Source organism: Vidua macroura, chromosome 4 (genome assembly GCF_024509145.1).
Source record: "Vidua macroura isolate BioBank_ID:100142 chromosome 4, ASM2450914v1, whole genome shotgun sequence".
NCBI lineage: Eukaryota > Metazoa > Chordata > Aves > Passeriformes > Viduidae > Vidua > Vidua macroura.
Genome location: NC_071574.1, coordinates 37,869,766 through 37,992,458, shown reverse-complemented (window position 1 = coordinate 37,992,458; position 122,693 = coordinate 37,869,766). Strand labels below are relative to the sequence as shown.

The window sequence follows — 122,693 nt, the reverse complement described above, 5'->3', positions numbered from 1 at the left end:
CTACCATTTAGAGTAGAAAGAAAACAAAATAGACTCAACACTCCATCTGCCTTAGAGCTCAATATTAACTTTTCTTTCAATTTTCTGATCCTTTCTCTACCTTACTAGGAATCTGATATATCTTCAGCATAAAGAAAACTGGATTCTCATTTCTCTCACTTGTTCTTCTTTCCCTTATTTCTATCTCCATGTTCAACAGTGTGAACTTTACTGTGTGTATATAGATGCTGTTAATTATTGTCTGAGAACTATTTATCCAGAAATCCTAAAATGGTTACAGTTTTCCCCATGAAATTATTCAAGATGCAATCTTTCCACCAATGAAGGTTTCTACCCCTACACAGAAGTGTAGTGGTACCTGGCAAACCCCGTTATTTCCAGAACATGAATGGGTTAAACTTCAATTTGTTATGATGGAGGCCAGTAGTGCAGAGTCATCCCACAATGAAAAGAAATATCACATTGCAACACAAAGGTCTCTGAACACACTGTACAATCATCAGTGGATATCACGTCAATGCTAATTAAATAGAGTTGAGTTCTTTTGTAAGAAGGTATGGAGAAAGATGCCTCAACCTGGGAAAACTGCATAGTTTTATTGAGTAACATAACGTTTTAGGAAGTATCTGATTTAAATAACACTTACCAGTTCTACCTGGAAAAAAAGAGAAGTGTTCCGTGCGTGTATTCCAATCTGCAAAGGGAAGAAAGTTAATCTGCTTGAATGCCACTGAAGTAACATGCAATAACTAGATAGTGTGAGAAATCAAAAATAAAGTACTTGTATAAAGTAGTTCATCTTCCAAGGTAGAAGGATTCCTAGTACCTGTGGTGGATAGAAATTCACTAATATTACATATTATTACAACAATACAACTCTCTTTTCTGAAGAGTTGTTAGACAGGACAAAACTATTGATTTCATAAAACCTGAAGCACAACAAAAAGGTAGTAATCATTCCACTGATCACAAAACTATTGTTTTCCATTTCTTTAAAAAAATATTTACATGTTTTTAATTCCATCTGTCTTACAGATAATTCCACTGTGTTATCTTATGTGGTAGCTACTTATACGCTGTCTGAATATTTTCCATGCAAGTAGATTATTCATTGAAGGGCAGATCAATAAAGTCTTCACATGCAGCACAATACTCTCAAGTTCATTAGGACAGATATAGAAAAGACCTTGACTCTGTGTAAGCACTGCTCAGCAATAATAAAAACAGTCCTGTGTTATCAACACTGTTTTGGTCACAAATACTAAGCAAATACTATGCAAGCTACTGTGAAGAACATTAACTCTATCCCAGCCAAAACCAGTACACTCACAAACATCAGCAAAGAAGTGATCACAAAAATTTTGAACAAGATATAGGTCAAATATGCAACATGGTCAGCTCAAATCAATTTATAAATAAGGTTGCTATAAGCCATGAAAAGGGGAAAAAATATTAAGAGGAGGGGTAGAGGCAGTAGAGGCAGTCTCTGAAATCACTATCCAACATTTTTCACTTAAAGAAAGTAAAAAAAATCAAATTCTAAAGGCAGGCATATACTTTACAGTAATTTTTAATGAATTTTTCATGTGAAAGTAGGCACATACAGACACAACCCAAACAGCTATCTCAAGATTTCAAGCCAATCTTTTTTTTTTTTTTTGAGAGAACTAATAAACATTTAACAGTACACATGTTGAATTTGAGATATTTGAACACTTAAAGAGATGACAAATTGCAAAATTATTTCAGAATATTTTCACCTTTGTACAGGAGAATTCTGTTCAAGAAGACAAATAGGAAAGCTGAGAAAAATGTTGGCCATATTTGTGTGTGAATGGTAGTCTCAAAGGAGGTACAAGATCAGTGAGAAACCAGTAATACAGAAGAGGAATTGGAATGAAAATTACAGGGGTTTTTTTCCTCTTGATTAAAAAAACACCAAAACCATAGCTTAAGAGCATGTATTGAAGATTAATTTTACAGACACCCAGATGACGGAAGTGTATTTTTGTTAAGGAAAGTGCCTGTCATATCTTTGTTTGTGCAGTAGGTGTGGGCCAACTTAAATACCTGATACTAAAAAAAATTAATAAATAATTTTCAAAAAATCAAGGATATTAACAAGTGTGGCCAGTAAAAGTATCATCAGTGTCTTCTATCCTGTTTCTGTTTCTAAAATGAAGTTATTAGTGGCCACCTAGCCACTAATATGCAGTGAGGCACTGCACAGGCAACAAAAGCAGCAGTTGTACATTCATTAAATATAACAGGAAAAGATGACAGTTTGTGACACATCCGACTAGCTCGCACTCTGAGCAATGTGTTGGGAGGAACGAAATTCCCGAGGGCAGAAAGCTCTCTATCACACTGGATACCTATGGGAGTTTATCACCATACTCTCGAGTCTGACTCCGACCTGCGTCTGACCAGATAAAACGAGTCCCACATGCAGTGACTAGAAAACATAAAAGCTCTCTTGCAAGTGGCCACACCAGCAAGGAAGTCAAGGACATTGCCTGACAGCTGTGAAAAGTAAGCTTCACACTGTTTTTAACCTGAAGCAAGCGAGCTCTCCATGAGCTGGGAGCACATGGTCAACAGCCGGGTACAGTTCAGCATTTGGTTGTGAAGATGGCTTCAGGGCAGTAGGGGGTTCAAGAGTGACTCTCACAAGGAAGTAGGGGGTTCAGAGTGACTGTTGCAGAAGGCAGAGTAGCATGAATTAAATGTCCCAATTAAAATGATTTGGCAGAGGTGAAAAGAGGAGGAGCAAACACATCCACTCTGTGGAGAACAAATTCATTCTACTGTCCAGTGAATCTACATCAGCGTGACTTTCATGTTATCTGAGTCATTTGCCACTTTAAATACTATAAATTAGTGTAGCTGTTACTGATATGCACTTAGCATTCAGAATTTCTAGGAAATACCCAACAAATTTCAAGTGCAAAAGAACAGCACTGTGTTTTATCACAGACTGTGAAAAAAAGCTGCCGCTTTTTTTACAGCAAAACCAGTAAGGTTTTTTGCTGTATCTTGACAGTAGACAGTGCCAATATCTACAGCAGTGACAAATCAACATGCATAAGTCATTGATTATAAAACTGCTGCTAGTATGACATTCTCAGTTCCTCATGTTGCTTCCTCAGTATCTACAGCAAGTGCTGGTATGCTGCAAACAAAACTGAAAATGTCTATTAATGTTTATTAGCAGCTTCTCTTTCTTTCAAAGGATGAATCACCTCTTGGCTCCCCGAAACTCTGAGTTAATCTTAGCCACTCCTGCACTGACTCATACTCACTATTATTATTATTATTGTTATTATTATTATGGGGAGTCCAGTGAGATACTCCAGTCTATATTACTAGTGCCATAACAGGTGTGATTCATCCCCAAAGAGCATATTGCTAGTGAACACAGTATGATGCCAGGATGTATGGGAAAATGGAAAAGAAAAATCTGAAATATGAAATTTATTTTTTAAAGGATTAACAACCAGACAAGACACTAGATAGCTCTCAACAATACATTGCTGTTGAGTGATTGAAATTGAATTAGCAAATAAGAGCCCTACAAAGCCCTAAGGAAACAGAGAAGGAAATCATTCACTTGCAAGCAGGAAATCATCAACCAGGAGCTTTCTCATTTGTTCTCTTTCTTTACAACAAACAAGACCTTTAGATATCATTTTCATCATTCCATTTTCTCCAGAATTTTGAAGGACATACTGTAACTGTGTGCATACCTGGTAATAAAGGACGATGCTATGAAACTCCTCTACCATATATGAGAGGTGCTTATAATAAGATCCAGAGCAAGTCAGGATTGTAACACAAGTTGGATTGAGACAGGACTGAGACACGAGTCTCTACAACTCCAGAACTACTTTACTAGAAACACGTAAAATAAAAGGTGCTATTCCTTAGACCTATTAGTTCAACATCCCTTTGCTTAGGATTTCAGGAATCACAGAAGCAAAAAATACAGTAGCATGATCCCTTAATGGACTATTTAGCTTCAGATTACAAATCTCCTGTTGTGACTCCCATCAAAGTCAAGTACTCTCAACAGGTACAAAATATCTATGGCCCAGATAACACAGCCACAACTTCTACCCAGCTCTAATGATTACAGGGTCTACTGCCTCTGACCTAAACTAACATCCCACTCCTGCAGAGCTGAAGAGCTGGTTTCTTGAGTTTACTGATATTTTTTGTGCTGAGATTTTTTTCTTTGGTGGTTTGTGGTTTTTGTTTTGTTTTGGTTTGGTTTTGGTTTTGGTTTTTCTTTTGTTTTTTTTTTTTAATTCAAGTGACATTTACATTTCCTGTTCCTCACACTAAATTTTGCCTCAAGGAAACTGAAAAGAGAATAATATGTGGGTCCATCAACCCACAAGCTGGGGAGGTCTGTTTTAAAGCAAGCTGATTTAAAACATACTCCTGAGCTTGCTTAGACTGCAATGGACAAACCCCTTGGAAGTGTTATTCTAATTTAAGTGACCTGAATATGAAAAATAATTAAATGAAATAACATAATTCTATTCTATTGGACATGGAGCTGGAAAGCATAAGAAAAAGTGAAGAAATAATGTATTCCTAATTCTTTAAAAAAAGAAAATCAGATACTTTTCACTGCTTCTTATATCTCCTTTAGTAGATGAAAAGTCAAAAATTTGCTGCTGAATTTAACACCAAGTGTGATTACCAGACCTGATGGTTTGCTTGCATCAATATTCACAAACATAGCTATTGTAGAGGATAAACCTAATTGCTAGTAACTATCCCTCTTTCCTCTCACACTGAAAAGCAGACTTTATTTTATTTCAAGAAATTACCTGTATTAAGTCTGATGTCTTGTTCTGTGCAAGGACCACATGCATATTCTTTCATGCTCCAGATCATTCGATAATCTTAGAATCATTTAGGTTGGAAAAGACCTTTAAGAACATCTATTCGAGTCCTTAGCCCAGCACTTCCAAGTCCACCACTAAACCATGACCCAAGCACCACATCTACATCTCTTTTAAATACCTCTGGGGATGGTTACTGAACCATTTCTCTGGGCAGCCTGTTCCAAAGCTTTTTGGTGAGGAAATGTTTCCTCCTATCTAATCTAAACCTCCCCTGGCACAACTTGAGGCCATTTCCTCTTGTACTATAGCTTGTTACCTGGGAGAAGAGACTGATCCCCACCTGGCTACAACCTCCCTTCAGGTAATCGTAGAGAGTGATGTATTTTTCCTCTATCCCATATACCATGTCCCCTTTTAAAAAGGCTCTCTAAGCCTTCCTTATTATTATTTTGTTCCAGTGCCAATTTTTTTAAACTATTCTGATGGCTCTTCCTTCTACTTACCAATGTTTAAAAGTGGTTTGCTTTTGTCCTTTGAAATTCATGTCATCAAAGCTCCTGGAGCTACTTGTCTGGGTTTTGTAATCCAAAATTCCCTTTACAAGCTCTTGAGAGTGATAAGATTCTTTCCTTAGAGCACATAGCTTTCCCCTTCAAATTTTTTCTCTCTTCTGATGAAGCTTTTGTCATCTGAACAAACGAGAACATTTGAAGATGAATGAGGTAAATCTGGATTTACTCAATTTATCTATCTTATTAATCTTCCAATTTGAAAATAAAACACATTTCTTCTGTTTTGTTTATCTTTTCCGTCTAACTGCACAGCACCAATCTGTTCAGTCAAACTGAGCAAGAATTGAGGTGACCTTGACAATGGATCTGTAACAATTTTGTTACGTAGATAACAATGGTTTTACTGTCAAGACATTCATTTTATGTACAGTAATTCTTTGTAAGTGATAAAATACATCACTATCAGTGTTGGATGAGATATGAAAGGACAGCTTTAAGTCTGATTAAAATTCAGTGGCCTATTTTAGCACACATAACTATGCAGGACTTGCACTTGAATGCTCCGTGAAGTACTGACACTGATGCAATGAAGGAGTGTGTTCTGAAATAGAGAAAACTGAGAATCAAGCAGGGTGGCATTGGGCCTGCCAAGAAATTGGCACACTTTGTGACTCAGCTCCAGGACTGGGCCTCATTGACCCAATAAACTAAATAAGACCAATTGCTTTCAGGAAAAAAAGTCTGTTCTGAAAGCAATCAAAAAAAGTATTATCCCACACAAAGTTCATATAAGTTCTTTCATCAAAATGTTGACGAATAACTGAAAATCTCCTAGTATTAAACATTAATTATCTCATCCTGACTTTTATACACAATACTGAAGCTCAATCCTTTCTGGGCCATTTCTCAATGTAAACATTTTGCTCTGAATAATAAATAATCCTGTCTCCAACTTTTATATAATTTTGGAATATAAAAATCTTCTCCTTTTAAAGCTTTCACTGGGCAATGAAAGCTGTCTCATTTTCCACCGTATTCATCTGGTCCTAATTCAAATTTAATTTTTCCTGTGTTTAATTTATAAATTTGAATTATTTTCACCGGCTCACTAATGCTGGAATGCAAGGTATATCCTATCTGTCATGCTTGATGTGTCATGTTTGGTTTGGCTAACAATTTTCACCAAGTAAACTCAATGCAGGTTTGTTATCTCTACGTATCTTTGATTGTAAATTCCTCAGGGCAGTGCCTGAGACCTCAACAAGGTACTGAAATCTATTAAACAAGCATCAGCAGTTAACCTGTACAGTAAATTTCCATGACTTCACTGACAAACATATTACTAAATACTTTTCAGTACAATAATTGTCAGTCAACCAGTGAAATTCCTGAACATCAGAAGCTGATATAAATGGAAGAAGCATATTGAAACTGTATGATAACCTAGGTAACATAACACAAATCCTACTGGGCACCAAAATAATAAACATTTTTTGCACTAAATCACTCACTGTTGGGATTAATGAAACATATTCTATCTTCCATATGCTGTCAAGTTGTTCTTTTCATCCTCACTACAGTTGTGGAGACATATAATACACAAACCAGCTGTATTGCTAATCAGTAACATACCTGTGTAAAGTACTAAAAGCCTCAACACTTCCCTGAAACCCACACAGATTTGGTTGTGCCAGCCAGATAAGAAATAGGCCAAAAGGACAAAGATAAACTTGTTAGGCTTCCAAGACTGTGGAATAGATTTTGTGCACAGCTACAACATGGCAAGATATTCAACAGAGATAAACACCATTACATTTTACATGGTGATGCAAGATGGTTCCTATTTACTGAAGAACCCCTCAATTTTTTTTTCCACTTTCCCATGGCTGTAATCAAATCAAGTTGTAGGAAGCCTAAGTCTTCACATTCTGGGTTTTCATTATTGCTATCCTCAACTTGGAGCAAACCAGCTTAACAGCAAATTAATGGGATTTTAAAACACAACTGAGTTTGTTACACTGTCAGCTTGCACTGTGCAGCAATCATCTGGTTTGAATCTGGTTTGAATGCAATACATTCCTAAAAAAAAAAAATCCAAGAAACTTTCTATAGTTTCTACTTCAATGATATTTTTACAAACTGAAATCAAAAGAAATTGTACATTAGAGATTCAACGTGCTCTTAATGCCCTATTTGGACAAGGAACACTGACCGTGGTTTGACCTTTATTCTTTTCCAGTCTTTTCAAGTACTTGGGAAAACAGGTGGGGGGAGCTTATTTTATTTAAATTCCAGAAAATTAAATAACTTACATTTTACAAATCAAATCACTTAACAGCAAATGCTCAAGCACTGTGTGCAAAAGCCAGTTGGAGCACTTATGAGTGAAAAAATTTTATTATACTGAATAGAGAAAGATATCACCAAGTTAACTCCATGCATTTAGTAAAAAAAAACCAAAAAACCCATGCAACATGCAGGGAAAGGTTTCAACTCACAATTTCTATTATTTAAGAGCATTCTACCTTGCTTTTAAGCTTGTAACATGGACAGCAGTTAATAACAAGTAGAGGACTGAATGCATTATGAGGCCTTTAAGAATTCACACATGGATAAATGAGTATCCAAGGAAAGAACCACAGTTCTCTAGACATAGAAATTCTGACTATACAATAATGCACAGAAGTCTGTTTTCAAACATCTGGTGAATCAAATTCAGCCAAAAAGTAGTATTAAGTCTCCAGCTTGCAAGATTTGACTTTATCAGATATTTTCAAAACATAATATACTCATTGCTTAGAGTGATTATGCCTTCTAACCACAAAATAAATGGCAAGAAAACAGTTAAATGTATTTTAAATAAATGGTACTAAAACCCAGTGGTAATGGAAGTTTACCATTGAAAATCTGTATTACTCAGGATCTGATACACTAGTAATAACTACATTAATACAACATTTATTAATTATTTTGTAGTCATAAATGGCCAGCTTACCACTAATACTCTTTTGGTTTTTTCAGAACTATTTAGGTTAGCGCAGGAAAGTTTTTTAAAAAATGCACCTACACTGCCATCTTGTGGAAAGTATACATTTTCCATTGATTAACTTTCCCAGATGAAACACTCCCCAAAAGGAAATTCCCTTTTTTTTTAGTACAGTGCTCTTACCTGTCAGCTAAAAATTTTTAATTTTTTTAAATATGACAGTATAAGTTTAACTTCAACTAATTTTTCTATATAACATAAAAGTGATGAGACAGATTCTGCACCAAATTAGTCCTTCAAATATCAAATCAGATAAAAACAGCAACTCGGAGAGAAAAAAATTATAGTACAGTGAATGCAGGTGTGACCAGTTGGAATGTTTTCATTTTCCAGAACCGTATTTGTAAATCCCCCTTTCAAACACATCCTCTCACCTACAATTTAAGCAGCACCTGCTCAGCATTTCAAATAATGCCCCCAATAACACCTGTACAACATTTCTCACCCTTGGAAGAGCTGTCACTGAGCAGAATTCATGGGCAGAGTGGGAATAGCTAAACTGCAAACATGAAGGAAGCACTTCATCACCCTTTACAGGTTAAAATCCACTTCCATTCTACTGCAGGCTGTGAGAACCACAAGGTATGTATTTTTCACTCAGGGGTGGTAAATAAACATTTATCAATTCCAAATGGTGTTATATCAGATAGACTCAGCAAAAGAACAACAACTTGCTTAATTTTTATTTTCTTGATTTTTTAAATATTGAGATTGTTGATCTTGAAGGGACCACACATAAAAGCTAAAAAGCAAAATACCATAACACAGGGTACAAAACTCGCAAGCAGCACAAACACTAACTACAGCAAAACTACAGCTGGGATCAAGTCTGAAGTTTTGAAAATGTGCTCTGATGCTTCTTTTTTTGGGCTTTGTGTTTGATATATTTAAAAAATATGCATTCCAGTCTTCCACATTTTTATCCGGACCTTCTCCATCTTCAAGCCAATCTTCCTAAATATCCCTCTCTACCACACTTCCACAGGCCATTATGAATATGTCTTGATGCACATTACATTCCCCAAATAGCCATAAAAAATATACTGGCATTCTTGAGCTCATGAAGTTTATATGGCATTTTATTAAGAGAGTGTTCCTCTATTGTCCTCAGCAGGAAGACTATTGAATTCTAAGATCCTGAATGCCACAAAAGAGACAATTTTGGTCCTGTTTGCCCCCAAAACACAAACAAGCCAACTTTTGTCCATTGTGTATGGGGTAGAGAAGATTTCTGCCCAAAGTAGAGTGGGAGACATGGAAGATGTTTTACTTCAGGGAAAATTGCAACAACCAATAAGACCCTTCTTAATTATGATGAATCATATGACAGTCAATTAACAGGCCTACCCAGACCAGAGATAATATTTACTACTGGAAGAGCAAAGACATCATCTATGTCAGTAAGCAGAGAGTTCAAGTATGTAGCATAACAATTAGCTGCTATGACATAGTATTTTATGACATTAACAGTGATAAAGAGACCTTAAAATCTTAATAAAATTCTGCCCACCTAAGTGTGGTGGACCTCAGAATCAGAAAAACAACAGTAAATTTTCTGACTGAAAGCTGTCAATTCTTTTACAGTCAGAGTTGAATGTAAAATTAAAGTTAGAATCATCCTTATGACATATAGTAAGGAGGACCCATGCCTGGAGAGAGCTGAAATTCCCAATCATAAAAATCCAGCTGTTTTTTATTTCAAACACACATTTAAAAACCCAAGAAACATCCAAGTAGTTCTCTATCCACAGTTTCTGGTTCAATAGGGAACTTCAATGAATTCATTTCTTTTACAGCTGCTAAGCTGAGCTGGAGCTTGTATTAGCAACAAGCACAATTCTATCAAAAATATGTTGGTTTTATCCTGCAAATATAAGATTATCTTCTACATAGCCTATTAAGTTGGCCTGCCTGCTAAATTTTTATGTCTGTTAAAATGGAGAAGTTGATGTGCTTTGAAACAAAATGGAAAGGTAAAACTTCTGCTTCCAAAGACAAGTACTGCATTCAAATTTTTAAAAACTGTAAAGCTGCTTAAATTTTTTGATTATAAGAAATAACTCTAAATGGTCACTTATCTAAGGATGTGAATTAGTCTGTACTCATCTTGATCTTCTTCCATCCCCTGTCCTCAGGCTCTTCTACAAGGGCAGCTGCAGCACTTGGGCATTCTGGCCCAAGTCAGAAATCCTCATTCCCTCTGCAGCAGATCCAGTTGTGAGAAACAATAACAAAATCATAGGAAGGTTTTATGCAATAGGTTTACTTGTTTAAAGAAGTATTACTCAATTAACAATATGTGAATACTTTATAGCATGAAGTTATTTTTTTCAGAGACACTTTGGGGAATGTACTGTTGTCCAAGATAGGTCAATACTCAAAACAGTCTGGGATTTTTGTCACAAGAGAGGAAAGTGAAGTGGAACTAGATTATGGGTGAGTTTCAAGTGAAGATAGAATTAATCCAGGTAGAAATGGGAAAAATTCTGAACCCACATGTTTATTAAATTTCAATAAATGGTAACAAGCATGAAAATAATTAATTAATAGAAACATCCAATCTTTTGAAACAATGTATACCCATAAATGTTTATCTGTACATTTGGTCTAAGACTAAATATACTTTGTGTACCTTAACATGCCAGCTATCTCTGTCTTTGTCTTGACCAATGTAAAACATGCTTTAATAGTATACATTAAAAAAAAATCTTCATCAAATAATTTCCACTTCAAACACAGGACTTGGCACTATATAAGTAAGTAAGAAACATATGTGTAGCATACTAGCACAGAAAATGGTAGGTCTGCAAATCTGCAGCATCCTCCTGATGGCCATTATTATTGTATAAGCCCAGTATTCATACATAAATATTTGAAAATCTATTTTTATTGCCTTGAACCTGAACATCAGAAATCACTTTAATATTTTAGAGCTCTCAACTCAGTGTGTTTGAAAGGACCACGTCTCCATGAGCTGTTCAATAAGGATTTGATGTTAGTTCACAATTTCTCTGTATTATTTAAACATCCACCTTTAGGGGATTTTGTGCCCCTTTCCCTCCAGAGTATACTTGCATAATTTCTCACAGATTCTTGGGAACTCATAAAAGTTTTATATATGCATGTCAAGATAAAAACCATTTTCAGGTAAGTGAAAGTAGTGCCTGCTCTGAAAAGCTGTAGACATTGAGAGCTAAGCATTTCTGGGCTGTTTTAAGGTCTTGATTTTACATTTAGTCATATATGTATCTCAAGAAAATTGTGTTGCTTATATTAATGGAAAAATTATACACTCAATATCTTCAGTGCTATACTCTTGGACATTGAACAGTTTTTCAGAATGCAGAAACCATACATCTTCTTTAAAAGATTTATTTTTTAAGCATTCCTCCTAAAAGTTTACTTCTGTTCTGATGAAGTTGATAAATATATCTTGAGCCTTCCAATTCTCTTAAATATTAAATTACTGTGGTGCCCTTTTGAAGGGAAATTGTACAGTTTATCCAGAGTCAATGATTAGTGAACAAGACAATATCAGCACAGACTTCAGTGGTGCAGTGTCAGGACTTATTACAGCAGTCATTCCTGCCTTTTCTGTGACTTCTAAATTAAAATTATTTTATTGGCAGTTTTCTCACAAAAGTTTCATTTTGCACATTAAAAAATGTTTAATATGCTCAAAAAACTCATCAATAATATAATTAAGTATATCCCACAATGTTAATTTATTTAGACACCATTCAAAAGACATAAGATCACAGTATTTTATGCTCATTAAATATTTAAAGTAACCAAGACAAAAGTTTTTAGACTGAAATGTTTTTTCTTCAAATATATTATTCTTTATTCTTTCTACATATGCAAATTTATTTAGCTGTTTATCTCTGTTCTTTACAATGCAGCTTGAAAAAATACAGAGAGCTATGAATGAACAGACAAGACCAAGCAGCAGTGATAATTCTGAATCACAATCAATACCCCTGAAAAAAGTTTTCCTTGTGCCTCCCTCCCTTTTGAATGTTGGTTAACATTTCTTGAGGTGTCCATAAAATGTGTCAAAACACATTTATGTGTCTGTATCCCTGAAAGAAATTACAAATGTTCACTGTCTTGCTAATGGTCCTCTTTCAAGCCAAGGATATGCTCATGCAATAGTGATACATATCAGACAAAAATGTTGTGTAAAAAAAAATAAACTAGTTGAATTAAGGATTGTACAAGAGCTCTGAAATTTTAAAGAAAATCCAATAAGTAATTTCGTCAAATAACAGGACTTTTAATTAATATATCCTTATATACTATTCACTTACTATGCAAGGAATGACCTGTCTTAGAGTTTTTTACACATAATAAAAGAAGGAGTTAAATCTGTGAGTATTGGTACTTAAACAACCCTATAAACTTGTGCAAGGCTGAGACAGCTATAAAAACTCCGTTCATCACTAATAAATCACTCCCCTTCTTTATCTTAATAGCACCAGCATAAAACCAAATGATAACAGTTCCTGTCCAGATTTACAGTGATGTAACTGAGGTCAGCACTTGGATCCATATGTTTTAGTGCGTGCTTACTTCTATGCATACTTAAAACTATCAACCACATAGACCTAAAGAGGCTGCAAAAAAAAAAGAGAATAAAGTTCCACTTATAATTTGTCTGTATGCCCAATATAAAGCATCTGTGAACGAACAGACAGGTCTCTCTATAGCATAGCTAGTTTGAACTTTATATTTAAAGGCATATACTGAGCAGGGAGAAAGGACGTGCACAGTATAACACAAAATGACAAACTAACTTTCACAGCTGTCCTGCTCTGCCTCTGAACAAGCAAATGACACTAAATTGCACAACAAAGAGAGATGTGCGATTTCAAGAGGTCTGTGAAATAGAAAGCAGAAGACCCTGTAGCTCAGTTCTAGACAGAAAATCAGAGTCATATTGAACACAGATAGATCAAATCAATAAACACCACAAGACACAAAACTCCTTTGAACATGCACCAGTCAATTGCAGAAATGCTATTATTTAATTTAGCTGTGAAAAAAAAATCTATAACTTTTTGTTAGGAGCACTGCATTTCATGTCATGTGGGATAATGGAAAGATGAGAGAGAAAAGGAAGGAGTCCAAAACTATTATTCTCTGTACTCTCTGGTAGGGAACTGGGGAGGTGTTCTCCGTGTTACCAACAGAGATCACACATCCTCTAAAAAATATTTGTCTCTGTAGCTTATTTCACACTCCAGCATTGTACTGCCAAGTACCATAGGACATGTAAGCAGAACTTAAATGAAATCAATTTGACAACCTTTTAAGTGTTCTGGTTTAACACAAGAGAATTATTCTGGTGTGCCACCAAAAAGGTCCTTCTTCCATAAGTTTACTATACAATTACATTACTACAACCAACAAATGAAGACAAAGTTCACAATGAAAAATGTGACTGACTGTATTATTACATATCACCTGTTAGATTCTAAGTTTGTTTTCATAGCCTCTACTTTCTTTTTTATTTTTTTTTTAATCCACAAAGAACGTAAGACAACAAAACCTGGTATGGAATCTGAAAACACTCCTGGAAGGAAAGGAATGCACATGAAATTACAATTTCTGGAGTACTGAATTTCGTACACAAATAAAAGCTTCTCAGCATCTTGTTTAAAGACATCTTGCCCAAAAATTTCTTCACACACCTAGAAAAAAAATCTGTAAACACATATTTCACGTGCAGATAGAGAACAGCAAACATCAATTGCTTTCAAAAACATTTTTGAAGAAAGATAAATTTTCTTTTGCTCTCAAGTTTACACACAGAACCATGGTATTTTCAATAGGTCTTGTATGTCTACAACGACTAGGCCACAGACTCAAAGTACTGCATAAAATGATGTCAATGGCATTTCCATATTTCTTCCCAAAATGGATTCTTGTTTATAAAGAAAAATAATCAAAAGATCTCCTAGTCCTCCAATGGTCTCCTCACCAAGCTGACATACACCCTTCCACACCAGTTTCTCTAAAGCTGGAAGGATTCCAGAAAGTCTCCAAGGACAGATTTTAGAAGGAGGTCCTAGTTAAAATATTGGCAGCACATATATTTGCCTTTTTAATGGCAACCACTTTACATTGTTTTGCACATTTAGCAGGATTTAAAGATGAATTTAATATACTCACAAACTTTCAGAAAAAGCCTGTGAGGTGGATGGCGAAAAAATGATGAGAGATGAAACATAGTCACTGCCAACAGGTCTTGAGCAAGCACTGCATGAGCAAGTGAAAAAATATCTAGTGACTGTGAAGAGCTTGATGACAGCTCTGGGTCTGCTCCCCTTATTCAACTGTTTCCACTTATATTCACTTCTGCATCTGTTATACATTATGGGGTGTTTTTATTAGCAGCTTTGGATCCTCTAAAGCAGGTGAGCATGTGTTCAAAAGACAACTGAAAGAAAATAAGACATAAGAAAGAAAACATTAAACAGTTCAGAGAAAAGCAGAACAAAGTGTGATCTTTGCAAATAAAGGCAATTTCATTTTAATTGTTTGTGCCATTTGAATGGAGACAAAATTAGTAAAACACTTTAAATTAAATCAGGGAAAGTAGTTGATGCATATAATCTCTGTTGGCAAGGACTGCTCAAGAAGAACAGCAAATATACACACCTACCACCTGCAATGACCTACCACCTATGATATTCCTTAAGTAATTTTCCCCATTTTTCCATCCTCCCTATTTAAGCAATTATTTACAACTAACTTGCTAATTTTGCCTGTTTTCCTCTGTATTTATGTGTTGACAGAGGTCCCAAGTCAGAAAAGCATTTGAGATCCAAGTGCATGGTGGCAGGGAGAAGAGTTCATTCCCTATAAAATGTCTTCCCCGAATATGAACTCTTTGGCCAAGGGTGATGGATTTATGCTTTTTTTTTTAAACTGTTCTTGGAGGGAACAAAAAAGAAAAAAAGTAACACACAGACTATATCCAATGTACTTATCTCTTGGGTTATATATAACTTGGGTTTTGTAGAGGTTGATTGTTTGTTTGGGGGTTTTTATCTATATTACCTGTATTTTAATACCTTAATTGCTGGTTATGAAAATATGGGTTTTTTGTACTGCTGAGAGTACATAATTCTGATAGGGACTGTGAAGCACTCTACAGTCCAATAAATTGTAATTTCACATCTAAAAGTTTAGAGGTGCTGCAGAACTACTTAAGCACTTGACCAGCTCTTCCCTCAAAGGAATACAAACATCTTCATTGGAGTGCAGTTGCATGATTCATTGTCTTGTCTTCAGACAGTAAAGCCAGTTTAAGATGTTCCCATGCATTTCCTCCCTGACCCCAGCCATTCCTTGTTTCCTTTAAGCTGCTCCCTGAAATAAACCAATAATAGAAAACTCTCACAAAAAAAAAAAAAAAAAAAATCTTTGCTGCTTAGGTGTTTTACCTCCAGTTAAGTGCCTCTTTCTATTTGTGAACACAGAAGAAAACAGTAAGTTACAAGTACCTACTTATTATTGGAAAGAAGATATTTTTCTCTTAAAACACATGTGGTGATGACATCTATAAAGTAATCCAGAGGAAATTGTCTGGGCCACAATGACAAAAAAATCCATGAAATTCTGGTCTAGTCATCAGGAAGCTCTCAGAGAGACAGTTTACATTCCATTTGCTTTTCCCAAGACTGCTTACCTTGTAGCTGTACATATAATGCAATAAGAAGTGAAAAGTTTTGTGAAGCAGGAAAAAAACCACCAAACCACATTTCTTATAAGAACTATTCTATAGACTGGTGGTTAAGAAAATTCCTGAAAGTAGAGATACATATTTCCATTCCCACCATTGAGAAAACTACTACATGTCCTAAGCCTAAAAGGCAAGTCACAGAATCAGAATCATTTAAGTTGCAAACGACCTCCAGTATCACCAACTTTAACCTTTCACCAATCACCACCTTGTCAACTAGACCTGAGTACTAAGAGCCACATTCAGTTACTTGAACACTCAACACCACCCTGGTGGTGTTGTGTTCCAACGTTTAACGACCTTATCCATGAAGAAATTCCTTCTGATGCCTCACGTTAACCTCTGCATATGCCATTTGAGGTCATTTCCTCTTGTCCTGTCACTTTCTCCTTGGGAGAAGAGGCCAACCCCCACCTGGCTACACCCTCCTTTCGTGGAGTTGTAAAGAGCAATAAGATCTCCCCCAAGCTTCCTTTTCTCCAGACTAAACAGCCCCAACTCCCTCAGCCACAAGACTTGTCCTCCAGACCCTTCACCAGCTCCATTGCCCTTCTCTGGACACGCTCCAGACCCTCAATGTCCTTTGTGTTGTGAGGGGATAAGAAATGGACACAGTCCATGAAGTGCAGCCTCACCAGTCCTCCCTAGTACAGGGAGAAAATCTCTACCCTGGTCCTGCTGGCCACATTATTGCTGATCCAGCCCAGGATACCAATGGCCTTCTTGGCCACCTGGGCACAGCTGACTCATGTTCAGATGCTGTCAACCTGCTCTTCCAGGTTCTTCTCTTCTGGCCAGCTTCCCAGCCAGTCTGCCCCAGCCTGTAGCACTGCATGGGGTCATTGTGACTCAAGGGGAAAACCTGACACTTGGCCTTGAACTTCAGAAAATTGGCCTTGGCCCATGACCCAGTCTGTTGAGATCCTGCTGAATAACCTGCCTGCCCCCTGGCAGATCAATATTCCCTCAGAAATCAGAGTCACCTGATCCCCTCATCCAGACAGATACTAAACAGGACAGGCCTCAGGGGAGGACGCTACTAGTGACAGGCTGAATACTGGATGTAGCACTATTCACCACCACTCTCTACTCTTGACCACCCAGCCAGTTTTTAACCCAGTGAATTGTGCATCTGTCCAGTCTGTGGGATGGCAGCTTTTTCCCAGGAGAATGCTGTGAGAGACCGCATCAAAGGCTTTGCTGAACTCCAGGTAGACAAGTCCAGCCTTTCCCTCATAATCCTGCCACCAGTCTTGCTTGATCAGTGCACTAAATGGGCTCCAAGGACATCTATCAGACCAATCCCCAAGGAAATATGTGTAAATGAGCTGGTTGGTTTTGGATAATGACCGGGTGAAAAGCTGCTCAGCACTTGTTAAAACTGGACAAAAAGAGATGTTCAAATTTAGATAATATGAATTTATAGGTTATATGAATTTATACTTTAATATTTCTTTTTTCTCTTGAGAGACAGCTTTGTGCTTCAGCATCCTTATTTAAGCTGATCATCATTTTGTTCAAACTACAGTCACAGTGTAAAATTAAATGTACAAACAACTATAACATTATAATATATGCTATCAAATTAATTTTGCACTAACTACATGCTACACTTCACTAACTACATTCACAAGTGAAACTAGATTTGTTTTCATTTTTTGTCACTTATTTGGCAAATTTACAGATACCTCTGATTAAATTTAAATGGGTCAGATTTAACAAAAACAAGTTTGCCAGCTGCTGGATGTGGGGGAGCATTCAAACTACTGACAGGTATTCAGTCTATTTGGACAAACTGGCTCTAACCCAAATGAGAGCATGCAGACTATACACCATAGGGTCACGATGGCTGCAAAAACTGTCCAGAGCACAAACTAGGATAGGGGCAAAAAGATTACAGGTTGAGGAGACAAGATAATGTATGAATGAGTCATGGGGATTTGGACAAGAAAAGAAGAGTGTATAGTCTATTTAGATAAGATTTGTCAACTTTTGTTAGGTCACTCTATTACATGAAAAAAATTTATTTTCTCCAGAACATATTTATTGAGGCAGACAAAAATAATGCATCACAGTACTTTCATGAAAATAAATGAAAATTCAAATACATAATTTTTCATTTATTTTGTAGTAACTTTTAACAGGAAAATTTTTATCATTTTCAAGGAAGTTACAAAACCAACTTTTGCTGACTGTCTTAATAGAATTTGCTGGCCCTTTTTGTGTAACCATAATTCATCATCTTCATTTTGAGGTGCAAAACATTTCACACAGCTGCAGAAACACTGGAAACACTTGTTGCTTTCATGTTCCAGAAGGTATTTTAAACAAGTATATCTGAAAATCTCTTTTCATAGAGAAAAGATCTTGAATAGAAGAGATTATCCCAAGACATATCTGTTTCTTATTCAGAAAGTAACCCATCTTGCTTAGTCAAAATATTCAAATACATGAATGAACACCTCTAAATGGTGCTGTAGTGATTAAATCTACATTCTGCTGCATAGAAAGACAAGCATTATATTCTTAACAGATGTAGTGTTGGAATGGTTTTATATTCTTGAGAAAAATTGCTGGGTATGATTTATCACCCTGACTCAAGTGAAATGATACTGAATGGAGTGGTGTCAATGATGAACAACGATTCCAGCAGACTGAAATTTTCTAAAGAAAGTAAAAGATGGTATCATTTCACTATTTAACAGTTTGGAAAAGCAGGCTGGAGTGCTGAAACCTGCCAGAACTTCTATAAGTCGTGGCCTTCTACTATCTACTTTAAACAAGGGAATTACACAGTGTAGATTATGGGACCTGAGGCTACGCACTGTAATTTTCATCATCTCTGAGAAAGGATTTAAATATGTGTACAACATTATGCAGACACAATTTTTTAAATGATATAGCATTACTATACAGAAGCACTCAAAGCTAGATGTTTTCAGATCCTTGCAACTTGAAATCTAGACTTCTTACATACTGGGTCTGAATCTCTCTGGCATAAGAAAAAACTAACCAAAGGGTAATTTTCAATGCTGTATTTCAATTGAGAAATACATCAGTTTCAAAGTCTGTGACTGGTGTACATAACCTGTCAGGCTTAAAAGTATTCACATATTATTCCCGTGAAATAACTTCTATGGGGTCTTGAGCTCTTTACTTTTCATACCAGACCAGCATCAAATAAAAAAACAAACCTTGTTCACACTACTATAATGTCTCACAAATATTTTAAAATTTGACTACTTCTTAACTAAAGGAGAATAAGTAATTTCCAAGAACAAATATTTAAACTTATTCCCCCTCCACCCTCCCCCCCCCTTTTTTTTTTTGACATTTTAACATTAATATTTGAGGGGGTTAAGTTCTAGTCAACATTGCATTAACTGTTGCTCTAACAAGTGTTAATGCAGTTCCTGCCTTTCCTCTAAAGAGCTATAAAAACACAGTACTTTCAAAATTTAGATAAAGACATAAATCTTGGCTCCAGGTGTTCCTGAATCATTCCATAATCTGAAATGAAACTAGTCTTGACCAACTCTGAATAAAGTTTGAATGCAGTACAGATTTGTACCAAGTTGAACTACCTGAAGAATGAGTATGTAAAACCAACCAAAACTTACTGACATATTTACTTTCTGGAAGGCATGTTAAATGAACTTTAATACCAGATTTGAAAATCCAGCTGTAAAACAGGTATGCAAACATGATTAATGAGTGCTGAACACCATCCAGATCACATACTTACTTGAAAGAACTACAGCAAGCAAGTACAATTTCCACCCTTACGTAACAATTCAATTTAAATTAGAATTGCAGTTACTCTTCCATTTTAAGCCAGTAGTTAATCTATAGTTGCCATATATCAGGAAAACCTGCTTAGTGAGAGAATAAAACAGTTTAGTACAACAAACATAAGCAACAACCTTTTCAAATACCATTTCTGAGTCCAGTGTGCACAACTTCTTCACTGCCAAACCTAACAGAAATCCTTCTGAGTCTGTACCCACTAATCATGTTCCTACTTTCAAGGAATGTCTCCCCTACCCCCCAGCCACCACTACCACTCACTAGAAAATCCTCCCTCATTATCTTGACTGATTGCTTCAATTAGTGAGCAACTCAGTCACTTACATTATGTTCTATGTTTCAATTCCAGGAAAATAAACCTTCACCGATATACTTCAGGTTTACTTAATTAGAAGGAAAATTAACTTAAATGCTCTACAGACATGGTGCTGGGTTAGACTGCCTGAATAGTGCTGATAAACTATTTGCCAAGACCTTCTTTGATCACAGATTGCTTTCTCTGGTAGACAAGAAGCTCAACATGACCCAGACACGTGCACTTGCTGCCCAGAAACCAAGCACACCTTGGGCTGCGTCAAAAGAACTGTGACCAGCAAGCTGAGGGAGAGGATTGTGCCCTTCTGCTCTGCTATGGTGACACCCCACCTAGAATGCTGCATCCAACTCTGTGATCCTAAAATAAGGACATGGACCTGTTGGAGCAAGTACAGTGGAGATTACAAGGCTGCTCAGCGATCTGGAGCACCTCTCCTATGGAGACAGGCTGAGAGAGTTAGGGTTGGTCAGCCTGGAGAAGAGGAGGCTCTGAGGAGACCTTTAAGCAGCCTTCCAATACCTCAAGGGTGTTGCATCCCAGATTTGGGTTCAAATTAGGGGTTCTGATATATGCTAGTTAGCCGGTTCTGTGTACCCCTGTGCACCCCCCCGTGTTCCCCTCCCCCCGCGGTGGTCCACTCCAGGTCTCTTACCATTGGAGCATCACCATGCCAGTCCTGTAACCACTCCCCTGTCCACTCCGGAGAGTTCTGTGTCTGTCCCCGTCTCCGTCTCTCCATTCGTCCTGGAGCCCTGTGTCCGCCCCTGTCGCATCCCCATTGGTTACCCCAGTCCATGTCACTCCCCTGTTGTCTGTCCCCATTGGGCAGGAGGGCTTCTGCCCTCCTCAGCCCGCCCCCTATAAAACCCCACACGCCCCCAGTCCGAGCACCATTTTGTCCACGTGGCGCTCGGGAGCGAGTCGCGCTTCTCCGTCACAGCTCCACGCAACAATAAAAGCTCTCCAGCTAGCCACATGGACAGACTGGACATTCCTTCCCTCTTTGTCTCGCCCCTCCTGCCTGCAACGGAGTGTGGCCAGTCCCACCACCGGTGCGTGGAACGCAGCAGTGCCCGGGACAAGCGGCAGCCCCTGTCCCGCCAAGAAGCAGCACTTTTGCTGGGCTCTCCAGAGCTGCCCGGGACTGGGGAAAACAACGCAAAGCTGCACAAGGGGGCCTGCAAGAGATGGAGAGGGACTTTTTGCAAGGGCATGTAGTGACAGGACAAGGTGGAATAGCTTCAAATTCAAAAAGGGCAGGTTTAGATTTGCTATTAGGAAGAAATTCTTCACTCTGAGGGTAGTGAGACACTTGCACAAGTTGCCCAGAGAAGCTATGGATGCCCCATTCCTAGAAAGTCAGGCTGGATGAGGCTTTGAGCATCCTGGTCTAGTTGAAGGGGCCCCTACATGGCAGATGGGCTGGATCTAGAAGATCTTTAATGTCCCTCAGGATTTGTATCTACATGGTTGAGAAATTAAGGATTCTCATTGTATACACTCACTTTTCAAAAAAATATCCTGCCTTATGATATCACAAGAGTTATCACCACTCCTTAAGCATTTGGCAATTCAAATTATTCTCAAGAGTTTCTAGATAGTGCTTGAAACAAAGAAGCAGGGATCCCTACAAAAAGGCTACAATAGAAAACACAGGTTTTTTGCAATATAAGAAACCCATACAATTCAAATTTGAATAACAAAATTAACAACAGTGTAAAACATCTTCAGGTTCAGCAATAGTTTTAACAACTAGGTATTTATTTTAAAGCTTTTTAACAGTAGCACCATTTAATAGACGAGGAAAAAAAATGAGACAAAGATCATGTTTTCTGTGGGACTCTGACATTTTTATTTCCCAAGACAACTCTAAGATTCAGGTTACTATCAGTAGAATATCAGTAGTTATAAGGTGACATCCATCATGCTCTATAAACAACTGTTAATGGCCTTTCTTATGCTTTTTCCAAGTAAATGAACTATCCCATCTCAAGTCAAGAGCAGCAGTTAAATTCTCTGTTGACGTGACAATGATTATCCACTGTTTTGTTAAAAACAGCCCTTACCCCTTTTGCCCTATTTGGAAACGTAATGTGAAGACTATGTCTTAGCTCTCAGCTTTTAGACAAACCTGAGCTTTGAAAAACTTCTAGAAGCATCTGAGTACCTAAAAAGGTGGGGAATCTAAAGGAAATAAACCCATCCTGTGACAAAAGATTGCATTAGCAAACATACACATTAAAGCAGAGGAAGAAATCATAGGTGATATAATGGATAAATAGTGGAACATTGACCATTTTAGAAAAGGAAGGAAGTGGGTTCTGCTTGCTTGCTATAGTAAATAAGCATGGAAAGGAGATCAGAAGGCTCCTACTTATCTCAGAATTATTAAATACTTCATTGCTTTACAAGTGAAAACTAGCACTTGAAATTTGACCAGTTTTAAAGAAAGGCACAATACATTCAGATGCTGAAAATTTTTACAATGTGAAGATAAATAGGAAGGCCTAATGAAGAAGAGTTAATCAGACTGCATAAATTAGGTCAGACAGATTATTTCTATTGTCACAAATGTGGCCTACCAATATATCAAAGATGTGCTGAAGCTTTGTCTAAGCAAAAGCAGTTTAGACCAGGTGTCCCTCATTATGGGTTTCTAGCTTAGCTGAGGGCTAGACCTCAAGTCTCTGCTGACAGATGTTTGAGTAATACTTTATTTGGTTGCTTTGCAAGAAAGGGCTTAAATGATTGCCTTTGCTGACAGGAATCCTAACATTAACTTGAATTTGCAGTGATACCTGTTTCTCACAGGTCACCTGACACAATTTTAGCTATGTAAGGAGCTTTGAATCTTCCTCAATTTCATCAGACATTTCTGTGTAGCCCTAAGGTCTCAGGCAGACAAGTTGTTAAAGCTTAGTACCAGAAAGGGCCTCAGAAACCCAAAGAAAGAGGAAAAAAAAATAATGAAGTCTTTTATATGAAACAGACACCATGGTTAAGTGAGCTGAGCGGTCAGTTTAAGGTGTTTATCTTTTTAATGGGAGTCTAAATTTAAAATCATTACCTCCAGCTTAAAGTTGTTATTAAGTACCAAATAATAAGTTATGTTACACTACTGACAGTATGAAATTCAATTCCCTTTGAAGGATGCTGCACTCAAACTTAAAAGTTGTGCTGCAATTATGTGATAGCTATGCTCATTCCTTAGAATCCATCAATTTTTTCTGTGACAAATGTCTAATTTTCTTCAAGTCATATAAACATTAGGTATATAATACCCTCAAAGGACTCAAAAGGATAAATAGAACCCTTCTTCAGCATTTTCATTTGAATGGATTTTTAGGTGAGAACTTCTTTTTAATATTATGCTTCCAATATTCTCCATTACAGGTCACATTTCATATAGACCTAACATGCCAAAAAGAACCCAATGTTTGACCTAAGGAAAGTTAAAAAAAAGAAAGGGAAAAGATAAAAGTTTTGCTTGGATAAATCAGGAGGAACAAGTAAAGAAAGAAATATGTGGATATAAAAGTCTGTAATTTCAAAGAGGTTCTGATGATTGTAGACATTCCTGAATTTGGGGAATTTTTCTTTCAGAAAATTCTCTGAAATTTCTAGATTATCATTTTGTTACAAGTCACACAACAAAAAGCTGAAGAAAACTTAGAAGAGATTGTTAGGACAAAGATTTAATGTGTACTGCTCCTACTGTTATAAAGTAGAAATATCAAATCTAAATCTAATCATAAATGTTCTGGAAGGGGTGGTTATCTTGTGGTCTGACCATTTTGGCTGATAATATTCAGGCTGTTAAGAAGAGAAATGCTGAAAAAATATTTACTGAAAATACTGAGTGAAAAAGCAATTTGCTGAAATAGTTAAATGCTGACAAACACTAAACAAGATATATGACAAATCTAACTTTGCAATGGATTCTAAGTTGATTCTCCCTATGCAAAAATGAGATACTGGATGTACAGTATCATACTGCACAGAGGCAAAATAGCCCCTTTGGAATATATCAGAGACATTACATTTTGCTTTGAAGAATCCAGGTTTCAAACAGAAAACAAGACAAGAATGTATTTGTATGATTTATGCAGAATCTCAAGCTAATGTCTACCTATCCAAGTAACACTGGAAATACTCAGGTTCCGTTCCTATTGACCTGTTCCTGTTCTGCAAACATTGTTTTCATACTTGATGGTTGCTGTTTATGTATTTTTCCCACCAGTCATGCTAATTATGCAAATGTAGCCACAATCTTACTAGTATGCTTATCTACTGCTTCCATGGAATATATACCAGACTTACCTTTTCTAGACCATGACCTCTCTCATTGTACACATTCTGCAAGAGCCTGCACAATGTCCCCTGCACTCATTTTTGAAAAATAATCCCAATTGATACAGAATCTCTACCAATAGAATGGAATGAGGTAACAAGAACAGCACTTTTGCCATGGTACTTGACTGAACCTGTTAATTTCTTCCCTCCCTTGTTCCTAGATTCACTGGAACACAAAATCCATCACAACAATAGCTGTCTCTTTCTGAAATTGAAGGCATAAAAGAATTAGCAAGTAAAATACTCAGATTGACTTGACACAGTAATAAACACCATTAACAATTTCTTCCTTATTGAAGGAGAGAAAAATTGCTTAAGGGTAATGCTATTCAAAAAATATTAACACAATGGCTTGGAGTAACAGGCATGTTAAAAGCCACATTACAATAATACAAGCAAAACGGTATTTCTGACATTTCAGATCAGTTCCTGATCTGGAATATATATTTTTTTTATTTTACATAATCACAAAATGAATTCTGTTTATACTAGAGTATGGGCAGTGTTGATCTTTTTCTTTTTCAACGAAAAACAAATATATGAAGATAAAACTAGAAAGGAGAATCAGCTTTAGTACTGGTAGCAGAAGCATTGAGCTTGCTCTTCTCTCTTTCCCCAGATATGTAATCCAGATATTAAACTGAAGAAGCAGTTTCTGAAACAGAAAAGCATAGCTTCAATTTATAAAGAAGGAAAACATTAGTAGGCTAAGGAAGGGAAATGAAAGGGGAGTAAAACTCCCTTTCACCTACAAAACCAGTGAACATGCAGCAAGGACTAAATGACATACATGCTAATAATAACAGCAAGAGTAATGCAGCAGTAATGCACTCCTCATTGACATCTAGAAAATCTTGGCTAGTAAGGGAGTAGATAGACATTTAGAGATGCAAGAAATGTAACCCAGCAATTTCTATAGAGATTTTAAGACCATATTGTTGAATATCATTTCTTAGACATTGGAAAATATTAAATTAGAGGGATTATATCTGCAACATAGACTCAATGTTACAAATAAGGGCCCACATGAACAATAAAAATTATTGTTCATGAATATTAAATTGAATTTCTCCTATAAAAAACACATAATTTTGAAATATTTTCTCTATTGCAGGCAGCTTTATAATTTTAAAGATTAAAAGCTTAAGATTTTCATATAAAGGTTTATAATTTAACATCATTATCTGAAGTTCATATTTCTAAGTGTCTGAGAAATTTTATGTGGGAAAAAAAGGCTGATTGTCAGATTATTGGGAAGTTTGGTGTTTAATCTTTTCTCAAACACAAGGATCTTGTTGCACCATTGCTCCATTATTCAAAGTTGTTCTTATCTTCTCCATGACTTACAGAACTGCAGCTAATCCATTTCCTGATAAGACAACATTGGCTACTGTTATCTGGAAAAAGCAGCAAATGTCAATCTTTTATGAAAAAAATGTCGCTCAGACTAAATTGTTTATATTATAGTAGACACGTCTGTCTACATTTTCCAGTAAAATACCAAAAAATAGGAAATACATATGCCACTTTATATGCTTTATTTAGGCTCTCTTTGGTAAGAGTCCACTTTTAATTTTGTGCAATGATTCACACTGAAGCAACAAAAAAGAATGACCTTTGCCAAATTGTCTGACTAAATGTTCAGATTTAAAAATATTTGATTCCTGGGAATGGTCCTTCAAAGGGCCAGGATGATGATCCTTGTGGGCCCCTTCCAACCCAGGATATTCTGTGATTATTTTTGCTTGAATTACATATTTACTTTACATGAAAACAGGCTATTATTTCTTAAATCACTCCAAATACTACTTCAGTTTTTAACAGGAAAGCTAACTGAGCTCATTTAAAAATAGAAATCTTGAGTTCAGGTTATCCTTGCTTGATTTTACCACTTCTGTTAAAAACTAGCATTAATTATGTTTTGAATATTTTATTGATATTTATAAACATATTCATCGCTTCAGTTCCCATAGGTAGACAGAAAAGCACACATATAACACTCATGGTGGGATGCATGAGATAATTCAATTGCATAACATGAACTCCATTTAACTTCAGATCTCACATTCAGTTCATGATGTATTTGCTGCTGTCCAAGATGTTAAGACTGGAGTCACCAAACTAGCCCGGTTATCAGCAAGAGCACAGGTACCGCAACAGAGATTGGCGTGTTCTGACTCACAAACTTCCTGGTCCTGCTGCCTGTGCTGACCTCAACATTAGCTCCAGCAACAAGTCAGGACCTGAGCTCCTCAAGTTACTGATAACTTAGGAATGCTTGCACTGGCTACAGTTAACAGTTTTATTTACACGGACTTAGAGTGATTACCTGAGCTACCCTATGCTGCTGAGTACAGCTGTGGTTTAAGTGTTCACATTAAACCTCACTCAGATAGACAGAAAAAAACACACCAGTTATTCTTTGCTCCCCGCCCCTCCAGATATTAAATACATAAGCATAAAAGAAATAAAATACTCTTAGCATACCTGATGGGACTCAAATGGTGATAAAAATGCAAGACACTGTAAATTAGGAGCTAAATGAGTAATCAAGACAGCTTAACATATGCAGACATTTTAAAGTTAGCTATGTGCTGAAGTGTGCTGCTGAGGTCAGTCAGCACAGGTCTAGAAGGTCTATTACCTTCTCAAAAACCCTCTCTGACACCTGTGCAGCTTTAGATAACCTGTTAAATTAAGTGTTCACCTCTTATTTACAGGTCTGTGATTTGTACAAGACTCAGGATACTGTCACATTCCATCTCCTTTTATTGATTAAAGGTTTATGAAATCATTTGCTGAAGCAATGTTGCTGTCTATCCTGGTTCCAGCCAGGACAGAGTTAATTTTTTCCAGTAGCAGGCAGAGGGTGTGATTAGGACAGGACAGGGAGGTTATTCTTTATCACCTCACCTCATTGCTGAGGTTAGGGGAAAGGGACACTCTTGTCCAGGGAAAAGGGGTTCCTTCTAGGCTCAGTGAGTTTTTTGCATGGAATCACTCTCTCTTTTGAAGCCTTTGGTTATTAATCTTGTTGCTATTACTGTTTTTCTTATCTCATCATTGTTTCTAGTAAATTGTTCTTGTCTCAGTCCATGATCTTTGCCTTTTTTGCCTCCAATTCTCAACTCCATCCTACCCAGCAAGAAAGGGGAAGTCAAAACAGGGAGAACGAGCAGCAGTGTGGTTTTGGAGAGTCTCAGTGGAGACACTGAATTGGGGAATACCATTCCTAAACCAGGACAGCCTTAATTGGTGCCCAATCTAGGGCATGAAGAGTTGAGATAACAACAAGTCTGCCCAAAGGAGGTTGGAAACAATTTTGATCTAAGCATTTGTGTATTAGGTATGGAGCCACCGGTCACAAGGTTGCTTGGTCTGTTCATATGGGTAGTACCTAACCCTGTCTTATGCATATGATCACCATACTACAGTGTATTTTTCCTACTCATTTGAGCTGTTTTAATTCCAAATGGTTCTCAACATGGGTATACCTTCAATTAAATGCACCACATCGGTATTTTGTGCTGCTTGGCTGTCAGACACATTACATTCTGAAGGAAACTTTTAAAGCATGACTTAATCCTGCTGATACCCACTTTTGGACCATCCAGAGCCTTTTCCTGCTTCCCTTGTAGTTCCATTTTTATCTTCTCCAGAGAAATTTCTGGTGGACCTTACTTCAATAATGAGGAAAGTCCTCCAGATTCTGGCTTTTGATATTTCAAGGCCTCACCTCTATGAGGACTTCAGTTTGCTCTTTACTCAAGACTTCTCTCCTTAAGCAAGAAGGGTTTCACAGATAACTTATCTTTATGTATTGCTAGGGTGAAACTACACCTGTACAGCAAAGCTCACAAACCTTACCAGAACACCTACAGATCACTGCTGCTGCTTGTACTTACTACTAGATCAAGATTAGCACATATTTATGTCAATCTTTAAAATGAGGGCAAAACCATCAGAAAACTCACTCAAAATGCAAACACTTATCAAAGACATTCCTGTTACAAAAAATATTTTCACTCAAGGCCGAAGCCTTTAAAACAACAATGAAATAGCATTAATCTCAGTGCCTTCTCAATCATTAGAAATATTACCTTTTGTTCGTTCTAAGCTAAAGTAACCTAACTATTGTATCCCTTCCCTCTGTATATTTTATATTCAAGACAACTTATGATCAGTCCATCAACACAGTCCAAGTCAATTTCAAACAAAAATATTTACGTTTTGAGTATGGCATTCAATCACAAAATACTTAGAGCCATATATTGTTTGCTGGTATATCTTCATGAAAAAGGCTATATATAAGAAGGAGAATACAGAAATGTTCCAACAGTGATACAAGAAAAAACCTACAGAAAATTTGAATCACTGATCTTAAATTGTTATGTCTCAGCTTAAAATGGAATATAAAGTATTCAGGCTAGTAATCTTCTACCATATCAGCACCTATTTTTCTGTAGTTCACACAAAAGCACCGCTACTTTAACTGAAATTATCACAGCTGTCAACCACTTTTATAACTCCAAGAAGCTGGACCCTAAGTTACCACTAATACATAAGCTCAAGTAAGTTCATGAACTTATGCTTAGTTCCTTCAATAGGTTCCAATGGGATGGTTTCAATTACAAGAAAAAAACAGACTACATTTTTTTCCATTGGCTTTTTTCCTAAGTAATTCTTAGAGCGGGCATGAACAATGAACATCATTTACTCAAGAGAAAAACAAGGGGAATGTCTTAATTTTGCAGTTGGAGCAAGCAGACAAAGAAATTACTATCAGTGTCTTATGCAACAATACAGGGACAAAGACTATGCAATACCAGACCATTAGTCAGTATGACATGAAAGGTGTAGAGCTTTCATTCTACTTGATCACCTATGGAGCAAATGAACACACACTGCTAGAAATAAATGAGGAGTCTTCCTGCATATTGAAACTTGCTTATATTGATAGCAATTAAATGCTTCAAAATCCATTAACTATATTGCCTAGTTTATCACTACAGTTAAACTAAGGTTGTAAGGAGAATATGTTTCTTATTTTTATAATACAGTGATTGCCTATTTGAAATATTTTAAATGTGTTAAATATTCATACATATTTATTCCACAATACAAAAGATTACAGAGAATGTTCCCCAAGGATTGGGTTTGTATTTGCCTGTATATTTTATGGTCATCTTACACAGCAAAGAACGGGTTGAGTTATTCAGGTATTTTTGAACATATGAAAAATATCCCTCTAAATCCAAGAAAACTGGTCAAGGGAAAAAATAATAAAAAACAAAAGCACATGTAATAAACAGAGCTATTTCAGCTCCTGAAAACTGACCAAGTTCCAAATTATAGATTTAGATTTCCTTTAATCCTATTTTCCATGTTTTTCTCAGACACATTTTTGCTTTTATTCAATCAATTCAAAAACACACTAAACAAGCTTTCATGAATATGTACATTCCGACTTTGCACAGGAACTTCTTCACTTCTAGTGCTCTGCAGACTCAGAGAAAGGTATCTTTCAGCAGTAAAACACTAACTTGATCCATTATCTCTCCTCTTGCACAGTTACTTGTTGACAGCATAGCAGGCTGCTCAACTGAAAGTTCAGGCACAAACATTTGGATGCAATGTCACAAGCTGATCACAGAGCTGATGTGAATGAGAAGAAAAAAAAAAAAAAAAAAAACAAAAAACAAGACCACCCAAAAAAATACAACCAATACCCCTCACTATTTATTTTCAGAAGGGTATATTTAAGTCACATCAGTTACAAAACACAGTTGATAACACAGACAGATGGGAATGATCAGCACTGTGAGGAAATCCCTTAAGCTGCCAAAAACTTCAGCTTTGTGAAACTATTCTCAGCATTCATGGAAAGTATTCAAGGCTCTCTAACTCTTAATCCCAGTTCATATTTCAACATGCACTCAACATGCAGTGCAGCAACACCAGGTAAGAGAACAGACACGCAAGTGTGAAAGTTTATGAAGACCTTGCAGTATGTTTTAGAAATAAAATTTCACCTTTGATTAAAATACCCTGAGGCATAATATTCTCTGACATTGCTTATACTAAAAATTTATCATTATAAACCTATCATTGGAAAAATTATATTTCTGTTGATTTTGAGTCTATCATCAAGTGATTTTGCTCTACAGCATAAGTTTTCTTTAAAATAACTGCATAGGGAAAGGGGAGAGGAAAACCAACACACAATGTTGCATTAGAACATCAGTGCTCCACACTACTGCTAATTGTTGTGAACTTTTAACTAGATCAGTTTGCTCCTAGAGAATAAAAAGCTTCACCAATCAAGCATCTGCTCTAGATTGTCTAAAGAGAATGAGTTTTGCAATGACTGATACAGCATTTTTCTATCAGATAAGGTCACATTGCCTAAACAGTGATACTAACTTTACTACTCCTCATTAAATAAGCCATAGGATGCTCCGGGGAAGGAATATCACAGTTTTGGAAAAACTTCTTTTCCCCATTTGGGTCACTCAAGTTAGAAGTGTTTTAACCACTATCCTTCTATTGATATCCTGCTCATCTGGTATAGGTGACAAGAGTGCATCATCCCCAGTATCCTACAAAGACCACAACACAGCTCTCTACCACACAGAAATCTGCCTACAGATCACAGAAGCAAAATACATTATCATTGCATCATTTTTGCAGATATAATACTTTTCCTGAGGAAGCATAATTTGCTGTCTGAGGATTAGAAGTTATTTTCACTATACAGATTTAAAAAATATCTTAAAAAGAAAATCTGAACAGAAAATACATGTGGCAAAAAGTGTTTGCAAAGATAACGGCAAATAATTAGCAAATAAATAATTTTAAGGTAGAATATATTACAACTGCAACTGTTTGCAATGATGCTTAACTTGTCAAAACAAGTAGCTGATAGAAAAAGCTGTTTCAAGCCCTGTTCACTAGTGATTAGTAAAGAATTTTAAGCACATGTAATACAAAGTAACTAAATAATTTCCACAATTAGTAGTTTCTAATATATTTTGATCATCGTACTTTCCCCTTTCTCCAGAAAAATTAACCTTTGCAAGACAATAATGCACTGCTCAAACTTCAGTTTGTCCATATCCTTGATTTTAGCTTTTCAGTACTATGGAAGTTGCTGGAAGAAGTACATTAATTGAACAACTTGGGATTTTCAATTTTATAGCACTAAATAGAGATGATATTGAATTGCACACACAGAGAAAGAGCTTCTTCTAACACTTGCTGCATTCCCCAGATGCATTCAATGATAAGTCTCTGTAACATGAATCAAGTATACTAGGACTTCTCATTTTTGCCATGACATCAATAAACAAGTCATTCCTCTTGTTCCTGCCACAAACTTTATCAAATATCACAGAGAATAAAGATCTTACTCAACATAAAAGCATCTTTGACTTCAAGGCAAAGAGGAAAAATAAGAGATAATTCAAAATATTTGATCACAGTGACTTAAAGCAGACAGAAATATTAATTTTTACTTCGACAACGTTATAAAGATTTCCACAAGATGGTGCTGTAGTCCTACTTTAAGACTAATTGCTCTAACATTTAGAAGGAAACCTAATTTCATTTCGTTGTTAGAATAATGAACAGTGATTTGCAAGGCCTATTTTCAATTAAGGAGCAAAATACATTCCTATAATCCAATCTTCATAGGTTCTTTTATTTTTAAACAACTGAAAAAGTAAATCCATTCACAGAAGTCTAAAAAACCCAGAACTACTTTATATAACATATTACCATAAGCTCTTCTGTTTTTGTGTAAAATAAAGTCCATTTATATTCCATATGGTTATAGAAAAAAAATCATAGTTATTGTTAAAACATAGAAATTACTTTTTACAGCATGCCAAACACCTGCTTTTGCCTTCATCTGCAAACTCTGCCCCCCAGAAAATTCTGACTGGTCTATTAAACTCCAAAAATCTTTTAAAGTGAAGTATTAAAACACAAAGGAACCTTGATATGATAGACTACCAATTTACAAAAAGCAATAAACAATTAAATAAATCTAATCAAGCCTCACACATCTTTGGTTTGATCATATGTTTATGGAAGTCTTACATCTACTTATGTCTCTAAACAGAAATCTCAATATGGCTTCAAATAATGAAAATGTTGTGTTTCTTTGTATACTGACTGGTCTCCATCTGTGCTGCTGGTCTTAAAATGTGTTGGGTAAGAGCACTAAAACACTCAACACATCCCTTGCAGTCAAAGTCTGTGGACTTACTTGCACATTTTTGTGTTTAGGATCAAACTGACCCTCACTTTGTCAGTGTTAATGGAAGCCATAAAGTGTTGGTGCTCTCCAGCTCAGCATGAAAACTTATATTTAAAAATAAAAAACAGCAAAAAAGGTACATATTTGAAACCGTATGAAAGTTTTTTATTAAGACTTATTCAACAGTACAGATGGTAAGATGGTATGTAAGAATGCCTCTTGGGTGTAATATGCAAGTTCCAGCTGGAATGTTTCCAACAGGATGTAAACCACAGTCCTCAAGCCCACACTTTAAAAAACATATTACTTAGCACACTGCTAACAAATGTCAACACAAGAATACACTGCTGTAATGACTTCAATTTACAAAAGTGCAAGGAGAGGGGAAGAAGCTATTTGAACAGTCTTTAAAACCAAAAATTGTGGTCGTGGGGAGGGAAATCAATACAAAGATGCATGAGTAAAATATTTATTCAAAGCAATAAAAGCACTGGTGATCATTACAAATTTGATATATTAAAAATTTAACACTGTACAAAGATACAGATTATTTCTGGTATCCGTAAGTGTGCAGAGAACAGGTCTGAAGACCTGTGCTTGCAGGTATTCCCAGAGGTGGGCTTGGTGTTTTGAACAAGTTGAAGGTTTCTTCAATTCTGAAAATAAATTTTGTTTACATACATTTAATAAAATAAGGTACAAAATAACTGACTTGCTTTTGATTTCCTAATTATCCAAAATACTAATAAGCAGCATGACCCCATACATTTTCTCTCATCCCACACTTTTCTTCTGCAATTGGTTTATATTTTAAATGCCTACCATATATCACTAAACCTCAAGTAGACAAAAAAGAAGTAACCCACACAATAAAATTAAAATCACAGAAAAGGCTAGAGCTTTTTATAGGCCACACACTTAGAGAAATCTCTTGCTAGAGAAATATTGTAAAGCAGCACATTTCTCTTCAAGCATAATAAAAATATAACAGAAAAATTTATTATAGATCTCAGAACATTATAGATTGTAACATCTTAATACAGTTATTATAATGCTCAGGCTGAAATTAGTTTTACTTTTCCTTAAATAATAAAAAACAGTGAAGATAACAGGTATTTTTCAGGAAGAGAAATTGCAAGCTCCAGGGAATTTCAATCAGGAAATAAATAATATTCCTATTTCTTATCAAGCAAATTCTAAACACTCTTTAATCTCTAGTTAATACTATTAAGAGTACTTTCTATTGCTTTTTAGAAACCAAAACAGTGACTCATCCCACAAATATAAAACTGTAAGTGGATTTACTATCCAGTAGAGCCATAAGGAAATGCCACACCTGATGTACAGACCTTTGAGGTTTGGAACACATATGTACATTCTCTGTGTGCCTTAGTCCAGTACAACTCCCTCCTGGGAAATAAATTCCTGCTGCCCTTTCCTATTACTTACATTTTACTTATCTTTTCCATTCTTTGTCTGATTGTCTCCTACAATTTAAAAGCAACATAGTTAGTGAACTCTTCAAAGCTTACATTCTTCAGATGGATTTTCAATTTAAATTCAGAGAAAATGTGACTTTAAGCACTGTTTACATATGAAAAGTGTTTTTATGAGACAGACCTAGATGTAGTTTTGCATAGTTTTCTTGTTTTTCTATCAGTATATACAACTAAAACCAATGCTTACTTGTTCTCTTGACCTCAAAGGAAATCAACTGAGCATTCACCAGCTTTACTTACCTTTGAAATGTCTGTCAGATCATGAGAATTAATGGTCATGTCTCTGGGAGATTGGTCTGTGGATAACAGTGAACTGCATCCAGACGACTGAAGATGACTCTCTGGCATCTCCTCATTCCTCTCTGTATCTATAGAGAAATGCTCAGTTTTATGTCACCTTTGCCTTTTTGCTCTCTTTGCAAGGTCAGCTATCAAATAACTTGATTTACAGTAGGCAATAACAGAAGAGAATGCATTGTTTAGAGAGGGAAAAGAAAAAGCCACTATGAGAGTCCAAAACAGGCTTCTCATCTTTTTAAAACAAGTGCAATATGACACTATGTATACTATACATAATATACAAAAAGTAAATTCCAAAGATTACTAATAAGATTATTTTCTCCTGATTAGAGTAAAACCAAAACTTATGAACATCTGATTACAGTGCCAAGCATTTAATAGTAATTTCATATAGTTTACATTATTTTTATTGTAAACTGCCTGTTCAGACATGTCTTTAATTTGTGCTAAGTAAGCTGTCTTATAAGTAGCAGAATTTTTTTTTTTTTTTTTTTTTTCATTTGGAAGGCTGTGATATTCTTTGCAATTTTAGATTACTATTATCAGGGAAGAGAACTTAGTATCTTGGAAAAAACACATGTTCCCATACCCATTTTTTAGTAATGCCACCATGTATACATCCATCATACCTTTGGAATATACTTAGCTACACTATTTTGTATCTAAAATTCATATTAAACTGTTTTTAAATACCTAAAATTAAAAAAATTTTATTTGGTACAGCTGTGATTTCTGAAGAGTGCAACCAAAAAGAGCCTGAAAGGATTCCAAGTACTATACTCTCAGATAGGAGTTAAGACTGTCCCCATAACTTTTATGCCTAAAATTTCCTGAATTTTAGAAAAGCAGGAATAACAAATTCAGAAGAATTTGGGAAGTCTGAAAATATGAAAATTCTCTTTCAAAAACCATCATCCTGTTTACTTACTAGAAAGTCCTCAAGTGTCAGTAAGACACCACTAAATTTATCACAGGAAGTAAACATGTTGCAGGCTTTCTGTGTCCTGTAAAATGAAGGTCCCATTTCTGCGACTCCACAATAAAAACAAGCTTTGACATAACCAAGAACCGCCTTCCTAATTTCCATGGAAACTGGATTACTGAGACTGCCTTTTAATTACAATTCAAAAGCCCAACACTGGAGAAAAAAAGCCTAATATGTGAAAATGGAAAATAGAATATCCTCCTAAGCACTGGTGGTAGGAATAACAGCTGCCACAAGGGAAACAGGCCAAGTCAAGGAAGAGAACAGAGGGAGCTAATAGAGCTAAGGGCTAAAGAGCTAGCATTGAAGAAGACAGAAGAATTACTCATGGCCTCAGCAGTGCTTTTAACTTCTTTCCCACTCAAGTCTGCTTCGTTTACTTCTTGTATGTTATCAAAATTAAGCAGAAGTTGGAAAGGGAAGAAAAAGATTTTGACTTTCTCTTCAAAACAAGAAAGTTTATCAAAATGCCAGTTGGATAGCTGCTAACTGCTTCAGAGATGAAATATAGAAAACATTGAGTAGTTGAAAACCAACAAAGATTATGAATCATGATTTGTCTGAGCCCCATTAAAAAATAAGAAAACAGCAACCTAAAAGATATTAGTAGCAGCAAAAATAACTCCATTTGTGCTTGAGAACAGCGCATTTTTAAAACATGATGATAACTGCTTTAAAGTCCAAATGACAGTACTATTTTTCACAGCTTTAGTAACAGAACCTTAATTAAATTTGCATCTTTGATATTTTTAGTAGCTATTTTTTAACTAGTACTAGCTATACTAGTACTTAACTATAGCAACTAAATAATCTAAAAAATAAGTTAGAAACATGAAATAATGAGGAGGTTAACTTCTCATCTGCAGTATGGTTTTAAATTCAGAGGTCACTAAATTGCACTTACCTACTTTAAAATAGTTTTATTTTTGTGAAGGTCAGCAAGAAGTGTTTAGCACATTTACATTAATTAAAAGGAAAATCATTAATACTCACCAAGAGAAACTGGAATGCTACTAGAAGTTCTTTTTTGATTTATATTGCTGAACTCTTTAGGTAAGTCTCTCTGAAATACAAGTTTACTGCATTTTAGCCACACACCCTGTTCCGACTGAACAAAACTATATTTAGGTACTAGGCATGTATGTATTTCCTTGCTACATCATCCAGATATGTTGGCACTGCACAAACATCTTCAAAGAACTAAAAGTTTAAGATTTCCATAAATGCACTTCATCAAAAAACTAGTCTATTTAATGGGTCTTTTTTTTTAATATCAATATTGCTGTTCAAGAAGAGGTTGAAACCAGGCCAAAATACAGTGCATATAACATAGTTATGAGTAGAACGGACAATCGGAATGCTCTTAGCCTGCACGAATCATTTCATCTCAACATTGGTTGCCATTAGCTTAAAGTAAGTGTGCCTTCTTCTACTGCTGGTTGATATTCAAAAATACAGTCCTCAGTCCTAAAAAAAATAGCCTATAGGTTAACAGAAACTCATTCCACCTAAACGCTTAGAACCCAGAAGGCTATTTTAAGCTGGTTTCCCAGGCTCCTAAATGAGAGAGAGCTCTTTTAAGAAACATTCTCAGTTTAACTTGATCTAACTTTAAAAAGGTTGTTCATAAGCAAGGAAACAATAGTATTTTTGAGTTCAACTTTCTAATTTCAAAGTAAAAAAATGCAACACTCAAACAACATTTAGACTTTTTTTTTACCAAGTTATCATTATGATTTGACATCTCAGCCTTTAAAATATGTCACTTTATATACTGGAGTAACTACATCAGCTAACAGGGGAATACTACACCCAAATAAATGAATGTAGGTATTGTATGGGAAAATGCTGGGAAAAACTGTAATAATGTCTGTCTCTTAAAAAAATACAAAAATAGAATCTGCACAGACTATGCCTGTTCAATTCCTTTCATTGAAATGGATTTGGTAGCTTTCAGACTTTCCCAGAGCTTAAATGCACAGCTGCTGCTACTTTGGCAACAGCAAAAGACAGAGTGTTCCTGCTATATTGGCTAGATGCCAAAAATTCCCTGTAAAGTGCAAGAGTAAGAGAGGAGTAATTCTGAATTGTTTCTGTATGTGTGAAGCACGACTTGGATGCAATTTCTTTAAACGAAAAAGCAGCAATTCCGTGGCCCAAAGGATTATTTCTTAGCAGTTTTCAAATGCCTATTGCCAAACAGTTAGCTTTGAAGTCCTGTATATCTGTATATACAATGCCACACAGAAACTATAATTGAACTTGTTTCTGCAGGTGAATTCTTTCAGTAACATGCGGTACAGAAATATAATTTATCCCTGGAAATTTCTAAGGGATATTTTTTAGAGTATTTTCCAAATACTATTCCAACCATATGAACAACTGCAATAAACATGTTGCTGAAGCAGTAATAAACCAAATTTACAAAAACAAAAGAACAAGTTTAGCCTGAAACATGAGCCTTCCCATGTGCTACAGTAATTTCATGAAAATAATACATTTGAAACAGGAGAAAAACTGTCTGTGGCTGTTCACCTGAAGTCCTCTTGAGACTGCTGCCAGAAAATAAAACCATTATCATTGGTGGTATTATTTGGACACGTGTCTACTAATCCATAAGAATCTGATTTCAGATGGTAAAATCACATGAGCTACTACTGACCTAAAACTTTTTTTTTAAAGTGATTGAGACTATCCATCCTGACTAATTGAGCTACAGCTTTTAGAAATAACCTAGTGATCAGTCTGAACACCTGTCTATTTCAAGACTTTGCATAAACACCACACTTGCAAGGCAGACAGTAAAACACATCTTGTATACAAGTATTAGCAATATTTTCAAATTTGTGGGGTCAGCAACATGCACAGAACTCCTGGTTATGAATAAATTCAACAGTTTTACAACTGCAAAATAAAATGCAACACCGATCAACTATTTCCCACAAGGATTTTCAACTTCTGGAAAGCATCTGACAGTATCTGAAGGACACACGAGATGCATGAGAGAATAAAATTTTTGGATCACATGATTAATTTCAAAGTGATGCTATGGTTCACTGCAACTCAAAATATTTACATGTGTACATATATCAAATTACATAATGTGCACACAAGGACCTTTCAACAGCATGAAAAATAACCCAGTCTTAATTCAACAAGAGGCTTTATTTGCTATGCCAAATGTAGCCACATCACAACTGTAGTGCTTTTACACATTCAAAAATATAATGAACTTCACTGATAAGATATAGGAAGTGGGGGAAGAGAGTGACAATAGGAGAAAAAACCCCACTGATTAGACTAGAAATTTCAAGGACCCAAAAATTACATATAGGACTAAAATAAGAAATAACTTTTTGATTAACCCTTTATTTTCCACTGTGCATGCCATCCATTTTTGTCACTATCTGTTGTGGAGAATGAAGACTCCATGTTCAAAAACTTTCTTCTATAACTTTAGTAGTAAAAAAAATTACACTATCATTACTATTGAGTAAATCATTACTATTAAGAACAGATGGAGAGCTTTGGTTCATAGAGTCTCAGAGAATAGAATTTAACAGTTAAGAAAAAAATACCATCAACTTCATAAACAGCACTTGCATTCAGATGGTACCTTTAAAACCACTGAAAAAAACAAATCAGGAGGCAGGAAGGGCAGAAACAGGCCAACAAGATTGTGTTTGGGCAATTTTTGTTATAGAATTAAAAGAGAAGTTAACACACCTTTCTGGATTGTAACAACAGTTCTGTTTCAAGAAGCAAAACTCGATTCAATAAGTTATTCCAGTCCTTCTCATCTATGATCACCTTTCCTTGCAGTTTCTCTTCTAAAACTTGTAGTTTGTCTTCCATCCAATCTAGCTTATGAAGCTTTTCCTGGAAATCTGCAAGCTGATTCTTTAAAAACTCAATTTGTGAATTTTCTTCTATGACCTGAAAATATGGATAAGAACATGTCCTCTAATTTCAAAACAGAAACAATTCATCATTCGATCAAACTAATTAAGTGCAATCTGCAAGTTCAGTAACCACATCCTGCTACATTAGAAAATTATTTTTCTTCCAGAATTACCAAAATATGCCTAGTCAGGGAACACAGCTGTTAAAAGAAGTTGTTGACAGAACTGTATCTTGAAAGAGACAGTACAATTTAACTGACTTTTCCTTTTTCCAACTTTTTCGAAGTATTTATTAAATATCAGCTGCATGTGCCTGAAGTATAACTATAATGTAAAAACCTTTATCCCTTTAGAAAAATCCTGTAAAAAAATAAAGCAACTTAAAAGAGAAGTTCTTACTTGTTCACATTTAACTTCCACAATATCATGATCTGGGCACAATTCTTCCTCAATCCCTCCCTGTGCTGGAAGGGGCAGTGGATGAAGATCACCAATAACTTCACTTCCTGAGTGCCGTTCGACTAGAGGCTTCTTTTGAGTATGTTAAAAAACAAACAAACAAACAAACCCAACAAACTGCTGGTGTTATTTGTTACAAGAATATTTCAATTCATTAGCCAAGTAATAACACCTAAGACTTACTATTTCAATGTTTATTTAAATCTAACTATCTTATTCCAACTGGTTACAAAATACAGAAAGCAACAGCAGGCAGTTTAATTTTTTAAAAAATCACACAGAATTGAAGGAACTGTAAAACAAATATGCACACACTTTACCATATATACTATGCACCTTGCTTCCTTTCCATAAACAGTAATGAAGATGTGAATGTCCTCCCTTAATTTAAAGGTTGTTAGATTTCTAAGTGTGGACTGGAAAATACATTATTACATACAACAAAATTCGTATGTATAGACAGTTTCAACAGCAAAACCATGACTAAAACATTAAGAACAAAACAGGTTTAACTAGGAAGATTAGAATTCTTCCTTTTTTCTTGACAACTGTCAGCAAAATAGCCCTATGAGCTACACATTAGTTTCCTTTGAAGGCTTCCCTTAGAGAAAACAAAAAGAAATCTTGCAATTCTTTCTAGATGGATTAGAAAACAAAACAAAATACTTAATGATTAAGAATGCACAATTACTAGTTCTGTGCAGCATCTTAACATGTACAGATTCCTTGGTGTTTTAGTTAAGCTGAAACTCTCCTCTACTAGGAAATCCTTAAAACACACATATCTATCCTATTCAGTGCTACTATTAAACAACTAGAAGAGACAGAGAAGCCATTCCAAAAACTTTCTTTGCGAAATTTTCCTTGATAAAAGCAGTATTTTCCTTACAAGTAGAAACCACCAGCTATTAACAGGCAGTCATAGTCCTAAACGTTTTCTACAATTTTACTTTGCACCTTTTAGTAGAAAATATTAGGAAAGCAGCCTCCTTCTCATGCCAAGAGTGGCATAATGTATAATCATTTTTACTCAATGCATAATCATTTGACCTTTGTACAACCAAAACCAAAAGGAAAGCTACATTATGAAAACTTGCTGAACAGATTCAGACAAAAGACCAGTGTTTTGAAAGCTGTGTTGAAAATATGCTAGGCCAAGCACACTTCACTCTTCAAACACTATACAACTTCTTTGTCCCATTGTATCTTCTTCCATTGCTCTCCCTTACACCTGATATAATTCAAATATAGCACAAAAGCACAAACAGCACTAGGTCATTACCAGCAAGACACTGAGATCAACTACTCAGTAAGAGAGGCAACATCCTCTGTATTTCAGCTATTATTTCAGCCAACCACACTTCAGGAAAAACAAACAAACAAAACACCAGGCCACCTCAAAACTGGTTGGACTAAATATTAAAACCTAAATGAAAGCAAAAAATTTCAGCAAGAGCCTGACTTGCTACAAACGAGATTAACCTTTAGATATAAAACATAGAAATTATTTTCATACCTGTTTAGAATTCAGAGCACTGCGACTTGGATCAGCAAGACCTTTACCACAATTTGACCATACTTCAAATTTAAAAGGTCTGATTTTTTTTCTTGTTTGGGATTTAACCTCCAAAGTGAACAGAAGAAAACAACACAGGAGAATTTTCAGGATTCCATACCCCACTTTCTAACCACCATCACTGACAGTCAGGAATATTTCATGGTGCACACACACAAACACGCTTAAACCTCTGTAGTACAATAATGTCTAAAAAAAAGTAAATATGACCCAAATTTATAGAGAACACAGATCCAGAAGTAAATGCCATACTTTAACACTCATTAATACCTATGCTAGGATGCATCAATAGATGGTTATAAAGAGAAAAGACAACTTGCACCAGAGTCGAAAGTAAAACAAATACCAAAAAAATGCAGTTATGTCTTCAAAAGTGACAAATTAAGTATGCAGAAGTCCTGAAGACTTGTTAAAAACTTAAAGGAAACAAAATAAAATATAAAGACTGGAAATTCCTTTCATTAAAGCAGAGATTCATACACAACACATACTGATAAAAAATAATGCCATTACAAGTATCGTTGACGAAAATAATTGTATTTGAGAAACAAGTATCATTTTTAAATTGTTACAGAAATTCAACATATGAGATGATTTCGTTTTGCCTTTAAATTTATCTGAGAAGTTTATTAATTCACATGATCACTGTATCAAGAAGTGTAAAAGAAAATATATCACTTACTGTAAAAACAACAATTAGATTTATCTCAATTCTATTTTTTTTTATACTACAAAGTACTAGCAGCTTCCTGTCTTGAATGAAAGCATTCAAGCATCTCCCAATGGAACTTCATACTAACTTTCCATTATTTGGTCCATGAGTAATGCTTCATCTTCAAATAGAAGCTGAAGACCAGTTTATCTGCAGCATCAAACATGTCAAAACAAACTTAGAATAAAGATAACCATTTGATCAGTACCTTACTAGAGTTACTCAACTCCTTATGTTTCTTCACCACACAGTTGATAATGTCACAAACAATTTGCATTTTTCTTTCCGCAAAGCCAACCTGAAGAAACTGCTCTTTTGTTAAAATTGGTTTATACTGAAATTGATCTCGAAGAAACTGCAACAAAATAAGAGTTTACTTCACTTTCAAATTCACCTCACAATTTGCTGTAGAAATGGCATGCCCATATTCTTATTTTATTACAATCTTGTCTTTCATTCTGCACTTCAGCAGCTAAGCCTTTTCTCATTTGATTATTTATATATATCAATAAATATATAGCTGTTTCTTTTAACTAGGCCTTAAACATATCTCCTCTTTCATTCACATCACTCTTGTAAACTTCAACTTATAGTCTTAAAATTCAAGAAACAACTGACTATAGAAATTAATACTAAAAAAACTTAAAACTAAGAGCTTTTAAACTGAACTTACAATAAAAAGCTGCATTTATATCAGCAAATACATCAGAGGGCTACATAAGGCTCCCACAGAAGCCTGTAAAGCAGTCTCTCAGATGGAAAACTAGTCCAAATAAGCCACTATTTCTTAATTCATCAACCCACCTTTCATAAGAACATGCTTTTGTATATTTTAAGGATACTTCAAAGTTATTTTCAATCAGTTAAGAATTTGATTAAGATTGATAAAAGGTTAATATTCAACTTCACGTATTAAAATGGCATAGTGTTTCAAAACAGCTGTATTTCCAAACTGTGCTTAAATTACAATTTTTTGAGTTCCTTGTGATTTTTTTTTTGGTGGTTAAGATTTTTGCCAAGATCACTTCTATAAATCTTATTGTCCAGTAATAATTTCTGTATTCTTCAAAATTAACATCTAACAATATTACTGTTTATGCAAATGTCTCAAAACTGAGATTTGGCTACCACCACCAATGCTTATTTTCATTAAAATCTAAAAACTTGCACACAATGACTTACTACTCATCTTAAATCCTAACAGAACTAAAATTCATGTTCATTGTCAAAAACTTTCACTTTCTAGTAAAGCTCATAGTAAATGTTTAATTTCTGTGAAGCTGTACTCAAACCCATGTTTCTCCAGCAAAGAACATGAAGAGATACCTTATAAACAGCTTCGATAAAACGCAAGTCACTCTTGGCTGTCAGTTCCACATCACACTTCACCAAAAGCTCTGCTATGCAAGTTGAAAAAGATGTAAAACAATAGCTGATGATAGGTAAAAATGCAGCTGGATCACCCTTTACTAACCTATAAAGAAACAAAAAGTATTTTACACAGCAGAAGGTAAAAAAAATCCTCTCATTATATGAATCCCAACATTCAACTTGGAAGGAATGTTCTAGTTCACAGCATGTTCTATCCAAATATCTTTCATCTTAAGGTTTCTTTGTCCAGGCATCTCTCATTCAGCTGTTTTTGCTGTTATCTTTAAAATGCTCAAAAAAAATGTTTTTGTGATCTTCATATAATTTAAATATTGTCAAATCTAAAGCTCACCAGAATTTCCAGTTGAACATTCAGACCTTTCTTTTTGTTTCTAATCTTTATGGGATGAAATTTCCTGAAGGAAGCTTTGCAAGCACTTCCAAAGAAATCCAAAAGGTGAGATTAACCAAAACAAAGACAAGAACAGCAGAAGAGGAGCAAGACAGTAATACAGCTCAGGACTGTTCTAAGGATTGCTCAGAAGAGCAAAACTGCATACTTTTATATTCCATTTCACATAGACCACACCCCAACTTCCCACTTATGCTCTGCTTACTTATCACTGGGGGCAATGCTAATACTTATACATATCTTGTTTACACATCTTGCTGTCATCATGTGTTAGCATAAGTTTTCACACTGCCACTTACACTGTATAATCCACATCTCTTGGATAATTTAACAAGCGAAGTCCTTGTTCAATCTTTCTTAAACTTCCATTTAGGTCTCCTGTTGCCATTATTCCAAATGCTATTCTTCTTTCAGATTATGAAATAAATGTAAAAAAGTACATCTGTTCAAAAAAAAATATGTACGCAAAAATTACAAAATGCAATAATCACTTAAATTCAACTTTCTGCTAGAACCTGGGAGATAATTACCTGCCACTATCACTAAATTTCTTTTCTTAAAAGAAAATAAGTATTTTGAAGCCTACCAACCCAAGCAGTGAAGAGGCATGGTCACACAGCCTATAAATTATGTGATGGTCTCAAGAAACAGTTAAAGCTTCCATTTACAGTGGGCTGGGTTTGTTGTGGGTGGTTTTTTTTCTTGTGTTTCATCAGCAGTCCTCAAGATTAAGCTCTTTCCAAGTGTTCTGCCCTTGTTAAAAGGATTTTCTTCCTACTTAATCATCAGGTTCCTTTAATTTAATCATTAGGTTCTGGGTTATTAGTTGCACTAAGCAGAAGTACACAATACTTACTTTTCAAAGCTTGGAAGAATTTAACCAATTATTTGGAAATTGAGGCACCCATTCTTCCTGAATTCTGTTACAATGTGATCCATTCTATGGTTTTGCAAATTTAAATAGCTATTAAGACAAATCTCAGAGAATCTGACATAAAACTGAAGCTCTAATCTGCAATGCAAATATTCACAAAAGACACTCTCACAGGATTTTGTCTAATCTTATATAGGCCGTGTCCCAAAAGTATCAACAATCCTTTCTTTTTACATCAGACCTCTGGATGTAAAAACTGGTAACTACTGTCACTACAAAATAGCTTAAGAGATCACAAAAGTAACAGTCAACTTGGCAGCAAATCTTGGGAAGGTGAACCCAGTAAAATGGGATACACAGCTTTTGTCTGTAGAAATCCGTAGAAGTTACAGAGCTCTGGCTATCAAGAATAAAATCGAGTATAACAAAGTTTCAAGCTACGATGATATAGCACTTCAAGGAAGCGGCTCAAAGAACAACTGAAAACTGCATATGCCATTCAAAGCATCAATGTAAAAACGAAACAAAAATACCAAAACAAACAAAAAACCCTTAAAAAAGCTACCCCCTGCAGATTACCAAGTATGTTAACACTGTAAACGCTGTGTTTGAAATGCCCAACAACTAGACTTTTGATTTCTTCCAACTGAATCTAGACTCCCCTGTTGCACAGGGCGGGGAGCTGGGGGAAATCGCACCATTACGCCGAGATGCACAAACGTCACCGATAAATACGGGACTTCGCCGCCGTGCCAGCTGCGACACCCTTCGCGCAGGGGCCGCTTGCACACCAGCGAACGGCACAAGGGACTGCGCGTCCTCGGCTGGTTGCCCTGGGCACCAGCGGGAAAAAAGCGTGTCCCAGCCAGGACATGGCAAGGCGGGCTGCGGTCCCGGAACCAGCGCGCTGCGGCAAACTCGCCGGCGTGGGACCGGGGCCGGCTCTCCACCCGCCCTTCCTCGCCCCTCCAACAGCCGGAGACCGAGCCCTCCCCAGAGCTCGCCGTCTCCGCGGAGAGTGAAAGGCCCAGGCTAGGATCCGGCCCGCGCGGCCGGCCCGCCCGGCGGGGACAGACCCCCGCCCCGGGAGCGATGCTGACGCTCACCCGCGCAGCGGGAGCACCGCCGTTCCCTGGCAGCGCGGCGGGAGCACCGCCGTTCCCTGGCAGCGCGGCGTGCCCCGCGGCCGCTCCCGGACGCGGCGGGCACAGACCGAATCTGCCGCCGCCGAACCCGACGGGCACTTCCTCTCCCCGCGCGTCCCTCCCCGCGGACGTCACTTCCAGCAACAACAGCAGACGTCAGAGCTGCCCGGGCAGGAGTCGGGGCGGCGGCGGCGGGCTCGGCCTCCCTGCCGAGGCTCCTTCCCTGGGCCTGTCCGCCTGTCCCCGCCGCCAGGCCCGCGCAGCCCCTCCCGCCCGGCGCGGCCCTCGCACGCAGGCGGGCCGGGCTCGTCGCGGCGGCGGTTGGAGCCGAGCTGGCACAGGTAGGGCCCGCGGGTGCCCCTCCGTGGCGCGGAGGGACGGACGGCACGGCCAATGGGCAGCCGGGGCTCCGGGAGCGGCCCAATGGGGCCGGGGGGCGGCACCCGCGGGCCGCGGTCGCCGGTGCCCCGGGAGCGGGGCGGCCGTGCCCGGGCCGGGTCCCGGTGCCGCTCTGCGCAGGGAGGAGCGGCTCGGGGGCGGCACGGCTGCGGAGCTCTCGGGACGCGGTGCGGCCTTGGGCGGCTTCGGCCCTCGGCTCCCTGAGGCAGCTCAGGTCCTGCGGGACGGGCTGTGCCTCCACCCTCCAGCCTGGTTGCCCGGAGTCGCGATTGAAGGGTTTTCACATTACGGGGGGAGACCAGCACGCCTCGGTTGCAATGCAGCTGTTATGAACGAAGCTTCAGCTTCGATAGGCTTGCATCGAAGGAAGAAACGTTTTCCTGTTGGGATAATCGTGGCTGCAAATCAGCAGCTCAGTTACTATAAAGTGGAGAGTGTTTGTATCTAGAGTGCATGTTGGGTTTTATTTAATGAAGTAGAATGCAGTACTAATGCAGCATTAATCTGGATTACTTTTAGCATCCTATCATGCTTGTCAACACTGCAAAATAATTTATTATGCAGTAGCAAAGTAACATAAGGAAGACACAATTAGAATTTAAATCTGACTTTGATAGATAGCAGACAGAGCTAGAGAAGATCAGCGATTTATAAACAAGCTCGGTGTTATTTTTACTGTGGTAGTTACTCCAGCCAAGCTATCAAGAGGTTTCAATTACTAGATAAAATAATATTATTAGAAGTGTGAAAGCATGCATTTGAATGGCATACTGAATCTGAAGATAGAAAATATAGGTTCAATGTAAATGAAAAATACCATTTTTGATGCCATTATTTAAAAGGCTTTATAACAATGGGTTTATTCATCTTTTGTTATGATGGGCTCTGAAAGCATTCATCCTGGATTATTACAAAGCTGAAAGTAATTACATGATTGGGAAAATTATATATGTTCTAACAAATGGCATATAAGCTGCTGAATAGCTACACAAGTAGCAGAGCTTGTGGATTTTCAGCAGCTGGTCCTAACTGGTTTAAATTCTCTCATTTTCTTTCTTCAGTTGGTCCTTTAAATAGCAAATATATTTTTCTTTTTTTTTTTTACATTACAAAAAGGCCTTTTATACTATTTCTCCAGTGATACCCTCTGTATATGTGAGTACCTTATTATTAAGGCTTTATGTGATGCTACTAGGTAAGAAAGCTCGAAAAGATACTTACTCTCTTGTTTCTGAGCACGCAAAATCCTTACTGCATTATCACTGAAGTTGTTAAACTTTGTTTCAGTGTCAGTCACTGTGCTACCTAATACATTTTTGTTTATCCTTACGTTTTATAGTACTTCGTTGACTCTAAAAAAGGTTTTTTAATTAAATTTTGGAGGAAGACTGAAGATTCCAAATGTTCTGAAGCCTAAGGTTTCTTAACTTGCATGGGCTATAGACAATATTTGGTGCTCTTTAAAGAAGCCTATTGTTAATTTTGTAGCTCCTCAAGCATGGAAACTTTTGAAAAAAAATCTACATTTTTTTAATGGATTTTGTTTTCAGTATTTTTTCAGTTGCCCCATGAAGGCTGATTACCTGGCCAATATAACTTTACCAGAACTCACTTTCTACTTATTCAGATAGGTCCTAAAATTTTACTTATGTGCTGAGTCTGTCTTACAAATGTTTACAAATAGCCATCAACATCTAATTTGGATTTTATGTCCAGCAGGCTCGCAGATGGGTCAGGGACTCTGGAGAATTGCTAGAAACCAGCAATTGCAGCAGCAAGGGTACAGTGGACAAGGCTATCTTACCAGAGAGCATGGTAGGAGGATACCTGCTAACAATGTTTCCAATACAAGCCATCGCAAACAAGCTCAAGGAGGCATTGACATCTACCACCTGCTGAAGACAAGAAAATCTAAAGAACAAGAAGGATTCATTAACCTGGAAATGTTGCCACCAGAGCTCAGTTTTACCATTTTGTCGTACCTGAATGCAACTGATCTCTGTCTAGCATCATGTGTCTGGCAGGATCTTGCTAATGATGAGCTCCTCTGGCAAGGGTAAGCACAAAAAAAAGAAGTATCACCTGGGCATAGTAAAAAGTATTAGATTTTAAATTTGCCTCCGTAAGTGCTTTTTGTCTTTCTAACCTAGCAAAGGTTTCCTAAGTTAAATGAGGTTTATATAGAGGAAACATATATGTTTAAAAATGTTATTCTGGATTTCTAATTACTATGGGGTATTACTGGAGATTACTACATACACAAGTGTGCTTGGCACAAGTATACGTGGGTATTATTAAGCACCTGGTGTTTGAGATAGCATGGGGTAAAAACAGGGACTTATCTTCACTTTTGTATTAGCTCAGAGCATATCTCAGGTGTTTGTATCATTACTTCTCTGAACTTTGAACAGTTGTCTAGCTTAAGTAAGCAAACCGATTCAGCCAAGCTTCCAAAGGAAGAGAAGTGAGAACTCATCTACTGCACTTGAAGCAAATTACATGTATCTTTTTTGGAAGATGGTTATGGAGGGAGGAAAGGTCGTTTTTTGTCAAGTGAAATTTCTTCAGCCTAACACTTGAAATACATTTATTTATAACATATGCAGAATTTGTGTGTCTGGGAAATAAATAAAGGAACATTTTTAAGATAAAATAGTGTAATATCAAAATGGAATGAACATATTCTTTGGTATTTTATGTTTTACAGCACTAGGAAAGACTCATGAAATCATACTTATCTTTAGAGTAGATGGTCAGCAGAACTTATAACTTCTTTCACAACATTTTCTTCTCCCTTAACAGACAGTATTACTACTGTAGCAGTTGGGTTGCTGTCCAGGTTGTTTATTTACCTTTCGTTATGCTCTACATCTCTTCCTCCCCTCATCTGTTTCCTTGCCTTGCTGCATTTGAATTAAGCAGCTTCCATTCCTATCATGCTTTTGAACCTAGCAAAAGGATAATGCAACATAACTTCTTAGTCACAATTGTTCTGCTGTTGGGGACTGTTCTATTGACAGGAAACAGGAATTCTAGTGAAGGATACGAGAGGGCTTACAAGTTTATCAATATGCATTGTACTGTGCTCAGTTCTTGGTATCAAACCTGACCTAAATACAAATAAATTCCCTAGACCAAAGCTTGAAGATAGTAGAGCTTCTTAATTACCTGCAGTATATGTTCTTAGCATGTGGGGTGGAAATACGTCTTTTCCTTGAAGTTCATTCTGGGAAACCGTTCAACCATTTTTCATGAAATCTTTCCAAATAATACTCACATTCATACCACATTTCTTTTGGTAATGAAAACGCATCCTGATTTAGCAATAAATAAAAATCTCAATTTGCATAATCTCTGTAAAAGTCTTCACTATTCCACACGTATAAGGGCATGTTTAAGCTTTGGCAGGTACTGTGGTTGCAGTTCCAAACTCAGTCCAAATGAGACCCAGGTTCCAGAATTGAAAACAGAATCTTTGCCATGCCTCCAGTGACTACCTGCTGGGTCCTAAACATTGTTCCAAATTAGTTACAGGGCAGGTGTGTTGAAGCAGAATTACCAGTTCAATAAGGAATCTTGAGTGTGTAGAAAGGGAATTGCAGATGGTATCATCAAAGAAACTGAGATGAGGGACAGAAACTGATGGAACTAATACGGAGTCAGGGTGGAATAAAAAGGAAAGAAGCTTAAAACTTATAGAAGATAGAGAGGGATGGGACTGGATCTAGTTATTAGGACTGGCCAGTTAGGACAAGAGGAAGAAGAGTTGGGTGACGAAGGACAGATGGGGAAAGTGCTGAATTAATGGCATAATTGTGTGCAGATACAGTGTCCAATTCACTGCACAACTGAGGCACATGAAAAGAAACAGAATGTTTTAATCTGTCACAGTACCCCAGGAGAACAACTTGTTGCTGTTCTCCAGTGTTCAGGTTCTAGGAGTGCCAGAGGTCTCAGCTGTGTGGTTGTCATTATGATGCCACCTGCTGAGATATGTTTTGATGTTGCACTCAAATGCACCAAAACCTCTATAAGAAGAAAACATTAATCATATAATTGAAGATTTTAGGAAACCATGGCAAAAAGACTTAATAACTGTTACAGCAACCTACTTCTAACTTTTCCTATAGTTTGAGTATTTAGCTTTGCAGTGTTGATTGCATTTTGTTCTGTAAAATCCATGACCTTCGGAAAGGAATTTTTATAATAGATTAATTCTATTTTCATAGGTTGTGCAAATCCACTTGGGGTCACTGTTCTATATACAATAAGAATCCGCCTCTAGGATTTTCTTTTAGAAAATTGTATATGCAGCTAGATGAGGGCAGTCTCACCTTTAATGCCAACCCTGATGAGGTAAGTGAACTGTTGCTGACAGTAATAAACAGTTACAATAATTGTGATTGTTTTTTTATAATTACAGCCATATAAAAACAAAGTTTTAATCAGTGTTTGTTTTACTGTACAGATGGTTAATACTGAGCTGCAGGGGTATTCTGGTCTTTTTTTGAGTATTGTACCTGTGTACATCATTTACATGACTTGCCTGTTAAGTGCTCTGTACACTTCTGTGGATGCCAGAAATTCATAATCACCTATTAACTTAGGAACGAGGCAGATACCCTAACTGAAGAGACAGTGGTGAATTGTAAGAGCATAACAATGAGCTTACATAAATAAAAATGTTAAAATGCAGAGTATGTTTGGTTCACTTTAGGCAAAGCAGGATGAGGTATAAAGTCTGTTTACTTCTATCACAATCACATTTTCCTGTAGGGGATTTTCACCTATTTCCACTATCAAGGAGCAAATCTTGAAATATGAAAAAGATCTACTGCTGAACTATTCTGAAGATCAGTTTGGTTTAATTTCTGTAGGTGTTTGTTGTGCATAATCTTTTCTTAGAGAACAGCATAAATTTATCTTCAAAATAAAAACATCCCTTGTCAGACTGAGAGGTTTCTATTTATAAATTCATGTAACTAACTGGAAAAGTCAGTTTCTGCTTTCAGTCTGTCACCTTTCAAAGAAGAAAACAGTTTGAGAGTAGACAGCTTTTGCCTGGGAGATAGACAGTTAATGCCCAAGTGACAGAGAGAGTCTTTTGTGTATAAAACAAGACCCCTGCTTCATGTTTCCTAGGAAAAGAGTGTACACAGTACTGAACAAAAATGCCGTTAACTTCCTGCATATAGTTACACATATACATGGAAGTGATAATTGAATAAATCTCAAGTAGAAAAAGGATTGAGATATGAAAAGAAACACTTCTAGAAGCAAATTTCACTCAGCTGAAATTATACAGAAAGTGTGAACTTGTGACCATGGGGTAAAATAAATAAAGCAGTTCTATGAACCATTGCAATAATGTAATTTTGTTTAAGTTCTTGCTTTATCTCATACTCTGCTTGATTAAGAGACCATTACTTTTATCAGTCACAAATAGAGTATTTTGTAATTTCTCTGGTAGAACTCTGCCTTGAACTCTGATACACAGCATCAAGACATCAGCACCTGGCCACTTGAGTGATTAGTATTGTTTTTCTGCAGAATTTTCACAAATTTGGTAATAAATGTGAAAGCTTTCAAACTAGATGCAATATATAGGTAATGTACATGTTTTCAGTAATATATCAAGTATATTGCTAGCAGCATTGTCCGTCCAAATTTTTCTTTGTATTTCAATTTTTTTAACACAATTTTTCACTCAACTATCTCAGTTTATAATGTACCATTCATTATGTTTCAACTTTATTTATAGTAATCTTGGTATTTTTAAAGCATTTGGAGCCTTCAGAAAAGGTACTTAATAGAAGATTCATTATTTTTAAAAGCAATTAAGATCTGCAAATTAGAGCTAACTTATGGCATACCTAAATTAGGTACTAACTTTATTATGCTACTCTTGCTTCTTCACTATGGTTATATTTTACAATAGAAGTACAAACTCTGCTTCAATGAGAGATGAGAACCTCGTAGGGTATCTCCTAAGGGCTCTGTTCCTCTCTCCCTGTGGAGCACCGTAGCCTGGTAGGAATCATTCAGGGCCTGAGTTTCAGGAGAATTCACAAATACTGTTGCTTTTATTGTTTACAATTGTGATATTGGCAGAATTACTATTATAAGGACACTGTGACTGGAACGTATGATATGACATTCCACTATTACAAATTGTGTCTCCGAATTTCCTGCCAAACTCTGCTTTACATTTGATAACAGACCTGATCAAATTACTAAAAAAATAGGAATACTTACAGCCACAGGAGCAAGATTCTCCAAAGGACACCGCCCATGTCATGAAAATGGGTAACCAGGCTCCACAGCAACAGCTCCAGAGCTAGCGGTGGCTCACGGGGTAGGGAAGAGCATCTGCACACTTTGTGGTAGGATTCTCCGGTTAGCCATTGTTGTGTGCATGGTGTTGTGATATCTGCTGTAATTTAACGTGTTGATTGTGTGCATGAGCTTGCATAATTCATAGCAGGTGCTCACATTCTGCTAAAAGGATGTGCCTAAACACATGACATGTAATCTGAAAAAAAAAACCTCTAGTGCATGTTTGGGTTGGGGTTTTTGTTTTGTTTTTTTTTTTGTTGTTGTTTTGTTTTGTTTTTTGGTTTATTTTTTTTATTGGTTGGTTGGTTTTGTTGGGTTTTTTTCATATGGCACTACCATTGTAGACAAGATTTTGGAACCTAGTTGTTGTTGTTTCTTTGGAGAGAGGGGATAGTTTAGTGTTAGTATTAGCACTTGAATATAAATATCATGTTGTTTAATCTGCCTGCCTGGTTTCTGCCGTATTTTATTTTTAAAGAGTGTATGGCGTATGTGAAATGTTTCTCATGCAGTGCTCATTTCATCTTCTGTGCTTATGACTCAGAATTTGTAAGCAACCAGAAGTTATTTCCCATTGTTTTGTATCCAGTTTCTAACTCCCTACAAAATATTTTGTCAAGTTTATTATATGGATCAATGTTATGTAGCTAAAATTGAAACTAAAGGTACAAACAAGAATCTTCTGGTCAGGAAATAAGATCTTTTTGGTTTTTTTCATTCTTAATGGTTCTAACTGATCTATCTAATAGCATTTATTTTTATGGACCTTGTGGAATCTGTACCAAAATTGTCTGTCCTTAGTGAGGTCAGGATTTCCTTTGCGTAGCATAATAATAAAATACAGTAAGACAGTGCTTATACTAAACCTGTCTTTCCACTCTTCTGATTGTCTCATTCTCCAAGTTGCCCTTAGTTTTTGATGGGGAGGCTAGGTTTTTCAGACCTTTTCCTGGTTATAAATTGTTAGCCACTTGTGTAAAGCTATCTTACCTGACTTTTAATTGTAGATAGTCTATGATGGATTGTTTACTGTGCTGTATTCTAAGCAAATTCTGAAACTTACCCTATTTCATAGTGATCTAAGCGAGCCAGTTTTGGGATGCTTTGATTTATCAGACTGAAGAATATTATAAGTATGTGTATGTTGTAGAGGAAAGAAATTCTTTTGTGTGATTTATCAAAAAAAGTTGGAAAGGAGCATTGAGCTGAAGCCTTTTGATATTTCTACATTAAAATCAGAGTGGTTTAATCTTGTAAATTATTAGTTATGGATTCTGTGTAACATAAAATATTTCCGCATTTAATTTGCAATTTCTGCTATCCTGTTTGAATCACTGAGACTGTATTTTAAAGGCATACAGTGAAAGAGACACTGTTTGAAATGTATGTTACATGTTGTGTCCACATTTGTCACCAAATTATTTGTAACTTAGTAAAACAATCATGAAAATTTGTATTGTACAATATCTCATCAATACTCTGCTTTGTTCCAGAAGATGCAGCAGATATATTAAGATGCAGATATATTGACAGTGTACTTCCCTAGAAAAATGGGAACAATGATACCATATGTGTCTAATTTTTATTTACTAATAATGTTAGTGTTACCTAGAATCACCAACAGAAGTTGAAACCCTGCTATATTAGATACTGATTCCAAAATTTCTGTGCCATTAACTTAGGATATATCTGGTTTGTTTTGTATGCATATCTAAACAGAGGTGTCAAAGGCAACTACAAAAGTTTAAATATTGACTGCTGTACTTAAGTGCTCTGAAAGTACTCTTAGCAAAGAAGATAGCCAGTGCAGAAGTGGAATCAACACCGAAAAAGAAAAGTTTTCCATTTTAGAGATCCTGTATGGTTATAAACAAATCTAAAGACTATTAGAAGCAGGTAGAAAACAAGCAAGGAGTGTCAGTGCTGTAATAGAATATGTTGGCAAAATAAGCATTGTGTGCCGGGAAAAAAAAACAAATGTAAAAAATAACATACTGAAATACAACAAACGGCTTTTGTTCTTACTATTAGTCTATATTTAAAATTGTTGTTCGCATGTATAATTTAAATCAACACTTCCATACATTAATATTTTATCCAGGGCTGTCTGAAATTCAGAGATAACATGCTCGCCACAGAGGCAAGGTTTATGGCATATTTCCTAATTCTCTGATGCTAAGAACATTACATTGCTCTGAATCAGAATTTTAAAAATACTGTATGTGTTCATTCTGCAATGTTTCCCAAGTGTTAAAAAGGCCTCTTCAGAGCTGATAGATCATGGCACAGAACAGTCTACCTGACTTGCAGTCAAATGTTTCCTAAGACAATCACCAGCTGACTGATAAGTAATCTTAGCATAGGTTTTAATAGTGTGTAGGGCTGCTTACTTCAGCTAGTATATATGCCACAAGCGACCATTTTAGCTACCAAAAGTGATTTATTTGAAGCAAGGGTTCTGAGAGGTTTTCAAGGTAGTATTTACGGTGTTATGAAAAACAGATTCAATGACATGCTGTAAATCTTGTAAATAAATGTCATTTGCTGTGAGACAAAATTTAAGAACTTAAAAGAGAAATCAGGCTTCTATTGTTGCAAAGTATTTTTGATAGCTTATGATTAAATAAAAAGCAACTAGAAGCAATGGTATGTGGTGAAGTGTACTTTATTTATAACCTGTTTACTTGTGAAGGAGATGAGAAAAATGCATTCAGAGGGAAAAAATATTGTCAAGCATTGTGTGTGGTAGGGGAGAAAGGAATTAGAGATAGAGTATAATAATGCAAAGACTTTGTAGCCTGTCAGACAGAGATCCTACATTGTGTTGTGAGCTAGGGCATGAGAAAAAACGGCAGCATTTACTGTCACAGAGAAACAAACCCACTATCTTAAAGAAGGTGTTATTTTCATCCTGCCTCTGCTATGTCATACTAGGTATTTTCTGGATGTGTTGCAGAAGTATTTGTTAATTGGAGCAGGAATGCTATTCAAGACTTCCTTGCGAGGCTTCAGTTTGTATTACCTTAAGCAAATACTTCTTACTGAAGCAAACACATAAATCTCATTAACTCAGGATATATGTAAAGCAGATATTCTGCTGCTCATCTTACATAAATTGCCAAAATCCTTGTTATCTCCCATTTTTAATTTTTTATTTAGCTCTGGTTCGAGGAAGTACGTAATATGTTGTTCATACATGTTGTATTATGGACAAACTTAAATATGATCTAATTTGGACTGAAATGCAAGGTGATAGAGCAATACATGTTACATTGTCATCCTAAATATAGATTTTTCTTAAAATTGGGGCATAACACTGCTAGATTTTTTGGTTTACCTATCTAAAAACCTTTATGTTTTTATTTATTTTAAACAAAATAAATGTATCTTGATTAACTGCTATTTTCTATAAATTTATAAGCAAAAACTATGGACTCATAAAAATATCTAATTAATACTACACATGTTTCTTGGCTTTTAATTTATGTTCTTAAACATATATTCTATTTTCCTGCTTGATGCAACTAAGACTTTGCTTTACTAAGACACTTCACAAAATGTTCCAAACCTGCACTCAGTCCTTTATTTCTTTTTCACACAAAATTCAAGAGCACTGGGAAGTTTAGTTTATACACTGAATGACAGGTTGTCCCTACATCTTTGTAGCTGTAATGTAAACTAAAAGGGCAGACATACAAAATATTGTAAAGTTTGATATCAGAAGATTTATGAAAGAATATTTCAGAAGTATTTTAAAGGTGATTTAGGTTGTGGCCTTGGTGCATTATTATATGCAGAAATGCACTGTCCTATTCATCTTGTATTTCAACCTTATGCTATAGTCAAGATCTGTTGTGCATAAGTATTGAAACCCTTTTTGGTAACAAATGCTGAGAACTGCTCCCAGCCCCTGCCGAATTGAATCGGAAGAACTTAGTTATTCTCAGGTTTAGATTTTTGCTGTTGAAAAGTGTGAACATTTTTTAAATCCATTAGTTGGGTTTTGATTTCTGAGATTGTAAGGAAAATAGGTTTATGCTTCGGGATATTTAAATGACCAGAAAGAATCCAGAATATCACTGAGATACTTTAAATTTACCATGTTTTTCTATAAGAAATGTGTGTTTGGTCAAAGTGTAAAATTCTGAAAATCGTAATATGAGTATAAATATTATGCGATTCTGTATTTTTAAACTATTTTTATGTTAGACATAGTGTTCTTATTTATGTGTATGCATATTTATATATGTTGATACTTACCTATGCTTTGAAATCAGCGTGCTTGTGTTTATTTGCATTATTACACATTTAAACAAATGCATTTAATGCATCTATTTGAATGTGATACATTGTATACATGTGAGAACATTACTGTTTTAATGAAAGATTTTGAAGACTAAACATATTATGGCTAAGATTTTCTTATTTGCAAAAATTATTAAATTACCAGATATGGTCCCTGCAACATTTTAAATACTATTGCAAAAGTATGAAAAGCAAAATACTGATATACACTGTAAAGAAATTATTAAACAACCATCATGCTCATTATGAGGTTCATAATTTAAAATTTTCTACTATGACTGTATGTAAAATCTCAACCATAACACTAAATTGTTTCTTTGCATTTGATTTATAATTTTAGAGTGTATTCTGCATGTTGAAATATGATTTAGAGGAGGAGGAATCATTCTTAAAAACAAACCAATTAATTCGTAGGATTACATTCCTACATCATAAAGTACAATACTTGTTCTTAAATACATTGTGAAGATTAAACATATTTATATGTACATGTATTTTATCTTAGGGAGTCAACTATTTTATGTCCAAAGGCATACTAGATGATTCACCGAAAGAAATAGCTAAGTTTATCTTTTGCACAAGAACACTGAATTGGAAGAAGCTGAGAATCTACCTTGATGAAAGGTAATTCCAATTTCTCTTAAGATATTTTCTATTAATTTCCAATGTTCATCCCCATTTGACAATATTTTGAATGCAGAGATGCCACTTCAAGGATGTAAAAAAGTAAGAAAATGCAGCTAGGTAATAGTTCTTCTAAATCTGGGCAGTTACTCAGTTCAAGTATTTATGTGACTGTAACACTTAATAAGAATCCTCAAAAATATCACCTATAAGTGACAAATCTCACATCCTCACAAAATCTTACATAGATATTTTGCTGCTTTTTTTGACTTGATGGGGTTTTTTTCTCTTTCTTGTGGGTCTTATTCAAAAAAAGCAATTATCACTTTACTAAGAGATGATAGCTTTTTAACTAATGTTGAATCATCTAACCATTACTTGGTTGTCTGATATTTCTTGACTGGAAATTGCACACACCTCCTGAAATGGAAGAGAGCATCCTCTTGGAGACATCAGGAGCTGCAGAAGGGAACTCTCTCCCTGGTGTAGCATGCCGTTCTGTCCCCACAGTACTTTCTCATGCCATCACGTTGGGGTAGGGCAATATGATGAAGAAAGAGAACAGTAACTGTACCTGAATAGGAAGAACAGAGGGCCAACAGCACTTCAACAGGAATCCTTTCCTGCTTCTCATCCTCTGCAGCCTGTACTACTAAAGGAATAAAAAGTCTGTAATGTTATCACCACTGGCAGTCCTGTGCAGTAAAACTTCAGATTTATAAATCATTTAGACAATAATAAAAATACAAAACCATTTAGTGGATGAGATTGCAAGTTAATGTTAGCAACTCCTACTGCCATTTATCTTCCCTTCATAAACAGAGTATGATCAGGCACTAAAAATAAAAACTACTTTTTTAAGTGCTGAAACTTGCAAGCAAGGTAAAAATCAGGATAAACATAGGAAAATATTCTTAGGTTCACTTCAAATTTGCTTCCAAATTTTCTTCTACTGTCTTTTGCACATCTGGTAATACAGGTGTGGTCTGAATCTTTTATATGTGTCTGTTTCAGTGCAAAACACTTGAGAACATCACATTCTGATGGACTTCCATGAGCAAATTTTGCCTAGCTGAACCCTGGCTTTAAGACAATTCTGTAACAGCTTCTACTTAGACATCAAAATGTGTGGCATACATCAGTCTATTCCGTTTACAGCCTTTTTTAGTGGTTTTGTCGCAGATTAAAGGAATCAAAGCCTCTGTGTAGACCTTGATTGAATATGCATACAAACTTTGAGTTCTGATTTGTGTATGCTTTTATAGTATTTGGCTACAAATAGGCAAAGAACATGTGTTTATATTATCTTTGTGCTGTTAGTGATAATTTTGCCTTTTAGCAAAAACAAAAGCTCATACTATTCTAAAGCTTTAATTTTTGTTTTTAACATCTACACATTTTAATATTTAAACAGTTAAAAGAAACTTTTCTAATGATTTTTTGTTCTGCCAGGAGAGATGTTTTGGATGACCTTGTGACACTGCACAACTTCAGAAATCAGTTCTTGCCAAATGCACTGAGAGAGTTCTTCAGACACATTCACGCTCCTGAGGAGCGTGGGGAGTACCTTGAAACTCTCATAACAAAGTTTTCTCACAGATTCTGTGCTTGCAATCCTGATTTGATGAGAGAGCTTGGCCTTAGCCCTGGTAAGCAAAAATGAGCAGTGGATCAGTCTTTATACTTCTGGATGATGGTGCTGTTTCTGATAGCTTTAAAATCAGTGCCTGAACATGTATATATGAAAGTACAAAATGGTTCAGTATAGAGTCATCATCCCACTTGAGTTGAAAAAAAAACCAAAAAACATACAGATTCTTTTTTTAGCTGATTACTTGGGTTTATTTCCATGTTATCTTTCCTTCATTTTTGTATGTACTTTGAGCTTTTTTCTTTTCTGAAGTTCCTCTTGCAGAGTCTTACTCACTTAACATTTTACCTTGTGGATAGTCTCACAGAAATGAAAGGGAATATCGGGCCACATTCAAGTTAACAAGCATTTGTAATTGGCTGGAGGAGGCAGTTTTCAGCAGTGGAACTGCTTACATATTTAAAAGATAATCTTTTGCAGGATGTTGACTTTAGTTTACACAATCTTCAAGAATCTGTTTAAATAAAAATGTATAAAGCCCTTAGTGGCTTTTGGATTATGTAGAAATATTAAGAGATTTGTAAATTCTCATTTGGCAGTGTGCTGACATTATTACTTTGAAAGTTGCTATATTAAATTTTATTTCTATGGATACTTTTCTGAATAGTTATATGTATATGTGTATGTGCATATATATAAAATTATAAGCCTAGATGATAAAGACCATAAGGTTCTTAGACAGGGAAAAATACTTTTAATGATCACAGTTTCTTTTTTAAACGTTTTTTATTTATTCTTTCTTGTCTAGATGCAGTTTATGTACTGTGTTACTCTTTGATTCTACTTTCAATTGATCTAACAAGCCCTCATGTGAAGAACAAAATGTCAAAGAGGGAATTCATCCGAAACACACGACGAGCTGCACAGAATATTAGTGAAGATTTTGTAGGGCACCTTTATGACAACATCTACCTTATTGGCCACGTGGCTGCCTAAAAGCACAATTTGTTAGCACTTAAAATTTGTAATTTTCAAAAACTACATCAATTCAAGATATTAATTATTTTGTAGAGATGGGGGTTATTTTAGTGCTGGTCATTCTAACCTCTGTATGCAATCAAAGTTTGTGTGTGTAAGTGTGTGTATGCGTAAACTACCTTTTCTATCTATTTACTGTATTTGGGAACAGAAGGATTTTTTTTCATATTTTTTTTTATTTTTGCACAAAATGATGCCATTAGTCTGACACAGCCATTTATGAATGTTAAACTGACATTACAGTCTAAGATGAAAAAGTGGTGAATTTGTGCATTAGATCTGCTTGAAACTTTAATAAGTTAACTCTTTTTAGAATACCATGTAATGTGTATATATTTAACTAAAGAGATTTATAATCATAATTATTTTATTGTAAAGTATTTTAACTAAAATTTCTCTTTTATCTCTTAAATTAGTGTTTGACTTTCGTTTGCATTTTTTTACAATGCTGACTACCTCAGATACTTAAGTTAGAGGAACATTGATCTGGATACTACAATAAAGTTTATACTAGGAGATGTTAGAACACTTGTAAAATATCTAAGCTGGTGTTTTATACTATATTTATTAACTTGAATTAGCATGTTGCCAATCACTCAATTTTAAAGATTACAGGTTCTATTTTAGGTGAGCCCTGATGCCATATAGGGTTAGCCAGGGGAAATCATGCAGTGTACAGAGAGGTTTATGTTACTGACATACATAACCTATTTTGCAGATACTGCTTTTTGGGAAACAGGGCAACTACGATCACTTGTTCAGCACAGTAAGCAAGAAGAAATCTGAACAGGGAAAGTGGTAGGAGTGAGTAACATGTTGCTGCTTTCAGCTGGTTCCCTCAGTCTAGAAGTGTCAATGATGGAAATGCCTCGGCAAATGTATACCAGATGACTTGTTGCTAAAGCTGTTAAAAACTGACAGTGCAAGATTAGAGCAGTGACTGTGCAGGATTGGAGAGCCATTTCAGAGTCAGATGCTGAATTACTAAGTCGGTCATGTAGCTGGATTTTAAACAACTCTAAATTTATGGAAATACTTCAAAAATTACTTGGTCAGGTTGTGTCTTGACATTTTCTGAAGTGTGGAGAATATTAACAGTGGAACTGCTGTGCGTGTGCAGGAATTGACTAAGGATTTGCCTAGTTTTTGTTCAGACAACTGACTGAGCAGTTGACGTAGCGTAGTTGAAGTAGGAGCTGTTCCTGATTATGTTTGTTTACTTAATATTCAGCTATCAGTAGCATCTGGATACATCATGGTAACAAGTATATTTCTTCTTTTTCCCTACCATACCATGAGGTGATGTGGGAAGGTATTCTTAATCTGTAAAACAGAACTAATCTGAGTTTTTACGTAGAAAGCCTATTGCAGAGCCAAGAATTTAATTCAGGAATGACCCCTCACAGCCATGCCCTTTGCCTATGCTGCTGCTTTCTGTTTAGCACCTAGAGAGTGTTACGTCTGTTTTAGATGTGAGAAAGACAGTCCATACAAAGGTTATGTAAATGACAGGAAGAAAAAGTTGTAGATATTACTGCTGTTTCAAGTGTTTATAGCTCTGCTCCACAAACCGAAATGCTTGCAAAAAAAGTACTTTTTTATTACATTACCTTTGATCAAATGTAAATGCCGTTGCATTTATGTAGCATACACAGCCAAAGCCAGGAGCCAGCAGTATTGCGGCCGCATTCCAGGCAGGTTTACAGTATCACCTACCTTGCTCAGGGTAACTACTCCTCACCCAGTGTTGTTTCATGTGTTGCAGAAAGTCCAAGGATGCATTCTGCAGTGGTCAGTTAATCTCAAACACAAATTAAGAGTGTATGGTACAGTGGGGAGCTTTGTTTAAGGCACAGGTGTCTGCTCCTGTATTACAGAAAAAAACATTGAAAGCTTTTCATGTGATTTGTAAAACCAGTTATAAAGGACAAGTGTCTCTGGGCTCTTTTAAGTGGTCTGGAGACAGCAGAATATAGTTTTCTAAGAAACACTCCTCAAAGGTTACACATTTTAAAAGAAGAATTCAGTGAATTTTGAAATTAGAACTTTTCTTGGTAGAAATTACTTTCTTCTCAAACCACAATTGCAGAGCAGAGTTTAATTCTCTTCTGACATATGCTTAGGTTGACATTAGTGATACTGGTTTTGATTTTGCACTAATAAGAGTATGAATTGTTAATCTGCATTTCTCCTAATTCCGGGTTACCCTGATACAGTACAAAACCTTCAGGCAGATAGAACGTGTTTTTTTCTGGAATAGATGAGTACACCTATTAGCAAGGTCTAGAAAACTTCTAGGTCAGTGTAGCAGCCAAGAAGATAAATTAGAAACAGGATGATACAATTCAAGTTTCCATAAGACAAGGCCAGGGTAAAAGAAAACAAAACCCTAATGACATGCAGATAACATCTGATCTTCACAACAGGATTTGGAACAGTGTTAGAGGATTAGCACCCAACTCATGCTGTACATTATGTTACTAACTCAGAGTGGAACAGAAAACAGCAAACACAACATGCCACGTGTGAATTCCCTCAGAGGCAATCACGAAGCAACTAATTAATACAGACGTTTCTTCTGCCCTTTTTCCAGTTTGAGTCTAGCTCTAAAGTACCTGAAAAGTAATTTTTTGCATTTAGACTTTACATGAAGTTAATTTTCTGTCTTAAAAGGAGAAAAAAAGTCTTAATAAGATGTAATAATACTCTTAAAAAGTGACAAAAATTGTCTTGGTTGTCCTCCAAAAACTCTGTAAAAAAGAAAGTTTTATGCAATGTTTTCTTCAATGCACTTGGTGTCTCCACGCACATTTTAAAATAATGATACTTCATTGATCCACGTGTCACTAAATGATGTGATGTGGAAATAGCTACTTGATCAAGCACTTCAGAAGACTTAGGCAGAGGATCTCTAACCAAATTACATGAGCATGATCATGCTTATAACTGTGAAGTGATTCTCAAGCTATTGTGACTCCACCAGTGCATGTCCTTTGAACTTTGGCCATGTGGTGTTGCCTTAACTGTATGCACTGTACACAGCACTGAAGGAAGAAGAGACCCTGCAGCCCATCCCACTGCAAAAACTCACTGTTCTGTCCTAAAAGACACTGGAATTGTTCTGAATGGCCATTTCTGAAAGTTTGGTAACTTCAGTATACACAGATGTGACAGAAGGAAAACTTTTCTGTTTATGTTGAAAAAATGTGTGTACCTGTGTCCATGTAAAGTGTCACACAAATGCAGCTTATGTTTGCTTTTATAAAGTCTGAGGGTCTGATTGCATTTATTGAAGGAATATGGCATATATTAGATATTCACATGGCTTAGCATCTGATATTATCTGTTTTCTCAAACTCTGTTTCTGTCTAGAATACTTTGCATTCAAACTTTAAGCAACACATTTATACAGCTTTGACTTTTTAAAATAAATCAAAGCTGCTGCAACATACAGAAACAAACACAAGTTTGTTCAACAAATACAAATTTGAGATATGATTGTCGATTTTGAAGCAAGTGAGAAATTTGCATTCAGGCAAAAAAATTCAATTTGTTCTCTTTAACCTTTCCCTTCCACCCTCCCCCCCACCCAACACTGGAAAAAGAAAAAATGTAAACAGTTTCAAAATACAGCTTTAAGAAAATAAACTGACTAGCTAGACAAACAAATGTTACTATTTCTTCTTCAGTATTCTGCAGTTTATTAATGTTCTTAACATAAGCAAGTTTATCAACAGGAATTGTTCTTTTTCAAAGTGGTAATACTTTTGTTCTTTGTGTAAGGATGTCATTGTGCAATCTGATACTGTTTGTAGCTCTGTTTTTAGAAAACAAGTATTATTTTAATCACTTAAACAAAAATAAGGTATACCTCCTTGATCATGTTAAAATGTCAAAATTATAATAAGCATTTGGGAAAGTCAGATTTACTTGCCCTTTATTGAATTAGGATTTTTTTTCTTTTAAAATATTTAATGGATGTATTAAAACTAATAAACATTAAGGCTGATGACTGGTTCTCTGCCATTGTAAAATCTCCCACTCTAAGCTCAAAAGCACTATTAAGGTGGGCAAAGAACACATTCCTGTGTCTCACATCAGCATATTATGGTTTCATTTTGCCTTGAAAGAGAAATACAATCTTTTATAATCTGCATGTAATAGCAATTTTAGTAAGATAAAATTTTATGTGATAATCTAATATTATTTATGAAATGCTTAAAGTTCAGGCTTGACATATGTAATTAAATCATAGATAGCTAGGAGTAGTTACAGAAGTGTGTCTGTAAAAAACCTAAAGGAGATCACATTGCTCCTTCATCACCTCAGTGTTTTTACTAATATTAATGTTAGTAAATTTGCAGTTTTCCTCTCTTATTCATATAAATATGCTTAGAGAAAATATTTAAATTGAATACTTCCATTTCCTATGTGAATTTTACTTGCATTAAAAACAAACTTTCTGTACTTGAAATATTAGAAAAAAACTTCAATTCATTGAAAGAAAAAAGAGGCTCTTAATTTTCAGTTGTGGCTCACTCCTAGACCCTAATAGAGAAAACAAGCAGAAAGCACTTTTCAAATTCCCAGCAATCAAAAAAATGCATTTTTTAAGCTTAGGAATAGTGTATGTGTACCTAACAGAAATCAAGCATGTTTTTGTGAGAGCAATATGGTCAGGATACCAGTTATTTACAGGGAGAGTATTCATTTGTAAAAGTTAGCTTTCTTCTTGGCAGTGTTGGAGTGGAATGTTGGATTTAATTTAAAATGATTAATGAGATTTTGTCAGACTCCCTGCCTTTACCACCACTGCAGTTTGTCAGCACAACAACCTGGGAAACCCGGACGCCACTCTGTCGCCCAGAACTGCTTTCCAGGAAAAAATAAACCCGAGTAACTAGTGCCAGGTACGTGTCGATAGTATTGTCTTTCAGCTGTTGAAAGTTGAACTCTAAGCTGGGACATTTACACATTCTGAGGAAGTGAACCTCATTTGTTATTTCAATAGTCTGATTTTGACAGTGGGTACCAGTGTAAACTTAAATTTTTAGAGCAAGCATAGCCATTTTTTTAGCCTTGTGGAAAATCCTATAATCCATGCAGAAGAGAAAGACTTTAAAAGGTAAAAATATGTTTCACAACTTATTTAGCTAAGTTTTTTCTGGAGAATGACCATCTATTCAATCTGTATACTGTATTCTGTTAGGAGGAACTCATCCTTTGAGCACTATGCATGCCAGTAGCTTGCTGAGTGGCAAGGAATGTTCTGTTCCACTTCAGACAGATGCATCAGTGCGTATGCCAAGAGCCAAAATCCGACAAGTTTGCAATACTTCTTATATATGACCATAATACAAGCAAATGAGTAATTCTTTCGAAATGTAAGGTTGACATTGAAAGTTACTTAGAATTTGTCTTCTTTGCTTTCCTTGTGGAAATTTGTTCTGTTGATCTACAGTTTGAGCATTGTGTTTTCTTACGCACGAGATACTCAGATTATTTCAATTTCAAAAGCAGCCTTCCCCTTCTGAGAAAAAATGCTTGCCTGTGCTGTGCAAGTCCTACAGTCACATAATGCTGTATCAAAAAACTGACCTTGAATTCACTCCTTTGAACACCTTTATATACCAGTTCTATCCATTAACTCAGCAGGCAAAATATCCTGCAGGCTTTACAGAGATGTAGGTGGTGAAAAAGAGTTTGTACTGCTCTGCTGCACCAGACAGGACATGCCCCTTTGAGGGGCATAATGGCACATGTATTCTTTGCATTAATTTTATCTTGGCTGCTTTTTATATGTTAAAGAAAAATATTTTCACAACTGCAGTTTCCCTGTCTTCAGATCCAGAATTCAGGCTAATTGTCATAATTTCATGTAACACAACAGAACTGAAACATATTTTTATAGCTGGAGAACTTCTTGAGTTTACTTGCTTTCTGCAGTATTGATCACCTGCATGACGAAACAAACAAGGAAATCACAGAACTTCTTTACAAGTTCTAAAGAAGTGCATCTCTCAGCGTGCTTCTTAGTAACAATCAAGATGCTGTATTTTTTCACATTAAATGTAACTTCTTGTTTCTATATTCCACTTAGGAATTTATATCAATAAAAGTATTTATTACTGTTCCACACGGTCTGAAGTCTGACAGCACCATTTCTGATTTGTATTAGCAAAAGTTGACTTTTTTGGGGTTTTTTTCCCATGGAATAGCAGAAAAAATTAAATATTCAACATTCATCTAGAATGCTTGAATTTGTTTTCCATATAAATAAGGTTTAGATATGGAATAAAATACAGAAGTAATACAGAAGCTGATTAGTAATCAGCTTTTGTTAAATTATTTTTCATCTTTTTAAAAGTAAAATATGATCTCCCTTTCTTGGTATTAAGTCTTCACGATGTGAGTAGTGCTGCACAACATATACTGAAAATCGCAGCACTTAAAGGGTTAATTGGAAGAGCTAAATGGAATATAGATATTATTCTGGCTTCCTATGTAAGATAGATGTTATTTAAAATCATAAACACTCTGAAATGTATTGAAAATTCTTTTCAATTAGTGATATTTAATAATAAGTTAAATTGTCAGTCATAAATCAAGATGTATAGCCTGAGTCTAAAGACTCAAATTAGTAAAACAGAAAAAAGCAAAGGAAATTTTCTGACAAGACTTTATTAAGGCTAAAATTTTGTTGGTTTTAATATAGATCGAGACAGAAGTTTTGAAGAAATGAGATTGGTGGTCTCTGTAAGAGGATACCAGGTCCCAGACGTATTCATACCTCATCCTCCCTCTTTCCTGCAGTAACATAACAGCTTTTCTGCCCTGCCTGACACATCTGCACCCTTCCTACAGCTGTCCACAGGGAAACAGTGCAGTCTTTCTTTGCAAACTACATCTCTTCCCCCAAATTAGTAAATAGTGTGTAATCGTGTTACTTTTAAAATACAAAGTGTTCTCTGTAATTTCTTCACAGTGATTAAATAACAGAAACAAGAGAAATTAGCAGTTAAGAAGTACTCTCAGTGAGTATCAGTATTTTCTAAGTACAGACAGTTCTATTATAGAAAAGCAACAGAAAAGGAAGCCCATGTTGCAAAGTGTACAGTGTTACGTCAATAACTTTTAGATAAAATATTTAATTATGCTCTCTGAGCATCATTGCCCAGGCTTTCCCCAATCCATTCCAAAGCCATCCGCAGATTAATTTCATGCTAATTAATGATCTTTAGTCTGTTTTAGAAGTTGTTCACCACAAATTTGAACTAAGAAGAATTTTACACAGAATATGAGATAATACTTGGAGAAGCTTATCTGTGTTTTCCTTGCCACACACCCAAGTTACACCCTAGTAAAGCTGTTGCCCTACCTCTGTCAAAAGCAAATTGGTAACTCAAGGAGATTCGGGATGTCATTGCATTGGGAGAAATAAAGGTTTAGAAGTCTCTTTAATGACTCACCTCCTAACAGAGCCATGTTACACTGTTTAAGGTAATAGATGTCACTGTGTTATCAACTGAAAGAAAGCAGTATTTTCACATCTTCTTGGATAATGTATTCTCAATAAAGAAGAGGAACCAAAAGGAAATTTTGAAGGCTTTATGCTTAATGCGAGTAGTGCTAGTAATGCTGTTACTTCATACAAGTAGTGCCAAAAAGCATTTAACCTCAGAGCAAAGAGAAATAGTAAAATTCAATTATCATGATGGAAAGATCTGTAAAATAAATAGCAGAGTCCCACCTGTACAGGTGCAGCAGTATATTGGTGTAAAGGAAAGGATGTCTCAGTTTTAGTATATAACTACATATATAAGACTATAATTTTCTCTAGCAGTGATTAAAGCACCCATTTGGCTTCACCCCCTTGGTAGCCAGGCCTCAGTATACAAGTGTACCACAAAATAGAGCACAGGAGAATTTGTGTGTTAGTAGGCTGATGAGGTAACCTGTCTGCTGTGGCAGGCACTTCTCACAAACAGCCTTTGGTGAATCAGCAGCATTGTAAAGCCTTCTGCAAAGACACTTGTCACTTGCCATATTACAAAGTTTAGAAGGAATACTCAAAGGCAGAATGAAGCGAGATTATGGGGTGGACAGGGTGGGATTATTGATACTTTCAATATGTATGATATATTTCTACCCCCCTTTCTTCCCTTTTCATTTTCTTCATTTCCAGAAAAGAATCTTTATATTAGTCTTAAAAATCATTTAGCCCAGGATACAAAAAAAAGCCCCAACAATACAAACTGAATCTTTGAGGGTAACAAAAAGTGTGTGAGCTTTCACAGTTTTCCCATAACATTAAAATAACATCAAAATTATTTATTTACAGAGTCTTCAGATAGTATTTTAATTGTTATTTATTTCATGTGCTATTTTAACTGGAAATTGTCAGTTAATATATTTATCACTCATTGTGTCAGTCTTACATACCACAAATCAAGCAAGTTTCAGTGAAAGAACTCCATAATATATTGCTATGAAAAATAATACATTGGATCCTCAAGAATAAAGCTGTGACTGATTAAGCATTCACTTATATGGTGATAAGCATAAATTGTTATATAAAAATGAAACTGCCTTTAAACAAGTAAGTGATCCAATCCATTTTAAACACCAGTCCTTAAAAGGGGAAGGTCTTAGATGTAAACCCAATCCCTATTCTGCTGACCATACACATCTTTGAACATATTCAGTTTCTGAGAAGGCAGTGACACAGTTTTCTTACTGTTTATGTCTCTAAAACACAGTCAACTTGGAAGGTCATCATCAAAACCCACTCTCCTGACATGAGTAGTTTTTGTCTTGGGCTCCTTATCGGATTTGTTTTGACAGATAACCACTGAGTGAAATGACCAAATATCAAGTTTATTCTTGATATGAAAACTTATGCAACAAATGCAGTAATTTCAAAAAATAAAATTATTCCTGACAATAGCTACATGGAGGCAATGTAGTCACAAGGTCTTTCCTGAGCAAAACCAACACTCTGGTCCTCAATTTTACAAGCTTGTTTGGCAGGTTTTACCAGCTGGGAAAAGCTCCTCTTGATGCTTTCTCCTAGTGCACAGCTTCTGCTCTCTGAGCTTCATTGTCCAGGCTTTCCTCAATGCTCACTGTGCAGAAGAAGGAGCCACTGTTTTGGATCATAGCAGCATGAGAACAACACTCAGTTTCTGCAGTACCAACCAGTAATCTGTTTCAGTGGAACTCCTAATTTACACCAGCACAGAATATGTCCTCCTCTTGTAAGTCTGGAACCTCGATTATCTTTCTCTCCTACCTTGATATGCAACTATTCTTTCTGCAATACTGGGATGTTCAAATCTGTTGCACCCTTCATTTTTTGGATTCCTTGTTCACACATGTCCTTTTGCAAGAAAAGGACTCAGTGTCAGAAAAAAAGAGGACAAACTCCATGCTGTGCAGAGCTCTTATCAAAAGATCATTAAAAAAAAAAACAGAACAATACAATGCATTTGCAAGGACCTATCCCTAGATACAAAATATGTTTCAAATTAAGACTAGAAATGACTGCAACATAAAGAATACTTTGCTGACTAGAAAATCTGGTAAACTCATGTCTTTTACAGATATATCTATTGCATTCTATTTTAAAGTGGCCAGGTTTCATGTTTTCAGCCACATATTCTTGAAATTGTCTCTCTGACTGTAAGCATAATATTTTATGGTTTTTATAAATCTTCACTTGCTTGGACATTTTTTCTTTCTCTTTTCCAGTATTTCTCTTGCTGGTATTAAAACACACAATGTAACATAACTTGTTAACAATACCTTCTACTTTTCCACTGTGATTTCCTGACTTGTCAGAATCTTTCTAGATACGGTTTCCCTTAGGCTTATAGAAAAAAAAAATTGTAACTATTCCAAAATTGACAGGGTTTATATGTATATATTTATGACTTGTATATATCCTAGGCTCCTGGTCTGTTTGCTTGCCAGCATGATTGATTGACTGTGTCCTGAAAGTTGTTTATGAAAACCGGCAGGCCCCGTATTCGTAGAGATCTGCAAACGCCCGAAGAAAACCCAGAGCCTGGCAATCTCAGTGTTGGCTCTATTCCTGCAGCCGCAGATAGGAGTACTATTACGGCGGGGCTTATAACTAATGCCGGCGGCGAGCCGCCCTTCCTCCTCCTCCTCCTCGCCCTCGGGCTGCAGCTGAGCCCCCGCAGCCGGAGGGATTTGCCCGGTCGCCGGCCGCGGATGGCGGCCAAGCGGAGCGGCCCTCGGGGATCGCCAGGGCGACCCGGGAAAATTAATCAGCTTGTCCTTGCTTAGGCTCCGCGGAGGCGGGGGAGCGGGGGGGATGACGAAGGGGGGGAGTGAGACGGGTTTTGTTTTTTCTTCTCCTGTTTCAGGAGGGTCCCCTGTTCCCCCAGAGTGACAACCGGGTCATTTCACAGCCACGTCACCTGGAGCAAAAATAAAATGATGAAAAGTAAATTGCCCGCGGATTGAAAAAGTTTCGTCCAATGCTTTATTTATGTTAGAGCCCCGCCCCGCCCCACCCGTCTCCACCTGCCAGGCCCAGGGCCGGGAGGATCCCTGCCCTACCCCCCCATCCGGGGGTCTTTTCCATGTGGATCCCATTATCATCATTTGCTCCTAGCATAAGGAGGATTAAGGCGATTAGAATGAAAATAATTAAATGATTTTTCAATTCACTCCTTCATGCAAGGGGAAAGAGAGGGAGAGACAGAGAAGGGAATATATCTGGAGAAACAGAGATAGGGGCTGTGATTCCCTTTTGAAAGAGAAAACTTTTAAAGGAACGGAAGGAAAGGGGGGAGCCCTCGCAACTGACAAGTGTTTTCCAAACACCAGATTAATGCTGGCCAGACCTTTGTTGCAACGTGGCCCCACTGTTTTCAAATAGGTTTCCCAACCTGTAATTGTTAAGTTCTTGCACTGAATAATGAAATCAAAATAAAAACAAAAAATTCTCGGACGCTTTGGGGTTTTGTTATTTTGGAGGTGGGAAGATGAAAAAAATCTCTTGGGGATGGAGCAGTTTATTTCTTTGTTTTGTTGTTTGTTTTTTGGTTTTGGTTTGGGTTTTTGTTTTTTTTTTTTTTTCCCTGTTACAAGCAAAATTCCTCTATTTCATCATTTGGAATGCAGCCATATTCCTGATGAAAGTATTTAAACATTTAAAAACAACAAACAGCTTTTAATCTGATAAAGGGATAATCGTTCTGTCAGCTTCTTTTTCAATGAAAGTGCTCTAACAAAACTGCTTATATCCATATGTACACAGTCGCGCTTTGTGTTCATTTAGGTATCTTTATAAATCCGTACCTCAGTACGGAAAACAGTATTAACTGTTTTCGTTTGCACGGATAAAATTTAGAGATTAAACCTGTGTCTGAGAAAAGGCAAAAATTCAAAGGTGAATTAGTTACGAGTACCTTTGCTTTCTTCTCTTCCTCTTCCCCCCTCTCCTCCCCCAAGGTAACCTTAAAATTCCAGAGCATATTAAAATACAGTTGTCCACCTGGGGAAATTCGCGTGAGATATTTTCAAAGACAAAAGGAGATCTTCCCAAGGACAGTGGAAGTTGCTCTGATGGTCGCTCCATCTGATTTTGCCAGCTGTGCCTCGATGCTTGCCAGCCCTGCCGCGGGGTTGGCCGGGAGGCAGGACAGGGCTGCCGGCAGCGCTGCCTCGCCACGAAACTCCCCTCTGCCTTTGCCCGGAGAGGTAAAGTCACTGCAACCAGCCTATTAACTTCAGATGGGCAGAGACGGTGACATAACACATCCCTTTACAGCTTACAAGGAGCAAAACTAAAATTTAAGCCTCCTGAAAGGACCGCTGCTGATGGAGGTGGAAGGCGAGCCGGAGATATGCAGAAAATGCAAAGTTTACAGCCCTAATGCCTCTGGTACCTGAAGGCACAGCGCAGGAGTGGGTAATTCCTTTTACTCATTACTTGACAACAAGCAGATCAAAAAGAAAATCTTGTAGGAAGGACTTCAGGATCTGCAGGAGAGAATAATATTCCTGTGCTCCTTTCATACCCGAAAATCCTAACATAAACATGCTCATAAGATGCTCTGCTCTCACCGGCTTTAAACACGTCTGCCCACAGGCAACGCTGCGGTTTGCTTTTAAAGGTTCTTCTACATCTGGAAAATTGCCCTGAGGGGTGCTGTTATTTTTAAAATAATCGATCTTTTAGGGTGAAATTTAAGTATAGACGTTTCTTTGAATCAACGAGGAGAAGTCCCGCTTGTTGTCAGAAGTTAATTTTCTGCTATTAGAGACGTTTGTAACTTAAAATATTTTTCTTTCCTCTATAAACGTTATTGGCCTGCTTTCATAGTTACTAAAAAATTTATCCGGGAGATCGAAGGCTGAAACCCGGCATTCATTTGGCGCTAACTCCTTTAGTAAATACTTGTTCCTACCGCGTAGCGCCCTTTGCCCGCTAGGTCTCGCCGCCAGCCCGGCAGTGTAATTCCTACCCGCCGAAGCAGTCATTAATGCCAAACCTGCGGCTGCGAGGCTCTTCTCAGTTACCAATAAAACCTTTACTGCGACTCGCCTCGAAGCGTCTTTAGAGAGCGCTCTTGTAGGCGCCCGGTGCCTGAGCGCTGTTCTGCCTAATGCCTCCCTTCCTGATCGCATTACCGGCCGCTCCCCCGGTACTTTTTATGGGCAATAAAAGCTCCCGCAGGCCCCGGGCTCTTCTCCGATCAGGACTCAGAGCAGGTGACCGAACTCGCGGTTTTTCTTTTTCTCCACTTCAATACCTCTACTTTCCTCCCCTTAATTTCTTCATGAAGTCACGCACGGAGCTTCGGAGGGGACGTGGAGTGCCCGCGGTGGCCGGCAGCAAAGGGACCGCGGGGCCAGGCAGAGCCGAGGAGAAGGAGGACAGGAGGCGGAGGGGCCGCGGCGGGGGCGGGCAGCGCCGCGCACTCCGCGTCCCGGCGCGGCCCCGCGGGGACACACAGCTGGCGGGGACAGGGCGGCGGCGCTCCCCTGGATGCCAATGGCCGCCTCCCCATGGCAGGTCCGTGCGTTCAGAAAATGACAAGGAGGGAAAAAGAGGGAGTATTTTAATATAAATATTTTTTAAAATCACAAACACACGCAGAAAAACTCCCACAACAAAACAAACCACCAGTCCAAACAAAAAATTCCAAACAACAAAAACAACAACAACACAGCCCCAACAGAAACCAATTCTCATTTACCTTTCGTGGCCGTGAAGGTTTCTATGGTCCTCCCTTCTGGGAGGGATGGGGTCGCCTCGGAGATGCCCGACTCGTCCGCTCCGTGTGTCCCCTAGAACGACACAAAGCGCGTGTACCCCGCGGTGGCCCCGCACACGCTCCCCGGGCTGGGGCTCGGCCTCGCAGCCGGGCCGGGCCCCCCGCCCCCGCCATATAAGGCGCTCCGGGAAAGCCCCGCAGGACCTGCCGGTGCCAAGCGCTGTCCCCGACACTTCGGGTCACCCAACCCCGCCTCAGCTCCTTAAACACGGGGAAACCCTCCTTCTCCAGCCCTGGTGGGTTTGGTGTGTTTTCTGTTGTTGGGGTTTTTTTGTTGGTGGCTTTTCCTCCTACGGGTACGTACTGAGGCTGAGCTCCGCCAGCCCCTCCCAGCCAGCTGGGGCTCCTCGGGCACCCCCAGAGCCGCGGGAGCCCCTGCACTGCCGAGGCGAGGGTCAGGCGCTCGGCCGGAGCGGCGGGGTGGCCGAGACGCGTCTGTCTGCTGGGTGTAGGAGTCAGGCTCGATGGAGTCCTCCCTTACACGGACATTTGATTTAAATCTGCCTCCGGGAAAAAAAAAAAAAAAAATTCATAGGGAGGAAGGGGGGGGGGGGGTGGAAATCAAAAGAACACCCAATTCCAAAGCTGACAGGAGCTACAGACACCAAATACGTGTAGGAATGGGAGAAAGAGTAAAAGTAAATAAATCTCCGTTACCTAATTGAAAGGCAGCAGCGAGCCCTTTGTGTACACAGGGCTTCAGGGAGAGGAAAGCCAGAGCACGGGGAAAGCGGGGGGAGCTCAGGGGCTCCCCTTGGTCCTGCCCGCGGGAGATTTCCTTTCGCCCGGCCGTCTCTCCCATCCAAAGAGAGACAGACAGAAAGAGGAACAAAGTGTTAGGAGAAGCGCAGTAACTGGGGCGAAGGGCTGAGCGGCGCGGAGAGCTGTCCCGCTGCGGGAAGGGAGCCAGACTTCGCCGTGCCGCTGGGGAGGAGCGGGAGCGGGACGCTCCTGCAGCACCAGTGGCAAACGGGCAACGAAACTGGAAAAGTGCAAACAAACCTGGTGAAAAGAAATAGCACTTATGGAGTTTTTTCTTTTTAAATGAGTTGCCATGGCAAGTGTATTTGCACACGTTTCTCTGCATAGAAGCCAAAGGATAAAACTGTGCCTTTGTCATTCCAATCTAATATGATAATTGACTAAAAAAAAATCTCAGGTCTTTTTAGTGTCTAATGTACAACCACAAGTTTTCTCCCTGCATTGAAAACCAATGCCCAATAATTCCCCAAATTTAGAGGATAATGAATATGATCAAACCTTTTCCTTGGAACTGTGAATTTATTCACAGTGCATTTGTTTGAAGAATTTAGCTCTTTAACTTCAGGAAGTTTATAATACCAAAGGATCCTCTGGGCACATGCTTTCGTGTAAACACATGCAAATCAAACTTATTCCTTCTGTTAATCCTTCGTTCACCCACAGTAATAGCAACTGTGTTGAACAGCTCCAGTTTTATATATCTTAGTGTTCTCAACATAAAAATATACTGATAACCTGCAGTTTGCAGTTTTCAGTGTTACTACAACATGCAGAGCAACTCTGAAACATTTCCTTTCCCAAACACGACCTTTCAGGTACCCCTCTCCTTAGTACCAAGGGGAGCCTTTCCCTATGAGTCCCAAACTTGTTTGCAAAAATTCAACCTCTTCACAAGTCAGCCTCTTCCTGGACACTGCTTCCTGCATCACTTCCATAAAAACATCAGGCTGATAACTCCAAAGACAGTATAACCTGTTCCATTAATCTGCTTCAATTAAGAAAGAAAAGCAGTCTGTTAACAGATCCTGAAACTAAATGTACACATGTGCGTATTTCTAACAAATACCACTTCTTTTTCTGATACCTCCCTTGTACATTGTGGATGCAGTCAGAAGTGTCTTTCACAACTGGTGTGGAATATTCTTGATGTGCAGGTGCATATCTGGGTTGAAAAGGGCCTGTTTAGTGTCATCAGTGCTATCTAGAGCCATGCATACACTGCTAATCAGATGGTGCAACTGCAGTAAAGCAATGGCCTCTCAGCTTACTCTAGGCCATTACAACTGTGACTGTAGAAAGTCTTCAGAAAAATAACTGTCACTTTAATCTACTGACATAATTTCCTATCATCTTCATTTTCCAGATACCAGAAATAGTCTTTTGAAAATGCAGTTTTCATGTAGAAATACGAAGCTGATGAGATAATAATTTTAAAAGGTAATTTAGTTTTAAAAAATTTTAGTTTTAAAAAATATGTCCCTACTCTCACGAGATGTGGAACCAAAAATATTTAAGGTGACTGTTTAAAAATTTTTTAAAATATTCTTCTTACTCAATTTCTCATATTCACACTTTTAAAATTAAAGCATGGATTTAATTGTTAGTTAATTTATAAGGTTTAGTTATGGAAATGTTTTCAGACTATTTGATGCACAGACAGTTACAGCCTACAAGAGATCCCATTGGTGACTTCCAGTCCTCCTCAGGGAGCACAGCAGCAGTTTTTCAGTAGTTAGCAACATTAATCAGTAGTCTACATCCCACAGTTTAAAGCAGTGAATAGGTAAGGTAAACACATATAAATCCTCATGTCTTAGAGAGAAATCTTGCATTAGTCTGTCATATGAAAGGGCAAGAAAAAAAAAAAAAGTGAAGAAGGCAAAGAAGGCCTTTTGAGGCTCTATTATCAATACGGAAAATTTCCACACTAGTCCTGGCACTAGGTGAGAGAGTGGCTGAAGAACTGGCTACTGTGGGTGAGGATAAGCTCCTTGGGCAACTGAAAAGGGCAAGGTCAACAGAGCACTCACAGCAGAAATTTTATGCCTAAGAAGAAGTAGAGGGAGAAGTGGCTACTTGTAGGTAATTGTAGTGTCAAGTCTGGCTACCCCAAATCCTTACATTTCCCTCCTATTTTTCTGGGAGGCCAATCAGATTGTCCTTGAGTCCCCATCAATGGCCCCGAGCGGTCCCTTACTGCTCTGTGTGGTGCAATGACAACTCTGGCACAGGACACTGCAGGAGCTTTCCTGAAAAGTCAGGAGTGGGTTTTACTGCTGATTTCTCAAAGTAATCTGATCTGGTGCTTCACCTTCTAAGTTGATACCATTTGATTTCTCTTCTTGAATCTGCACAACTGAATATGCAGGGGAAAAGGGATTTGAGAATTATCGTGAAAGCCATTTTAATGGCTGGACACTCATTTTTCTCATCTTCCTGAAGTCAGAAAACCTCTTGATTTGATACAGCACATACTACCTAGATACTGGAGAGCCGATTCCTAAAATGGTTACATAGGACTTTGCAAAATAAAAAGACACAGCCCTGCCCACCATGTTTACACTGGCCAGAGGGTTGTGTTTTATCATCTAACTTCATCCCCACTCTGGACATTTGCTTTCTACTCTGAGGGGCAGGCACTGACATTTCTTAGCCAAACTAAGATCCCAGCTCATTGCCTGATGTTATGTTGCTGACAAACCCAGGGGCAGCTACTTCATCTTGCGGCACGCAAACCGGAAAAAGCAGAGCAAAAGTGAGGCTGTGTATGCCAGAGAAGGACTGAGGTGCTCTGTGAGTGTGGAGCTGGGTGAAAACTTGGGCAGCACCAACAGCAGCCGGACAAGTACTTGTGGCCTTACTTTTGGAAAGAGAAAGCGGAGTACCAGATGGCAGTCAGCCAGAAGAACTGAGATCTAAACAAAAATCTTAAACCAAACAAACAAAACCAAACCAAACAAAACCATATATAGGCAAGAAGCCTTTTGGAGTAACGTAGATTTCATTAAGAGGTATTAAAAAAAAAGAAGTTGCCTGTGGTGTCTCTTTCTTTTCCAAAGGGCACATTTTACCAGATATCTGCAACAAAAAATACCATAAAACATTACCTAGCTTATTCAGAAATCCACTAAGGGGGGGGGGAAAAAAGCTTTCTTCAAGGGGAGTTTGATGTGCTGTTTAGCCTGCTCTGTCATTTTTCTTGTCTCTCTTCATAATCTCTATGCAACCCAGAAACAGCCAGTAAAAAAGAGAGACCCTCTGCTTGTTTAATTACTTCCTGAAAATTTGACAACTACTACTTCGGTCTCATTGGATAATCTACTTTTAAATTACCTAGTCTTTCAAAGACAGCATAATTTGAGTACATTTACTTCCCTAGCTATACATCATGCCTATCAAAATTAAATGCTTCCAACATACCAATGCAGGGTTTTAACATTTTGCTTCTGTAATACCTTTAACAGTAAATTTAACTTTTGAACAGATTTTCATACCTTTAGCAGTAAAGCACAGCTAGAAGGGGATTATTTTTTTTTTCTGGTGACAAAGTAATATTATGTAAAAAAATTTACATAATTTTATAGCAGTTTATAAAATGCAAAACTTGGTGTCAAATTTTGTGGTAATTAAAAGGTTTTCCTTTATTCCCTCTTAAGACAAAATCTATTTTATTAGTACAACTAATTTCTGAACAAAATTTTTGTCTACATATAATCAAAACTATAAATGTTATCTCAAAAGAATTAATACAATTTCCACTGAATTTTTTTAAGACTAAACTATTCAATGTTCTCCTTTAGCAGACTATTCAACTGCCATTTTAACTGGTGAATATGTAATTTTTTAGAAATTCTGTTTTTCTGCGATCTGTATGATTATTTCTCCTTCTTTATCAGAAAACCAAAAATGATCTTAGCAACACGCATTGATTATCACCAAAATATGCAATAAGCACGTATTCAGGGTGTGGTCTCTGCAGGGTGTGTGTGTTTTTCAAAGCTGAAAGACTACCCCACACAGTACCAAGATTCCTCCTGTAGAGAAACGGGAAGTGAAAAGCAGTCACAAAACCAGACCTCTCCCCCAGATATTAACATCGCTTTTGAGCATTCCTCTCTCAGGAAACGCTGAATTTGAGGTTGTTTTTTTCTTTTCTTTTGTTTGTCTGTAGTGACACATGTCAATAAGCCCTATTTTTAAATGAGAACAGTTTTAATTGCAGGAGTGCATGCAGATCTTGTGGTGGATCCTCTAGGCATAGGCACCACATATGTGTGTATGCATGCAAGCCAGAAGACTGTCTACAGCACATGTGCAGGTCAATCCAACATGAGCAAAACCAAAAGCAAAGGAGGTAAAGAAACAGCACGTAAAAAAAAGGAAAAAGAAAGAACCCCCCCCCTTGCTTCTAAATCATCACAAAGACTGCAATATCCTGTTATCTGTTGTAGTAAATTCATATACAAAAATAAAGAAACAAATGTTGTCCTTCTGTGAAGGGAGATAATAAAAGATTGATTCTTCAAAAAGGAAAAAAAAAAAAAACCAGACAGAGGAGAGAAGAAATACGTTGTTTTAAGCTATACTCAAGAAAAGCACAGACTGACTGACATAACATTTAAGCAGCCCAAACCTCTTGATATTGTCTGTTGAAGTTGTCTTATGGAGTAAACACTACAGACATGACATGAAAGGCAAGTAAAAGGTTACCACTAACCTGTTTCTAAACCATGCCACTGACCTAGTGAACATAAGATTTCTATGCTGATCCTATTTTTTTTCCTACTACAGAGCTGAAAGGGACTAAAATATACCAAATGAATATACACTTTTTTGTGGAGTCCATAACAAATGCATTTTATCTTAAAGAAAGATTACTGCTCACCAAGGATTAGTCTTGATTTAAAATATTTATCCTGAATGCCTCCTTAATTCTGTTATTATAGTTGCATAATTGTAATTAGATAGATATAAGAAAGGCAAAAGCATCAAGTTATAACATTAAATGATGATAAAACAGTGACACCACTTCAGACCCCAATATTTTTTAGTTTAATGTCAAGGAATTAAAATCAGTTACCTACCTGTTTCTACAATTCTGGTTTCTGATTTCATTGATTTATCAGCTGAAGTTCCCTCCTCTCTCATACTCTAAACACATTTACATGTTCAGGAAATATTAAAAAATTACAAATCTTATTAAAACTCACGAAACTTTCACTGAAATACCATATAAAATAAGAAATAGTATGCACAAATAAGTCTTCCTCTACTCCAGGATCACAGCAAAACGTAAAAAGTGAAAACTGATGCACAAGAAAATTTTTAGGCACTATTTACAGAACTCACAAGAATAATCTTTGGAAACTTTGGAATATTTGGAAAGAATGACTGTGAATAAATAAAGAAACTTGAAAAGTTAAGGCTGCTGAACAAAATCATTAGAGGTTTATGCCTGTAGTTGAACTCTCGGGATCTTATTTAGCCCCCTGTTGAAGTCTGGCCAACAGCTCTCAGTAATGTTAGTGGAAAGTGCCCTGCAGGTTTGAAAACTACAATACTTATTGAACTGCCTAGCTAAAATGTTTGGTCAGGCAGAGGGCACATTAAAGGCAGGGAGTAGCCCTCCATATCCTAACATTTGCACACGTGATTTCAGTGTAGTTGGTCTGCTCCCGTGCATGGTTGATGCTATTTTTCTCTGTGGGTAGCACAGTAACAGTTTTTACTGTTATATGTCATTCAATGGCACACAGAGATTGGCTCTGCTTCTAAACATTTTATTATTTTTTGTTTTATTTTAACGTGTTGATCAACCTGAGTTGGTACATTAAAAAACACAAACCAAAACGTGGTCGTTTATTTGAATGTAGTGGATTTTGTAGTTAGTTGATTTTGCATAACCACTGTCAAATTTAGAGAATAAACTTCAAATTTCTGTGAAAATATAAATTATGCTATTTATTTATTTAGAAAAGTATTTTACTTACTATCCCAAGTTTGCATAATATTTAAGGTCAGAACAGTCACAATAGAATTAAATCACTCTTCTGAATGAAGCCATGCTCATCCAATGATTTATAAAAACGGATTTGATCTTAAAAATCAATCATTGTAAATGAAAGAATTCCAGGCAACATCCCACCTGGAATTAATATCTAATTAAGTCCTACAATCTCTAAAGGAAAAAATAAAACTTCTTAGTGACTTATGCACTGTACCTGGCATTTTCAACTTTTCTTATATAGAAGCTCTTATATGGTAACTGTCACTCAAGATCTATACTTTTGCTTCAGTAACAGCTTTCAAATTCATGTTGCACTGGGTATCCCTTTAAAATAATAACTAGCCATTGCTAAACTTCTGATCCATCTTAAGAAGCTTGTACTAACATTGGTTTTCCTGTAGAAGTTTAATCCAGAATTTCTTAAAAATACCTGAAAAGATAAGTTGTTCTGATAGTGGTTTACAGTATAAATAAATAAAAGTATAAGAAGTGGACATTTCCTTTCTTGCTTTTTGTATGATCTTGATTTTTTTCTTGTAGTGTGAGAATGCTATTTGCTATCCTCTCCTTAAACCACATTTCTCTAATGGGATATTGCAGGGTTGCTGCACAACAGCCATGTTCCCAACATAAAAGCAATTTTCTCCATTTGAAATCTCTCCTTGTTTCGTGCGCACTCCTCGGGGCAAGGCCCAGGTGTGAAATCTTACTGTAGTGAAATACATTTCCCAGTGATCATTGGGAGAGATCACTAATATTGGGTGATTTTTTGATAATCTGCAATAAAAAGCCCATTGGGCGAGGTTCCTCTTCCCCTTAAGGAATTTCTTTTTACTTATTTATTTTTTGACTTTGAAAAAGGGTAAGAATTATTTTTTTAAACAACTGGCTGCAGATTAAAATTAACACTGTACATTTCAATTATTATCAATTCATCAGGGAGCCAAAAGAATTGGTATATTTTTAATTAAAATATTTTTATCAGATAACCTAAACCTCTAAGGCCATATATTTGATTTTAATTAAAAAAAATTCTGCTTGTGATCATTGTTCAGAATTAATATACCAAATAAAATATGGGAAGAAAGGAGGTAAAGGGAGGTTATATAGTGTTACCTGATAAAAGGAGACAGTAATATTTAAAATGAGGTAAGTGTTGCACCGATTTATGATGTATTTTATCTTCTAGAGAAACCCTAGTTTATCGTAGTGTCGTTCAGTTCGAAACGTCAGCTGTATATCTTTCTGCTTTTGAATGTAACTCTAGGTTGAAAGGAAAAGGTTTGCAGTGATGTGATGTATAAGCAGATCAAAAGCTTGGCATTTTTTCTGGGATAATTCGCTTTGATATTGAAACATTTTTGTTGTCAAAAATACATAAATATTATAAATATCTTATAAATATCTTGAAAGAATATTAATTAATAACTCTTAACATGCCTCTCATCTTCATGGTGCTGTACAAACACCTATTAATCAGAAAGGATGAAAATGTTCCTTTTGTTTTAGTCCCCACTCAAATTATCCTGTAAACATCCTCATCACTAACCCAGTAAGCACCAGAATGTGTATTTTTTTCTTTGTTTCAAAACCAAAACAAAATATCTTCATTCATACTCTGCTTTCCTTTGTATCCATAACATAGCTGTGTCAGGAGCCTAGCCAGTCAAAAAAAAAAAAAGTCTAACTTGTAAGATAACAGGGCCAAGCAAATCAGCCTCTAAATCCCACACTTAATCTAATCACTGAAAAGCAAGGTAGCAGCCCAGCACCAGGCTAAGATGGGTGTTACAGCTGGGGAACACAGTGGGGAAAGCAGAGGTGGCACTTGGCATCAGCTCCATGCTGTGCACAAAATGAAAATGCTTTGGCTTTTAAGGGCATAAGTGAATGTTGCACTACTAAATTTTTTAAACTAAAATGATGTGCTAACCAGGATTCCAGAGCTGTTGTGACTGAAGAAGGAAAGATGTCACTAACCTGCAGATGAGCAGGATTTAGCTTTTTTCAAGGTAGCAGTTCCTGTCTTCCATTGGCTTCCAAATACCAAAGAAGCAATGACATGTCACTCGGTAAATAATCACTATTGGTTCTCATCTCCTAGGATTATACCAGTTGATCATTTGCCATTCAAAATCACAAAAATAATTGATTTCTGGTCCTAATGCTTGAAGGCATTTATCCACCCCATTTCTCTGTACATACCCATATATCCAATGGGGACTACATTTCATTTTTTTTCATAGATTTAGTAGTATATATACACTTTGAAGAAATTAACTGAAGGAAAAAAGATGATCTTCACTTGTACTGTAAGTGAGTTCCTTTGCTTTTTGTAAGCTAAGCCAGTCCCCCTGAGGACCATTGTTTATTTCCATTTACAGAAATTTGTAGGAGTATGTCAGCACAATTTATTAAAAAGTGCCAGCCTGAAGTCTCATGATCTTCCAATTTCATCTTTAGAAAACAACTTTTGGTCTTGTTTAGAGTATATTTATTCATTATAGTGTTAATTTTTTAGCTTTCATAGCTTGTTCCCAGAGTAAATGAGATAATAGCTATTTTAATCTATAAGCCATTAACATATTTGCCTCATGAGACTCCAGGGTCTGGGCTGTACATTTTAGTGTTAACATCTCGGATGTAACTACAAGAAAATAAATCATTGTTAAACCAGAAGGATTTGGTTTATTTTCACTCTTAAAAAAACAAAACCAAAATCAACCAAACAAAAAAGTCAAACACAAAAAAAGAATCCACAAAAACACCACCACCAACAAAAAATTCCCACAACAAATTTTTCCAACTAAGGAAAAGAAGAAACTTGCATAAATCTGCCAGGGACTCAGCTCACAATTTAAGCTCATCCTGGTGGATAAGGAATTAATAAATAACTGTTGAGCACTCATATACATTCTGGGGATTTAAATTAACATAATTTTGACAGCAGGGTTTTATTTATGCATATGCAATCCCTTAGCTTCTCATTACATCAACTTGTTGGATCCATTGGGTCCATTCCAAACCAATCAAATGAAAAAGGAGGGTCTCCTATCAGATTAGGGTCTTTTGGGTTTGGCCTGTTGAAGACACAGGTCTTGAAGACATTTTCAGACTTTCTCTTGGACAGGCTCAGATACCTTGGAAGTTTGGAACAAATGTATAGACACCACTTTAGGTTTTAATTTTTGTCTGTTAGTCTTCCACTGAATGGCTTTCAGGTTGTCATCTGAACCATTTATGCACACACCCAGGCAGATGCACATACATGGATACACACAAACATGTAGAGTGTGAAGACTTATATAGAAAATTAAGCATTTGCTTTTCTGATTCCATATCATGGTTCTGAAAAGGAAAAAAAGATCTACTTTCTTTCAAAGCTTCCCAGGACAAAAAAGATTCTTGAAAGATCCAAATCAGAGCAGTGACCAAGTTCATTACTGATCTGACAATGAAACAGAAAGCATCCCTTGAATCTCTCTTCAGTGGGTCTGTGTTAGAGAAGCATCTCTTTGTCTTCTGTTCAGTAAGTTTCTATTAAGCTAAAAATATATATAGAAATTGGCAATACTCAGTGTTTCACTAGCAACAATTTACAGTTTATTAAAATATTTAAAAACAATGAAACAATAAAATATGTTTGTACAGGTGCCAAATTACTGTATCTTTCCCTTTCTTTTCCTCTTTCAGAAAAAAACATTATGCTTTTCTGAAACACTCTGCTACCCTGGTGAAAAAAAGAGCAAATACCTTAACAGGATCTCACTTTTCCCTTGTTCACTCTCTTAAGCAAATTGACCCTGGAGTTTTGGCAGCTGAGGTATATGGAAAGGAAGTTTCCAGACAAACCCCTCTTTTGCCACCAGGAGTTGGGTGGAAGACAAATTTGCAGGCCAAATTGGTCCTTCATAACTGACTGGGGTGTACAAATTATAAAGGACTCCAACATGCACATCAAAAGACACCATGAATCACCAGGGACAAGGATAATTTACCCCTGCACAATTCCGAAAGGAGAGTTTTGACTGACTTTTACATTTTACCATAACACACTCTTTCCCTTGTGTTTTTTACTATTCATTTATTCATAGCATCCTCCAAACCAAAAAACTCACAAGCCTCAGACATTTGGCACTACAGTAGCTGTCGTCAGCCCCAACACTTTATCACCTGTGCTTTACAGAAGGTGAACCTGGAGCACAGAGTCTGCCATTTACCACAGTCAAACGAGCAAGTAAGAGATCTAAAAATAAAGCTTCCTCTCAAACCTCCTCTAGCCAGCTGCCAGGGGTCTAGGTGCAGATCTATATTTTTCCAGTCACAGAGTGTGCCCTTAGAATCAGAGGGCAGCAAAGAGCCTTTCTCATTTAAATCCATTGCGATTCCAAGAAAGAGAATCTTTGACTTGTTTGCTATGCTTCCCTTGACATACTGCCTCCAGGGCAATGTTCAAAATGACCTTACATAACAGTTTACATTCATAATCCATCACTGCAGAGGGAAATCAAAACAACAGACTCTTTCCTGCTTCATTATGAAGGGCTGCTCTTGTTCTATGTTGTGTCCTTGGGAAAGAACCAGTGATGAAGTCAGATTGGAACTACGAAAAACACAGAAGACCTCCACCCCCCAAAAATAACCCTTGTACAATGTGCATTTGCAAATTAACTACACCTTGGCAACGTGCATTTACAAAGTAGTTGCAAAAATCAAGTGGCTCAAAAATTAATAAAGCAACTTTTCTTCAAAACTTAAAGGCCTCTTAATACTTATCAGGTGACAAATCTTACTGAAATACCTCAAGTATCACTTTTAGAAGATTCTAAATATTAATGTATGCACACATTATGCTGTTTCTGTATGTTAAAATTACATTTTTTTAACAAAGACTGCATTTAATACAGATTTCCCTTCCAAATTCTTTCTTCACCTCTCAATATAATATTTCAGAATCTTGCAAAACAATGTTGTTACTTACCAGAACAGAAGAAATCTCACCATCTCTTAACTTGAGGCTGACAATGAAAGCCCCCTACATTTTACTTCGCAGACCAATTAAAAAAAACATTTTTACCTCAAAAAGCGAGTGAATAAACAAACATGACACAGCAAGTTTAGAGATAAGAACTCAATGAATTGATAAAAACCTTGAATTCTGTAGTATTTTTACCATCACCAGATCTAAAACAGTTTTGCTAAACAGCTCCCCTTTGGTAAGGGAAACAAGGATGGAAGCTGTACAATAATTTTCAGTGCTTCTTGATAAATAGCAAAATAGCTCAGTGGAAATGTTCAACTTCTCTATGATTAAAAAAAAAACCTTTAATGTAGTTTTTGTTTACTGTGTCATAAGTGCAGTGTTGGAAGTTGTTGCCAAAGAATCATTGGAACAGGCATCACTAAGGCAGTGTCAGCCAGCCAGCTCTTTGAAAATGATTCAGTTCCCCTAGTCTTATGACTAAAATAATATGCAGTGGCTCCAGCCCGAAGCCTGGTTAATACATCTGTCCAGAACACATAATTACTTGGTCATAACATTCCCCCGGCCACCAGCCAACAAACCAATCAGCATTTCTTCTTAACTCACTAGAATTTTTGCTGTGTCAAACTGTTTGATCTCTAGGTAGTAAAAATGCAAAAAATGGAAGGACACTGCACTGGAAGGTTTTAATTTAACATAGTTTCTCATGGAAATTAAATCTGAAGAGAAACATGTTTTTGTTGACATTGCTAGAGTTGAGATTTTTTTAACTCTGCTTCAGGAATGATATTGACATATTTATCTTGCAGCTTTTTTCTTATCTCTTCACCATTACATTCTGAAATGTAATCTCCCTTTCATTAGTTACTTTCACAAAAAAACTTCATGTTTATGAGAAAGTTAAATGATACCAGCAAACTTAACAGGCCACTATGTGTGCAACTATCAAGTTATCAGCTATGCTTGATTGTGTACACTGTGCATGGAAATGAAACTGAAAGATGTGAAAAAGTCTGTATTTACACAGATACTACTATCCACAATTCTTTAAACTCTATTTGTAAGTGCATATGTTTGATTTTCTGAAGCTTGATTTTGTAAACTCTGATTATTTTGTAAACTCCTAAGGCACTTTGTACCTAGAAAAGTTTTATATTTACTTCACCAGGACACAGGATCAGAAGAACACTAGTGTTATACTTGCTTCCTATATCATGTGCCAAAACCACACTCAGGAAAGCACTCTATGTACATTTCAGAGTGATTCAATCTTTTCTCTATGCAGATATGGTATTTCTAAAGCAACGAAATAAATTGCTACATTTCCTACTGTGAACAGCTTAGGCATTATACTCAAACATGCAACCTTAAAGAAACTGCAAAATTTCCAAGTTCATACTATATTTATTGGCTTAAGTGCTGTAGTTTCACACAATATCCTTTTTCTATCAGTGTCTCTAGACAAAGAACATTAGCTCGTGGCCAATACTGAGACTTAAAGGCACTACAAGAATACAAATAAAGAACTTAATAAATTTCTGTAATAGGTTTTCTCTCCCTAAGTCACAGAAGGAGGAAGGACTGGGAGAATCCCTCTTTCAAAAAGAACTAGGGTGTGGTTGGAGTTGATTTTCAGAGAAACTCAGTTGATTTCCTGTCACAGGCTTTGCAGTTTATTTCCTATTAGTATCAAATCTCAGATTCAGCACCTTGTATGTGCAAAAGGGGAATTTAAAACAGCCAAAGAGCATATGCTGAATTCTTGGCGTAGTACAAGACAGGGATAGTTAAATATTTCAAGGGTCTATACATATGTTCTATGAGTGTTAATAATAGTATAATCCATTTCAACATTAACAAAGATTGTATGTATTTAGAGGAAGAGAATCTGTGGCAGAACTGAAAAATGTTTAATTATAACCAAAGGATGCCAAGGATCCTTTGGTGTGGTTCTTACCATGTGTATCAGCTTCTACTTGAAATCACCGTTACTTTCCTGAGTCTAAACTTTCAAACTATCATGGGTAAGAGCAAAGCTAACTCTTCACAACATTTTGAGCAAATTGAGAAAACATTTTATAACTTTATTTTTATAACTTTCATTCTCCAGAGGATACTTAGAAAATATAAAGGCTGGTGTCTTAAGTTTAGAAATGCCACAATAACATTGCCTAAATTCATGTGACCTACCCACATCAGTTGCCTCTTCACGCAAATGCATTTTTATCTAGCTTTAATTCTGTGATCCTGCATTAGATTTTCAAGAGGATTCCTGTGTTATTTGGTGAAATCATGATACTGCATTTTTTATGTCTTCTGCATTTATTGTATCTTTAACAATTACACAGAGGCATGTTATCCAGCCTTGCTTTAAATACAAAGCTATGAACTCCACCCACTTCCACCTTCCTCCCTCACACCCAGCTTAACAGAGTATTTTGCAGATTTATTTTCATGCTACCTTACTATTAAGAACCAAGAACTTACTGGGTATTTTTATTCTCACAGAGAAACAAAAAAATTCATCAGGAGAAGTCATAAATTTGTAAGATAATCTTCACATACATAGTAGTGTGAAAAATTTGACTATGTACATAGGTTCACAATGTCAGCTCTGAACAGTTTCAGCAGTAGTATTGAAGGTCCTGGAAAACTGGCCACAGGTCTTTAATATTAGTTAAAATAAGAAATTATGAAAATAAAGTAAATATCTGAATGAGAATACTAGCATTTGTATGCTTTGCTGTTGCTCTCATCTACAGAAGTGAAAACACCCAAAATTCTTGTGTGTCCCCTAAATGTGTCTTGGGTACATTTATACAGAAAATGTATAGATATAATTTTTTTCCTGAATGTTTGTTGCTCCTCACAACATCATAAAATTTCAATAAATCCCACCTTGCCAAAACACCAACTAACCACAGGCACTGAGATATCCGTTACCCTCTCCACTAGCAGTGAGGAGAGGCACCTGGAATACAAATTCCCCTCTGGAGATGCCTTTCTATCAGTTGTGGAGTTCAAAGCTAACATAACTGAGGTAAGGTGAAGGTAATGTTGTCTCAGCTAAGGTTACTTCAAGTGAAAGAGTTAATTTCCATCCTTATGGGGTGGTGGGGTGCATGCAGACCCTCTCACAGGATGCTTTGTTGAAGCATGACAACCACAGCAATCTCCCATCTCTCTCTTTCCTCTGCTGCCACTCTTGGCAAAGGCAATATTTATCCTTCTACTCAGAAATGAAAATGAAAGCTGGTGCATGGCAATAGGTACAGTATGATGCAAAGCATTTCATGTCATAGCAAAACCAGCTTAAAGCCAGCATGCCAGTGATGATATCATTCATAGACAACAGTTAATTTGGAAAGTGGAAGGGAGAAGCCAATATCTCTGGTGTGATGTGATTTTGTACTGAAAAGCCCTCACATAAATGCACACGTGCACAGGAATGGAATTGAAAGCACTTAGTTTGGGGACTGAACACTAGAAAATGTACAGCTGGAAACCGCTTTCCATTGGTTGGTAGATAATTAGTTTTATTCTTTGTTATTGAACATCTAATAACATTTCCTGATTTTTGCAGTCTTAAGCAGCAAGCTCAATACTAAGAGTGCTTCTTATCCTTCTGGAATATGCATCTTTTCCAAAACATTTATCATAGTTTGTTCTGGTTAAAAAGAAAAATCTTAAATTACTATTGAATACACCTTTGACTGAATCCAGGCTACAATGTAATAAGTAACTATGTATTCTGGATGAACTCTAAAGGGCTTCTTACAGTTATATATTCCTCCCTTCATCAAGACAATCCACTGTACTTCAGGCAGTATACATATATTGCAGTCTGTGTATATAGATGCTGTATATATTACTGCTTCCTTAAAATAACAAGCAGAGTCATGAGAAAATATAAAGAATAAAGATGAAAGACGTAACTGCTTAGTTTGGAAATTAAACATAAATTAAGGTGGAAGAAATTCTCATTATTTACTTAGGGCCTGATCCAAAGCTCTTTAAAGTCAGTGGAAAGAACATCAACCGCACGAGGATTTAAAATGTGACACTACAGTTGAATGCTTTGAGAAAATGTCTGGGAAAGCAGCACCAAAAAAAAAAAAAAAGCCTACTTAGAAGTGGGGAGGGAAAGGGCTTCCTGGATTATCTTACACCATTTTTACCTGTGGGACAGTCTTGATCTCAGCTTACAAGGACATGCATTGCTTTATTCCATCTGTGCAAGAATGAAGCATGTTAAAACTTCATGGCACTGGATCAAGTGTAAGAAAGGGCTAGAGCAGGAAATAAAATACCTTGGGTAATAGTCACATGAGCACTGCAACTAGGGCAGCACACCTCAAAGCAGCTATGTCTGTGACCTCTAGTGAGGTAGAAGCACAGTATCCTGCAGCTCAGGGCAGTAATCCGTGCACCACAGGTTTGGGAGCACCACTGGCACACTGCATGTGTCAGGAGGCCCATGCTGCTGAAACCGGTGGAGATCAGAGAAATTAGCAACCAAAGAAAAGGCACTGCTTCTCAGGATTTCCAGCATCCCCTCCATTACTATCTACCATTTCCGCTGACACTAAACAGTGTATCCAAATACAGGATGAGACTTTTGAGTTTGGATGAAAGGAAATGAAGGAAATTTGGTTTTCCAGCTCTTTTGCTTTTCTGTCTCATTGCTCATATGTTTGTCCTTTGAAAATTTTAATTAAAGGATGAGTTCTCTCCACTAACCAGTCCATCCATGATTCTGACTGGATATTAAGTTAGAATTAAATTTAGCACACCACACAACTGATGTTCAGATATTATTTTTTGAGCACAGACCCCATGGAGCACCCACACAGAACACTCCTATAGACATTTTAATGTGTTGGAAAGTACAGAGCATTCCATTTGTATTCCAGGACAGAGAAAATCTGCCTTGAATGTATGTAACACACTTGAAAGTAAGTCTCCAAGAATGCACAAAATTATAGGATGAGGACAGGTTTTCACATACTTTTTCCAATTCCACATCTACAAAAGTGTGAAAGTCAGTGCTGAATAGCCCTTAAAAAAATTCCCTCAAAGCTTTCTTCTCATTCACTATTATATTATTTGCTCCATGACCCTTGCAGTCCATAGCAATCAAACTAATATAACTTACAGTTCAGTGAGACCTTGTATAGTATGTAGCCTTGGTCCCGTAATTCCATCAACAGAAAGTATGACAAAATTAGTAGTAGAGAGACCATTGATTGAAAAAGACTGGTTCTGGGTAGTTGTCAGAGAATCACAGAATTAAATAATTAATAAAATTTACTTTATTTTATAAAATTCTGATACTACACTTTTCGTGCTCTGTTTTTGTTGTAAGTCATCCAAGGAAAGAATAAAGAATGAATTTAGTGTTTGCTTGTAAAATCACTGGAAACAGAAACCTGAGCCAACTGAAGTTTAACAGTAAAGAAATTTACTCACCACCACATTGCTACTGTTTAATTGTTTATTACTTTGAAAATGTACTCCCAATAGTAACATTAAAATCTGGTTCTAGGCCAACCCAGGCACATAAGGTAGAGCTGGAAAAGATCCAGTTAGTTTACAGCATCACATTTTGCAATGTCAAAGCAGCAAAAATTTCCTTTAGATTCAAGGACATCATAATACCTTGTTTAAATTAAATGCTGAAAATATAAACAGTCTTAGATAATTTTTTCTCTTTTCTTTTTAGACTCATCATAGTGGAAACAGTTTCCAATATATGGATAAAACTAAACAGACACAGCAATATTATTCTGGGAAAACAAACTCTCACCTTCAAGATCCTGTGCCCACCCTGCTGAGTCAGTTGAGAAGCTCAGCTGATTAAACTTCAGCAACCAAATTTAAAGAAAAACTTCCAGAAAAATGTTAGCAATGCAAAACAGGTGTGGGGAAACCAACATTCACATAAAGAGCAATTTTCACAGGAAACGTAGGCTCTTTGACTGCCAATTCTATGTATGGCATCTTCAGGTTTCTCCCTGTTCCATTCATACTAGAGTACCAAGATTAGTGTTTGGTTGCCCAAATCAACTCCATGCCTTTTTGGAATGTTGTAAAGCAGTCTCCTAGGAGACAGCTATGACATTTCCCTCAGCACTTGATCTCATAATTCTAGTTACAAACAGAGACTAAGACAATATTCCTTGACTCTGGTAACAATTTCTTCCCCAAAATGCTGGTATTAGCACCTCCACCATTTTCACTACAATGCATCAGAGCATGGTGGCTTGTACACTGTGTGAAGAAAGCAAGGCATTCTTTGAACATCCATTTTGCTCCCAAGTTAAGAAACGTGTTCAGGAGTTCTCAGTGTAATATCATGTTCTGCAGTGTAGTTCTTTCAACATATAGTCTGGCAGACATTCCTCAAGACTTTTCATTGAGCTATGGCTTCAGTTATTCTCAAAGAGCTTCTCTATTCAGCCTCTAAATCTTTCGTCCGCCCTAGAAAAAAAATCCCAACACAATACCAAAATAAACCCACAATCACTCTGCAAGGATTATCACTCTCTTTCCTGAGCCATTGGCACACAGCTGAGAGGTTGGCCAGTGCACTCCTGGGAGGGGGCAGCGCTATCCCTCAGAGGTGAGCCTGCATTGAAAGCTGGGCCAGAGGAGCTCACCCATAGTCCCAGAGCACTGCACACGGAGGAGGAGCACGAGCAGTGCTGCCAACAGCTCTGCCCCACAGCATGGTCACCACTTGCATCTCACCCAGCACCATGAGGACCTGAGGCAAGCAAGGACTCCTACCTGGTCTCTGTGTCCCTTAACGTGGTATTATATAGCCTTATCCTAAGCAGTGAGACTGTTTCTATTCTATGGCTTCAATTGGATACTGCACTCCTCTTCTCTGTTTGTTAGCCTGTGTCCTAGCGTGCCGTCTGAGAGGAGAAAGAAACTGCATCCTTTTGTGGAGGGCTAGCACTTTTTTACAATAATTGCTAAACTACAAGACAATGTTCTATTTATTTTTAGGCTTTCTTTTTGTGAAAGAACTTGAGCTTTTTCTTAACGGCATTACTAGACACATGGCAGTACATGAATGGAATGTAAATACATGCAATTATTTTACCCATTTTTTAAACCATAATATTCTGAATGACCTCAAAATGCTTTCCAAACTGATCTATAAAAAACATGGCTTAGCTGCTAAAACCACAGAAGAAACTCCTGTGCCACAGAATGGACTAGCACAGCTTTCTTTTCCTGGTAAAGTGTGTTTGTTCTGTACTATCAACAAAATACTGTATTTCACAATACCATACTCTTAAGACTACATTAGCAAAGACACAATCTCTGTCTTCCAGCCAAAAAGCCCTTCAAGGCATTTAGAAGGTAGTATTGTATTTTCCCTTGGTTAATACAGTATTTAGGGAGAGTATTATTCAAAATGTATCAAGCAGGAACAAATGTCTCTGTCTTCAAGTCCCAGGAGATTGTGATGGCATTAAGAGAAATTTAACATTTCAAACTGTTCCATTAAAATCAATGTATTTAGGATTATAAGTATGGAGAAACCATTCAGAACAAAACTCAGAAAAGGAATGATAGAAGGAGTCTTCACAGCATCTGCTGACTTTACAGAAAACCAAGCTGAAGATTCAGGAATAAAAAAGGGCAAAAGAATCACAGCTGGGTGCTAGGTGTTGTCACTTTAAAGCAAAAATTATTTCATTTTGATTTGACTGGATAAAGCAACTATCTTTGCAGAGATGTACCCTCATTTTTTATTCATACTTCAAACACACAGATTAAAGATCACAGTCATACTGCTCGTGCACAGAGTTTGGTAAAACTGCCCTAGAAGGTTACACAGACTGATTAACAAACAAATCCCACAGCTGCCTTTGGCTGTCCCAAATGGCTTCTGTCCTGCTGCAAATGCAGATGTTTAAATCTGTGCTATAGGGGGCCAAGGAATCACCCAGTTCTGATGTGGAGTCCTAAAATTCTTGTTTTCTTTCCTACCTTGCATAAGCATAGAGGTCAGAGGCTGAATTGACCTGCAACATAGGGGTTTGGGACTTTCTTTTAGCACACCATCAGATAATTCGGAGTAAAAAAAAAAAAAAAAAAAAGAAGAAAAGTACAATTTCAGCTGCTCTTATAATAATCTCATTTTCTGGTTGACAGGTACTGAAAAAATCCCCCAAAATTAGATTCTATACTACTGCTGTGTCATGAAGAATGGTCCATATCAGAATACAATCCTGTAAAGAACAAAGATCAAAAATAGCAACTTTCTTTGGATTCAGTGTGGAAAGCCACCACACTTTATAGATCCCAAAAAAGCAAAATGTTGAAGCAGAATGCCTACCTACAAGCATGTAATGTTACAGGTCTGGTGGCATGCTCAAAGGTCAGTGCATGCTTGTGCACTTCCTTGCATCAGCCTTTGAGATTGCTATGCATATGATAACTGGCACAAAAGAGATTTCAAAATTGTGATGAATTTTATTTTTATTTATATATGATCCCCATATTTTCCTGTTGATCTTATTTAGAAGATACACCTCTGTTGCTTCTGTGTGCATAGCATAAATCTAAGATGCTGAATGGAGGCTGAAATGACACAACTGAGTGCTGAGACATGAAAAATGCATTCTAATATTTAGTCCTGTAAGATTTTGTTCCATCCAGTTTCATCCACAAAGCAACCAATGTCATGAGTTTAGGAAGTAATTGAAGTTACACGTGAGCTCAGGGCAATTGTGGTCTAAGGGGAAACGGAATTTTCTGACACCACATCCCTTGTGTAGAAGTCACATTTATCATCTGCTTTCCCCTTGAGATGCACTGTGTCTTTGAAAACAGAGGAAAGTAAATTTATTATTGTTGCTGTAAATAACCTCAGCTATTCTCTTTGCTGTTCCTTAGAAATGAATCCTATTTTGGTACTAAATTTAAGCCAACTCTTTAAGGGAAAAAGAGCAGACTACAGCAGAAAAAGTAGAAAGTGCCAAGTTGGAGGAAAACAATTTGAAATTATCTTTCTAGCTTAACTCAGAAAATCAGAAACATAGTTTAAATCTGAATTTTCTTAACAGTATTAAGCAAAGATAAAGAATTCCAAACAAAACCACAGAATATTAGAGACAGACTTTCTAAGATGCTTCCAAAGAAGCATTTGCTAAGCTCATACACACACTTCTTGCCTAAAAGCTCTCATGTTTACACAGATCATGACAGTGCACACTCCACACATAACAGGAGCTAATTTTTCATTTCAATCAGCCAACACACAAGACAGAACTCCAAAATGACAAGTTCATGCGAGGTTTTCAGTTGTTTTTTTGTTTGTTTTTGGGTGGGTATTTTTTATTGTTTTCTTTGTTGTTGTGTTTTGAGTGGTTTTTTTGTTTGTTTGTTTTGGGGTTTTGGGGTTTTTTGTAAGAAAAGAAGACATAATTTAACCAAGTATTTCTCACATGAAGAAGACCATAAGAAAGAGTTGGCCGGGGAGGTAAATAAGGTTTTTTCAGCTTCATTAAAGTCAGGTGCAGCTCATCCAAGATCTTAATGCCAAAGTGGTGTTCTAGTATAAGCATGATGAACGAGACAACAGACAAACATGATTTCAAGGATTTAAATAGAAATTAAATCCTGAATATGCTATTTTATGAAAGAGCTCATCATGCTATTTGAAAGTTTTGTTCATAAATTGATTTTAGTATCAGAATTTACTATGGGAATTAGAATTATGATTGAAGAGTTTTGAAGGAAATGTGTTGTAATTCTATGAGGAAACAAACATAATATTTGCTTCATTTTCTTGCCTGCATGGGGGGTCTCAGGTATTTTTCAGTAAATATGCAGTTTGACCAGTTGATCAAATAATTCTTTTTTTTACTGTAAATAGAAACTTATCTCTAGTTAAGACAATCTCTCCTTTTTTTTTTTTTTTTTTTTCCTCATTTTAATTCTTTTTTTAGTCCCCAAAGATTGGGACTGGTTTCAGTCCAATCTTCTGAGAATCCTTTCATGTTACTCATATTTGTATGCAGTAATTACATAAAGATTTTCTTAACCCTTACCCACTGATACCTAAGAAGAATTAAGAGCAGCTTTTCCATGAAGGAGTCCAGTCAGCTGTTCCTGCAGACCACTTTCTAATGTTTTTTAACCTTATGTCATTCAGACTTCCCTCTCCAAACAGATTCATTTCAGTAAGTGGCTCCTTAGCATCACACAGGAGAAGAATCCTTACTTTTTTTCCTTTTAAAACCACCATATCCTTAGCTATCTATCTCTGGTGTTTGTACTGATATTACAGCCACTTCAGTAAATTGAAGCTCTTCCACAGATCTCGACTCCAAATCAGCGCCAGCCTCAATTCTTTGGCCGAGGCAAATGCCAGACATTGTTTATACAGTGGTAATCAACATGGTAAATTTAGAATATACCAGAATAAATTATGATAAATTTGCTGCCTCAGGATAAAGATAACATACGGGTAGAGTCAGTGGTTATCTCTTAAAAAAAGGGGAAATTGATGAACAGACATTTTTTTTTTCCTTCCAGGCTATCAGAATAAATGGGTTTTTTTCCCCTCTGGGATTTGTAGAAAAAGAAGATGGGACATGTGGATCTCATGAACTCTGATGCTAAATACAGCTACAACTTTTGAAAGTCTCTCTTCCCTATATTTCAAGTTGAACTCCATGTTCGTTCCTTAGAATTAAGAGTTGCTTTCTTCCTTTCTTTTTTTATCCCTGTCATTTCTCCAGAGGTCAGGAAATGAACTCTGTGTCATCAGAGAGCAAAGCAGTACAGAACCCAGGGGGCCTGATAGCAATGGTGCTTTTTTTTCCCCCACCTCAGCAGCTTGACTTGCTGTTCCCAGAGCTGGTTTCAGAATCATCATCTAGTGAAAATTCAGTGGTGGTGTTGGTTTTGGGGGTTTTTGGTGAGAGGTATTTTTTTACCTCAGAAAATATAATTTTAAAAAATCCATAACAGATTACTTCACTGAGTGTGGGATTTCACTTCACTTTCCTTCTAAAACTTAGTGCTTAAGAGTTTTTTTTAGCAAAGTTTATTTACCTGGAGATGAATTTCCAGAAAATAAATATTCCAAATGCAAACTATCTTCAGAATAGACCGACATTTCTCTCTTTCTCTTAAATACTTGTAGGGAGCCCAAAATGTGTAGAAGCAAAATGACATTCTTATGCCTAGCATCTAACTTTGGCAAATCATCTGGGTAATGAAGGCAATTAGGATCCAACTAAATCCTAATCTACTTGCAAAGCATGGCAATCCTCTTACAGATATTAGCTGGCTGTATCAGGACATTTGTGTATGTAAGATACTGCAGCTAGAATCCACACACAGCGAGCGTACAGTCAGCCTTTTGTTAAACCAGCAGGCAGAGTGGCATTTCTTCAGTTTCATTTTCCACTTCTGCCTTTCAGCTCCACCTCTGCCTTTCAACTTCACCAAACTTTAAGTATGTGTTTAAGTCCAACAGGCTTTAATAGGATTGAAACGCATGCTTTGCCTCACTGCCTACTCACTTAGATTATGCACTTTGCTGGACAGAGACTTCATGTCCTTTTACATCAATACTGAGAGAAGGTGTGATGGTGGAGGCTTGAAGTCTGATAACAATTTTTTGTCCATTTCCTGGCTCATAGTGAGGACAATGAGCAGATCTCAAGATGGAGAGGCAGCAGATCTTCATCTTCCTCTTGATATATCTTTTGAGCAGGGGCTACCCCAGGCAGAACCCAAATGAACTGCAGAAAGACTGTGCTCCCCAGACCTACCTAGGAGATAAACTACACACTGCCATTTGGTAGCACAGGCATCTTAGAAGTTGCTGTAGTATTAATTTGAACTTCCAAAATTATATAAGAGAATCAAAATTCCATCATCATGTCTATTTTTGTTAAGTAAAATAGTCTTTCCCATTTGCTAGAATATCCTAAGCCATTAAGAAAATATTTGCAGCACACAGCATGGTATGATTTCTATAGAAGGAGTGTCTGGTGAGGACCTGCAGAGGACCCAGTTATGTTGCTGTGCAGAGAGGCACAACTCCTAAACTTGCCTGAGCTCACCCCAGAGGTCTGTGGTGCTGAGTATCTATACCCATTGCAACCCAGAGACTCACAAAAACCCATCATCAATCACTAAGCCTGTTGGAGAACAACTAGAAGCACTTATTTCTCGGTATCTCAGACTTTTCAGTCTTTTCCCACATGCCTCATTCTCCTTTTTGCTCACTCGCTGCAGATGCACAAAACATCATTACTTTTCAGAAAGATATTTACAGTCTCAGACGTCCAAGTGACCAGCGTTTCCCTGTGACCTTCTCACCCCATCAGTGAGCTGTCGAGCTTTTCTAGGTTATGTCCTCACAGAAATTTTTCTTAGGCTTCTGTGGCTTAAACAGAGCCATTCCAACGCTCCACATGGAAAGTTTACATTTGTCTGGAGTGTGACTGCTCTGTGGGAGCAGGATACCAGTTACCTGGCACAAGTGCCTAACCCTGTAAAGCACAGTTTAATCTGGCAGCACAGAGCACTTGGGAAACATAACACATGACTGAGCTGTAACAATAACTTCACATTTCCATTGATTCCTGTCTTTAACCAGGGAAATTTTTCAGTTGGCTGCCACCATTCCTAAAACTAAGGTATTTTTACTTTCACTATATTGAAGCACAACAGATGAGTTTAAAGGCTTGAAAAAGGCTTTTTCTTGTGTTAATTGAGAAAAAATACCCTAGCATTTGGAACCTATGTTTCCCATTAAAAAAAAAATCAGAAACCCTCCCCAAAAAACAGTCAAGCAACCAAACAAAGAACCCCAGAGTTTAAAGTTACTCAAAAAAATAACTGAAATATGATACAAACAAATCACTTAGAGTGTGCTTCAAAGATGGTTATTGCATTAGCATAAGCAGGACATTCAGGAGAAAAAAATGTCGCTAGACTGAATAAAAAAAATGGTGCAATATGGAAAAATCTCATATTAAATGTATTTTCTTACTAAATCGTATTGGAGTGATGAACTTTGAAGCACTTGAAGAAATAATGCAAGAGAATGCTGAAAACTTTCCCTGTGAACCGGGAATTTTGACAACTGAATTCCTGATTCAAATGTTTATGTAAATACACATATATCTAGGTAGATAGATCAATTGTATTTAAGTAAGAAACCTGGAATTGCAATCCACTGATGGCTCTTACTGGCTGTACTTTCCCTCAGGAATTGCTGGAGATGCTACTGCTCCTAGGGACATCAGCTTAGCTCCTGTCCTGCAGCTACCGAGCAAGCATGGGTGCAGGATTGGCAGATAGCCCTGGAATACTCCCTGAAGTGTACCATCTCTTCCTCCAGCTGTGTTCATTTTTTAGGGTAGAATCGTTGCAATTGCTCACTCTGCAGTTAGAAGGTTCAGTGTGAATAAGCCACACTCAGTTTGAAGAATGACCACTCACATTGGTTTCCTGTTCTATTTTACTGCTTGAAACGTGGCAGTGACTCAAAGTCTAAACCCAGCACAGGGCCTCCTTGACTTAGCTGAGGTAGATCCTCTTGTGGGAGGACAGGCTGAACCTCTAAGAAGTTTCAGTCTTTCAGAGGGATTTGCAGAGACAAAAGCCAGGTAAGTGCTTTGCTCTTCCTAAATACCCCCCACAAACAAGCACAAGACAGGGAATACAGGTGCCACCGTGGAGCAGGCTATTTTATAGGTGGGCAACTGAGGCAGAAGAGAATTGTAAAAGTACCTCTTAAAGTGCTTTAAAGGTGTTGAAAATCTGAGCCTAAGTGAACTGGTCAAGGTTACAGAGGAAGGCTGTGCCTGAGTATGAAAATTAATACGTGTCTCCAAGTTCCATGTCAGGCTCCTAGCAGTCCTGTTCCCAGCCAATTTGTGCATTAAAAATATTCAGAAAAGCCTCCATTTGCAGGAAGTCAAAGTTTGAGATGGGCAATTCTTGTGACTGAAAGACATACCAAGTCCAGGGGAATGAATAATTCGTCTGAAAAGAGAGAGTTAGCTGCATATTCATGGAGTAAAAATAGAATATATATCAAAGCCTTCACACTTTTTTCCATTCTGCAGTTTGCTCCATACTTTTAAAATGTGTTTAAACTGAGTGACCACGTATGCAAAGGAAAACTTTACAAGCAGATAAGTCTTCTAGGGCTGAGTGTCTGCCAAGGCAAAAGTGTGTGGTTTATTTTAAAAGGAGGAGTGGTTATCACTCAGAACACAGTATTTCTGTTGAAGCAGTGAAGGCAGAAATTAATCCCTACAATTTTTATTTGTCATTAAAATAGAACTTTCAAGAAGTAAAATCACATTTTTTTAGTCGATACTGAAATAAAAAAAATTGCAGATTTTTATGGAGGAAAGTTTTTAATACAAGAGGAAGTATATTTTGAAAAACTGTTTCATGGAGAAGTGAAACTCTGATACAAGGAGCTCTTACATACAGGTGTTATGTATTATAATCTACATTACAGTACTGTACTATCCACATGAGACTAGGTACAATGAAAAGCTTCTGGACTTTATTCAGGTTTGTGGGTTTCAGTCTAATTTAATTTACAGTAAGTCTTACCTCCATAGACATGAGTACCTCCACTGGCTTCAGGGAAACCACAGACTTTATGGTGGCATAAGTATAAGGTATTAAGACTCTTACTCATTTCTATTTTAACTCTCAGATGTCAGCGTGCAGGGGCAAAAACCCATACAATTTTTATATTTACCATTATCAACAAAAAGTAAAGAAAACTCTTTCTTACAGTTTATCTCAACATACCCTGTCACGACCAACATGGAGTTCTATTTCTTTATAGAAGAGTATAAGTAGGTTTTTCTCCAGAGAGAAAAATGTATAAATTCAACAGAAATCAGCAAGGCATTCAGGAGATTAAAACTCAGTCAAGACAGAATGAAATCAAATCTATATAATCTGTTTCAAACAACAGCAACAACAAAAAGCACATTTGTATAAACTTCTCTTTTTCAAAGTAGTGTTCATTACTGAGTTACCATATGGTTTTTAATTCACGTCAGCTGGGGGATATCTTAGTTACTCAAAGAATTTTTTCTTTTTTTTTTTGTCCATATAATGAGGAAATTTAAATTCATGCTTTTCTTGTTATGCCTAAAAAGTTTAAAGAATTGCACCTCTCTCTCCTGTCAGTTAACAAAAGCATTTGCCCTGACAGCTGAGAAGATTTTGGGAGCCCGAGATAGTGCACACGGCAAGGGAAGGGCGTGGGAGCCACTAGGTGGCAATAGAAACCCCTCAAATAAACTACTCCTCACAGTGTTTGTGCTATCCAAGAGCTATTAATTGCAACTAAGAAAGCGTTGAATCGAAAGGAAGCAAACAAAATTTCACACTGGTATTAAACCCCCTACGACTGCAGTACAATTTTCTGTGGGATTAATAGGAAAAAAGTTATTTATCCCTGTATTATGTTAATTTCTCCTACTTATCTTCGTATTTTCTCCAAAGATCATTATTTAACATGTCATGCAATAAAAGAAATATTTTAAATTATAATTTCAGCATTATTGAAAAGCTTGTGATAATTTCATTTGTGCTTAATAAATTTTTCACTCTCCCACCACTGTGGAAGTCAGATGGCTGAAATTATTATTTTCTCAGTTTGAAACACATTAACGGGATTAAGCTACTATTGGCTTAGCTTCTGATTGTATCATACACCTTTTTTTCTCAAGTTCTAAAATCTTGGTGATCCTCACAGAGGAATTAAAAAGAATTTTTTTCTTCAAATTAGTTCTGAAGTTACATTTCAAAAAGTATCTTAAATTAAGATATCATTGTTTCAAATTCAGCACAAGTGTTTCTGTGCTGGAAAGTTCCTTGTTTGTATATGTGGACCTCACTAATATACTAAAAATTTCACACTAGTAATTTTCAAAACTTGTGAGTCAGCAAAACTTAAAGTCACATTTTAATGCTCAGGCGCATTATAACAGAATTAGGATTGCGGAGCTCAGACTGCAAAAAAATGTAAGTCCATGAATCTGGTGTTTCCATTTTCAAGCCTAGATTTTTCAATTTTAGCATCTCTTCAATGTTATTCTTGTGTATAATTTTCAAGATTTGTTTCTGTTTGGAAAACAAAACCTCCTGCAGTGAACTCCTCCTTGCCATTATCACGGTGGTTCAACTGAACACTGAAACTGGTACCCCAAAGTGCCAGGGCTGCAGGGGCAGGATCAGCAGTGCTTTCTGTTCAGTGTTGGCCACCGGTGCTCTTGATTCAGCCTACTTTTTTTTTTCCTCCCTGTTTCAAGGGGTGTGGGTGTGGAATATCTGTATGTATTGCCACAAGACATAAGAAAAAATGTAGAGGGGGCTGATTAGATTTTTGTCCCTCCAAGCCCCTTTGTTCCCCAGGTCTCACTCTTTCCCCTCTGCTGTGTCTCCCTTCACTTTGCAGCGGTGAGATCTTGTGGTTATGTTACTTGTTAACATCCCTGGATGCCAGCATTTCTCCAGGGGATTGCTGTACGGGGAGGGAAAGGGTAATAAAACTAAAATTCAACTTGAATTAAATTCTAAAGGAAAAGAACTGAAAAGTAACTGCTCTTTAGGTACTCTGCTGCTGGAGGGTTTTCTTAAATGAGTCCTAACAGACACAACAAATTATCTCCAAAAAAATAAATGCACTGTGGAAAAACTTAGATAGCCTGCCAGGAAACATTCTTATAATTTCTTACAGAACAAGTTCATCAGAGCACAAATCCAAACATCCCCGTCAGGGAAAACGATGTGACAAGCACAGGTGTCAATTGTGCCAAAATTTCACACACTAAATTAATCTCTAAAGTGGATAAAGGAAAATAAATTATCAACTATTGAAAAAATTGAGTCCAAATCTGGATTATGAAAGTTCAGCCTCTTTTCTGTTTATAATGCCATTTATTTCACATAGAAATACATATTTTTCATTAATATTTTTGCCTACAGCTTTGGAATACTGAGAAGCAAAATTAAACTCTTACCAAAATAGAAATATATTCACAGATCTGCACATGAACACTGCCTGACATCTGCAGACTTTCCCTTAAAAATATGACTAAAAATACATTTGAACAAAATCTGGTTTAAAATTTGAAACCGTAGTTTTCCTGCCTTCAAGTGGTACAGTCATACACTTTTTATTCTTTACCAGAACAGTTAATTCGAGGGAGGATCTGAAGGTGATGTCATTGAATGAGTAATACTTTACTTACCTAACAAAAACAGGTTAAAGGATGCAGTAAACATAGGTATATAATTTTGTTTCCAAATATTTAAATAAAAGCCTGAAGTTTTCCAGGTGTAACTAATTTTTCTTGTAATTCTCTACATTTAGCATTAATAAACAGAATGCAAGAAGATCTTTTACATATCCTTCCTGCCACTTCTATTTTTGTTTAGTCCCCCTGGTTGCTCAGGTCTTGTGGTTATGGAAATATAAAGCATCTAGGGTTGCTGGTACTAACCAAGGCAAAAAATTATTCATCAAAGTTAGTGTACAAGTGATGAATATAATAATAAATTGAATGCTAGAAATGTTGCTTTACTGATAGGTTATCAAGACAAAGAGTAGCAAAACCCCATGAAACCAGTATTTTCTCAGATTTGCATCAATCAGCCTAAAAATACACATATCTGACAAGTGGATGACAAGCCACACAAGGAGCTCTTGTAGACAAGAACTCATTGAAGTCTTCAAACAGGCTTGTAAATTCACTTGAAGTGTCACCTATAAACAGCCTTTGTCTAGCCCATGATCCTCTTCTCTGTCTGGGACCACAAAGTAAGTGACCCTAAGGAAAGGAAGCTTCTGTTGTTAAACTGAGATCAGCTAACATATTGTTAAAAATATCTTATAATTATGCCCAATTCACAACTCAAAGAAAGAAAAAAAAGAGGAGCAAGATACTGCTGACCTTTTGTAGTAGTATCTCTTTTCAAAATGCTTCAACATGTAGAGCCTATTATCTCATTTGCTTCATTCGCTTTGTTCTCTACCAGAGCCCTTGGAAAAATTGGGGTAGTGGGAAATAAATTCAAGTAGATCTTCACTGTTTTATATTTAATCACTGTCCCAGTAGGAATTCATTCTTCTTCAGACTTGGCAGGAAAAAAGCAATGGCAGGAAGCAGCAAGAAACAGAGAAGCAGAAGGAGCAGCTGTTCTCCAACCATCATGCAAAGATGTTCCATCTCTGTGACAATTGGAGTGATCTCAGGTGAAGACGTACCTTTCTTCCACAGGTAGGGATGGTGAATGGGTTCTTGAAGAGTCCCTCATGAACCAAAGGTTTTGTCATAATGTTTGCAGATGCAGCACATCTTCCAACATCTGCTGTTTTCAATTTTTAGCCAGGTTATGGCATTTTCTGCTCGCCCAAATGGTGAGGAGCTTTCTAATTTGTGAGAGACTTCTGTATATGTTTTCTTGCTGATAAAGAAAAGCTAACAAAACCTTTTGCTAAAGTGAACTAGCTCACAGGAGGTAGGATAGAGAAGGATACTGAAATCTGAGCTCTGACCAGCTCAGTAGAGCAAGATCCCCAGTCTATAGGTTTTGATACCACAAGCTGAGACAGTTTCAGAGGTGACTGCCTCACCTACCCTCCTGCTTCTCTGCTTGGAAGCAAACCTTCCTCAGCAGAGTCCACCTTCTCCACTGCTGCAACTCACAGCCCACCATGTCAATTAAAACTAAGATCAAGCTGGTGGCCCGCTCCAGCACACACCTCTGGAGTTTGGCTGACAGAACTATGGATTTCATAGGATCCCCTGGTGCACCCTTCTCTTTCTGAAAGAAAAATTTAAACTTAGGGACCTCTTTGCTGTTAAGAGGGTTTTAAAGGTTTTGGTTTCTTTCCATTAGAGTCTGAAAGTTGTCATAAAAGGCAGATATGTTCTGGAAGGAGAGGGGTACAGGAGGTTTTCACCCAGCTCCAGCAGAGCACTTTGCTTAATGCCCTCCAACCCTGTTTTGCATCTCTTGAAGTTATTCCTGGAATAATATCTGGCTGCTCTTAAAAGGGTTTGTTATTTTCTTCTTTGCACTCAGTATAAAATGAAATGCACTTAACATTTTAATCTATTTTAAAGTTTATTAATTTATTAATTTATTTCTCACCCAGAAAACATTCAGAACATTTGTCCAGATATCTGTTCAATCTTTCATTCTGTTCTTCAGGGCTGGCCCAAATAGAGCATATGCCTTTTCTTGAATGGTATGACCTTTAGTTCCCACTTCTTCTCAAACACATTTCTTTTCTGCTTTGATTTATGTAAAAAGTAATGGAATGACAGCTTCCAAAAAATTATCCAAAACCTATTGTAAATAAAGATTATTTTCAGCTAAAGAGCTTGAGTGCATTCTTTACATTGTCATTCCTATCTAATACAGTTCTTTAAATAGAATGGCACAGTTGCAATAGAAGAACAACTAAAACATATTTTTGCTTTTCTGTTTATTTTGGAGTGAGCAAGACTTGGGAATTTATAGAAGTTCAGATATGACAAAAAGGTTGTTTACCTGTGGAGGAAAGGAGACATTTAGAAATAGTTCATCATCAGTTTTTGGTAACCTACTTTAGCTATTGTGGAAAAGCTAAAATCCCACATAGATAGCATTCTTATCATTTACTTTTGATGATATTAAGAATGGTTTTACATGGTGGTAGACTGTATTTCCTGAAAAATACTTTTGGAGAAAATTCTGCAGGGGAGAAAGTGTTAAAGTACACCCTTGTCTAATACAGATACTTTCCTTTGACCAGCTTTTCATAGTTCTTCTGACTGGTTTTACATACGAGTCTTGCATTTTGCATCCTCACAGTCTTTGGAGCAGTCATGCTTGATTTACATCACTTGAGACCAAAGGTTGATACCTGGGTAAAATCCAGGCCATGTGGAAGCCAGCAGCAAAGCTTCCACTGACTCTGACGGGGCTAAAATTTCATCCTTTTCTGTTTAAACAAAGACTGTCCCCTGCTCCAGCTACCCCTCATACCCCGGAGGAGCTTTAGCACCAGATCATCAGTTTCACAACAGTTTCACAAACTGAAATAGTCTAAAATAGTTAAAAAGTGTATGGATGGAAGGTAAATTATTTAAAGATATACCAAGTAAGTATGGGCTGAACTTTAGGAAGGTAACATTTATAGCCTGGCTGTATGGAAAAACATCCTGACTATACATTAATCAATCCTCAACAGGAATATGAAACAAGGCCAACACTTTCAGGCTCAGATGCCTAAAGTTTAAGTCTAAAAGCACATTCAGGAATTTGGGTTTAAGACTACCTGGCTTGAAAACTGTGGCTCTAATATGAATTTCTGTCTTCATGTTTTCCAGTGTACTTCACAAGCTAAAGAAAATTACTGATTTGACTAAACTCCTTACTTTACTATTTCAAAATAAATGCTGTAAGAGAATTCACATGATTTAACAGAACTTTCTCAGAAAATTGAATAACCACAACTGATTCTCCAAACAATAGGCATGCATCAGACTTAGGAACGTAGATCACTGCTGGGAAAATGCTGCAGGGAAGCGGGAACTATATTGTCATTAAAGTTTTACCCTTAATCTTAGCTATATAAAGAAACACAGAACTTGAAAGCATTGTGGTACTTCTCTGGAATTATGTGTCCTGATTATTGAGAATAAATACTACTTTATATCTCCTTTTAAAAATATATATTAAACATATTGTCATAATACACTATATTAAAGACATTTCCCTTTTTAATAATAAAAATAACTCATATTAGTTTGAAAGTTGCAAGATGTTAACATCAGATGGGAAGCAGTTTAAAAGACAAGTGCTAAAAATAACCTTTAAAATACTTTAAAATACTGTGTACATTGATGTTTCAAAGATGAGTGTAAGTTACACTTGGCAAGGGTGTTGGATCCTTGCATACACTGGATATGTTTAGCTTTGGTATTTTCTTAACAAATGGTTAGTATTGGGCCCTATGTCCCTGGAGGAAAGACATCACCCTACAGTGACATGTTTCTATACAAACATACTCAAACCAAGGTCATCACTCACCTTCCTAAACCCTCAGTAACATAGGCCAACAACTTAATTTACAGAGAGAAGCTGTATGAAGTGTGGGACTAGCGTATCCCAGGGCCCGATCAAGGTCTGCCACTGAATTAGGGGAACAGATGGAGTGGCTCAAGCTAGAAGAGAATTTTTTTTTCCTACTTCACCCATATATTTTCACATGCATCCCTAACTCATGCTTAACCCTTTCTCATCTAGGTAGGTACGTAAGCTGAAAGACAGCAACATCAATTCACTTTGTTTCCACACAAGTCCTGACATTGTCTCTAATTTGGTGCCCAGATACAACAATGAATTCAAGCAACTTCATGACAGTTTGAGACTCTGACCTCCCCATTATAATTTGCAGAATAGCTTCCTATAAGCAAACCTGCCTTCTCAGAATCTCTTAATCAGATCTTAAAAAGAGCAACAAGATTCAAACCAGATAAAGTTTAGCCATGATTTAGATTCCTCCCTTTTTATTATTTGTGTCTGTCAGGTATCTATTTGAGTTTCCAAACTATGTGACACTGCATGTTGACGTACGTTGGTCACTACTTGAAAGTGAAACTATCAATCTGAATTCTTTCAAGTTTACCATTTTTCCAAAATTATAGCTACTGACAAAGCAAGACCTGAAACATATAAACTACTAAAACCATATTTCTTATGTTCAAATGTAACTAACACAAGTGTCTCTTCCCACAAGAAAGAAATTAAATTACTCAGTGATTAAAAATACAGAAAATTGAAGTGGTTTATCCTTCTCAATTTGAGTATTACTTTTACCTTTAATACTAGATTAAACTGAAAATCAAAGTTGCAATTTGCCTGTTCAATAAGGATCAGTTATCGAGTTTTCTACCCTTACACTGAACACAGTAATCTCAGCAGTACGACTAGATGTAACAGGAATAAATTCAGATTTACACTTTGGGTTTTTTGCTTGATCTTGGCATTCAGCATGCCATAGCTTCTCTGAAGATTATGATATTATTTGCTCAGCAAATATCAATGATATATAAAATCTCCTTTTGTCTTCTGGCAAGAGGCTGCAGTCTTTCACAGCATGAAAGAGAATTCTGGAAAACAGAATTCTGTAAATAAGAAGGTAAATATGGGCCAGTTGCTACCTTCTTGCATATGTGCCCTTTCACAGGAAAGCCTGGTGGTATAGACTTACACTGTCTGATTGCACAGGAAAGGAGGGGCTGCCATGTCTTTCTTTTATTCCTGTAACATCTGCTACTGGTCATTGTTACAGGCCTGGGCTTAGATCTAATTCAGAATGGCTATTCCTCTGTCCTATAATTACCTTCATAAATGAAAGCCATAGCCTTTCCCTCATCATTAATGTTAATTATGGACACCATTTAGCATTTTTATATAACATAGCATATAGTTATCTGAGAACTATAACATACTGGTGGACATTGTTGGAAATTAATTTTGGAATATTTCGTCAGTCTGATGTGCTTTACAAAGGGACATAACTCTTCAGTCCTGTCAAATTACTAATTGTCTCAAATTACTTTGTAGAATTACTCAGTTGTGAACATTTATTGAGAAATCAGAACCCTATCTCGTATACATTATGAAAGATTGATAATTTGCATTGGCAATTGTCAGACAATCCCCTCTTAATTTAGTCAATATTGCCACTAGTAAGGAGTTATTTACCTCTCAGGAACTGCACTTCTTTGAAATGTGTTATGCACATGTAGTCCATTCTTGGACTGTACGTGCTCCCTGTGCCTGAGCTAGCCATGAGCACACGCACAATAAAAATGGACTCCATGTGGACAACTACTCAGTGAAGAGAAAAAAGCTATTTAGGTAGTAATGTCAAGGAGCAAAAAAATTAGGAAATGCCAAATTTACTGTTGTCTGTGCAGAGGTGACCTCAGTGGAGAAACACATTATTTACTGTCACAGTGCAAGAAGTTCAATTCCCTTTCCCAAGTAAAGGAACAGCCTCTATCTTCTAAATGTCTTCTTGCCAAGTGCTGAAAATACATGTGGCTCAGACAGTGCCAGGAGTAGCATTTTGAAATTACTATTGCAAACTCAAAGGAAATAGCTTGTATCCTGTGGGGGCAGGGGATAAAACCCCTGGAGTAACTTTCACTCCCTCTCTATAATTTATGTTGCCTTGATTTGCATTCTGTTGTTTTTCAAATGCATAAGATTCATTTTATATGGCTTTTCCTTCCTTGCATCCTGCTCACTAGCTTGATGATCTGGTACATTCTCATCCACTGAAAAATAGGTTCTCTGGCAGGACAGGAACGGGCCTCTCTTTGTTCAATATAATATTCTTGCTCTGCTCTACTGAGTGAAGCCCTTTTCTAATAGGAGACAGTTTTTCCACACATGTTGTGTTTTCTTCTGCTCTATGTTGCTAGGATTTTCCCCTCTTAATCTTTAATCTTTTTTTCTTGCCAAAAATTTACCCAGTTTTTACTGAATTAATATCCCCATCTCCTTAGCTTACTGATTCCCTCTACTGCTTGCTATCTAAAATTTAATCTAGTTGTCTTTCCTTGTCCCTTTATTCCCATGCCTGGCTTCTTGGAAGTCTAATATTCTTTATGACAGTAACAACATAAAGAAGTTAGGGTGCATTTCTCATTTACTCCCTGTTCACCATGTGATAAACACAGTGTGGAAACAAGTCAGTGGTAATATCTGCCTTGCTAAACTGGGTTCCAGTTTTTTGGCAAACTTCCTCATCTTCAATTATCTTTATCATAAAATAAAACATTCATATAGATATATTTATATATAAAGACAGAAATAACAATCGGACTTCTTTTAGAGTAGAGTATTCTGAATTTGGTCATAAGAGTATCAAGAACAAACATTCATCTGTGTCTTGAGTATATAAAGAGAGAACAGTGCTTAAGGCAAAATTGTGATTGATCATAAAAATATAAATAATCTGAACTTTTGTTTTATGTAATTTATTTTCTTGTCTTGAGAAAAGTGTCCAAACAAATAGATAGGAATTATTGTCATTCTGAGTAGGCACAACAGTCCCAATCCCTTGCATGTGTTCTCTTTGTGTAAGTGGTGACATGCCCTGGCACAAAAATTCACATGCACAGGCCTATGTTTCATGTTCAGTTAGGGCAGATGCTTGAAAATGTCATGCAGTGCCACCAAGTGTACTTGAACTAAGATCATGTAAGAAAAGCTTGAGCTCAAGATGAGATGTGAGCTCATCCTGTCCAGCTGTATCACTCTTATTTTGGAAGGCACTGCATTTCACTCAGCTTCTTCTCAGTGGAGTGCAATTTGAATTAAAGCAGCTAATTCTTTCAATTAGGATACAGCCCCCCAAAAAGCTGACCGGTTTTGGCTTAAGCACAGTAGGAAAATAAGCAAGTGCAGAAGGTTCTAGTTAATTTGATAGCTTTTTCTACTGGTCCCTCTTAGGAGCTGGGCATCATTTTTAATTTTAGTTTGTCTCATTTTTGCTTAAACTTTCTTAAATTAATTTTGCATTTCTCTAATACATGAAGCATTAAAAACACTGTTTTCTCCCTGTGAAGAAGCTAGTGTCATACAATCACTTTGCCTGCCAATCTTTTTGTTGGGTTTTTAAAAATAATACAGATTGAACATTATAATTTTCTCATTGTGAGACATATTCTTTGTAATACTTTTATATTTTTATTTTCAACATATATATATTTTTAAGTGGAAATTAGGAAGGACTCATTTCAGTCTTTCATGAGCAATATTGTCTCTGCACATGCAAAAATTGAGTAGTTCATTTCATCACAATGTTGTTCTCAGAATATTCTTTTGTGTACTCATTTTGACTCCCAAATCCTTTTTGGGAACCACTGCTTTTCAGTACATAATGTCCTATTCTGGAAATATGGCTAGTTGCTAGACTTTTCTTTTAAATTTTGCACATTCCAGTGCATTTGAATTGTGCATGAAAAATAGCTTATAGAGAGATGCTTAGCAACCATACAAAAATATCTCCAGCATGGATCAATAAAAGGGATTTTTTTTTTCCCTCCCCTGTAATTTAGGGCCTTTACTTAATTATTTAACAACTATCTGGCCATCAACTTTTAATTGGGTAATAAAAGGCCTTTGTTGTCACCTTGTGACACTGTCAGTGGATGAAATAGGGTTTTTAACTCTGAGATTTAAAAAAAAGGGAAGAAGAAAGCAGACCTACACAATCTTATACTACCTCCTGTGACTATTGCTTTTCATGGAAAATTCACCAGAAGACACAAGATCAACAGACACTGGATTTTTCCAAAATTGTCATATTGCCTGAGTGCTCTTGGGGACAGCCAAACAACCAAAAGGTCCAGTCCTGGGGCAATGTGAGTTCTCAGCTAGTACTGGAATCCAACTAACGAAGGGAGCGATGTTTTTTCCTAGTTATGGCCTTAAAGTACATTTATCATGCAGCTTATACTCTGGCAGAGAACCCACTCCTAATCTGTTTTAAAACAAATAGATTGTGTACAGCTGTCCCTATATCCAAGGCAAAATGATGATTTAATGTTGATTAAGAGAGAAGGCCTTTGAAGTGAGTGAGGCAGGAGCCCGTAGTATGTCTCTAGCGATCATTATCAGTCTTTCCCTGAAGGGTGACTTGGTGCCAAAAGCGCTTTCCCCAAACTGACTGAGGTGGATTCAGGAGCAAATGCTTTGTAAATTTAAAAAGACCTTCTCATTTGCAGGCCTCTGATGTCTCATTCCTTTAGCTGTATTAATGCCTGAGAATAAGCAGATGCAGTCTTTTTCACCAGTTAACTACAAAAAGGGGCAAGGTCTACTTCTCCACAGCACTGTGGGCATCACCAGAGGAGCAGCCGAGCATGCATCCTGCAGTAAAATCAAAGAAAAGTTGCTGGGTTTGTCTCTTTTCCTTTTTTAAATTTTTCTTTTTCCCATATGAACAGCTGCTTTAGCAAAAGAAAAAAACATTTGGATTTAGCTTTTTACAGCTAAATGCTGTTGTGAATAATTGTAAAAAACATACAAAAAGCACTCAGATTCTCTCTCTCTCTCACTTCTTTGTCTCTCATTACTGGGCAAACACCAGTCACAGCACGTGTGAGTACATGGGCCTGCACACAGACATTGTACATTATATACACATACACACACAGGCTTACCTTGCCACCTGAAATGAAACCACTGGCAGGGCATTCATACTTGCATCGTATTCATTTATCCATCTGTCTGTGATTTGGCTAAAAAATTCACAGCACCAAGGACAGATAAGAGCAGTCCTGTGTTGTTTCATTCTAACAGCTGTAAAAAATGTAATTCTCATCAAGCTGAAGGGATGATGGCAAGAAAAAAGAGACAGGAGAGAAACTGTTTCCTTGACTGACAATTACAATTTTCAATCATTTAGGAAAATGCTGATTTTTTCTCATCAAAAAAAAAAAAAAAAAAAAAAAAAAAAAAAAAAAAAAAAAAAAAAGAAAAAAGGATTAATAATTAACACCAAGTCATGAGAGTCTACAGTTTTACAAAACCAGAAAGCCATCGTTGCATGTTTATTTCTTAGCATTCCATAAATAGTCATCATGTATGCTCTGCCTGAACTGTGTTTACCATCAAAGACTTCATAGCTACTATTTATAGCATCTCCATTGCTAACATACTTTCTCAAATATCATGGTACTAGGTAAAAACAAAAATATAATTTCAAGCATACAATGCTCTTCTGTAAGTATAACCAAGGCACTTTTTTCCCACTGCCTAGAAAGGACATTTCGCTATTGACTTCAGGGGAAGGGCGGGGAAGGAAACCAATCCTTTGATGGAGAAGGGTTTTGTATAATTGTCTGTAATTTAAAAATTATGTAAATATTTTACTGTGACAGCTGCCAGATTGACAATTCTGGGAATTTAAATTGAGGGCAATAGCATGGTTTTCTCAACATTGCTCTATTATTGTGTTGCAAATCATGCCAGGAGGGAGATATGTCTTAAATATACATAACCAAGTGCAGAAGAGCACTTCTAGACCCATATTGTAAAATCTTAATTCTTCCTTAACCTCCTCCCTCTCAAATAACCAAAACCAGACAAGTTTTTGGCTGAAATATTTTGTTTAGGGGCATTTTCATGAAAAGTTAAAATGATAAACCATAGAAAAAATTTTCATGTGAAATTTTCAGCTACTCATATTCTATTCAAAACTTTTTAATAAAATCTATAGAAATAAAATTTAAACTTGTTTTATATTTTCTCTTTTTAATGTGATTGAATTTTTGGCTTTAGTTCCTAATCTGTAGCAAAAGCATCAAAACATGGAAAAACTTGCACTTTAATATTATTTTCACATTGCCTTTCAAAGCAGCTATTTTGTTAATGTCTGGCTGTTCCATGGCTGGGTAAAGTGAGACATGGATAATACCACATCAAAATCTGTTTTGTGACAATCTCCTGTAAACACTACAATTGTGAACTTGACAGCTAAAAATTTCAGTGGAAGCAGAATTGCAATGAAAGGTCAGATCATTCTGCAAGCCTGCTTAATCCTTGACCTTGCTAAAACTGATGAAGGTGGCAATTAATCCCAATTATTGAGTTTGGTTTTGTGCAGTGTACAATATAAAATGTATTTAATGAAGTTTGTCTGATAAATTAGGCCTTGATCTAGTTGCTGACTGATTAGCCAGTGTCTCTAGCAAGGTGCCATTATTAGATTTAGTAAAGGGAATTATCTGGTTTAAATACATATCCTTCTGGTTATGGAATGAGAGTCTGTAAATAAGCAAGTCAAAAGTGGGGTTTTTTTCCTGAATTTTTCTCACCAAAATATCAGGACTTCTTTAACAATTCAGTGAGATTGTTGGTTTTGACATTTTCCATTGCTTGCATGTTTCTGTTTTTTTCCAGAGGGCAATAAAAATGAATGACCTGCAGGTTTAAGGTTTGTTTCTTTTCAAAAAAAAGTGACACTCTGCAAAGCATCCACAATTTTGGAAAAAATAATTTTAAAATACATAAGAACCCCATAACAACTTAGCTTTTCTACTTTACAGGTTTTTAGTAATTAAAGACATTTAGAAAATCTGCAAAGTTATTGTTTCACCATCAAACATAGTAAAGTATCTTATGTAGGCCTAAGGTATAACTGGCAAAACTTAACAGAAAGACCTCAAACAAAAATGTTTAAAGACATAAAAATGGGAAACCTGCAAACCCTGTGCAGTTCTGCCAAAAGACCCGACTCTGCAAAAACTGCTTTTGCTATTTACTGCCTTGATCAGTACTCCAGCAGTTGTGGGACTACTTATCATAGTAGTATACACAATTCTTAGATCTTTAGTGGAATGGACCTTAGTGTCCAGACATTTTTCTAAACCTATGTTCAGATTTCGTTTGTAACTCTTATGTATAATTAATTGATTTTAGTCTATTATTTTGTTTTCATGTCTGTGGCTGAGGAGCTTCTCATTCTCAAATTTCACATTTCTCAGCTTGTTTAAAAAAATCTTTTTTAAAGTGTCACAATTGTTTAGTATTTTAATTCTCTAAGTAAGTTTTGGGCTAAAAATCGGTCCCATATTAAGCCTATATGGTATGCAAATTCAAAATACGAATTTGTAGAGTAGATCTTCACAACAGTAAGAACAGCATAGTCACACAGAATAAAAACCTATTTACCTTATTTAAATACAGCTTAAAAAGAAGACTTGTTCATGCTTGAACTGAGAGTTGGCAACTTTGGTCTCTAAGAAAAATACCTGAACAGATCATCGTAAATGGCATGAACGACAGCTCTGTGCTTTAAGCCTTCTGTTTCTGCACTATCCCCTCTGATGTTAAACTAAGCTGACCTAATTTTTGCAATCCAAAAACTATGATAGTGTTTTTCCATGCACAACTTAAAGAGAAGCTCACTTTTCGAAAAAGTATTAAGATCTCAGTAACCAACATTTGAAGGAATAAAATTAATTAGATCTACTTATGGAAAAAAGACATGACCCATTCTTTAGTAAATCATTGGCCACCATAATGAAGCTTACAACAGGGTCCCTCATAACCAGAGAATCAACTAATAGTGAATTAATTAAGAATTAGTAGAGTGTGGAAAACTCTGTGACCTTCACCAGAGACTCCAGTTTCTTTCAGGGAAGAATGACATTGAGGATATCAGGCATGAATGTAAACAACACAAATAGAAGTAGTAATGAATCCTAAATAATTAGAATGACTGTGGGACCACCATCAACAACAAACCCAAAAGTTTACATGACTGTACTCTGACTTGCAGAAACTACATAAAGCAATCACAAATTAAATGCTAGATGATTGTGTGAGTCTCCTGAGAAAGGTGGAGCGTAGAATTTCATGCAGGATGGTCCTTGTCCCACTCTCTAAGTGATTTTTATCTCCATTTTCTCTTTTTCTCCATTTTGCTATTTATAGTGTCCCAATGATACATCTCATTAACAGAATTTTAGCAATAACTTTGATGCTAAGTAGAAAACCCCCTAAAATACCTTGAGTTATTATTCTATTAACCTCTTTCACTGTATCTGTAGTATTCAGAATACTACTGATAAACCTGGAAAAATAGGCTGAAGTACATTGGTTACGAACCAGTTAAAAAAAATGAGCCAAAAATAACATCTGCCCCAGCAAATCTGCACTGCTTAGCATACGGTTTTAATTTTAAAATATTTACTCCTAAATTTTGAGAGCTGTGAGAGCTTTTAGATGTGTGCTTCTCATTAAAAAGATGCTGGCAGATAGTATAGGCCAAATATTGGCTTCGGAGGAAGAAAGGTTTAGAGGAGACCTAATATTAGACCACATTTAGCCATGGATTTTTTTAGGCAGAAGTCTTCACTGAGTCCTATGAGAACTCACTTCAAGAAATTTATGCTAATAACTGAAGCTTTCTCTTGAATTTTTGTCCGATAAATGTTTAACTATGGTATTAGGTGGTATTTGAACATCATGTGGTAATTAACTAGAACTAGACCAGTTTAGGGTCTAGTTTAATCTGTTAGATGTTAAAAAAAAAAAAGTCCTTTAAATGCAGCAGTAAGTATTTGAGTTTTTAGTTACTAATGCTGACAAATAAGACTGACTGTTAATTTCCTTGACTGTGCCCAGCCTTTCTAGAGAGGTAGTTATTTCTAGAGGTCCCAGATGTAAGAAGCAGCACAGTTCACTGTGAAGTGAAGGGGAACAGAGCAGTGAGACAGTGTGTCCACAACAGAGATAGGGCAGGGACAGCGTGTGTGAATGTGCAACTGCACAGCTATTTGCATCTCTCAATCCAAAGCCAAAACCAGGACCCTTTCTGGTAGATCACAAAAACCATCTTTGAAAGTGTCACTCATGCCATCAATGTCTTGACAAGGATACATCTATTTGCTGTCTGTTGCACTTCTTTCAACAGCAGAGAATTTGGGGTCTTATTCATATGTATATTTTCACAGTGGCCTCAGTCTCTTCATGACAGTAATGAAAGTCATACAGGACACTCCTTAATCTTCCAAGAGTTTCAGCCAAGCAGGCAATCCCAAAATATTTCCTATTATATTTTGGCCTTGAGTTAAATGACTACATTAAAGCCATGTTTACGTTAAAAATTGCTTTGAAATACCTAACATTTGTGTGCTGGGTTGCTGCCTGCCTGAATCACTATCCTATTATTTTAAAACATCTTTCTCATTGAAACAAAATACAAGAGAAGTAAAAACAAATTGACAACACTATAAAAAGATTTTATGTGATTGGCTAAATTTAAATATTTCTGCAATTAAACATTCCTAGCTTTTGGTGATTTTGTTTCCTTTCTGTTGTATCTAGTTCTTCTATAAATTGCATTAAAAAATATTTTTTAGTTGTCCAGTGAAAAAGTCATCCAGCAACAGAAAAGATTACATCTGCTTCAACAACAGACATATGAAACCTGTGTGACAAACACAATCATTAAACAATCTGATTTTCTTGTTGGGAGGGTTTAATGTTGTTGGGTGTAGTATTAAAATGTAGAATTTGATAGTGTGTCTTAAAATTTTAATGATGTGTTCATGAATATAAAGCATACTTCCATCAGTGACTTTATGACTTCTCCTCTGCATAATTAGTGGTATCTGTTTTATGAGCTTACTGTTGTTGCCTTGATCCCACGAAAATGTGAAACCACTGTAATAATTTACACCATTCCAGTGCTTTAAAGATACAAGCTGGAATTTCTTCCTCTTTTCTCCTTGCATATACCCTTGTGTTTATCAAAACAGAATATTAAATGGCCTTCTTGAAAGCTGGGCAAGGAAAAAAATTCAAGGACAACAATTAATTTTAAACATTTGTCATAACAGTGTATTTGTTGCCTCACTTAAATCTGTGTTGTTATCTTCTGTTAGAGAGTAAGACGAGCTTTTTATTGCAAAGTTGGTAAATTTAAATTCAATCATTGAGGAATGTGAAAAATAAAATGTGACTACCAGTGAAAAAAAATTACAATTCAGATGACTATTATCATAATCAGCTAACTTCTGAACTATCATTTACAGTGCAGTCTCTCTCCATTCTTCCTCCTCCACACTTCAGCAAGCACTGGACCCAGGTAAATAAAATGTCTTTGATTTGTGAAAAGGAACACGGCATAATGTTTAGACACTTAGACCAAATATCAGGCAAGAAAGGCAGCAGTTTCTTCTTCGGTTTCACATCTGTAAATCAAGGCTGATGCTGGTTAAAACAATGGTGGGTTATTGTGGCATTTAACAGGGATGACTAATTAATCTTCCTCTACTCAAAGAAGATAGTGAAGTTGTGAGCCATATTTGCAGACACATTATCTAAATGAACACACATGCTCCTGGAGGTTACTGAGAACCAGAAAATATGTCACTGTCAATGTTTTGTGCAAGGACCATCCACAGTCTGATTCTGAGCTGTTTCCCTTCAGAATCAAAAAAACTAACCACCAGAAAACCATTGACCACCAGACAACTTTCAGTCCAAAAGGTTAAGTTTCTAGGGAGTTTTGTTAATGTCATTCACAAAAACAAGCAAACAAATAAAGAGGTAAAAATGAATGCTGAAAATAGACAAAGCCCCTAACAATGCTTTGGTAACAGTATTGGATATAGCCCTGGGAGCTAGCTGAGTCTCTCATCATTTTAACAGCATCAGTTTGCTATTTGTCTAGGGAGGAGAAACACAGATAAGAAAATGTACTCAGTGGAAATCAGACGTTCATTGAAAATTGTGTAAAGAATAAAAAAAAAAAAAATTTTAATGTCTGCTAAATAAATTTCCTTCGAAAGAACACTGATTCAGTCACTTGAATCAGGGGAGGTTACCATCTTTCTCTGGAGATTATAAATAGATGTGTCATTGTCATAGGTGCTCTCACAGGAGCAGCATTTCTTGCTACACCTTCTAATATTCTCTTACCTCTTTAATCTAAATGCAGTACATCAGGGTTTGAAAAGAAAAGTCATCCCACCGGAAAACCTGGACATGAGAAGAATTTGGGCACAAGGCATATGGGTTACTGCTCAAGAGGCAATGTAGCCTGATAAGCAAATGAAGTCAAAAAAATTCACTCTTTAAAAATCATGTTTGTTAGGAATTTTTCATTCAAAAAAAAAAACCCAACAAATGACAAAACATGATATTCAAAATTTCTTTATGATCTGGGATGGAAATGAATAGCAGTGTATCAGAATACCTCAAGGGACCAAAGCTTCACTGCTCACTCAGTTATAATGCAAACAAGGATTCAAGTCCTGTTTATCTCAGCTCTTCCCTTTTGACAAACATCAAGCAGTCCTAGCTGAAAGATCCTTGCTTCTCACTGCCTTTCAAAGTGTCTGCCACAGAAGGGCTTATCTCTCCCTGTTTTTGCTCCCTACAGAATGGCTGGGGAGGTGGAACTCTGATTTAAATCAGCCCCTCTGCTAGGGGACTAACTAGTTAAAGAGTTAAATTAATCTCAGTATTATAATTCTCTAAACCAGTTCCAGTTTTGCACTCCCTATTTGAATTTTACTGGACTTTCTTCTGAAGAACATTTCTTCGTATCTTACTTCAGTGGGAGGTTATCTCTTTCCTTTGAAGGTTATATTGTGATTGGCAGAGGGTCAGGAAACTTCAGTCACATTGGCCTGTTACGGAAATACTTTGAAAAATAAATGTGAAAGACAAATGTTAAGTAAAGAGACTCCTTAATCAGCAACAGGTCCCTAAGACTTCAGACCCAGTGAGGTATCCACAAAAGTTTTGTTTACACAGTTTATTAATACAGATATTTGGGAGCAACAGGAGGTTCTCTGTTGACTTTGATAGTGGAGCTTGAGATATGCACAAGGTTCATGCTTTGTTGGCAGGATGTTCACAAAGTAACAGGCTGAAACACAAACACACTATTTGGCCACTGTCAAGATTTCATCTACACTAGAAGACGTTTGTTATTAGACAGTGCTGTAGGATTCTCCTAAGCTTTTTCTTGCCTCCACTAAGCTTGCTAAAGGTAATATTCTATCACTTGATGATAGAATCAGCAAGATCAACACAGTACTACTTGAAATATGCTTTCACAATACAGAAGGGCTAGGATTTCTGATATTCTATTACATTTTAAAATTTTACAATTTCTAATTTTACTCTCAATGTTTATCTATACATACTAAAAGGAAGTGAAACAGAACTTTAAGAACAAATTAAGTATGCATTATATGATGTACAATCCAAGAACATATAATTTTGTTTCGAAATGTCTGAGTGGACCTTGTACTTTTAATGTATAACTCCAAATGCACTTGGATAACAATATTAGAAATATTATAAATAGTATGAAAGCTGGCTAGGAGCCTATTGTTTCTGGATAAATCCATTTTATTCTCACCAGTAGCAATGGGAACTGTGTGCAATCAGCAGAAGGGCACATATCCCTCGGATTTAAAGCTTGAGCTGTCATTACTTGATTCAGTTGACCTTAATAGTCATGCTTGCAGGGAGTCCAATTAGCAGCTGGTTGTAACATACTGTACCATATGTGCTGGATCTCTAAAGTTCAAGTAGGAGCTTAAAGATGGAGGGTCAGGCCTAGCTGTCATTTTAATAAAAATTAATTTCCTCTAGGCATTTTAAAAGAAAAAATAGTAGCAAACACATTAGAATTGTGTTGCCTTTATGCAAAATGTCAATTTAAGCAGCAGCCCATGTATTTCACTTTCAATAGGTCAAAATGTTGTATGGCACTTCATAGATTTTTTTCGTGGTATTCTGCACTGTCCCCCACTGCTATAAGATACAAGTGCCATTACCAGGATATCTTCCCTTGTATTGGTTCTTTGAAATCTGCATAAATCTAGATCAGGAAGTTAAGCCCCTGTAAAGCACAGATTTGGACTCAATTAATTAATTCAACAGCAAAATGTGAAAAATATATTTGTGTTCTTCCTGGTTCCATTTACTTACTCTCTCAACTCCAGTTCCAATGTATTGCCTGCCCAGCTGTGCCGATGTAACTGTTTATATAGTTCTGCTTTATGTCATATCAGTGCACTGGTATAAAATTATATTAAAGACCTCAAAAAAAAAAAAAAAAAAAGTAAAAAAGCAATAACGATTTCCGCTTTAACTGACTTCCACTTTTTTTTTTTTTTTTTTTTTTTTTTTGTATTTGTATTTGGTAACTAAACAATCATTTTGGAAAATTATTGCTTTCAATTTATTTCCTTTTCTTGTAGCTACATTTCCCTTTCACATTTTTAGTTAGCCCTATGCTTTATTTTTCTCGCTGCACTCCACTATTTGGGGATTCTAATGAGAGGAATAGCACATGGGTGAAATTTCAGCACTATCTATGTGCAAAGTCACCAGGGTTTGTTTACTTTAGATGTATTTTTAGGCACAGACAACTGAGAGAGACTTCCTGACCCACAGCTTCCATTCAAACAGCTGAGCTCTCACCCTGAGGCAGGCTAGAGAGTGAATTTGTTGTAGTTAGGTCAGTTGTCTGTCCAGCTCTAGCCTCTGAGTGCTCAGCAACAGGCTTAGATTTAATTCTATACTTAATAGAGAAACATCTTATGTACAGGGCAGACCTTCATCTTTTTCAGAAGGGATGAATGGAATTTATTTATGCCAGACAAGATTTTATAGCTTCCAAAAAGAAAAAGTTTAGTACTAGGATAAGGATAACCTTTTAATGGTTAAAGCCACTGATGGGCTCATTCTGGTTGTGGTTCCCTTATCCTTTCTCCCTACCATCTCAGCAGTCATTAAGGTTCATACATGCACATCATGTAGCAACAGGGGACTGATGGAGTGAATGTAACTCCACACCTACATGGTTCTTAGCTTGGCTGTGATCTGCCCCACACACCTGCATGGTGGACGTGGGAAAGAAATGCAACTTCTCATCCAAAACTTACTAAATTGGTTGTATTTGTTAATAGTTATACTGGCAAAATGAGCTTTTCAGCACATACTCAGGCCTTTCAGAGGTGGGTGAGGAAATCAAAGATTCCGGTAGCACATGGAAGTTACTTAAGGCATGAAGGAGTCATGTCACAGCACAAACCAAAAAAGGAGTTCTGGTCAGCCTGAATAAAGCCTGGTCTGCCAGCTGAAGGTTTGCCCTGTGTCTGAAGGCAGGAGACATGGGAAGAAGGCAAATAAAACTTTCAACCAAAGTATGTGATCAGGCACCTTAAAAAAATGTAAGTGTCTTCTAGAAGAGCTTCTACTGGGCAAAAAACATAACATAATTTAGAAATCCAGTCCTGTATAAAATTAGGACAATGAGGAGAAGATGTATCCCTGCCTTCTATAGTTTCTTCCTGAACAATAGGTTGATTCCAGATTGTGAGCAGGAGTATGTAAGAGGAGGAAAGCAGCAGGATTTTGGTTGTAATGGAACGGTCTGAGAAAAACATAGTACACATATATGTTCCTCCTCTGTGTGATGCTTTATGAATAAATAGGGATAATGGGACCTTAACCAATTCCTAAAAACAGCACAGAGACAAGTCTCACTGTAAAACCTTTTCCCTTCTGAGGAAACCCCTTTTTGGGGTTTTTTTATCATTGCTGCCAGATTTCATGAAGCAAGAAATAACTCAATAAATGATTGAAAATAATTTGAGTCAAGATTAATCAAGAGAGATTTAGAGTAATTTGTGACATTATTGCACAAAACAACTGTCTATACACCGTCTATACTGTCTATTCTGTCTCTTGATAAAGGGCTTGAATAACACCAAGTCATTTGAATTCTGTGAAGCTCAGACATAAATATCTGCTGATTTACATGCTGTGAAGAAAAACTGAGGCACGGGGCAAGACTTACTCCTGTTACAATGCTTTTAATCCTGTTTTTTTTTTTAATAATTGCTAATAAAGAAGGCATTAATAGCAGCACTTACAGTCCTATTATCAAAATCTGTGAGTCCTTTACAAACTTAAAAACCTTTGTTTTTGTATAGCGCAAAAAAAAAATCTTAATGTTATCTAGAAGATCCAGGCAGGATTGAGACCAACGTTTCTAGATCTTCATGTCTACTATGAGTAAACCTGACTGCAGGACTTCAAACTGTGTTAGCATTCTACCTTCTGGTAGTCATATCGATAGAGTTTTTAATTTTCCTGTTTCCCAAATAATCTCAAGTGATTTTGTTTTTTTTCATCTTTATCTTCTCCTCCTTTTAAGCAGTTATCAATTTGGCAATTATTCAAGAATAAACTCTTTTGAACAAGTGGTGACAAAGCCAGTGTGGAGATGAAGCTGGATAAAGGGGAAGATGAGAAACACTGGCAACCAAGTAACATTATATTCAAGTCAGTTTTGGTTTTAAGTGCATTTAATTTGTAGTTGCAGCACAAACTCTGTGGTGTTTGCAAGGTGGCCAGTGCTGGCTTTGCAGACCTAAATTCCAACAGAGATCTAATTTTAAACACTATTTAAAACCGTACAGAAACCATCAGTGACAAAATATATGTGATTCACAACACAAGACAATTGACAATCTCTGTTGATACCCTGACTTTAGCATGTGTGGATATCATGTTCATGATCAATCTGGCATAAAGATCTTTCAATGTCAGGACAT

The 122,693-nt window shown here is 36.8% G+C and overlaps 2 protein-coding genes and 1 long non-coding RNA gene across 12 annotated transcripts; 1 reads left to right on the top strand and 2 right to left on the bottom strand.

The window, feature by feature from the left end:
• Positions 1–32,323: 32,323 nt before the first annotated feature.
• On the bottom strand, positions 32,324–46,280 carry CEP44 (centrosomal protein 44). Of its 7 annotated transcripts, XM_053976859.1 has the most exons (12): positions 46,097–46,280; positions 44,973–45,056; positions 44,416–44,558; positions 43,660–43,807; positions 42,542–42,688; positions 41,562–41,669; positions 39,986–40,117; positions 39,411–39,620; positions 36,678–36,747; positions 34,640–34,767; positions 34,350–34,387; positions 32,324–33,556 (listed from the first exon to the last, which is right to left on the bottom strand). In XM_053976859.1, exons 3-12 carry the CDS (start codon positions 44,502–44,504, stop codon positions 33,448–33,450), a joined length of 1,179 nt encoding a protein of 392 aa, XP_053832834.1. In that variant the 5' UTR covers positions 44,505–44,558; positions 44,973–45,056; positions 46,097–46,280; the 3' UTR covers positions 32,324–33,447. The 7 variants fall into 7 exon arrangements, with proteins under 7 accessions (XP_053832834.1, XP_053832833.1, XP_053832837.1 ...); XM_053976858.1 differs by lacking the exon at positions 44,973–45,056; XM_053976862.1 differs by lacking the exon at positions 44,973–45,056 and having other exon boundaries at positions 39,986–40,114.
• FBXO8 (F-box protein 8) lies at positions 46,195–66,566 on the top strand. Of its 3 annotated transcripts, none has more exons than XM_053976868.1 (6): positions 46,195–46,476; positions 48,251–48,590; positions 50,764–50,890; positions 57,681–57,799; positions 59,252–59,448; positions 60,199–66,566. In XM_053976868.1, exons 2-6 carry the CDS (start codon positions 48,262–48,264, stop codon positions 60,384–60,386), a joined length of 960 nt encoding a protein of 319 aa, XP_053832843.1. In that variant the 5' UTR covers positions 46,195–46,476; positions 48,251–48,261; the 3' UTR covers positions 60,387–66,566. The 3 variants fall into 3 exon arrangements, with proteins under 3 accessions (XP_053832843.1, XP_053832841.1, XP_053832840.1); XM_053976866.1 differs by having other exon boundaries at positions 46,394–46,476; positions 48,254–48,590; XM_053976865.1 differs by lacking the exon at positions 46,195–46,476 and adding an exon at positions 46,764–46,970 and having other exon boundaries at positions 48,254–48,590.
• A 22,448-nt stretch (positions 66,567–89,014) lies between these two features.
• LOC128806554 (uncharacterized) lies at positions 89,015–91,555 on the bottom strand. 2 transcript variants are annotated; one of them, XR_008436862.1, is made up of 4 exons: positions 91,301–91,555; positions 89,848–89,977; positions 89,673–89,725; positions 89,015–89,161 (listed from the first exon to the last, which is right to left on the bottom strand). It is a non-coding gene; the product is annotated as an uncharacterized LOC128806554 (long non-coding RNA). The 2 variants fall into 2 exon arrangements; XR_008436863.1 differs by having other exon boundaries at positions 89,848–89,974.
• Between the last annotated feature and the right edge of the window lie 31,138 nt (positions 91,556–122,693).

Coding starts and splice junctions, on each gene's coding strand:
- FBXO8 (XM_053976868.1), top strand. CDS start 48,262: ATGGGTCAGGGACTCTGGAGAATTGCTAGAAACCAGCAATTGCAGCAG. Junction 48,591..50,763: donor GATGAGCTCCTCTGGCAAGG/GTAAGCACAAAA, acceptor CTATTTTCATAG/GTTGTGCAAATCCACTTGGG. Junction 57,800..59,251: donor AGAATCTACCTTGATGAAAG/GTAATTCCAATT, acceptor TTGTTCTGCCAG/GAGAGATGTTTTGGATGACC.
- CEP44 (XM_053976859.1), bottom strand. CDS start 44,504: ATGGCAACAGGAGACCTAAATGGAAGTTTAAGAAAGATTGAACAAGGA. Junction 40,118..41,561: donor GTGCTCTGAATTCTAAACAG/GTATGAAAATAA, acceptor CATACTCAAAAG/AAGCCTCTAGTCGAACGGCA. Junction 36,748..39,410: donor TGTTGTTACAATCCAGAAAG/GTGTGTTAACTT, acceptor CTTGTATTTCAG/AGAGACTTACCTAAAGAGTT.